Here is a 144,179-nt window from a genome sequence, read left to right on the forward strand (position 1 = left end):
CGCATTTACCGCACGCACGTCGGAAAGACACGAGTGACACACTAATAACTTGCCTAAATGTCATTATATTCCCGTAACGGAGTCGCACGATGTTGCATATACGCTGCAGCATCGCCCTCAAATGGAAACTTTTTCATTGCCTCTTATACTTTTTATCACTTAATTGCTCATTGGTCGCGTTAAGTGATTGATTAACTATATAACACACACACACACACACACACACACACACACACACACACACACACGCACACACTAATTACGCTAAGTATAATGGTCGTTATGATACTTCCGTTTATAATGACACACTACTAAGAGATTCTTCTTCAGTATTTTTTGCCTTGTTTAGTTTAAGAGAAACTTGAATGCAAACAAGTCATTGATTCAGGCAATATTCAGTATGCGAAAAGTATTTTCAATCGATCTGCGAAATTCCGTAGGCAACAGTACAATGTAAATGGACTACAAAGGCACGTTGCACACGGTGTAACTTCATTAACACCAATGTATAGGTAGATTGTTCATTAGCTGTGACAAAACCTCCACTTGAAGCCTAGAGCAAAGCAATTTGATGGAGCAATTAGTGGCGTGTACAAGAGGTAATACTGTTCTAAAGCAGGTGCTGCAATTACATGATGTGTGTAGCTTAGGGCATCCGATTCGTGGAAACGAGCGTGTCAGGGCCCTGTTACTTTGCTAATTCGTCCTCTCCACTGAAATGGTAAGTGGAGTACTAATATTAACTCGTTTTCAGTAGCTCAGTTATGTAGAGTAAACTGGCCAGATAAATCAGGAGGAATTAAAAAAACGAAACAATGTAATAAAATCTTTGAGGTTTGCCAATGAGAGTAATTTTTTCAGAGGTGGCAAAAGGCTTAGACGATCAGTTGAACGGAATTAATAATGCTTTGTAATGTTATAAACGGATGTTACAAGATGAAAGTCACACAAAGTTAAACAAGGGTAAAGGTTTGTGGTCTAATTAAACCAGAGGACGCTATGTCGGAAAATGAGACACTAAAAGTAGTAAACGAATTTGTCTACGTAGGTAAAAAAAATTGATGCTGGCCGTAATAGAGAGGATATAAAATGTAGAATGGCAATAGCAAGAAAAGAATTTCTCAAAAAATTTGTTAACATCAAATTCAAGTATAAATGTTAGTCATTGCTGAAGTTATTTATATGGATTGTAGCCTTGTACAGAAGTGAAAAGAACGATAACAAGTTCAAAAGATTGTTTGAAATGTGGTGTAGTACAAGAATGCTAAAGATCATGTGGTTAGTGTGGATAATTAATGAAGAGGTAATGAATAGAACAGACGTACAAATAAATTTGAGGCACAACTTATCTAAAAGATGGGGTTGGCTGATAGGATAGAGGCTGAAGCTAGAGTGCAACAGGGAATGTAAGACGAGTGTAAGCTACAGTAGCTATGCTGGTATGAAGGGGACTGCACTGAATAGACTAGAGTGGAGAGCTGTATCAAATCAGTCTTCGACTGAAGATAGCAATAGCAACAACAGGAATAAAAAGACATTCTAATCAAAATGAGTAAAAATATGAACTACATCATTTTAGTCATTTTTTCTCTTGTCTTTTCATGGGCGAAAACCTTAAGGTTTAGTGCTCTAGAAAATAAATCTCTGTCCTATTTTACTAGTTACGCCATTTTTGGGGGATAACACGGAGTTTTCTGGGTGGTCGTGAGACGTACAGACGGCCGTATAGTAGTTGAAGGGTTTTACTACGTCACCAAGAGTGAGACAACGTCGTTAAACAGGAAAATACTGCGTTACCGGTTATGACTAGTATTTCAAGAGAAGGACGAGAGAAACGTTGGAACATAGATGGCTCACGAACGGGTTTACTGCTCGTATTCACCGCAACGCGAATAATAGTGGCAGCAGAGAAAAACGAGAAGAGAAATGCACTTCGCGTAATGTAAGTTACTACCACACACTAAGAATAATATCAGAAAGAAAACAGAAGCGGAAATCACACGAACTGGTACCGTAGGGCAGTGTATGTGTTAAAATAGACTACATTACGCATTAGAGTAGACATAGGACAGCAGAGAGCCACGAAAAGCGAATCAAGAATTAACACTGTCATTTATCGGATAGAACGAAGAAGAAAAAAGTAGTCAGACATGGGTATCGCAAATAGTCTACATCTACATGCACATGATTAGTCTGCAATTCACACGTAATTTATTGACAGAGGTTCACACAACCATTTATCTACTGTTCCATAGTTGAATATCAACTGGGAAAAAAGAATGCCTGAATGTATTTGGTGGAAATGGTTCTGCCTGAAGCAAAATAACATGAAAATGGAAAATCCATACTTATATATATATATATATATATATATATATATATATATATATATATATATATATATAAGGTGAGTCACCTAACATTACATACCGCTGGATATATTTCGTAAACCACATCAAATACTGACAAATCGATTCCACAGGCCGAACGTGAGGAGAGGGGCTAGTGTAATTGGTTAATACAAACGATAAAAAAAATGCACGGAAGTATGTTTTTTTAACACAAACGTACGTTTTTTTAAATGGAACCCCGTTAGTTGTGCTAGCACATCTCAACATATAAACAAATACGTAATCAGTGCCGTTTGTTGCATTGTAAAATGTTAATTACATCCGGAGATATTGTAACCTAAAGTTGACGCTTGAGTACCACTCCTCCGCTGTTCGATCGTGTGTATCTGAGAGCACCGAATTACGTAGGGATCCAAAGGGAACGGTGATGGACCTTAGGTACAGAAGAGACTGGAACAGCACATTACGTCCACATGCTAATACCTTTTTATTGGTCTTTTTCACTGACGCACATGTACATTACCATGAGAGGTGGGGTACACGTACACACGTGGTTTCCGTTTTCAATTACGGAGTGGAATAGAGTGTGTCCCGACGTGTCAGGCCAATAGATGTTCAATGTGGTGGGCATCATTTGCTGCACACAATTGCAATCTCTGGCGTAGTGAATGTCGTACACGTCGCAGTACATCTCGTGTAATGTCGCCGCAGGCTGCCACAATACGTTGTTTCATATCCTCTGGGGTTGTAGGCACATCACGGTACACATTCTCCTTTAACGTACCCCACAGAAAGAAGTCCAGAGGTGTAAGATCAGGAGAACGGGCTGGCCAATTTATGCGTCCTCCACGTCCTATGAAACGCCCGTCGAACATCCTGTCAAGGGTCAGCCTAGTGTTAATTGCGGAATGTGCAGGTGCACCATCATGCTGATACCACATACGTCGACGCGTTTCCAGTGGGACATTTTCGAGCAAAGTTGGCAGATCATTCTGTAGAAACGCGATGTATGTTGCAGATGTTTGGGTCCCCGCAATGAAGTGAGGACCAATGAGGTGGTCGCCAATGATTCCGCACCATACATTTACAGTCCACGGTCGCTGTCGCTCTACCTGTCTGAGCCTGCGAGGATTGTCCACGGACCAGTAATGCATGTTCCGTATATTCACTGCCCCGTGGTTTGTGAAACCCGCTTCATCGGTAAACAGGCAGAACTGCAACGCATTCTCTGTTAATGCCCATTGACAGAATTGCACTCGATGATTAAATTCATCACCATGTAATTGCTGATGTAGCGACACATGAAACGGGTGAAAGCGGTGATGATGCAGTATGCGCATGACTCTACTTTGACTCAGTCCACCGGCTCTCGCAGTGTCCCGTGTACTCATGTGTGGGTTCACGGCAACAGCGGCTAACATACCAACTGCACCCGCTTCTCCTATGACGGGCCTGTTACGGAACCGTTTGCGTGCTACGACCATACCTGTTGCATACAGTTGGCGGTAGATGTTTTGCACTATGCGGCGCGTTGGATGCTCTCTGTCCGGGTACCGTTCTGCATACACCCTGCAGGCTTCAGCTGCATTTCGTCGACACTCGCCATAGATGAGTATCATATCCGCCTTTTCAGAGTTCGAGTACACCATGGTCACAGTTGCTACAACACTACACTATCACAGACGTCTGGTAACACGGTGTACTACAGTTAGTCTGCGTGCGAAGACGAATGCAGAATAACAATAGCAGCAAGCGCTAAATGCGGACACTGCGACGGCTAGACCAAACCACAACAGTGCACCACAGCCACACTCGTAAGCACGGTCGTCATCGTAAACATGTCCCTGCAGATGCTGCTCGCCGACCGTGGCCCGTGTTTGTTACAACACGCAACTGAACGTCGGAGGTTTCAAGCGTCAACTTTAGGTTACAATATCTCCGGATGTAATTAACATTTTACAATGCAACAAACGGCACTGATTACGTATTTGTTTATATGTTCAGATGTGCTAACAAAACTAACGTGGTTCCATTTAAAAAAACGTAGGTTTGTATTAAAAAACATACTTCCCTGTATTTTTTTATGGTTTGTATTAAACAATTACACTAGCCCCTCTCCTCACGTTCGGTCTGTGGAATCGGTTCGTCAGTATTTGATGTGGTTTACGAAATATATCCAGCGGTAACGTTAGGTGACTCACCCTGTATATATACACGTGTGTGTGTATCTGCATATCCCACATCTGCTCCTAAACAACTGGACCGATTTCAATTAAACTTGGTACACATGTTCCTTATAGTCAGGCACCATTTTGTGTGGGTATAGGAATCACCTACCTATCATAGCTCAAGAGTTACGACGTCATAAACAATGACACGCATGAAAAACTATCGCATTGTGCATGGTGTTTAAATTTATTACTTCTTCGGTGTTAACACTATTCGCAACGCATTCTGCAGACTGTAATCACATATGAATGTACCTACAAAATTATGCCACATTATCACACACAGACGACATAAACTCTGAGATGCGCGAAAAACTCCGCAACATGCATGACGTTTAAATTTATTATTTATTTCCAAATAACTCTAGGAAGTAATAAGGTAGAAGCGCCGGCTGTTTGGAAAATTAAGGTGCTGGGAAAATGAAATGCACTAGGGAGCTGCTGTTGAGTGGAAAGGCACTGAGCCATAGCGAATATATTAACTTTTCTAAAAACACTAATGAATTTATTTTTAAAAGCAAAAATATAAGAATAACATTGACTGAAAAGACTAAATTTCAATAACACAAATGATAACAAACACCTCAAAACGGCAACAGTATAAAATCGCATACTTTTTTAGTAAAGAACATTAAATGAAGTAAAGAACATTAAATGAAGTAAAGAAAAATACATTTACATTACAAACAGCAAAACATATGATCAAATGATTGTGTCACAGATATAAACCATCGGCTATTGCCAGTAATTAACAAAATGCCATTGCCTTCAAATGGCTGACAAATGTGGTTCAAATTTATGATGATAGAGGCGGTGGCAGAGGCAACGCCAGTAGCAATAATTCCTCCTTCTCTACTAACATAAGTATCGGTTGCCGCTACCACAGTACTAGAAACCTTCATTAAAAATTTCAGTCGTGGTACACAGGCATCTTTAACCAAATCGCAGTTAACAAGAGATACAATCCCCTCTCCTGTAACACAGAGACAACCCATTTATTACGAGTATGTAGTAAAAATTAAACACACCACAAATGCACACATTCGTCTTCAGATTTTTTTGTAGAAGCAAACAAATTAGTAAACAGCTCGAGCTCGTGATAACCAACAGGTAACTACAGACATGCTTCAGAAACAAGGTAGCTAGATTCAACTATTTTCACTGACTACAAAGTACAATTGGAAAATAAGAATAATTACATCTGCATTCTGTACCCTCGGATTCTAAAATGAGTTTGGAATAGCGACAGCCAGAAGCCCACACACATTGACGTAACTGAACTCAACTGGTACCAGATAAAACCTTCATAAATAATGCATCTATATACATAACAACATGCAACCAGGATACGGAGTCAAAATGACCACCACACGACACCAAGTGACGTGCACACTAATAGGATGGTCACCGCGACTTCTTGTAAAATCCAGCGCCCATGGACAAACGCTTGCTTAGAGAGCGCAGAGAGAAGAATGTAACAAAAATTACTCGTAGCCGAAAACCCACGGGTATCATCCAGCAGACGCCACTGCGTACAGTACTTGCAAAGGACAGACTGGACTGCAACCCGGCGCCACAGTGGACACAAACTGCTTGCAACTTCAATAGCAGAGGACACGCCGAATACTGAGCGTCCTACCGAGGCAGCCTTTAACGAGCAATGTTTAGGGACTGTGACCAACACTCGGCCCCGCCAAACCCACAGTGAGCAAAGAGACCACTCTTGCCAACGGGCCACGGCAGACGCTTGGCCACAACAACACGCCACCTCACTTGCGCTCTTCGTCGCCGTGTCACACTTACCCTCTTCTCCTGGTCGCCACAGCCCTTAACTGCCTTCTACTCCGACCTGTCCTCTACCGGCGACAGTAATGCTCCATGTGCCCTTGCGGTCAGAGGGATTCCAAATCCGTGGGAGTTACACATTTTAGCAATGACCTTCTGAGCACCTTTACTTTGTGCCCAGAAATTCTCCAAAAAATACAGAACTACCCACCGTTAACAAGACCGGAAACCTTCCTTGATTGTAGCGAACAGCCTTCCTTCTATCCGCCAGCTGAATATTTTTCTTATCAGCCTCCCAATGAATCCTTATGGTTTCGGGATCATTATCCTCCGGGAGCAAATCGTTGATCCACCAGAAGTTAGAAACTGGAGGATTGACTGAATAAGGAAACATCAACTTGGCATGAGTCATCTTGTGGGCATCATGCACAGAGATATTCAAAGCAAACTTTAGCCACACAATAGATTGTTCTCACTTGGTGCGAATGCGAGTGAAAGACGGTAAGCGCCGTCTTCAAATTTCGTTGACTCTCTCGGCGAAGGATGGCTGAGAGTAATACCGAATGGTGGTTGCGTGAGATATCCCAGTACCAAAATAGAAATTCTAAATTCTTTTGAGACAAATGCCGGCGCATTATCGTTCGCTAATACTGACTAAACCAGAGGTTGTACAGAGATTCAGGGAGAGCATAAGGGAACAATTGACAGGAATGGGGGAAAGAAATAAAGTAGAAGAAGAATGGGTAGCTTTGAGGGATGAAGTAGTGAAGGCAGCAGAGGATCAAGTAGGTAAAAGGACGAGGGCTAGTAAAAATCCTTGCGTAACAGAAGAAATATTGAATTTAACTGATGAAAGGAGAAAATATAAAAATACAGTAAATGAAGCAGGCAAAAAGGAATACAAACGTCTCAAAAATGATATCGACAGGAAGTTCAAAATGGCTAAGCAGGGATGGCTAGAGGACAAATGTAAGGATGTAGAGGCTTATCTCACTAGGGGTAAGATAGATACTGCCTACAGGAAAATTAAAGAGACCTTTGGAGATAAGAGAACCACTTGTATGAATATCAAGAGCTCAGATGGAAACCCAGTTCTAAGCAAAGAAGGGAAAGCAGAAAGGTGGAAGGAGTATATAGAGGGTCTATACAAGGGCGATGTACTTGAGGACAATATTATGGAAATGGAGGAGGATGTAGATGAAGATGAAATGGGAGATATGATACTGCGTGAAGAGTTTGATAGAGCACTGAAAGACCTAAGTCTAAACAAGGCTCCGGGAGTAGACAGCATTAGAACTACTGACAGCCTTGGGAGAGGCAGTCCTGACAAAACTCTACCATCTGGTGAGCAAAATGTACGAACCAGGCGAAATACCCTCGGACTTCAAGAAGAATATAATAGTTCCAATCCCAAAGAAAGCAGGTGTTGACAGATGTGAAAACTACCGAACTATCAGTTTAATAATCCACAGCTGCAAAATACTAACGCGACTTCTTTACAGACGAATGGAAAAACTGGTAGAACCAGACCTCGGGTAAGATCAGTTTGGATTCCGTAGAAACAATGGAACACGTGAGGGAATACTGACCTTACGACTTATCTTAGAAGAAAGATTAAGGAAAGGTAAACCTACGTTTCTAGCATTTGTAGACTTAAAGCTTTTGACAATGTTGACTGGAATACTCTCTTTCAAATTCTAAAGCTGGCAGGGGTAAAATACAGGGAGCGAAAGGCTATTTACAATTTGTACAGAAACCAGATGGCAGTTATAAGGGTCGAGGGACATGAAAGGGAAGCAGTGGTTGGGAAGGGAGTAAGACAGGGTTGTACCCTCTCCCCGATGTTATTCAATCTGTATATCGAGCAAGCAGTAAAGGAAACAAAAGAAAAATTCGGAGTAGGTATTAAAATCCATGGAGAAGAAATAAAAACTTTGAGGTTCGCTGATGACATTGTAATTCTGTCAGAGACAGCAAAGGACTTGGAAGAGCAGTTGAACGGAATGGACAGTGTCTTGAAAGGAGGATATAAGATGAACATCAACAAAAGCAAAACGAGGATAATGGAATGAAGTCGAATTAAGTCGGGTGATGCTGAGGGAATTAGATGAGGAAATGATACACTTAAAGTAGTAAAGGAGTTTTGCTATTTGGGGAGCAAAATAACTGATGTTGGTCGAAGTAGAGAGGATATAAAATGTAGACTGGCAATGGCAAGGAAAGCTTTTCTGCAAAAGAGAAATTTGTTAACATCGAGTATAGATTTAAGTGTCAGAAAGTCGTTTCTGAAAGTATTTGTATGGAGTGTAGCCATATGTGGAAGTGAAACATTGACGATAAATAGTTTGGACAAGAAGAGAATAGAAGCTTTCGAAATGTGGTGCTGCAGAAGAATGCTGAAGATTAGATGGGTAGATCACATAAATAATGAGGAGGTATTGAATAGAATTGGGGTGAAGAGGAGTTTGTGGCACAACTTGGCAAGAAGAAGGGGCCGGTTGGTAAGACATGTTCTGAGGTATCAAGTGATCACAATTTTAGCATTGGAGAGCAGCGTGGAGGGTAAAAATCGTAGAGGGAGACCAAGAGATGAATACACTAAGCAGATTCAGAAGGATGTAGGCTGCAGTAAGTACTGGGAGATTAAGAAGCTTGCACAGGATATAGTAGCATGGAGAGCTGAATGAAACCAGTCTCAGGACTGAAGACCACCACAACAACAACAACAACAATACTTTGAGAGGACCAAGCAAGCAAACACCCGACCCAGAAGTTCAATAGTGGTTTCCGACGTTCCTGACTTACTCGGCGTTAACCATTCACATATAGAGAAGGCGTCAACCATGACGGAGAGATACCTGTTTCTGTCCTGGGTGCATGGCAAGGGCCCAAGTAATCAACAAAGAATTTGTCCATAGGGTTTTCCTCCCTGGTCGAAGTTAGTTCCCCTTTACGCGTATTCTGAACGGGTTTCGCTTTACAGAATTTTTGGCATCGACCCACTAACTATCGGACGTCCCCATTGAAGGTGGGCAGGTAAGGTTTTGCTTTATCTTCATGATAGTCCTATAAACACTCAAATGACTCCCATTCGCGGACTTATGGAAATACTGAAACGCAACCAGCACCAAACCTCTGGGTAGAGACAACTTCTGTTTGCAATTATAACGAGTACTAAAACACAGGATTCCTCTTTTAATGTAATATCCCGGAACCTCCACCCTTTGCAGCAGCTTCTGCTTTATGGGAGCTAATTGAGGAGTTTCATTCTACTGCTGACTCAGATCACCAAACAAGACCGAAATAGCGGCTAAAACGGAATGCGGAAATTCTCTCCGCCCACCTGGCTATGCGTCCTCTTTTCCGTTGCCGGGCCAAAACACATGACAACGCTTGGTTGTCGGTTTCTAACAGGAAAGGTTAATGTTCTAGATGAAACCTGAAACGCTCCAAGCCGAATAACATCGCCAACGTTTCTAACTCATATACCGAATATTTCTTTTCCGTGGTGGATAAAGATCTAGAGGGATACCCAATTGGCCGTCTATCACCTACGTTTTATGAAAGAGGACCGCGGCAAACCCAGAATTAGAAGCATCGGTTTGGAGAAAAAAATCCTTCTCGAAATTAGGTACGGCCAAATCCGGCGCATTAGATAAAGTGACTTTCAGAGCGTCGAAGGATGCTTGCTGAGATTCGCCCCAAACAAATTTTTCCCCCTTCCGCCTCAATTGATTAAGAGGGGCCGCCAACTATGCAAAATTCGGCACAAATTTTCGAAAATAATTGGTCGTTCCGATGAATCCCGCAATATGCTTATTCTGAGGCACCGGAAACTGATGGATGGCTTTCGTACGTTCTTCACCAATTCTTACCCCATAGCCCGAAACTATGTGATCCAAAAAGGAAATTTCCTTCCTCTCGAGGCTAACTTTTGACGGCTTAACCGTTAACCCCGCATCCGGCAGCCGGCCTAACACCTGACCTAAATGACTTAAATGTTGTTCAAAGCTCTCGCTATAAATCACGACATCGTCAAGATAATTGTGACACTTGAACTTCATGTCTCCCAACACAGAATCTAAAAGACGGGACAGCCGGCCATTGTGGCCGAAGGTTCGAATCCTACCTCGGGCATGGATGAGTGTGATGTCCTTAGGTTAGTTAGGTTTAAGTAGTTCTAAGTTATAGGGGACTGATGACCTCAAATGTTAAGTCCCATAGTGCTCAGAGCCATTTGAACCATTTTTTTTTCATAATGCACGCATAAAAAAAGTTTTGCATCACCTCGGTTGCAAGAGTTCCGGAACCTGTACAGAAGACCTTCAGAGGTGGTGGTTCAGCCTGCTGTACACACTGGTACCACTACTACCCAGTAGCACGTCCTCTTGCGTTGATGCTTGCCTGCATTAATCGTGGCATACTATCTACAGGTTCATCAAGGCACTGTTGGTCCAGATTGTCCCTTTCCTCCCTCAGGGTGGCTGGTGGGTCACGTTGTCTATAAACAGCTCTTTTCAATCCCTCCCAAGTATGTCCGACAGGATTCATGTCTGGAGAACATACTGGCCACTCTAGTCGAGCGATGTTGTTATCCTGAAGGAAGTCATTCACAAGATGTGCACGTTGGGGGAGCGAATTGTCGTCCATGAAGACGAATGCCTCGCCAATATGCTGTCGATATGGTTGCACTATCAGTCGGAGGATGGCATTCACATATCGTACAGCCGTTACTGCGCCTTCCATGACCTCCAGTGGCGTACGTCGGCCCCACAAAATGCCGTCTCAAAACAGCAGGGAACCTACACCTTACTGCACTCGCTGGACAGTGTATCTAAGGCGTTCAACCTGACCGGGTTTTCTCCAAACTCGTCTCCGACGATTGTCTGGTGGAAGGCCTATGAGACACTCATCGGTGAAGAGAACGTGGTGCCAGCCCTGAGCAGTCCATTCGGCATGTTGTTGGGCCCATCTGTACCCCGCTGCGTGGGGTCGTGGTTGCAAAGGAGGACCTCGCCATGGACGTCGGGAGTGAAGTTGCGCATCATGCAGCCTCTTGCGCACAGTTTGAGTCCTAATACGACGTCGTGTTGTTTCACAAAAAACATTATTCAACATTGTGGCGTTGCTGTCAGTGTTCCTCCGAGTCATAATCCATAGGTAGCGGCCATTCACTGCAATAGTAGCCCTTGAGCTACAATTCCGGTCTCCCTGTATCTCCTCCATGTCCGAACAATATCACTTTGGTTCACTCAGAAACACCTGGAAATTTCCCTTGTGAGTGCCCTTTCTGGCAGAAAGTAACAATGTGGACGCAGTCGAACCAAACAGACAACACGAACCATGTACCTCCTCCCTGGTGGAATGACTGAAACTGACTGACTGTCGGACCCCCTCCATCTAACAGGCACTGCTCATGCTTGGTTGTTTACATCTTTGGGCAAGTTTAGTGACACCTCTGAACAGTCAAAGGGAGTGTGTCTGTGATACAATGTCCACAGTCAACGTCTACCATCAGCAGTTCTCAGAAATGGGGTGATGCAAAACATTTTTGATGTGGGTAGATCATTGTAATACTTGGCACTGAAACATACTATGAGGATTGCGAAGATTTTAGGAGCTGTCAAACCCACTATCGATGCATACTGAGGGACATCATGAGACAATATCCTATGGTCGGTGACATCGATCACGAGGTAGCCTGAAGGAGAACACCTGTAGTGAGTGGCCCAGAGACCTGCCAAGTGGATGGCTGGTTGTCAGTACTGAATGAATGGTGGGGCAGTTGGGGTTCTGGCTGGCGCCTTAGCAGCGCAGTGAAAGTGAAAGTGGAGGGGAGCTGCACCATGTGCCACAGCTGCCATAAACCTGCCTGCCCTGGGTGGCCGTGAAAGGAGGCGACCTGCTGGACAAGGATGGCCCACCATTGATACCACATAACTTCCTTGACAGCCTGGCAGACATGTGTAATTGACGGGAGTAAACGACAGCCGCCAGCAGCCACTCACTGAGCGGTTGTGAATTGGACCACTGGACTGGAGTCTTGTCCCAGACATCATGCCATGCCTTCAGAGGACCCGTAGGTGAGCCAGGGCCACAAAAAGTCTCAGAGGGTTTCCCCGGGCGGAGACACCCCCTCTAGAGATGGTGTGCAGAACCAGGTGGCCGAGATCCGGAAATGTGCTCCTGCAGTCATGTACTATGACACAGATGGGCACTGGCGATGGGGGAGACGTTATCCACTGGCTCACTGGGAGAGATGAGTTGCACACCAAATGCAATGCTGTCTCACCAACTAATCCAAGGGTACACTGCTCTCTTTCAGCTACCAGATCGAGAGACGACACACAGGCAGAGATGTCACTACCCGAGATGGAGATGTTGCGCACTGCACAACCATACCCATGTCTCTTGCCTTCCCACCAGATGTCATATCCATCACGCCCAACAGCATGCCAGACTGCCAACTCATGCCAGGTCAAGATGATGCCAACAGGCCAGCTGCCTTCCTGGTGGTGCCATGGACCAGATGGGTGTCCAGAGCCATCCAGTGCTGCACCTACACCAAACCTTAGATGAAGGTGCAATCTCACTGCATCTCGATGCTTCTGCCAGTGCAAAGACTATCTGAGTGTGTCTTTGGGTGTTTAGTGTCATCTTCTATTTGTGTGACATTTTTCTTTTTGTCCATCAGTTTTCTGAATGGTTTAATGTGGCCTGCCACAAATTCCTCTCCCGTGCTCACGTCTTCATGTAAGAGTAGCAATTGCAACCTATGTCCTCAATTATTTACTGGATGTATTCCAATCTCAGTCTTCTTCTACAGTTTTTGGCCTCTACAGCTCCCCCTAGAACCATGAAAGTCATTCCCTCATGTCTTAACAGATGTCACATCATCCTGTTCCTTCAGCTGATCAGTGTTTTCCACATGTTCTTTTCCTCTCCGATTCTGGGCAGAACCTCCTCATTCCTTACCTGATCACTCCACCTAATTTTCGACACTCGTCTGTAGCACCACATCTCTAATGCTTCGATTCTCTTCTGTTCCGGTTTTCCCACAATCCATGTTTCACTACCATACATACAATCCTGTACTCCAGAAGTACATTCTCAGAAATTTATTCCTCAATTGAGGCCGATAATTGACATTAGTAGACTTCTTTTCGCCAGGAACGCCCTTTTTGCCATTGATAGTCTGCTTTTAACGTCCTCCTTGCTCCACCCGTCATTTGTTATTTTAGTGCCTAGGTACCAGAATTCCTGAGCTTCATCTACTTCATGACTATCAATCCTTACGTTAAGTTTCTGGCTGTTCTCATTTCTACTGCTTCTCATTACCTTCGTCTTTGTTCGATTTGCCTCAATCCATACTCTGTACTCATTAGACTGTTCATTCCGTTCAGCAGATCATGTAATTCTTCTTCACTTTTACTCAAAATAGCAATGTCATCAGCGAATCGTATCACGATATCCTTCCATATTGAATTTTAATTCCACTCCTGAACTTTTATTTTATTTCCATCAATGCTTCCTCGATGTACAGATTGAACAGTAGGGGCGAAAGGTTGTCTTACATCCTGTTTAATACGAGCACTTCGTTCTTGGTCGTCCACTTTCATTATTCCCTCTTGGTTATTGCACATATTGTATATGACCAGTCTTTCCTTATAGCTTACCCCTACTTTTCTGGGAATTTCGAACATATTGCACCACATTACATTGCCGAATGCTTTTTTTAGGTCGACAAATCCTACGAACGTGTCCCGATTTTTCTTTAGTCTTGGTTCCATTATTAACCGCAACGCCAGAATTGTCTCTCTCGTGTCTTAACCATTCCTAAAGCCAAACTGATCATCTAGCGCATCCTCAATTTTCTTTTCCATTTTTCTGTATATTATTCTTGTAAAGAACTTGGATGCATGAGCTGTTAAGCTGATTGTACGGTAACTTTCGCACTTGTCATCTCTTGCCTTCTTTGGAATTGTGTGGATGATGCTTTTCCGAAAGTCAGATGGTATGTCGCCAGGCTCAAACATTCTACACACCAACGTGAATAGTCGTTTTGTTGCCACTTCCCCAGTGATTTTAGAAATTCTGATGGAATGTTATCTACCCTTCTTTCTTATTTGATCTTAAGTCCTCCATGAGCCGTAGTAAAGTTAGCTTTGAAAAGAGCTCCGCAGCGCGCAGCGTGAAGCAGTCGCCCTCCGTTTTCTGGCGGTGGCGCCTTTGTCGCAATTGAAGGCTTCGGTGTCTCCCTCTAGCGGGAAAGGGGAAAAGTGGACTGTTCGCGTGGGTTTAAGAAGTGGCTGTATGGGCTCTCGTGGAGAGTTGGCAGTCGGTGCATCAAGAAGCGCCTTCTCTGCCGGTGCTAGAGGGACAGCACGCAGACCGCGGCATCAGCGTAAGCGACGCGAGCAGCGGCTCCGTGGTATGGGGCGTTAACTGCTCGTCGCCAAAGGAATCTTCCTGAGCGTGGATCCGCAAGGGGCCTAATCTGCAGTTCGGCCATATGCTATCGACCGGCGAGGAGGTTCTGAAAATCGGCGCACCTTCCTACGTCCGAGGAAGTGGCTGGCAGCGGGCGGCCCGGCAGAGCATTTGGAGGTGCTGCTTTGGTTCAGTCCTGGGAGTCGTAACGCACCAGAAGTTGAGTATTGATCGTTAACAGATTTTATGAAGTTTAATGCAATTCAATTTACTTATTCTTGTTAATTATACCAGCCGTATGTTTTGGGGGTTTCTCGCCATTCTCGTCTGCCCACCCGCGGGAAGGTGGTGATATAAGAAAGGGTGCTCCGTGTGTCCCCTTTTGATGACAAAACGGGGGGAGTCAGAGTAAATCTGTGGTTCGGATCGCTTCTTTCCCCTCCCAGCTTACCTACAGGTTTATTCGACTGTTAGCCTCTGCCATGTCTGTGAAAGCCTAAGGCACCAGTGACTGTACTGTTTAAAATGCAAGGCACTAAGACCTGATCCATTCTCTCGCCTGCCGTAACTAGTATTACTAGATTCACATGTAAAAGGTACTCTAAGGGAGAAGAAAAATTCCTTTTGCCTCGTGGTAAGAACTACTCAATTGCATAACGACTTCCTGTTCATCTGGAAGCTGTAACTTACATATATTTGTGTTTATGGGCCTTTATATTTGACTATGATTAATCAAGCTTCTTAACGTACGCCGTAGTGGATTTTTTATATTGTTTCTAGTCAGCAAAAACGGTTGTGGTTTTCCAATTCAATACCTTTTAAGGCTTTTACTCAACGCGCTTATGTGTTTTATACAAGTAGTTGGTTTACTTGCCATGCAAACGTTCGCTATTTCATTACGGGTAGAAATTGTTGTCTTGAAAGGAGAATGTTGTAAAAGTTCGCAAGTCCTACCTGGAGAGTGTGTGTGTTTGCCTAAGTTAACTGGCAGAAATTTGTAAAATTTGTTTTTTATATATTTTGGAAATGTTAATGTTATTAACTGTGAGTGTCCCCACGTGTGCATGACTCATGCGTTTTGGTTTTTCTGTTTTGAGAACTTATGTAAACAGGATTGTCTTTATACGTTGCAGTTAGATTCTGCACCATTTAATGAATGGAGTGAAATTCACGTGTAATTTAGCTGAGCTTCAAATATTATACAGCGTCGCGTTGTATACGTGAAAATTACTTGCCTGTTGCCTGTACTTGCCTTTTACTGGCGTGAAATTTTTTATAATAGTTTAAAGGTCCTTTAATATCGTAATGATTGCTGGTATTTTAAAAAATGCCGTAAAGTCTTGCGCCAAATTTGAATAAAAAATGTTACTAAAAATCGTGTGTAATTTCAACAGTTATTCCTTGGCACCTACCTCTACTTTTACATTCTGTGTACTGATTGAGATTAATAACCTCTGGTGAACCAGTAGTAATTTTACAGTTCACTCCAAAGGTCTTTTAAATTCTGATTCTAATACTGGATCCCTATCTCTTCTAAATCTACTCTTGTTTCTTCTTCGCATCAGACAAATCTTCCCCCTCATAGAGGCTTTCAATGCATTTTTTCCACATATCCGCTCTCTCCTCTGCATTTACCAGTGGAATTCCCGTTGTACTCTTAATGTTATCACCCTTGCTTTTAATGTCACCGAATATTTTTTTGACTTTCCTATATGCTGAGTCTCTCCTTCCAACAATAATTTCTTTTTCGATGTGTTCACATTTTTCCTGCAGCCATTTCGTCTTATCTTCCCAGCACTTACTATTTATTTCATTCCTCAGCGACTTGTATTTCCGTATTCCTGAATTTCGCTGAACATTTTTGTACTTCCTTATTTCGTCGATCAGTTGAAGTATTTCTTCTGTTACCGATGGTTTCCTCGCAGTTACCTTCTTTGTACCAATGTTTTCCTTCCCAACTTCTGTGCTGGTTGTTTTTAGAGATGTCCATTCCTCTTAAACTGTACTGCCTACTGAGCTAGTCCTTATTTCTGTATCTATAGCCTTAGAGAATTTCAACCGCTTCTCGTCATTCCATAGTACATCCGTATCCCACTTTTTTGCGTATTGGTTCTTCCTGACTAATGTCTTGAACTTCAGCCTATTCTTCATCACTACTATATTGTGATCTGAGTCTGTATCTGCTCCTGGGTACACCTTACAATGTAGCATGAGATCTTGGAATCTCTGTCTGACCATGATGTAATCTAACTGAAATCTTCTCTTATCACCCGGCCTTTTCCAACTATACGTCCTCCTCTTGTGATTCTTGAACAGAGGCTGTTGCTAGCTGAAACTTAGTGACTTAGTAAATGTAAATAGTCTCCCCAACGATTCTTGAAAATATACAGAATTACATGAAAACCTGAGTCGTAAATCATCCTGTCGCTCCCTCCACAAGAATCGTGTGTGTGTGTGTGTGTGGTTTGAGGTTTTCGGGTTTAGCGCCCGAAAACCTCAAACCACACACACACACACACACACACACACACACACACACACACACACGATTCTTGTGGAGGGAGCGACAGGATGATTTACGACTCAGGTTTTCATGTAATTCTGTATATTTTCTTATGAAATTAATTTAATTTTTTATACAGCTGATCTACTGTAGATAATTAGTCACGGATATATGTTAATTTCACTTGAAGAGAGTGATTTTCAAATGTCATGTAGGTAGCATTAATAATATTATACTGCCATAGGAAACAAGCACAACAGATGACACATGTTACCAACTTGTTTAGATTTTAATAGCGAGTACATTTCTGAAGTTATAATTACTGTCCGTTTGTGTATTCCGGAGGAATGTAACGTTGTTTATAACTGTGCAGGGGTAAATCACTTAGGCAGAGAACTGCGCAAAATCCATAGAATTGCAACATGATTATGGACGTTAGTTGCCTCCGACCTCAGAAATTATATGAGTGAGTAAAAATACTGCTTGAAAGCCTTTTAAATCACTTAGTAATTGTCCATTTGAAGGCTGTGGTTTGCCATGACCCTGGGTCCACATGAATCATACTACAGTTAGCAACGTTCATGTGTATGTCTTGCAGATGTGCCGGTTTGTGTGAGTGAGTGGCCCCTGACATGAATGAGGTCAAGTTAGGATGTTTTCTTGGTTGGCGAAGTTACTCCCAAGACTCACGTCAAACTCAATACTATTTGATAATTTCCTCTGTTCCATATCAGTCTATGACATTCTTGAAATGAGACACTACACATGCAGAAATCAACCTTGGTGGTGGGGAGGGGGGGGGGGGCAGTGAGAGAGGACGAGTCACTCTCTCACTGTTCTCTATATTTAAGGCTACTTTCGTTGTTGATTTTACATCAAATACATCATTTTTGTGTGGAGACGAGAAGTTTTCAACATGAGCTGATACTGATGGGAACATGTACATTGTTAATTCATGTGGGATATTTGTGATGGCTCTTCTTCGAGCAGTGATTTCTGGAACTGACAATAAGCACATAGTTTTTGGTCATTTCATTGTAAACCTACATCTACATCTACATGACTACTCTGCAATTCACATTTAAGTGCTTGGCAGAGGGTTCATCGAACCACAATCATACTATCTACATCTACATCTATACTCTGCGAGCCACCTTACGGTGTGTGGCGGAGGGTACTTATTGTACCACTATCTGATCCCCCCTTCCCTGTTCCATTCACGAATTGTGCGTGGGAAGAACGACTGCTTATAAGTCTCCGTATTTGCTCTAATTTCTCGGATCTTTTCGTTGTGATCATTACGCGAGATATATGTGGGCGGTAGTAATATGTTGCCCATCTCTTCCCGGAATGTGCTCTCTCGTAATTTCGATAATAAACCTCTCCGTATTGCGTAACGCCTTTCTTGAAGTGTCCGCCACTGGAGCTTGTTCAGCATCTCCGTAACGCTCTCGCGCTGACTAAATGTCCCCATGACGAATCGCGCTGCTTTTCGCTGGATCATGTCTATCTCTTCTACTAATCCAACCTGGTAAGGGTCCCATACTGATGACCAATACTCAAGAATCGGACGAACAAGCGTTTTGTAAGCTACTTCTTTCGTCGATGAGTCACATGAGTCTACCATTCCACTCCCGAACAGCTCGCGCGAAAAACGTACACCTAAACCTTTCTGTTCGAGCTCTGATTTCTCTTATTTTATTTTGATGATCATTCCTACCTATGTAGGTTGGGCTCAACAAAACATGTTCGCATTCGGAAGAGAGTTGGTGACTGAAATTTCGTAAATAGATCTCGCCGCGACGAAAAACGTCTTTGATTTAATGACTTCCATTCCAACTCGCGTATCATATCTGCCACACTCTCTCCCCTTTTACGTGATAATACAAAACGAGCTGTCCTTTTTTGCATCCTTTCGATGTCCTCCGTCAATCCCACCTGGTAAGGATCCCACACCGCGCAGCAATATTCTAACAGAGGACGAACGAGTGTAGTGTAAGCTGTCTCTCTAGTGGACTTGTTGCATCTTCTAAGCGTCCTGCCAATGAAACGCAACCTTTGGCTTGCCTTCCCGACAATATTATCTATGTGGTCTTTCCAACTGAAGTTGTTCGTAATTTTTACACCCAGGTACTTAGTTGAATTGACAGCCTTGAGAATTGTACTATTTATCGAGTAATCGAATTCCAACGGGTTTCTTTTGGAGGTCATATGGATCACCTCACACTTTTCGTTATTTAGCGTCAACTGCCACCTGCCACACCATATAGCAATCTTTTCTAAATCGCTTTGCAACTGATACTGGTCTTCGGATGACCTTACTAGACGGTAAATTACAGCATCATCTGTGAACAACCTAAGAGAACTGCTCAGATTGTCACCCAGGTCATTTATATAGATCAGGAACAGCAGAGGTCCCAGGACGCTTCCCTGGGGAACACCCGATATCACTTCAGTTTTACTCGATGATTTGCCGTCTATTACTACGAACTGCGACCTTCCTGACAGGAAATCACGAATCCAGTCGCACAAATGAGACGATACCCCATAGGCCCGCAGCTTGATTAGAAGTCGCTTGTGAGGAACGGTGTCAAACGCTTTCCGGAAATCCAGAAATACGGAATCAACCTGAGATCCTCTGTCGATAGCGGCCATTACTTCGTGCGAAAAAAGAGCTAGCTGTGTTGCACAAGAACGATGTTTTCTGAAACCATGCTGATAACGTATCAATAGATCGTTCCCTTCGAGGTGATTCATAATGTTTGAATACAGTATATGCTCCAAAACGCTACTCCAAACCGACGTCAATGATATAGGTCTGTAGTTAGATGGATTACTCCTACCACCCTTCTTAAACACTGGTGCGACCTGCGCAATTTTCCAGTCTGTAGGTACAGATCTATCGGTGAGCGAGCGGTTGTATATGGTTGCTAAGTAGGGAGCTATTGTGTCAGCGTAATCTGAAAGGAACCTAATCGGTATACAATCTGGACCTGAAGACTTGCCCGTATCAAGCGATTTGAGTTGCTTCGCAACCTCTAAGGTATCTACTACTAAGAAACTCATGCTAGCAGCTGCTCGTGTTTCAAATTCTGGAATATTCCATTCGTCTTCCCTGGTGAAGGAATTTCGGAAAACTGCGTTCAATAACTCCGCTTTAGCGGCACAGTCGTCGGTAACAGTACCATCGGCACTGCGCAGCGAAGGTATTGACTGCGTCTTGCCGCTTGTGTACTTTACATACGACCAGAATTTCTTCGGATTTTCTACCAAATTTCGAGACAATGTTTCGTTGTGGAACCTATTAAAGGCATCTCGCATTGATGTCCGTGCCAAATTTCGCGCGTCTGTAAATTTTAGCCAATTTTCGGGATTTCGCGTTCTTCTGAACTTCGCATGCTTTTTCCGTTGCCTCTGCAACAGCGTTCGGACCTGTTTTGTGTACCATGGGGGATTAGTTCCATCTCTTACCAATTTATGAGGTATGAATCTCTCAATTGCTGTTGCTACTATATCTTTGAATTTGAGCCACATCTCGTCTACATTTGCATAGTTAGTTCGGAAGGAATGGAGATTGTCTCTTAGGAAGGTTTCTAGTGGCACTTTATCCGCTTTCTTAAATAAAATTATTTTGCGTTTGTTTCTGGTGGATTTGGAAGAAACGGTATTGAGCCTAGCTACAACGACCTTGTGATCACTAATCCCTGTATCAGTCATGATGCTGTCTATTAGCTCTGGATTGTTTGTGGCTAAGAGTTCAAGTGTGTTTTCGCAACCATTTACAATTCGCGTGGGTTCGTGGACTAACTGCTCGAAATAATTTTCGTAGAAAGCATTTAGGACCATCTCGGAAGATGGTTTCTGCCTACCACCGGTTTTGAACAAGTATTTTTGCCAACATATCGAGGGAAGGTTGAAGTCCCCACCAATTATAACCGTATGAGTGGGGTATTTATTTGTTATCAGACCCAAATTTTCTTTGAACTGTTCAGCAACTATATCATCGGAGTCTGGGGGTCGGTAGAAGGAGCCAATTATTAACTTAGTTCGGCTGTTAAGTATAACCTCCACCCATACCAATTCGCACGGAGTATCTACTTCGACTTCACCACAATATAAACCACTACTGACAGACACAAACACTCCTCCACCAATTCTGCCTAATCTGTTAATCTGTCTTTCCTGAACACCGTCTGAGACTTCGTAAAAATTTCTGCAGAACTTATTTCAGGCTTTAGCCAGCTTTCTGTACCTATAACGATTTCAGCTTCTGTGCTTTCTATTAGTGCTTGTAGCTCAGGGACTTTCCCAGCACAACTACAACAATTTACAACTACAATTCCGACTGTTCCTTGATCCAAGCACGTCCTGTATTTGCCATGCACCCTTTGAGATTGCAGCCCACCCTGTACTTTCCCGAGGCCTTCTAACCTAAAAAACCGCCCAGTCCACGCCACACAGCCTCCGCTACCCGTGTAGCCTCCAGCTGAGTGTAGTGAACTCCTGACCTATTCAGCGGAACCCGAAACCCCACCACCCTACGGCGCAAGTCAAGGAATCTGCAGCCAACACGGTCGCAAAACCGTCTGAGCCTCTGATTCAGACCCTCCACCCGGCTCTGCACCAAAGGTCCGCAGTCGGTTCTGTCAACGATGCTGCAGATGGTGAGCTCTGCCTTCATCTCGTAAGCAAGACCGGCAACCTTCACCAAATCAGATAGCCGCTGGAATCCAGAGACAATTTCCTCATATCCAAAGCGACACACGTCATTAGTGCCGACATGTGCCACCACCTGCAGCTGGCTGCACCCTGGGCTCTTCATGGCATCCGGAAGGACCCTTTCCACATCAGTGTGCTCCCTGCCGCCGTTGGATAAGCAGCTGCCAGCAGCAAGTCGTATACTCTTAGCTTACTTACTTGTTACATAGTTTAATTCTTAATTTATTTGCGTGTTTTTGGGTACTTGCATTGTTTAATTCATACATTTCAGGTGTATTATAGTATTTGAGAGTTGTAGCATCACACTTTAGTGTTTTCTTCTTAGATTCTAACTTAAATTGCGTGTGAGTTTCGTATAGGAGGTGTATTTCGAGTTTTAGTTACTGTAATCGTAAATTCAGGCAGATTGTAGCGCAGTCGTTAGGCATTTGTACAGGTTAGTTCATACATTCTTTGCGTGTTTCCCTTGCGTTATCTAGGCACCGACTCGTGTTTCAGTAACTGTTGTTCAACATCGATTAGAATGGACAGGGACTGTGATTGCTGTGTTCGGATGAGGGCTGAGTTGGCATCCCTTCGCTCACAGCTGCTGGCGGCACTGACTTAGGTCACGCAGCTTGAGGCTGTTGCCAATGGGCACCACTGTGGGGAGCCGGACTTGGGTGTCACAGGGATGGCAACCTCGTCCCGTCTGTCTCCAGATCGGTCTGCCGCTGTGGTTGCCCCGGTTGCTGCCCGCAGTGGGGCTGGTTGATTGGGAGGTCGTTCCAAGGCGTGGCAGGCAGCGAAAGACGTCCCCGGAGGCTGATCAGAAAGCCTCCCCGGTGCGTCTGACAAACAGGTTTCAGGCACTGTCTCTGGCTGAGCCAGATGCAGCTGCCTGCCCTGTTTCAGAGGATCATTCTCAGCCTTCAAGGTCCGGGCAATCGCAGAGGGTGGGCTTATTGGTAGTTGGGAGCTACAATGTTAGGCGCGTGATGGGGCCCCTTAGGGATATGGCGGCTAAGGAGGGGAAGAAATCCAGTGTTCACTCCGTGTGCATTTCAACCTTGCGGTTGATGTCTGGGGCTTGGAAGCCATGTGCAGCTATTAGGGAAAGGAACATCTTGAAGCACTTACCGGGGACGGAATGCTGATCCCAAGAATTTCTAGCACCGATGTGAAGACAATACGTTCCGCCAAAGAGGGGGAAAACTGTCTACTTGGACCTGCCTGTTATTCACTTCTAGCCACAGCAAGGGCAGGGACGCGAGAGAAATGCATGTCGCCCAGCCAACACGTTTCGACAGTGTCGTAAATGTCCTTTGTGAACAGTAATGGCAGCCATAAAAATAATCAATAAACTTGTATCATAACATTTATAAAAGATCAATCGTGAGCTGACATATTAATCACCCATCAATAATTGACTACGATAATGAGAGGGCAATCATTTCATTAGTGTTATTGCAGCATGCAAGTTAATTTAGATTCTGATAAATGTGGTAATCCATACTGAAGGCTATCAACAACAGAGTAAAAGGGAAAAATCAATTCAGCAGACACATGGGCCAAGCAGTCAAATGGCTTTCTTGTTAAAGTGATTGCTGTTAGGGCATAAACTCATAGTCGCCTGTCGCCTTTCACATCATACCACAACTCCAGTGTAGTCTTGTAACCGGCTTGCCTTACGACAAAGTATTGATTTCAGCAAGTCCAACACGCAATACAAAATATTCGTTTTGAACGCCCACACGAAGTATAATCACAAGAAGCCGTAACTGGATGCTCACCTTCTGGAAGAAGTAAGTTACAATCGACTACGCTTTATCTACCGTTGCATATGACACATAGACTCAAGTGGAACACAAGAGCACCAGGACAACAAAATATCTTTGGTCGTTGTGCATGCAGTGTGCTGAAGCCGTTCCTGGCCTTCATGCAGTGCCTGTGCGCGACCTGAGAAAATAGCAGCCACTTCAAAAGGGTCCACACGCCAGCGCCGCCATTGCTGACTATGCCCGTCTGCTGCCGACGCGCAGGGCTATTTGGCGAGGGTCTTGGACTCTGCTTCTCTAAGAACTTATTTCCTTGGCGCCTCTCCAGCAACATCTTGACCGTCTGTCTGTGAGCACGCCTAGCCTCCAGCACAGGCCGCCGCCACAGCTCCCCGAGCTTAGCGCTGACTGTCGACGCTGCGCCACCGCCAGCCGCAACCACGGACTCGGCACTTGCCTCCGCGAGATGTGTACGTTCTACTTCAGTCCAGCTGACTGGTCGCCGACCTCCGACTGCCGTTCGCGCCCATTGTCAGCATGGACACAGCGGTGCTCCCCAAGGTTACAAGTCTCACAGCGGGTGAACTCTGGTGGCACCATTACTACATAGCCGAGAAGAAGGTCACCGGGAGCATAGCAGCGCCTTTTGACACGGTACAGTCCTTCCCTGAAACATTTTCCACCTCCTTCGCTAGCAGAATGGAGGGAATTTCAACTGCTTTACAAAAATTCATAACTGATCAGCAGAAACCACAAAGCTGAATTGAGGAGAGAGAAGACTTCTTTTTACTCTTTAGGAGCAGATGGACTGAAATCAGCGTAGAAACTGGAGTAACAACCCTCGCACACATGGCAGATACCCGTGAGCCTGGTCTTTGTCCTATTCAGCTTACCACTGTTCCTAGAATACATCTCGTCTCCGTTTTTGCCTCTTCAGTGCATAACCAATGCGATCATTGCAAGGGAGTCGTACTGATTTAAACAAGGTAGTGAACGATGATATGACGCAAGATACTAAAGACCTGTTTTCGTCAGGGACAGCTATAGGATTGCAGACACAGCTTGCTACTACTCTTCACAATAGTGGCAGTGTTTAGTAATAAAGATATCTCAGTTGATTCCCCATCTCATATGGTGAAATGTCTTTGTTGTATTCTATGGTTGATTGAACAAAAGGATTGTTTAAACTGTGACACTTGAGAGGGGAGACGTCTCCCGCTACGGACTTACCCATCCTACTTGCCGAAGCACCGTTAGTATACTGATAGATTAACTGTACAATTTCTATGTGCCACAGTTTAAAAGCATCACATTGGTAGCCATTCTGGACGTGTGGATGTCGCATTGTCCTGCTGGAATTGTCCGAGTCCGTGGGAATGCACAATGGACATGAATGGATGCCTACCTGCGTATCACTTGTCAGAGTCGTATTTTGACGTATCAGGGGCTCCACATCACTCCAACTACACATGCCCCACACCATTACAGAGCCAGCCCCCCCTGCTGACATGCAGGGTCCATGGATTCAAGAGGTTGTCTCCAAACCCGCACACGTCCATCCGTTCGATACAATTTGAAACGAGACTCGTCCGATCAGTCAACATGTTTCCAGTCATCAACAAACCAATGTCGTTATTGATGGGCCCAGGCAAGGCATAAAGTTTTGTGTCGTGCAATCATCAAGTGTACAGGAGTGGGCCTTCGGTTCCGAAAGCCCATATCGATGATGTTTTGTTGAATGGTTCAAACGTTGACACTTGTTGATGGTCCAGCATTGAAATCTGCAGCAATATGCGGAAGGGTTGCACTTCTGTCACGCTGAACGATTCTGTTCAGTCGTCGCTGGTCCCGTTCTTGCAGGATCTTTATTCGACCGCAGCGATGTCGCAGATCTGATGTTTCACCGAATTCCTGATATTAGCGGTACACTCTTGAAATGGTCGTACGGGAAAATCGCTACTCCATCACTACCTCGGAGATGCTGTGTCCCATGGCATGTGCTTCGACTATAACACAACGTTCAGACTCACTTAAATCTTAATAACCTGACATTGCAGCAGCAGTAACCCAACAAACAACTGCACCAGACACTTGTCTTATGTAGGCGTTGCCGACAGCAGCGCAGTCTTCTGCCTGTTTACATACCTCTGCATTTGAATACGCATGCTTTTACCAGTTTCTTGGGTGCTTCAGTGTAGATCCCCGACCACAATTTCTAATCGGACCAACCTCTTCGCTACGGTCGCAGGTTCGAATCCTGCCTCGGGCATGGATGTTTGTGATGTCCTTAGGTTAGTTAGGTTTAACTAGTTCTAAGTTCTAGGGGACTAATGACCTCAGCAGTTGAGTCCCATAGTGCTCAGCGCCATTTGAACCATTTTGAACCAACCAACCTCTTCTCCAACACCTTTAATTTGAATACCCTCTCATCCTCAACAGCTCCTAACAGATCACTTTACCTATTCTTATAACGAGCAACGCTGGGTAGTAATCTATGCACGTGGCTTGCCGTAGGTAATTCACAGTGCAAGAACTGATCAACAGGGTCCAAATGCAAGAGGTTCAAACCAACAACACCAACAGTATTACTCACGTACTTGTAATACACTTCAGTCATTTAAACCGACTCACCCAACACCTACCACACGACCTGGGACAACTATGTCACTAGGAATGCCAGAACACACAAGCACAGCTACTTCGTAAGCAGGTTCTTTTTTTTCGGAGCCAACTTACATCTAATACATCATTCCCACCTGTCACTGAAGCATCACACATGAAAGTAAGAAAAAAAATCTATAGTTTATAACTTAAATAGTAAGAGTCTCACTGTGCTCACTGCAATCTGCTGAAGCCTTCTTGCGATGTCGAATGTGCGAAAGGAAAAAATAGCATCTGGTCCAACAGGTTATTGCCCACACGCCATCGCCACAATTGCTGGCCACGTCACTCTGATGTTGAGGCACACGCCTGCTTGGTGAGGGTCTTGGACCTGGCTTCCCACAGAACTGTTTTCTTTGGTATCTCCCCTGCGACTCCCCTTCACTGACCGCTCATCACTGAACACAGGCTTACACACTCGACACTTGCTTCCAGAAGACGTGTCCGTTCTACCTGTGGGCAGTTGACTGACCATCCGCCGTCCTCCGCGCCTAAATTGGGATGACCGGAGGCAGGTTTGAACTGTAGTCCTCCTGAGTGCGAGTCCTCTGTGCTAACCACTGAGCCATCTTGACGGTATAGTTACCAGGTTGGATCATTGAAAGAGACGGGGGAGGTCCAAATGAGTGTGGCACATTTCGTTAGGGGATTGTTTAGTGTAGATTTATGGAACAAGTACTAATATAATCTAATCTAATCTAATTGAGAAAGTTTTACAAACATCTTCAACAAATTCCAATGGTAGACACTACGACCGAAGCGTAATGCAACGCGAGACGTTTATTATTGAAATTCCAAGAGAGTACTTTTCGGGAAGACCCAGACAATATGTTACTCCCTCTACATACTTCTCACTGTGACCACAAGGAGAAAGTTTGAGAATTTAGATCTAATACGGAGATTTACGGACAAGGGGCAGATAGTAGACCCAACAATCAGGTAGCCTGCGGAGTGTAGTCGTAGATGCACATGTACGAGAACGTTTTTAATTATGAACAGTTTAGCTTAGACAGACAGTTCAGGACGAATTAAGGACCTCCAAAAATAAGAAAGTAAAATTTTTCTCTTGTTGCAATAATATGAGTGATGTATTTTGCAGTGTATTTCCCCCTACTCCCCCTACAGTCATATTTTTTATCACTGTCAATACTTTCCTGGCTCCTCTGCAGTTCTCTGGAAGCGAATCCAGTACTTACTGTATTCTGTAGCTTACCATTCTGGTAGCGCATTTATCTTGTTTCGAAAGCATGTGCCGCCTTCCATTTACATTTATGGGACTTCTGGATAAATTTCCAGCTTCTTCCACTAAATGTGCGGACGCCAAGGGGAGACCTTAGTTAAAAACTTAATGACGATTAATATGACGACAGTTCCTCGTCTGGGAAACATTTCTGTTCACCGTTTACTGAGTACATGCTTTTGTTGTATTTCAACATACCAGGAAAACCGCTTTCGTTTTTTGTAACTGTCAGACATTAGATCCAAATCAGTGTGGAGTAAACTGTTCATTCAGTACTAGCACCATCACCTGCTATAAAAGATGTAAGGTTTAATGTAAAGGATTGTTAGACCCTGTTTGGTGGAGGGAAAATAAATGAATTGCAGCTGTAGCTGCGGTATTAGAGGGTAATAGAAAATGTATTGTAAAAAATGTTTTTAAAGTTGCGTCATCTACAGGAAAACCTAATTATTACTGTTATTTCTGTCTGCCTTGATGTGTCAAAGACGGTTCATTACTAGCATGGACCTGTTGATGGATCTGTAACTAAATCAAACAGAATGTAGTTGTAGACAAGTGGATGGAGGATCTTCTGAGTGTATCCATTTACCATATACGTAAGGGGTCCGACGGCCAAGGTAATGAAATCGCCGCAAGCGCTGCTGAAGCAAACTATTTTGATACGGCCCGAAGACTCATTCCACAAGTTCCACAGGCACCAAGAATACATGGTGTACCAAAGCTCGACGAAGAATCCTTTCTTTTACGGTCGATAGTGAGTAGTATTAATTCATCGACCTACAAGCTAGCAAAAGAATTGGCTCCGAAGCTTAGGCATCTAGTGAGCCACACAGATTCATGCGTCAGGGACTCCACCCACTTTGTAGCACTTTTCAAAGAAAAGCGTGTCTCTGGTGTGGATCTGATCGCCAGCTTCAACATGAAGTCTTTATTCACGAATGTACCCGTGGCGGACACCATGAACATCTTAGAGGAACGCATGGCACCTGATATCTGCGAGCTAGTGCGCTACTGTTTGACGACCACCTGTTTCAGGTGGAAAGGGGATTCCTATGAGTAGGCGAACGGTATAGCTATAGGTTCCCCTCTACCGCCTGTCGAAGCAGACATTTTTATGCAAGCGTTCGAAGAAGCAGCACTTCAGTCCGCACGATTACGTCCAGAATGCTGGCTGCGATACGTTGACGACACCTTCGTCATCTGGCCACACGGAGAAGAAGAGCCTCATAACTTCCACCAACATTTCAATCAGCAGCATGGCAAAATTCACTTCGCCTTGGAGATAGAAAAGAACGGTGTATTGCCTTTTCTCGACGTGGAAGTTTACCGTAAGCGTGCTGGGAAGCTTGGACATAGAGTTTATAGAAAGCCCACCAACACGGACAGATACCTGCATGCATCCTCCCACCACCATCCTAAGCAAAAGAAATCGGCCCTGCAGACATTAACTAAGAGAGCCTACAGGATAGGTTATGAACACAATCTCAAAGCTAAACTACAGACTCTCAGGTCCGTTTCTGGAGCTAATGGCTACGACGTGAGGATGATACTTAAAACTATGCTGCCAAAGGAGGAGGGCAGTAGGGAAATGTAGAACGAAGCACAGAACACCGTCCTACTGCCATACATACAAATGGTCACTGAACGTCTGAGCGGAATTCTCCGCCGGGCAGGTATTAAGCCAAGCCGGCCGCTGGTGGCCGAGCGGTTCTAGGCGCTTCAGACTGGAACCGCGCCACCGCTACGGTCACAGGTTCGAATCCTGCCTCGGGCATGGATGTGTGTGATGTCCTTAGGTTAGTTAGGTTTAAGTAGTTCTAAGTTCTAGGGGACTGATGACCTGAGATGTTCAGTCCCATAGTGCTCAGAGCCATTTGAACCATTTTTATTAAGCCAATTTTTCGTAGCAACAACAAAATAAGACATTCTGGGCTAGACGAAAGATACAATTGACAAGTTTCATGCCGCCGGAGTTTCTGAAATCGGGTGCGAATGTGAACTGGCGTATGTAGGCTATACTGGGGGTCCAATAAGGACAAGGTTGTTTGAGCATGAGATAGCCAAGCGACCCGACAACATGAATAGAGAAGACGGGTACGGACTCCCAGCGTCTTGGTTGCCAGCAGTGACAGCTCTGCGGAAGGACGGCTCTCGCAAAGCAACAGGCGCACAGTAGGCTACAGCGGAGGACGGAACTCAGAGTTGTGACGCGCCCTAGCCCATACTAGGCCGTTAGTAAACAACGCTACGCTGCAGTCGCCGCTCAATCTCCTATTCGCCGATTTCCACCAATGGCAAGCAACAAAGGAAACTCCAGTGGAAAGCGCCTATTTCCGACAATGACAACAGCAATGAACTACTGTCATGTTGAAGAAAGTCTGCCATTATCACACATGACTTACACTGTCGGCTGGACAGCGATCAATTAATTCAGTGTAAAGAAAGTTTCTGATATAATTTTTTTCATTGTCTTGATCGCTTGTCTGTGCAAGTGGATTACCGATGACCGCCGGCCGCTGTGGCCGAGCGGTTCTATGCGCTTCAGTCAGGAACTGCGATGCTGCTACGCTCGCAGGTTCGAATTCTGCCTAGGGCATGGATGTGTGTGATGTCCTTATGTTGGTTATGTTTAAGTAGTTCTAAGTCTAGGGGATTGATGACCTCAGATGTTAAGTCCCATAGTGCTTGCAGCCATTTGAATTTGATTTGACTGAAGACCTAGTAGTCTGGCCCCTTTATTTGTCCAACCAACCAACCAACCAACCAAGTTGCCATCTTCAGATGCACATAGTGCAGGTTATGAAATCATGCTGCACTCTGTGGATCTGAAGATGGCAGCTTAGCCCTGTCGAAACCAATCAAGTTTACTAGTATTCTCCTGAATGGACGTGCGGAAATCACTGATAAATAAAGCAGGACATCCGATGAGTGAAACACCAAAAACCAGGCCTGGCTTAGAAATCAGAAGCAATTAAAAATAGGAGATAAATTTAAAAAAACATCCAATTGAAAACAATTAGCAGCTGAAGGCCAACACTACACGTCTGAAGTACAACTATAATTAAATCCCAATAATAAACAATTTTTCCAAGCAAGAAATTTCTTTTTAAACTTACAACAGAACGGCCAAAAGCCTAATTAAAGAAATATTAACTGTTTGCAAGTCTGAAGGCCACAAACAAATTTGAAACAATGGCTGAAGGCCTGAACAACAAGTCAGACAAACAATTTAAAATAAACCCCTTCCTACTTATTAAAATTTTTCTTTAAAGAATACACACAGCTAAAGGCCTTATTAAAAGGGGTTCACGTAACTCCTCTGTTGAAGGCCACACATAACACAACGAACAAGTAACAGCTTAGGGCCTGGATTACAAACTTTTTTTTTTTAGATAGAACCAATTTTAAGGGACATAAAATTTATTTTTTAAGAAAAAGAAAATCAAAACTTTAATTTAACATTGCTGAAGGGCTTTATGTAAAATTTAAAAAGAACAGAATTAATAAAGGCCAAACACCTCGCACAATACTTCAAACTAAAATGAAAATCACAGTCTAAAACTAACATAACAAGTGGTGCTCAGGAGTGTTCCAAGGGTCGGCCTGAGAAGGTAGCTCAAACGTAAGGTGAGGTGAGACAGGCAGCCAAGAGTTGAAGTTAACAAACAAACTAGGGGTGGCCCAAGGACCGACCAACAATTTAACCAACTCCCTTCCGTTCGACCAATGGCACAACGATGGAAAATACTGGCCGAGGACAAGGATACGAACAGCACTACGTCTTCAGAAATTGGCGTCTAAAAACAGCCAATGGAACAATGACCACTCTAAGCAAAATATGAACCAAACAACTTAAAAGGCTGTCGGACTACATACCATGCCAGGCAGCATCGACACGACGAGGAGAGGCACACTGCCAGAAAACTACGCTAACGACCAGGGAAGGTAACTGGGGCGTTAATGGCCACAGAGCATAAAATATCACTGGTGCACTTAACTGGCAAGTATCAATAAATTTAATAATTAATCACAATATGGGAAGACGGCTGCAAGATTTCTCTGAATCCAACACATCATATGTTGCTGCTAGCCCAAACTGCCCAGGGAGCAACAACCTGCAAATGAACGAAGAGATGTCACAATAGTTGAGGTTACATAACAGGTTAACTGATCACTCAACTTCAGCGTCCAGTTTCAGTGGGCAAAGAACTTTGTCGCTCACGATGCTAGCGCCTCACGATCCGACAGTGCGTGCACGCCGTCAGCAGTACCGGCCTGGCCTCACACTGCAGAGAATTCCTCACTGCTCTGTCCCAACTGACTGACTCAATCCAGCACGCAAACAGCATTAAAATAACTGCTCAGTCAAAACGACACAAGCTGCACATAGTTCCGCAAAAACACTTCCACAAACAACTCTAACAATACTAAAACCAGTCGCTGTGGAACAACTAGGAGGAATCACAAGTCGACATACACAGAGAACCCGGAAGTGGTCGGCGACATAATACACGTCGTCAGATGAGACGACCGACCGAACGACCAACCAAGGTCGTTTCCAGTGCATTCAGCCGGCACGGTATCTCTTTCGTGTTCGGCCAGAGAGCCGGTTGGCCTCTGTAATAAAAAAAACTGAGTGGAACGGCCAACCACCGAACTTGAACAGGATGTTTTGCAACGTCCGCAACGACCAAACACAACGATCAATAACGAACAAAATGCAAAAAAAAAGAAGAAGTGCATGAGTGCCGGCAACGGTTGGGCGAGTCATGGTTGTCCGGACCTCACTGCTGCTCCGTCCCCCACTCAACTCCTGAGACATGACGACTCAGAAATAGTAGCGGTCGCTCCAGAGATAGTACGACAGTGCTCTTGTCGATAAGCGCTGCTGCTGCCACTCATGCGCAGGCAAGCCAGCAGCTTAGTGACGCCCAGTAAATCGAATAAGGAACCTCAGAGAGAAGAGGTGAAGCAATAAACGGCACGAACACGAGACGCGCACGGCTCACTGTGACCCACTGTTGTTCCATCAGATTTTGCTTAACTATTACCAGCCAAGAAATGAAGTCGTAACCGATGTCTCCCCATACATGACACCAGGAGTAAAACTGCTGTGTTTCTCCAAAACTTTGGAAGATTGCCGCCACATTCGCCGACAGTACTCGTCCAGGGAAGTGCAGAACCACGATTCACTACTAAACAAAGTATAACGCTTTTCAGCAGCCTATGCTTACGAATCACAGCACTATCCCAGACAGTCTGACATAGGGTCACTGACCAATTTGAATGCCCTGGAAATGTGGATGTTGAACAATTCGACTAGTGGCCGCCAGGTTCTGAAAAAATCTCTTACACTTGTATGCTGCATCTCTGACAGTGACCAGTCAACGTTCTCCAGTCAGATTTCTCTGATCACCGCCTATGTTCAGCGTCAACGTGCAATAACGTTTCACATACGGCAGGTGGCAACAGTTGCAATGGTAGGTGTATAGGGAATTTCGGGGTATGCTGAAAACAACCAAATCATTGTCTTATATGCCGAAATGGAGCGATTTGTCCGACGTCCAAAAGAGGGCCATCATTGGCTTTCCGGCCAAGGGTAGAAGCATTTCTGAAACGGCTAAGTCTGTAAACTGTTTGGTGCTACTGTCGTTAAAGTATACCGTGAATGGCAAAATGGCACTATCCAAAGCAGCCGATGATGTACTGGATTCATGAAAGGGGTGAATGATGGCTGTGGAGATGTCTACGGGTGAATATACGCGCAACTGTTGAACTACTGACCGCTCAGATAAACCTAGGGGCTACAACTGCTCAGAGGACACTGCTGCGTATTGGCCTCTGCAGGAGGTGCCTGGCTCATGCATCCATACTGACTGTTGTTCATCGGCAGCGAAAGGTTGGAATTTACACGCCAGTACCGAATCTGGACGTCTACTGAGTGGTGACAGGTGGCCTTTTCAGAAGTCCCATCAGATAGATGGCGTTGTCTTATACAGAGTCAAACCTCTGAAAGCGAACAGTCTCTGCAACAATCGTCGGAAGTGTCCAACGAGAGGAGAGACCAATATGGTCTGGGGAATCTTTCCGTGGGATTCCTGAGGAGATGTCGTCATTCTGGAAGGCACTGATCCTTGGGGGTCATGTTTACCTCTACATTCAGGCTGTTTCTTTCCTTAGCACGATGGCATCCACCAGCAGGACAATGTAACTTGTCACACAGCTGGCAGTGTACATACCGACGGAGATGGCGCAATGTATAGCACGCTGGACTCGCATTCGGGAGGGCGACTGTTCTACGGCTGACCATCGTGATTTAGATTTTCCGTGACTTCCCCAAATCGCTTCAGGCAAAGGCCGCGTGGTTCCTCTGAAACGGCAAGACCGACTTTCTTCTCCATTCCTCCCTAATCCCGTGGGACCGATGGCCTCGCTGTTTGGTCCCCTCTCCCAAATCAGCCAACCAACCAACAATGTACGTGCATTGTTCGATAAACACCAGGAAGGGTTTAGCGTACTCCCTTGGCTACCAGACTCTCGGACTGAAACCCAAACCAGAATCTGTGGGGTCACCTCGATTGAGCTGTTCGCGCCATGAATCCTAGCGCAGCTGACCACGGCACTGGAGTCCCTATGGCTCCACATTCCTTCCAGAACCTCACTGGGTCTTACCCTGCACGTCTGCCCTGCAAAATGTGGTTACTCAGGCTTTTGAAGGTAGTCACATTAATGTGACTGTACAGTGTATGCCCCACCAGGCTTCGTAACATCCCTAAGAACAAACAACACAAATGCACGACGGTGGCTATTCTATTTGTCACAGAAAATTTCAGTTCATTCACAGAATCTACCGATGGAATGTAGGTGTACAAAGTTACGTTGACGTAAGACATTGCGCATCACCTATTTTTGTCAGGCAGTGTAGGTTTTCACCTTTACCGTTCAATCTCAGTATCCTAGAAGCAATAACAAACACGAAAGAAAGTTTGGGGTGAGGCATTAAAATTCAGGGTGAAACAATATCAATGACAGATGGGAGTGGGCTTACCCAATCCTTAGAACATCAAACAAAATGCGTCTATACCAAGTATAACGTCACATATGTACACCCTCAACATCGATGTTCAACTGAGAGTGTACGCATGTGAGATTGTACTTGTATAAACGCATTTTGTTTGATGTTCTGAGGGTCAGATAAATGCGAAACACATTAAATATTCAGATATTTAGCAACAAGGGATATGTCGTCTTTAAGCCACCCATTACAGTGGTGTATATTGTGTCCACGTTGCTTCGTCCGTCACAGGCAGTAGAATTCCTTCATTTTGTCTCCTTATGCTCCCAAATTTTGATGTTAAATCCAACCACAGGACCACTGTTGTCGTCAATTATCTGCCGAAGTTTGGCTTTTGAACCTTTCATTGTTTTAGGCGAAGATTTATGTTCCAACACAGTGCTCTGCCGATCTCTCTGTGGTTCGTAGTGATGAATTACGTCTCATCTACGATTAATTTGAGAATTTACAGTGCGTCTGTGCATTAAACAAATACACATTTCAGTCACATTTATGTGACCTCCTGTCAAAAGTCTGAAAAACCGCATTTTGCAACACGGAGTGCTGCAAGGCATGCAGGAAGAGCGTCAACGAGGACCCAGGAGGTGGCGACATGGATGTGGGGCCATGCCGACTTCTGTATCGTGACCAGCTGCGCTAGGATTCTCGGTTGAGGATCCATGGTGCGAAGAGCCCCTTCGGGGCCTTTTAATCTTCGTTTAAATACCGGGAGTGTGGTGGCCATGGGAATACGGTAAATTCGTCATGGTGCTCTTCAAACAGCAAACATGCACTGAGGGCTGTGTGACACGTTGCATTGTTCGGCATGTCTCGAAGAACAGCACCACGCGTTCATACAGTTGCTGCCTCGACGGGCCACAAAATTGTCACTATCAGTGCGGATGCGCAACTACGTTCGACCTCCTGTGGGTACATTAAAGCACCAACTATGGAGAGCACATCGATGCAGGCTGTTGGTAGGTGGTGTTCGGTGGAAGTGTGGGTCGGATGGGAGGCGTGCCGAGATAGTCCGCGCAATTGTGACAATCACTGTGTCTGGAGGGCGCAGTAGTTAACGCAACTATCCAGTAAGGAGGAGTCCCGGGTTCCAGACCCGGTCTGGCACGCATTTTCATTCATCTCCGCGGATTCTGCATAAAGTCCTGATGCAGCTAACGTCAATGATACCTTCACTTTCCTTTCCTATCTCTCCCCACCACCTTCAGTTTACATAATACATATAACAGCCATGAATTCCGCGTGGTGCCTGTTGTTTCATACGTATGCGAAAGAACATCATGAAAGCATTCATGAAAGAAGTACTTCAATTGATAGACGAAGGAAGGAAATACAAATACGTCCAGGGAATATTACGAATACAGAAATACAAGTCACTTAAGAATGAAATAAATAGGAAGTGCAGGTAAGCTAAATCGAAGTGGCTGCATCAAAAATATGAAGAAATCAATAGGAAATGGTTGTCGCGTAGGGGGAATAACTCAACAGACAGAAAAGTCAAAACAGCCTATTATGAAATTAGAAGCAAGTTTAGTAACATTAAGAGCCAATGGGAATTCGACTATTAAATTCCAAGGAGAGACTGGATCTATGGAAAGAGTACATTGGACGCCTCTATGAGGGAGACGATTTACACTATGTGATAAAAAGTATCCGGACACCCCCAAAACCATGCGTTTTTCAAATTAGGTGCATTCTGCTGCCGCCTACCGCCAGGTTCTCCATATCAGCGACCTTAGTAGTCATTAGACATCGTGAGAGAGCAGAATGGGGCGCTCCTCGGAACTCACGGACTTCGAATGTGGTCAGGTAATTGGGAGTCACTTAGGTCAAACGTCTGTACGCGAGATTTCCACACTCCTAAACATACCTAGATCCACTGTTTCCGAAGCGATGGTGAAGCAGAAACGTCAGGGCACACATACAGCACAAAACCATACAGGCCGACCTCGTCTGTTGACTGACAGAGACCGCTGACAGTTGAAGAAGATCAAAATGTGTAAAAGGTAGACATCTATCCAGAACATCACACAAGAATTCCAAACTGCATCAGTATCCACTGAAAGTACTATGACAGTTAGGCGGGAGATGAGAAAACTTGGTTTTCATGGTGCAGCGGCTGCTCATAAGCCACACATCACGCCGGTAAATGCCAAACGACACCTCGCTTGGTGCAAGGAGCATAAAGATTGGACGATTGAACAGTGGATAACGTTGTATGGAATGACGAATCACGGTGCACAATGTGGCAATCCGACGGCAGGGTGTGTTAATGACAAATGCCCAGTGAACGTCATCTGCCAGCGTGTGTTGTGCCAACAGTAAAATTCTGAGGCGGTGGTGTCACGCTGTGGTCGTGTTTTTCATGGAGGGTGCTTGCACTTCTTGTTGTTTTGGGTGGCACTATCACAGCACAGCTCTACATTGATGTTTGAGGCACCTTCTTGCCTCCCACTGTCGAAGAGCAGTTCGGGGATGGCGATTGCATCCTTCGACACCATCGAGCACCTGTTCATAATGCACGGCCTGTGGCAGAGTGGTTACACGACAATAACATCCCTGTAGTGGACAAGACTGCACAGAATCTTGACTTGAATCCTATAGAAAACCTTTAGGATGTTTTGAAAAGCCGCCTTCATACCAGGCCTGACGGACCGACATCGATACCTCTCCTCAGCGCAGCACTCCGTGGAGAATGGGCTGCCATTGCTCAAGAAACCTTCCAGCACCTGATTGAACGTATGCCTGCGAGAGTGAAAGCTGTCATCAAGGCTAAGAGTGGGCCAACACCATACTGAACTTCAACATTATTGATGGAGGGAACTACGAACTTGTAGGTCATTTTCAGCCAGGTGTCCGGATACTTTTGATCACATAGTGTATCTGATGGGATAGAAGAGGAAACTGGAGTTGAAAGGAAAGAAATAAGAGCTCCAGTATTGCGATGAGAAATTAAAAGAGCTCTGAATGAAATCAAACAGGGCATAAAGGCTAGATAACATTCCATCAGAAATCCTAAAACATTGTGGGAAATGGCAACCAAACTTCTATTCGTGTTGATGTTTAGAATGTAGGAAACTGGCAATATACTATGAGACTTTCGTTTAGCATCTTTCTTACAGCTCCGAAGATAGCAAGAAGAGCCGAAAAGTGCGAGAATTATCGCACAATTACCTTAACAGTCCATGGATTCAATCTGTTGACAAGTATAATATACAGAAAAAGGAAAAGAATGAGGATCTGTTCGATAACTATCATTTTGGCCTTAGGGAAGGTAAAGGCACCAGAGAGGCAGTTCTGACGGTGCAACTGCTAATGGAAGAAAAACTGGAGATAAATCAATATACGTTCGTAGGTTTCTCGACATGGAAAAATGATTCGAAAGAATAAAATAGTGCAAGGTGTTCGAAATACTGAGAAAATAGGGGTAATCTGTACGGAAAGACTGGTAATACAGAATATTACAAGAAGCAAGAGGGAGCAATAAGGATGGAAGACCAAGAACTAAGTGCTCTGATTAAAAAGAGTGTAAGACAGGGATTAAGTGTTTCCCCTCTACTGTTCAATCTAGGCATCGTAGAAGCGATGGCTGAAAAAATGAAATGCTCATCAGTGCGTTTAAAATTCAAGGTGGATGGATATGAGTGACATGATTCTCTGATGACATTGCTATCACAATGAAAATGAAGAGGTATTACAGGATCTGTTGAATGGAATGAACATTCTAGTGGGTACAGATTATGGATTCAGACGAAAATAATGAGAAATAGCAGAAACGAGAACAGCGAGAAATTTTACATCAGAATTGATGATCATGAAGTAGGTGAAGTTAACGAATTTTTCTACCTGGGGAGTAAACTATCCCTTGAAGGATGGAGCCAGGAGGACGTAAAAATGAGACCAGCTCTGGAAAAAAGGTATTCCTGGCCAAGAGAAGTCTACTAATATGGAACATAATCCTTAATATGAGGAAGACATGAGAATGTACGTTTGCCGCACAGCGTCGTATGGTAGTGAAACATGGACTGTGGGAAGAGATCAAAGATGTGAAGATATGTGATGCTACGGAAGAATATTGAAAATTAGCTGGTCTGATAAAGTATGAAATGATGAGGGTCTCCGCAGAATCGGTGAGGAAAGGGATATATTGAAAACATTGACAAGAAGAAGGGACACGTTGGTAGGACATCTATTAAGACATCAAGGAGTAACTTCCATGGTATCAGAGGGAGCCCTAGAGGGTAAAACTGTAGAGGAAGACGGAGACTCAGATACATTTTGCACATAACTGAGGACCTAGGCTGCAATTACTACTCTGAGGTGAAATTGTTGGCGCAGGAGAGGTGCTTCTTGGTAGGCCACAACAAACAAGTCACAAGACTGATGACTCAAAGAAGGTACATATATTATACGTGGACAACTTGTACGTAAACTTTTATCATACATAAATGTTTTTTTTTATGCAGCCTCGTTCATGAGGCCTCAAAGGCAACCGGTTGGAGAAGTAGATGGTAAATTCAGTCAAGAGTGTCATTTGAGTACCAGAGGCCTGCATCTGGCTTTTATCTTCGTTCAAATTGTTTGGTGTACATAGTTCTATGAAAATCCAGCAGATGTACAGGTAGTAGATCTGGACACAGGGAGCAACTGCATTCGACTTAACTTAAGCTCGTTCAAGCCTCCTACGCTCTTATTGCTCGGGAAAGGGGGCAAAGCCCTCTTCTCCGATTTTCTCTCTGTAAAAACCCTTGAAGGTTTTACGCATTGAATTTTTCATCAGAAACTGTAAGTCTATTTTCTCTGTGAAAAAAGAAAGCTGCTACTTCTAGTTTCAGGTTCCATAATGTTCTAAGTCGATTCTGGAGAAAGCACGCGGTTAAAAAATCTGACATTTTCACACTGTGAAATGACTCTACCTGTAAATGCACAATACTTCGTTTACATACCTTGTGTTGAAAAAGTGTGATAGTGTGCCGCCTTTCTTATCGCTACATTATGTATCATTGCGAGTTAAATATAGCTAAAAGTACAAGCAAGTTTTTAAAATGGTAGTGACATCGATATGTCTTCATTCACAAGTAAACGCAAGTTATTACATGGCATGAAAGCCGCGACTGCAAACCGATGGAGTTCGCAAGGTTTAGCGCTGTGTCAAGCGTCGCAGGAGAGAAAAACTAATTACAAGGTTTCAGTCTTGCCTAGTGTCAACCCTCGTGTGATTTTGATCGTCCACATTCAGAAAACAAATATATACAAATTTTTCCCTCGGAGGTGAGCAGTTAAACTGAGAATCCTCTGTTAAGGTTTACAGTTGGCCTCAAATTATATAATTAAAAACAATTAATTCTCGTCCATTTCTTATGATGTTGCAATATTTACCCAACATCTTCCGTCCTTCTCTTCCTAACGAAGGTCGCAGAAAATTCCTTGACGCTAACTGGCAAGCTATTCGACTCTTGTAACGACATATGAAGCCACAAAATTTCTCATCTGATTAAGATTTTAGGAGCCTTCAGTGTCCATATACGAGGGTTACCCAGAAAGTAATGCACCGCATGTTTTTCTTCAACAATTCTTTATTGAACGTAATGGGAATGACACACACCAAAGAATGGTGTCTTATCTACACAACCTATTTTTCCACTTCATCCCGTTGTATGGCCTTCCTCCATCATGAAACAAGGGCATGTTTGTCCTATGGGTACCGGTCCTTTTCCTGGTGACGGAGCCATTGTTTCACTGTGTAAATCATCTCCTCATCGTCCTCAAAATGTCTTCCACGAATGGCTTCCTTTAATGGCCCAAACAAATGGAAGTCCGAGGGGGCTAGGTCAGGGCTGCAGGATGGATGGGCTAACAGTGTCCAACCATGTTTTGCGATGTGTTCAGCAGTCTCAGACTCGTGTGGGGCGGTGCATTATCGTGTTGCAGCAAAACATCACCTGGGTTGCTGTGGCGGCGAAGTTGCTGGAAGCGCGTCTTGAGTTTCGTTGATGTATTGACATATGCTTCTGAATTAATGGCACAGACTCTTGACATCACATCAACTAGCATAACATTTTTGCAGTCCCATAACACGGTGATCGTGACCTTTCCAGCGGAAGCAACTGCTGTGAATTTTTGCTTCTGTGGAGACTGGGAATGGCGCCATTCCATCGACTGCCGTTTTGTTTTGGGCTCAAAATGGTGAACCCCGATTTCATCTCCTGTAACAATCCGGGACAAGAAGGCCTCCCTCTCAGCTTCAGAACGTTGCAACAAATTAAGACAAATGTTTTTTCTGTGCGATTTGTGATCTACCGTTAGACATCGCGGGATCCATCTTGCACACACTTTTGAATATCCAAGAGTGTGGATGATTGCACCCACACTTCCTTTGCTGATTGGTAGCTGCAGCGCCAACTGCCGAGTCGTAACGCATGTGTTCTCGCGAGTGTTAGTATCCGCTCGCTGCAACATCTATGTTTGCGACACCCGTGGATAGTCTCCCCGACCGGTGCAAATAGTGGAGCTCCACCGAATCGCCTTCGGATGACCTCACCCTCCGTGCCCACCGACTAACTGTACTTCTGTCGACAGCAGCTGCTCCATAGACCTTGCCCAAGCGTTTGTGAATAGTCCCCATAGTTTCTTTCTCTGCAGTGAGAAATTCAATGACGGCACGTTGCCTGTAACGTACATCACCTACAGACGCAATTTTGAAACTGTCTTGCAGCTACGCTATCTGTCGGAAGTGACAGAAACTTGGTGATCAGACTCAGGAGACTTCAAATAATACATACGCAGCGTTTCGCATCCGTAGCATAGTTTCCGGTTGAGAAAAAAAAAAAAAAAAAGAAGCCGTGCATTACTGTCTGGGCAACCCCCGCAGCTTTATTTCTGACTGCAAGAATCGCCGTGCTCATATTTGTTTAGTCCCATTTCTTGCTTTTCCCCTGCGGAATATACATTTTGGCATTGTTCTTGCCCTGGAAGAATGACAAAGGCACAGGTTAGTCATATTGACAAAACGTTCCAAAACCTGGCTATAACACAAATTTAGACATTGTGTAATAGCCCGACTTTAAAGCGTTACTACTACGTAATTTTTAAGTTAGAAAACGAAGAAAAATAGTAGCTACTAAAATTAAAGATATTCCAAAAGTTAATATTACCGTTAACACTCCATACTGGAGAGAAAACTATCCGTAAACATGCAAACTCTATGAAAAAATAACGAATGCATACTCGAAAATATTTTAACACGTTTGAAATTGAGTTTATATTGGCTACAACCGCAGGTGGCAATGATCTAACACGGCAGTTTTACAGCGCAACTGAGGTAGTTGCGAGATGTTTAACTGTTTCCAAATTTTCTTTTTTGTGTAAAGCATTAGATACTACCGTGCAGGAATATGAGCATGAGAATCTGAACAGCGATGGAAATTTTTAACACCGAATAAACAGTGAAAGAAGCATACTGTTGGAGGCGATGTGATTCGATAGAAAATCCAGTGAATTGAATAAACAGACCATAAGCAACATCACATCCAAGGTCAAGTACAGAAAAAACTTTCAGAATCCATCAGGATGCAAACCGGAGGCAGGAAGGGAGACAGACTCTCAACTTTTCCTTTTAAGTTTCTCGTTGATAAGATGATCAGAGAATGGCTACGAGAAATGAAAGGAGCAGGTGGACTACGACTGGGGTGCAAGAATAACCGAAAACAGGTAGACTGTGTGGTATTCGCAGGCGATATTGTCGGAATCATTAGAACTGGCGTATAATCACACGACGCAGGCATCTAAAGCAGATCCGCAGAAATCTAATGAGGAGAGAGCTCCTAGGTGGGTAACAATAGAAGAAGGGAAAATTCAGATACCTATAAGAATGAACAGAAACTGGTCTGGCAGTAAAAGGAGCAATGGGAGTACTAATAAACAAGACGAATTTAGCATACAAAGTAAAAAATAAACATATACAATAATAAGAACATTTCGGTCAATGAAAAATTGAGACATTACGAAAGAGTGATACAACCTGCAGCTGTACACGCAGCGTAACGTCTCCGACTCATAACAACAGGATTAATTGACAGGGTAGAATTTATGGAATGAATGTTTCTCAGAAGGTTACTAGGATCTCTAACAGGATTAAGTCAATATCTGATCAAACATATCCAGCCACCTATCGGTTGACTTTGATATGGGGTGTGTGCAACCTACGCCCTGAGGACTTAAATTGTGTTAAAGAAACTTTTAAATAGGTCCCTGAACGTGTGGCAGCCCTGTCTTCCTCACGAGGCGACGCCAGAGAAAGTAGAGATGTTAGACGCTGCGGTCTGGAGAGAATACGACGTTCTGAGTCATCCCAAAGGTGTTTAATTAGGTTCAGATCGGGATTCAAGACAAGCCAATCCATTTTAGAAATTTCATTGTCCGCTTAGCACATATTCACAGAAACTACTTTATGACATGGTACATTGTCATGCTGATACATAGTTTCCACTACTTTGGGCAGTACACAATGCTGTAAAACATGTTCACATCCCTCCTTTCCTGAAGTTCAATAAGAGGACCACACCATAATCACCAGAATACCCCATCCCTAACACATTGTCCTTCATACTTTACTATTGGTACTACACGTGATGGCAGAGGCTTCTGCCAAACCATCGGATTGCCGCAGGGTACAGAGTGATCTCCAAATCACTCACATCCAGTCGTTCAGAAGCAAGGTGTCCAGTGGCCTCCCCCTTTACACCACCTCACGCGTCGCTTAGCTTTGACAACAGAAATGTGTGGCTTTTGAAGAGCTGCTCGACCACTGTACCCCACTTGTTTTAACTCCCTTGCACTGATTTCGTGCAATTTTTACAACCATCCATCACGATGATCGAAGGTTGCTGTCTGTCAGTAATTGAGATCTGTCTGGTCTTGGGTTAACTGCGGTTGTTCCTTCGCGTTTCGACTTCAAAATAACATCATCAATTGAGGTTGAAATGTCCCTGATAGATTTGTTACTCACGTGACATCCAGTGAGTATTCCACCTCCGAAGTCACAGCGCTCTTATGACCCACTCAGGCTGCTTTGACTGCTTCTCTAGTTTCAACACAATACTTCACTTCTTCTTTACACTGGCGGGTTCAGCTCTCGTGATATTAGTGGTCAACTCCGCGCTTCAAGGAGTGGCCGGCCGCTGTGGCCGAGCGATTCTAGGAACTTCAGTCCCGAAACGTGCTGCTGCTACGGTCACAGTTTCGAATTCTGCCTCGGTCATAGATGTGTGTGATGTCCTTAGGTTAGTTAGGTTTAAGTAGTTCTAAGTCTAGGGAACTGATGACCACAGATGTTAACTCCCATAGTGCTTGGAGCCATTTGAATTTTTTTTCAAGGAGAGTCCGAATACTTTCGATCAGATGATGTATATCCAGATAAAGAGAATCTCGATCACCATTAGAAAAAGAAGGAGCATATTGTAAAACATAATCTTCTTATTAGAGAAGTTTTATTTCCTCAGATCTCAGTAATTAGTTCAATTAGGTGTATAAACGACTAGTTTCTGCAAATTTTAATTGTCATCTTCAGATCATCTACATACATTAGACATTGTGCCACTCTGTGTAGTGCAACGTCATCTAGACATGAACAATGCACTACGTACAGTGACACAACCCTTGATGTGTGGTGATGATCTGACGATGGCTATTAAAATTTGCCGAAACTAGTCGTTTATAGACGTAATTACTGCGAGCTGACAAAGATCTTGTTTAACAAGAAGATTATATTTTTCATAATACGAGATCGTTCTCCTCCTGACAATTTCAGGTAACCATAAGGAGCTTCTTTCTCTGACACATCTTTAGAATAGATAAGGTAACATTAACACCCGAGGCAATAGATTGTTCAGGTAACAGATTCTTCTGAACAAGGGAACTAAACGGTACAAAAGGTATCTGGAAGAAATGGGAAACTGGGAAGAGAGATTCACAACAGAGTGCCTTTCATGAAAAGAAGAAGAGAGAAAAAAAAATCAGGCTGTCCTAGATTTTCACCACGCGAGGTGGCGCAGTGGTTAGACACTGGACTCGCATTCGGGAGGACGACGGTTCAATCCCGCGTCCGGCCATCCTGATTTAGGTTTTCCGTGATTTTCCTAAATCGCTCCAGTCAAATGCTGGAATGGTTCCTTTCAAAGGGCACGGCCGACTTCCTTCCCGGTCCTTCCCTCGTCCGATGAGACCGATGACCTCGCTGTCTGGTCTCTTTCCCCAAACAACCCAACCCCTAGATTTTCAGCATAGACGTAGATCCAGGTTTAAATCCTCATGGACTGATGAAGGAAGAAAGTTGCAGAGCATGAGAACGAAAGAATATAGGATAAAAACCAGAAGAAGAGTAACTGACCCGAATTGTGCTCCTCAGATGGCGAAAAGGAAAAGAGGTAGAACAATCTAGACGGAAAGCAAGTGACGGAAAAGTGGCGTCCTGCTTTTAATTTTTCTTTCCTTGACATTCTTAACTTGCCTATATCTGAACATGGCTCCAGAGACGGCTGAATTTTGAGCTGGGCTCTCAGGCCGGTGTGGGCTTTGTCCAGGGCACGTGTGCGACCTGCCCTCCAGCGGCGCTCCAGGAAGGCCTCTGAAAGCCCGGGCGAGGCGCGAGCCAACCCGTCACGCGGCGCCACACTTTACTACCAAGCAGTATCCGCGCCGGCAGGCCGGCCTCCGCCTCTGCTGCCGAACGAATTGTTCCGGAGCGCCGGCGGCGACGGCCGGACGTGTAACGGCGGCAATCTGCGGCGGGGGCGGCGTCAGCATCGGCGGTGGCGGCGGGGGCGGCAGAGGGGCGGCGCGAGTCGTGGCGCGCGAGGCGTAGCCAGCTCTGCACACGAATGTCCGCATTATGCAGACGAGCGGCGAGCTGCGGTGCGAAAGGGTAGAGGGGAAGCTGCGGCGTTCTAAGGGTGACCGCTGCCAGCTCGTCCCGACTTATTCGATGGTTCTCTTCCTTATGCGGGTGTCCGCTCTCGCCACTGATGCTGGGCCGTCTTACTGCGGAGAGGCGACGGGCAGAATTCTGCCAACGCTGCAGAGTCCAGTTGGGACAAGCCCTTTAATCCCCTCTGTTCGGCTCAATCGTGGTCCGAATTGACTTTACGGAGTGACAGAGTGATGGCGAATCGTGGACTCAAGTTAACTGGTTAGGAAGTGGTAATGGGATCAGAGAGTCGAACTATATTTTATCTAGGTAACTCGCTGGCCAATGAAGGCCGTGCTGGCATACTGACGTTACCGAGCTGCCTGGAGACTCTTACAAAACTGATATTCCAGTGTCTGTGTTGTAAAGAAGAACTGTACAACGTTCCTTCGGACACGCATGCATCGTTCTCTTGACACCGTAGGCATTTTGCCAGCATCACTTTAACTGCGAGTTACTAACCACCTTCCACACGGAGCACGTCCGTATCTCACCACTGACTTCTAGTATCAGCCGCACGCAGTTGACGTCAACAAGTGTATGGGCCTGAAGATGACGTTGAAAATAGTTGCCAAAATAAAATCGACACCTTAAATACAGCTGGAGGAACTTCTTCATTTTTAATATAAATTTATACTAGCTGACGTCCCACTGTCCTCCATTTCAACTACGGATGTACGAAGATTAACTGCAAGTGGCAGAGTAGAATCAAGCACACGGCCGACGGCTATGCGAAGTTGCCGCGCCACAGTTTGGTGCCGTTTCCTGATCATTACCACTGTAGTCCTCCCCTTGTCTGTAAGGCGACCTGTTCCACCTACAATACGAGGGGTGTTTGAAAAGACCGTGCAAAAATAAAAACTACTTACGTGTTTTGGGTAAACCTTATTTATTTTTCGACATAGTCTCCTTTTAGACTTATACAATTCGTCCAACGCTGTTCTAATTTGTTGATCCTTTCCGAATAATAGGAATTGTTCAAGTCTGCAAAATAGTTATAAGTTGCTGCAATCATCTCCTCGTTTGAATAAAATCTTTGTCCCGCCAGCCATTTCTTAGAATTGAGGAACAAACAGTAGTCCGAGCGAGCCAAGTCTGGAAAATAGGGGGGATGTGAAACAAGTTGGAATCCTATTCCCAATAATTTTGCTACCATAGCTGCTGAGGTCATGATGGAAAAGGACTTTTTTGCAGTCCAATCACCGGCGATTTTCTTGCAGCTCGGTTTTCAAACGGTCCAATAACGATGAATGATATGCACCTGTAATAGTATTACCCTTTTCCAGATAGTCGATGAGGATTATCCCTTGAGAATCCCAAAAGACAGTCGTCGTAACCTTTCGGACCAAAGGAATGGTTTTCGCCTTTTTTGGTGCAGATTCTTCCTTGGTAACCCATTGTTTAGGTTGTTTTTTGGTCTCAGGAGTACAGCAATGTATCCATGTTTCTTCCACAGTGGCGAAACGACGCTTAAAGTCCTGCGGATTCTTCCTGAACAGCTGCAAACCATCCTTGCAGCAATTCACATGATTCCATTTTTGGTCAAGCGTGAGCAATCGCGGAACCGATCTTGCGGATAGCTTTCTCATGACCAAATGTTTATGCAAAATATTATGTACCCGTTCATTCGAGATGCCCACAGCATTAGCAATCTCACGCACCTTAACTCTTCTGTCATCCATCACCATATCATGAATTTCATCAATGATTTCTGGAGGGCGTCCAGAAGGTTCAGTGTCAATTGTGCCCATATGGCCACTCCGAAAATTTTGAAACTACTTATAAACTGTTCTAATGGAAGGTGCAGAGTAACGGTAATGTTTATCAAGCTTCTCTTTGGTCTCCTGAGGTGTTTTGCTTTTCATGTTCAAATGTGTGTGAAATCTTATGGGACTTAACTGCTGAGGTCATCAGTCCCCCTAAGCTTACACACTACTTAACCTAAATTATCCTAAGGACAAACACACACATACCTGAGGGAGGACTCGAACCTCCACCGGGACCAGCCGCACAGTCCATGACTGCAGCGCCTTAGACCGCTCGGCTAATCCGGCGCGGCCTTGCTTTTCATAAGGAAACGTTTAATCACCACACGAAATTCTTTTTCGTCCATTTTTTGACAATCACTCGACTTCCTTGATTCACACGAATGCCAAACACAAAGAAACAGACAAATATGGCTGAAACGTGGTGTGCGTTCTTTCCAAAGATGCTACTAACTGAACGTGACCTCGGTGGTGTCATCTCTCGGACTTTGCACGGCCTTTTCAAACGCCCGTCGTACGTTCCGAGGAGTGAGACGAAATAAGAAGCGTCAAGGATAACGGGTTCCCACAGTGGAGGAAAACTACTATGCCTGTTTGTTCAAGGAAGCCATGTAGACTGACAAGCACGGAAATAGTTTCAACAAGAAATTGGAAAGTCTCAAGATAATTGGAGCATAGATTCCCCTACTGTAGTAAGTGCAGCTGCAGATAACAAGGGGAAAACCATAAGGGTGTTGTCCAGGGAAATGCCCTCAGACGATGGCGCTGTGTTTGCTTTGTGGTATCGATGACATGAAGTTCTTCACCTTCAGCCATGTACTTCGTTATTTTATTCGTTTTTATGAAGAACTAATTTTTATTTTAGGGATTTCCTATTTACTAATAGCTTTGGAGTTTTCGTTGATGGGAACTTTTTAAATTGCTCTATGCATGGCGTTCCGTAACTATTCGTCCAGATTAATACAGGAGCTACAGAACATCAAAACAAATGTGCTTCGATACGGACGTATGTTCTCTGAAGTCAGTTTGTAATGTTAGGAAACATTTTGTTAATGGTGCTGACGTTTAATGTTGTAACGGCATCGCTGACTGGAAATGTGCACTGATGTTGAAAACTGCCCTATCAACGGATAGTTGACTATATTGGTTGGATGGACCTCTGAACGTCAGTCAAAGGATGTACTTCCAGCACGAAGGGGTGGCAGTCCACTTCAGCATTGCTGTCAAGAATCAACAGGAATCGATAGACAGGGCGAGTTGGCCCTATGGCCTGGTCACCCAGGTTACCTGATATCACGTATTTCAATTTATTATGAAGCAGATACAGGGAGAAACGATTCTGAAAACACAAGAACACCACATCGCCAGAATTGTCGTCGCTGCTTCTACCATTGCGGACATGCCAGGGATCTTCGAACGGATACGACAGTCAATGTTCCGACGATCTACTGCTCTCATACGGACCAATGGTCACGCATTCCAGCAGTTCCTGTAAGTGCCACCGCTGTAATTATCTTGCTAAACTACCTTTTGTGTAAATCTGCCATAGCATCAGAATCTGCCGTCAGGGACCATATCTACCGTAGCCAAATATATTTGTTTTCGTGTTCTCTACCTTCTGCATTAATTGGAACGAAGAGTTTCGGAAAACTTTTAGTGGTCATAACTTTGATTATGGATTGAATATACACTCCTGGAAATTGAAATAAGAACACAGTGAATTCGTTGTCCCAGGAAGGGGAAACTTTATTGACACATTCCTGGGGTCAGATACATCACATGATCACACTGACAGAACCACAGGCACATAGACACAGGCAACAGAGCATGCACAATGTCGGCACTAGTACAGTGTATATCCACCTTTCGCAGCAATGCAGGCTGCTATTCTCCCATGGAGACGATCGTAGAGATGCTGGATGTAGTCCTGTGGAACGGCTTGCCATGCCATTTCCACCTGGCGCCTCAGTTGGACCAGCGTTCGTGCTGGACGTGCAGACCGCGTGAGACGACGCTTCATCCAGTCCCAAACATCCTCAATGGGGGACAAATCCGGAGATCTTGCTGGCCAGGGTAGTTGACTTACACCTTCTATAGCACGTTGGGTGGCACGGGATACATGCGGACGTGCATTGTCCTGTTGGAACAGCAAGTTCCCTTGCCGGTCTAGGAATGGTAGAACGATGGGTTCGATGACGGTTTGGATGTACTGTGCACTATTCAGTGTCCCCTCGACGATCACCAGTGGTGTACGGCCAGTGTAGGAGATCGCTCCCCACACCATGATGCCGGGTGTTGGCCCTGTGTGCCTCGGTCGTATGCAGTCCTGATTGTGGCGCTCACCTGCACGGCGCCAAACACGCATACGACCATCATTGGCACCAAGGCAGAAGCGACTCTCATCGCTGAAGATGACACGTCTCCATTCGTCCCTCCATTCACGCCTGTCGCGACACCACTGGAGCCAGGCTGCACGATGTTGGGGCGTGAGCGGAAGACGGGCTAACGGTGTGCGGGACCGTAGCCCAGCTTCATGGAGACGGTTGCGAATGGTCCTCGCCGATACCCCAGGAGCAACAGTGTCCCTAATTTGCTGGGAAGTGGCGGTGCGGTCCCCTACGGCACTGCGTAGGATCCTACGGTCTTGGCGTGCATCCGTGCGTCGCTGCGGTCCGGTCCCAGGTCGACGGGCACGTGCACCTTCCGCCGACCACTGGCGACAACATCGATGTACTGTGGAGACCTCACGCCCCACGTGTTGAGCAATTCGGCGGTACGTCCACCCGGCCTCCCGCATGCCCACTATACGCCCTCGCTCAAAGTCCGTCAACTGCACATACGGTTCACGTCCACGCTGTCGCGGCATGCTACCAGTGTTAAAGACTGCGATGGAGCTCCGTATGCCACGGCAAACTGGCTGACACTGACGGCGGCGGTGCAAAAATGCTGCGCAGCTAGCGCCATTCGCGGCCAACACCGCGGTTCCTGGTGTGTCCGCTGTGCTGTGCGTGTGATCATTGCTTGTACAGCCCTCTCGCAGTGTCCGGAGCAAGTATGGTGGGTCTGACACACCGGTGTCAATGTGTTCTTTTTTCCATTTCCAGGAGTGTATTTCATTTACATACCTTTTGTTATACAGACTGTTTCCGGAAGAACTTTGATTTTCAGGGATATGACAGGAACGACCATTCGAAGCAAATAAGTCAAGTAAACAAAGCACTACATTGCATACGTAAGACCTAAGGGCGCTTCGTCACCTTCGATACTCTGAAAAAAATCCCTTCTACTAAAACACTCAGTATTACAGATTTTTAGAGGTGGTAGTATGAACCAAAACAAGAGAAAGTTTTTCACTCAGCATGGGCTCTAAAGTGCGTACCTTAAAGTCTCTGAGCGCTTATTCATCTTCGCCATTCCGTAACGCATGTGTCCTACTGAAGAAATGGTCGTAGCAGTGAAGGTATACAGTCTAGAGCCATTTTTACTGAATTTTTTTTCTTGTTTTCGTACATACTACAGTCTGCCTAAATACGGAAAGCAAAGAGCGTTCAGTAGAAGAGATTTTTTCCGTAGCATCGTAGACGAAATGCTCTCAACTCTTAAAGTCTGCATCTTAGTGCCCAAATAAACTGGACTATTTTGCTTCGAATTGTCGTTCCTGTTATATCCATGAATAATGACCATTCCTCCCCGGACACCTTGTATATATCTGCTCTTTAGTTATTTATTACTGGAAACATTTTATGTCTTCTGAAAAGAGTATAAATCGTTTTATTGTTATTGTTTTTTATTTATTCTGTCAATAGGTTTTAGATTATTAGTCCAGATTTAATTAGAATGTTATTGAGTTGAGATGGTACGGGAATAGCTACTTACAAGTCAGTTAAAAAATTTATAGTCTTGTAGTGCGTATATGTTAACTTCCTTATCCAATCGGATTGATGATGTTACTGTTTTAATTGCTATTGCTTGAATGTTAAATTTTGGAGGTTAAAATGATCAAACGTTGAATGACGCTGTTCGAATTCTTGCCGGCCGTTGTGACCGAGCGTTTCTAGGCGCTTCAGTCTGGAACCGCGCAACCTCTACGGTTGCAGGTCCGAATCCTGCCTCGGGCATGGATGTGCGTGATGTCCTTAGGTTAGTTAGGTTTAAGTAGTTCTAAGCTCTAGGGGATTTATGACCTCAGATGTTAAGTCCCATAGTGCTCAGAGCCATTTGAACCATTTGATTTGTTCGAATCGTTGCTGTTAAGTTTTTATGAAAATTGCAGGAAATCATCTAGTGTAAACTTTCTTGTGAAATTTCTAGTTTTTCCCAACACTATTTCCTTAGACGCTCACTGCAAACGAACTATTTAGCCAGTTCCTGAGCTTGTGAAAGTTACCCTCTACATCTGCATCTGTCACTGTTACTTCGCGTATTATTTGCTGCTGGTTTTCTTCCAAGATATGTTTCTGTACACAGTTTTCGACTGCTAACAAAATAATTTGTCTTTAGAACCAGGTCTGGCATGTTCAATAAGGACTCCTTTTGAGTCCAGTTTAGTGAGCCAGTCAGATCCCGCCCGGCCTCTCGGCGAACCCTGGATAGCGGGTTTGAAAAGACGCTATAGCATACGTTTTTGATACTCCGTGGATTGTGCTGCCACCTACTGTCGAGCAGACCATATCAACGACCTCAGTAGTCAATAGACATTGTGAGAGACACAGAATGGGGCTCACCGCGGAACTCACGAACTTCGAACGTGGTCAGGTCATTGGGTGTCACTTGAGTCAAACGCCTTACGCGAGATTTTCACACTCCTGAACATCCGTAGGTCAACTGTATCCGACGTAATAGTGAAGTGGAAACGTGAAGGGACACGTGCAGAAGAAAAGTGTATAGGGCGACCTCATCTGTTGACTGACAGAGGCCGCTGACAGCTGAAAATGTGTAATAGATAGGCATCTGTGCAGACCATCACAAGGGAATTCCAAACTGCATCAGGATACACTGCAAGTACTATGACAGTTAGGCGGGAGGTGAGTGGCTACTCATAAGCCACCCATCACGCCGGTGTAATGAGCTTAAACATTGTACGATTGAACAGTGGAAAGACGTTGCTTGGAGGGACGAATCACGATACACAATGTGGCAATCCGGTGGTAGGGTGTGGGTATGGCGAATGCCCGGTGAACAGCATCTGCCAGCGTGTGTAGTACCAAAAGTAAAATTCAGAGGCGGTGATGTTACGGTGTGGTCGTGTCTCTCATGGAGGGGACTTGTTTTGCGTGAAACTATCACAGCACAGGCCTATACTAATGTTTTAAGCACCTTCTTGCTTCCCACCGTTGAAGAGCAATTCGGGGATGGCGACTGCATCTTTCAACACAATCGAGCACTTGTTCATAATACACGGCCTGTGGCGGAGTGGTTACACGACAGTAATATCCCTTTAATAGAATAGCCTGCGCGGAGTCCTGACCGGAATCCTATAGAACACCACTGGGATGCTTTGGAACGCCGACTTCGTGGCAGGCCTCACCGACCGACATCGATACCTCTCCTCAGTGCAGCACTCCGTGAAGAATGGGTTGCCATTCCCCAATAAACCTTCCAGCACCTGTTTGAACGTATGCCTGCGAAAGTGGTAGCTGTCATCAAGACTAACGGTGGGCCAAGAACATTTCCAATTCCAGCATTACCGATGGAGAGCGCCACGAACTTGTAAGTCATTTTCAGCCAGGTGTCCGGATACTTTTGATCACATAGTGTATGTTCCATCTATGCAACTAACTGAAAGCAGTTTGTTTATTGCCTTACGAGTTTCGCTTCTTTTATTTGTGACTCATCTTCAGTAACCTATAATACATGTTTCGTTTTATACGCATAATAAACATATTATGTTGTATATACAATATGTTACTCTTACATTTTTTCTTGTTTTTCTCTTGTTTTTTAGATTAGAATGATCTTTCGTAGCACAAATATCGTGATGCGAAATTATCGTTCGGGGTTACGATCTTCAGCGCTGTTACCTCATATGTGTTGTTCTAGAGATGTGTTCATCTGTTTCCATGCTCCAATTGGCGGTGTTACGGCCACATCTGATTCAACACATCTCATACATCACTTGCACTTTACATTTTGTGCTCATCATGTGTGTGTTTTGTGTTTTCGGTGTGTAGTGTTGCCAACTATCGCTGTATCTTTATCATTCGTCTTTGGTTTGTGTTGTGTGTGTGGATTGATAATTTCACTTGTTTTGTATATACTTGTTTCGGATTTTTGTTTCTTATTGTTTCGGTTGCTAACATGATCAGAGATTTGATTCTTCAATTTCTCCAGGCGTATTTTATGACGAAATAAAAATAACTACAGTACATCAGCGCACCTGATGATGGAAACGTGGTCGATTGCCGAAATATTGTGTCCTATGCACACTCATACCAGGCTGTTCACCCGAGATTTATTTCGTCATGATCAGAGATTTATTGTTTACATTGATTTGATTATTGGATACCTTCTTTTTCACTGGAGTGGCTCTTTGTGCATGGAAGTTTTCTTCCAATTTCAGGAGCTTTTTTGTTGTAATTATTCACTCTAATAACTGCCATGTCACCTTCCATGCTGGATAGTTTGTGTCCATGTTGTATCAGGTGTTTGGCAAAGGTATAATGGCTATTTTCATTTTTCCGATTCCTTATATATTCTTTATACCTAATTTTTCAAATTCTTATGTCATCCCCAGATACGCTGATTTAAATTCTCGATACTCTAACTGGTAGATCCATGTTCCTTGGTATTTATATGGTTTGTCTGTTGCATGAAAATGGACTGGAATGTGTTTCTTGTTCTGTGAGAAATGTTTAATCCTTGTTTCTTTAATATATTTGCTACCTCATGTGTTTGTATGTTAAAGTGTTCCATTCTTTTCTGTCACTCATGTCATGAGTGTTACTGTTTTGTGTTTCCGTGTGTGCTGTAGCGTCTGTGGGGTTCTTTGGTGTTTTTGTTTTCTGATTGTTTTGATTCTTCTTTAATTGGGTTTTTATTGGTTCTTTGAGTTTTTGTAATGTATGACTGTCATAACCATTGTTTGTGGCTGTGAGTTGCATTTCTTGTAATTATTTTCATAGTTTCTGTTGTTGAATGGAATGTTATTTAATCTGTCTAACATGTGTCGTAGGGCCGCTAATTTTTGATTTTGTGTGTGGTTGGATGAATCAGGTGTAATTGTGGCTGTGGCTGTTGGCTCTGTAAAGCCGACAAATGTATGTTTGCTGTTGTCCCTCTAAGTTGAAATACGCAAGAAATGTTCATGATATGGGGGATCTCCCAACCCAATTTCCAAAAACCTCTTATTCCGTTGAGGCCTGTTATTAATTTCATGAACGTGCGATCATACCATATGGCAAAATAGTAGTGCAACATTATGAGAAGAAGAACAGGAGAACAGTGGAAAACAGGAATGAACTAATAGCTCAAATTAAGACTTACACATCCTACAAACAGCATCAACTATCTATTTTGGCACAAAAAACATGTACACCTCAGTACCCACTGCAGGCACAATAAAAGTAATTGAAGAAAACTTACTGACATACGAGGAAATACCTCAGAAAATATTAATGAAATAACTAAAAACCATAAAGCAACCATATCCTAAAATTACTTCCAATGTGAAAAGGAATTTTACTTACAAGAAGATGGGCTGCCAATGGGATTCCCATTCCATCAGGATCATTGGAAAATATATTCATCAGACACATAGAAAACACAATCTTTGGTACAGTCATAAGAAGGAAAGGATACAAAGCTGTTTACTGGTACAGATATGTAGATGACATAATCTGTATGGTAGATGAACCAACAGAGCCAACAGAGAAAATTCGTGAACTTCATAGACACATAAACAACACACATAAAAATATTCAGTTCACCATGAAAAAGAAACAAGAAAGTAAATACATTTCTTGAACATAACAATGTAGAGAGTGAACAATAAACACAAATTTGAACATCTTCAAATAGCCAAAAGCCACAGACACAATTATACATGATTCACCAACCGCCCAAAAAGTTAAAAAGTAACGGTCGTGCAACACATGCTACACAGACTAAACAACATTCTTTTCAGCGGAGAAAACTATGAAAAAGAATTACTAATCATACAACTCCTAGCCACAAACAATGGTTACAACGCTCATATCGCACAAAAACTGAACCAAAGAAGTAAACATTACTAAAGAAAAATGAAAATAATCAGAGAACACAAACACTAAAGAACCCCACAGACGCTACAGCACATGCGGAAACACAAAACATTAACAATCATGACATGACTAACAGAAAAAAATGGAACACTTCAACGTACAAACACATGAGGTAGCAAATATATTAAAGAAACATGGATTAAATATTACTCACAGAACAAGAAACACATTCCAGTCACATTTTCAAGCAACAGACAAACTAGATAAATACCAAGGAGCATGGATCTACCAGTTAGAGTACCGAGAATTTAAATTAGCGTATCTAATTTCAAAACTAGATGTAAAGAACATATAAGGAGTCGGAAAAATGAGAATAGCCGTTCTGCCTTTGCTAAACACCTGATACAACGTGGACACAAGCTATCCAGCATGGAAGGTGACATGACAGTTATTAGAGTGAATAATTACAACAAAAAGCTCCTGACATTGGAAGAAAGCGTCCACATACAAAGAGCCACTCCAACGTAAAAGAAGCTATTCAGTGACCAAATCCATGTTAGCAACTAAAACAATCACAAACAGAAATCCGAAACATAAGCAGAATAAATAATTAACGAATCTTCCTCCCCCTTCTTTCTCTCTCTCTCTCTCTCTCTCTCTCTCTCTCTCGCTCTCTCTATCTATCTATCTCTCTCTCTCTCTCTCTCTCTCTCTCTCTCTCTCACACACACACACACACAATACATAGAAAGAAGGATCCTTTATTGTATGATTATATGACAGCGGAACAAACACTGGTAACAGTTACTTCTGTAAAATATCTGGGAGTATGCGTGCGGAACGATTTGAAGTGGAATGATCATATAAAATTAATTGTTGGTAAGGCGGGTACCAGGTTGAGATTCATTGGGAGAGTGCTTAGAAAATGTAGTCCATCAACAAAGGAGGTGGCTTACAAAACACTCGTTCGACCTATACTTGAGTATTGCTCATCAGTGTGGGATCCGTACCAGATCGGTTTGACGGAGGAGATAGAGAAGATCCAAAGAAGAGCGGCGCGTTTCGTCACAGGGTTATTTGGTAACCGTGATAGCGTTACGGAGATGTTTAATAAACTCAAGTGGCAGACTCTGCAAGAGAGGCGCTCTGCATCGTGGTGTAGCTTGCTCGCCAGGCTTCGAGAGGGTGCGTTTCTGGATGAGGTATCGAATTATTGCTTCCCCCTACTTATACCTCCCGAGGAGATCACGAATGTAAAATTAGAGAGATTAGAGCGCGCATGGAGGTTTTCAGACAGTCGTTCTTCCCGCGAACCATACGCGACTGGAACAGGAAAGGGAGGTAATGACAGTGGCACGTAAAGTGCCCTCCGCCACACACCGTTGGGTGGCTTGCGGAGTATAAATGTAGATGCAGATGTAGACACAATAAGTGAAAAGATCAAACAACAAACAAACAAATAAGTAAAACACGAATGATAAACACACAGGGACAGTTGGTAACACTACACACCGAAAATACACACATGATGAACCCAAAATGTATCCTTACAAGTGATGTATGCGATGTGTTGTATCAATTGTGGGTGAAAGAACGTAGAAAATCGGTCAACTGGAGGATGGAGACTAATGAACACATCGCCAGGATCACACAAATGAGCTGACAGCGCTGGAAATTGAAACACCGAATGATTACTGCACAGCCCAAAACTTATGCTACAGAAGTTGATTCTAGCCTAAAAAACGAGAGAAAAACCGGACAAAATGTAACATAGTAACATATTGTAACTATCACATAATTCGTTTATTACATATATAAAAGGAAACATGTATTACAAGCCACTGAGAATACTTCACAGCCCGCATCCCGTGGTCGTGCGGTAGCGTTCTCGCTTCCCACGCCAGGGTTCCCGGGTTCGATTCCCGGCGGGGTCAGGGATTTTCTCTGCCTCGTGATGGCTGGGTGTTGTGTGCTGTCCTTAGGTTAGTTAGGTTTAAGTAGTTCTAAGTTCTAGGGGACTGATGACCGTCGCAGTTAAGTCCCATAGTGCTCAGAGCCATTTTGAGCCAATACTTCACAAATAAAAGGACGAAACGCGTATGGCAATAAACAAACTGTTTTCAATTAGTTTCATGTACAGATCATACCACTACTTGATGTTTCAATATCTTGTTGTTGACGACCCCATTACCGTAAAGTTTGAATTCTGGGACACTCAAAGCCATGCAGACTTGAATCGTGTCGTAGTTAGAGTAATACCTTATGCTAGCTGAAAGGCTTTTTCTGTTTTATTGACAATGAATACTGCTGACGGGATACATCAGCAAACAATAAAATTCCAAAGCCGTCAAAAAGTTTATGGTACTATCATGTTATGCTCTTTGAAACACTCTCTTTTGCTTCGTTTTTAATCATATTTTTATAAAAAAATGAAATTTTGTGGAACGGAACCTGGGCAGAAAGCAACGCTGAAAGTGAAAGCGCGCAGGACGCGTGTCGCACCAACTGAATGGCTCCCAACATCATTAGAACTGCAAACGCCCCCGTTTTCTTCTGCGCATTCTGTTTCTGAGTCTTCTGCAGGCATACAGTTACAAAGTAACTAAGAACGTGTATCAGACAATTATTCATAGCTTTATTACGTGAAAACATAGACCTATCTGTTGGCCTGGTTGAATGAGAACATACAATATGTGATCAAAAGTATCAGGACTCGTCGGTGAAAATGACTTACAAGTTCATGGCGCCCTCCATCGGTAATGTAGGAATTCAATACGGTATTTGTCCAACCATAGCCTAGATGACAGCTTCCATCTCGCAGGCATAAGTACAAAGAGGTGCTGGAAGGTTTGTTGGGGAATGGCAGCTCATTCTTGACTGAGTGTTGCACTGAGGAGAGATATCGATGTCAGTCGGTGAGGCCTGGCACGAAGTCGGCGTTTCAAAACATCCCTAAGGTGCTCTATAGGACTCTGTGCAGGCCAATCCTTACAGGGATGTTATTGCCGTGTAACCACTCCGCCACAGGCCGTAATTTATGAACAGGTGCTCGATCGTGTTGAAAGATGCAACCGCCATCCCCTAATTGCTCCTCCAATGTCGGAAGCAAGAAGATGCTTAAAACATTAGTGTAGGCATGTGCTGTGATAGTGACACGCAGAAGAAGCCCCCTCCATTAGAAACACGACCACACCATAACACCACCGCGTCTGAATTTTACTGTTGGCACTACACACGTTGGTAGACGACGTTCACCGGGCATTCGCCATAATCATACCCTGCCATCAGATAGCCACATAGTATACCGTGCTTCGTCACTTAACACAATGTTTTTCGACCAATCGTCCAATGTTTAAGTTTCTTTCTCCAAGCGAGACGTCGTTTGGCATTTACCGGCGTGGTATGTGGCTTATGAGCAACCGCTAGACGATGAAATCCCAGTTTTCTCACCTCCCGCCTAACTGTCATAGTAATTGCAGTGGATCCTGACGCAGTCTGGAGTTCCTGTGTTATGGTCAGGATAGATGTCTGCCTATTATACATTACGACCGTCTTCAATTGGCGGCGGTCTTTGCCAGTCAACAGATGAGGTCGGCCTGTACTCTTTTGTGCTGTATGTGTCCCTTCACGTTTTCACCTCACTATCACGTCGGAAACAGTGGACTTAGGGATGTTTAGTAGCGTGGAAATCTCGCATGTAGACATATGAGACAAGTGACACCCAATCACGTGACCACCTTCGAAGTCCGTGAGTTCCGCGAAGCTCCCCATTCTGCTCTCTCACTATGTCTAATGACAACTGAGGTCATTGATGTGAAGTACCTGGCAGTAGGCGCCAGCACACTGCAATTAATATGAAAAACGTATGTTTTTGGGGGTGTCTGAATACTTTTGATGACATAGTGTAGGTTACTGAAGTCGGTATTTGGTCCCCATTAGAGCAGTGGCACTCCAGGCACTCATATGAATTATTAACTTCTTGTCATCCGTTGTTTAAAGGTGCCTGAATTGCGATATTTTTAAATTCGAATTTTTCCATGTACGTGAGATATATGCAACTTTTGCAACGTGTGTGTTGAATTATCTCTGGCAGGGTTGCGAAATTGAGGCATCAGTATTCCTGGCTAAATTTTTGTCTGTATTTTTAAAACTGTAGATTGCTAATCTTGCATCATTAATGGAACTGAGATTTCTGAAGCTGTGCGGGTGACACAAAGAAGGTGTACAGAGTTTCAGAAACTTTACATTCCATAGGTAACTGGCTTAGATTTTTTAATGCCATTTGATATACTTCAGAATATCTCAAAATAGCGAAGGGCATTCTTCCTCTTTCTATAGAATTCGGGGCCAAAGTGAAAACCAACGAAAGAGCTATGAAACAGTTTTTCCGCCTTTTCGTGTAGTGTAGTAAGGTAAATGGGCGCTTCCCACGACCATTTCCATCCAATAGTAAATTTACGTTTCATACTGGCTACATTACTACAATGGTTTTAAAAATATCAGTATCGGGACAACGAATCAAAATAGAAGGGTCATGATGGATATTACAGGCGTGATACGCAGTACTTGTATACACTTGTTCGTGTGTACTGTACCCAAAAATAGTGTTTTTACAATCCGCTCTTCAGACACGTGATAGTTGTATCGTTCACCATTACTGATTTTCACTCGTTTCTTACCACGGCATCGTATTATTTCGTTGTAAATCCACTGATTGATTTAAAAATAACAAACGCCTCCATAAATTTGATGTTCATCAATTCAGAGCTGAAATCTGGAGGATATGGCAGTTTGGTAATTCATCTGTGTTGGGAAGACAGTACTCGATATCTTTTATGGAAGGCGTTACGTAGCAACAAAAATGATGATGATATCGTTCGACGAGTATGACGTTATGAATTATAGAATTTTTTTCGAAATCAAATATCATTCAAAAATGGTTTAAATGGCTCTGAGCACTGTGGGACTTAACATATGAGGTCATCAGTCCCCTAGAACTTAGAACTACTTAAACCTAGCTAACCTAAGGACATCACACACATCCATGCCCGAGGCGGGATTCGAACCTGCGACCGTAACTGTCGCGCGGTTTCGGACTGAAGCGCCTAGAGCCGCTCGGCCACCACGGCCGGCTCAAATACCATTCATTCTCAAATACCATTCATTGTGCTGAATGTTATTAATAATAGCAACAGCAGATTGTAAATAGTAAAGTCAAAATTACATTGATAATATACGTTTGTATATTTGCATAGATATTTTAAACAAACTTAAAGTACTGCTTAAACAAAAAACTTGGTAAAAAAAAACAGTATAACTAGATTCGACGTGTATTTTCACTTTCCGCTTTGTTAACTGTCCATATTCCAAAAAATGTATGATACAAAATTTTTGTGTAATAATATGATGAGAAACGAAGCAAGATTCAAAGGTTCCAAAGAGCGTCAAATGTTTGGACCATATAATTGTTTTCACACCTTTGGAACATTGCTGGCGGAATTAGAAGCTGAGAGATAGCTTCCATCCCTGCAGCAGCCCATCAATGCACACCATTTAGTTTGTGATTTGACACAGCTTCTAATAAGAAGCGACCTGTTTTAATTCTGTATTCTGTGTCTTTTAAACTCTTAAATGGCTCCACGTCCACGGCTTGAAGGTTGCTCTGCCGGTGCCTATCGAGCGTACTGGATGCAACCGACTGCAAATAGTGACACATTTAGTCACAACTGACGCCTTACCCTAGGGTTCTGAGGCTATCCTCCGTACCTTCCGACAGATAGCTGATATGGTAAAGGCAACCAACACACGTTGAGTTGAGTCTAAACTCTTTAATTTTAGCATCACGCCTAGGGTCGATCGTTGCAGAATAGAATGTCTAAACCAGGGGCTGAGACGATTCTGTGACGCTGTCGGATGCAAATTTCTCCGCTATCGAGTGTAGGATTGTAGGCTTCCCCTTAATAGGTCAGGCATGCACTACACGCAGTGAGCGGTACTAAGGTAGCGGAGCATATGTGATGCATTCATAGGGGTTTTTTAGGTTAGAAGAACCCCAACTCCCTCAGAATCACAGAAGAATTGCGTACCGCAATCGAAAACAAATCAGCCATAATATTTTTTGAGTTTGCTCATCCTCGAAGGTTGGATGTAGGAAAAGTTAATATGATATCAGCAAATTGCAGATAGTTCCAAGGAGATGTCTTAAAATTGGTATCGCTTATTAAAGCTCATAACGTTCAAATAAGATATGGAGCAGAAGTTTTGTTGAACAGACAGCGAATAGTTAACGAATCCTATGTTCAGACTGCAATATTTATCTTAAGGATGCGTCAGTTGTCAGTGATGGAGTATTTATCTCATAAAAAATTCATTAATATCTAGTGAAGTTATCACGGATTTCGAATGTGAATTAATCTGGGTGAAGTTAAACCTCAAAGTTCTATCTAAAATCGTAATGTAATGCTTTTATAGGTTGCCTGGATCAGGAACTGTAGTGGAAGAGCGCTCCAGAGAGAACTTACAGAATATCTTAGTAACTTTACTGATCATTCCTTTGCAATTGGAGGCGATTTCAACTAGCCAGATACATACTGGTAGAGCCATACGTTGAAAACTGGTGCAAGAGACAGGGATTCGAGTAGCATTATTCTGAATGCCTTGTCTGAAAATTACATCGAGCAGATAATTAGAGAAAGAGCTCGTGAAGCTGAAGTCCTGGACCTCCTAGCTAGAAACAGAACTGAACTTACCGAGTCAGTTCATGGAGACTTATCTATGATCATAAGACACTGATAATAATTGTGACCACGGGTGTTACAAAGAATGACAGGAAAATTTTTAATTTAGCAGGAGTGTCACGATACAAATTGCGAAGCATCTGAGTAGTCAACATCAAATATTCAGTGCTGAGGAAGAAGATGTGGAGCACAAATGGATATTTTCAAAAGCATCGTTCGATTGCCTTGATAGGTATGTTTGGAATAAGGTCTTAAGGGACTGGGAAGATTCATCGTGATTTCATAGCCGTGTTATAAAACTGCTACGTAAACGGATAGAACTTTATCAGAGATTCAAGAGATGTCAGAACAAAGCTGACAAACAAAAGCTGAACGAAGCGAAAATGAAAGTAAGAAGAGCAATTAGAGAAGCGTTCAATGACTTTGAAAGTATGGTTTCGTCAACCGATCTCACTAAATACCCTAAGACGTCTCGTTCTTACGTAAAATCAGTGAACAGTTCGAAATTGTCTTTTCAGTCAGCCAGAGACCATACTGGCACCAAAACGGAATACAGAACTGAGAAGGCCGAAATACTGGATTCGGTCTTCCAAAACTGTTTCATCGTGGAAGATCACAACACGGTCTCTCCTTTGATCATCGGACGGACGTCGAAATGGCAGATATTAGAATAACTGATCTGGGAACAGGAAAGCAGCTACAGTCGCTCAGTGATGGAAAAGCGTCAGGACCAGTTGAAATACCTGTAAAATTCTACAAACATTATGCGAAAGAATTTGCTGGAGCAACAAAGGGTACCTAGCGACTGGAAAACAACGCGGGTCATTCTCGTTTTAAAGCAGAGTCTTGCGACAGATACATATATTTATAGGCCTGTATCATTGACGTCGTCCGCCCTACTTAGCTGGGGGGTAACGGGCACGCCTCCCATGCAAGCACGCCCGGGTTCGATTCCCGGCCAGGTTGGCGATTTTCTCCGCTCGGGGACTGGGTGTTGTGTTGTCTTCATCATCATTTCATCGTCATCACCGGCGCGCAAGTCGCCCAGTGTGGCGTCGAATGAAATAACACTTGGGGGCCGAACTTCCCTGGATAGGGGCCTCCCGCCCAACGATGCCATACGCTCATTTCATTTCATTTCATTGACTTCAGTGTGTTGTAGAATTACGGAACATGTTAGTTTTATGCTCAAGAATCATGATGTTTCTGGAGAACGAAAACCCGCTCCATACAGATCAACATTCATTCCGCAAAGAGAGATCTTGTGAAATTCAGCTCGCTCTGTTCGTACAAGAAATCATTTACGCTTAGGCAACGGCGCTCAGACTGGTGCCTTGTTCCTTGACTTCAGCAAAGCGTTCGACACCGTCCCGCACTGCCGTTTGGTGAAAAAATTCGAGCTTATGTATCAGACCAGATGTGCAACTGGATACAGAACTTCCTTGTAGATAGAACAAACGCGACGGATATAAAGGTAATTTCAGAAGTTCTCCAAGGAGGTATGATGGGACCACCTCTCCATACAATGAATATGAATGACTTGGTAAAAAACATCGGGAGCCCCTTACGACTGTTCGCAGAAGAGGCGGCTGCCTATACGAAAGGAGCAGCGCCAGACGACTGTACCAATTTACAGAAGCATTCCAGAATGAGATTTTCACTCTGCAGCGGAGTGTGCGCTGATATGAAACTTCCTGGCAGATTAAAACTGTGTGCCCGACCGAGACTCGAACTCGGGACCTTTGCCTTTCGCGGGCAAGTGCTCTACCATCTGAGCTACAGAAGCACGACTCACGCCCGGTACTCGCAGCTTTACTTCTGCCAGTATCTCGTCTCCTACCTTCCAAACTTTACAGAAGCTCTCCTGCGAACCTTGCAGAACTAGCACTCCTGAAAGAAAGCATTACAGAAGCATTGAATGTGCTGGTTCTAGCAGTTGACCGCGAACGTAAATAAATATAGCACACAGCGCATGCATAGGAAAATAAATCCACTAATGCACAACTGCACTATTGACAACAAATTACCGCTACATTGTTGATGACAAAGAGCTGGAAACATTATGTACCGTAAAATATTTAGGAGTAACTATCAGAGTGACCTTAAGTGGCATGGCCACATAAATCAAATAGTAGACCACACTGAGATTCTTAGGGCTTAGGGAAATGTAACTAATCTACAAATTAAGTGGCTTGCAAAGCGATTGTTCGACCGATTTTTCTTGAGTATTGTTCGTCAGTCTGGCACCGTTACCAAGTAAAACTGATAGAAGAAATAGAGAAGATCCAACGAAGAGCGGGGTGTTTCATCACGGGATCGTTTCGTCGGCGGAAGAGCGTTACAGAGATGCTCAACAAACTCCAGTGGCAGACGTTACAAGAGAGGCGTTGCGCATCACGGAGAGGTTAAGTGTCGAAGTTTCGCAAAAGTACTTTCAGGAAAGAGTCAGAAAACACATTACTTTCCCCCAAATACATCTCGCGAAGTGACCACGAGAAAATTCTAGTAATTAGAGCTAATACAGAGGCTCACCAACAATCATTTTTCCCACGCGCCACTCAGGAGTGGAACAGGGAAGGGGGGATCTGTTAGTGGTGCAAGAAGTACCTTACATCACACTTCGTCAAGTGGGTTGCAGAGTATTGGCGTAGATGTAAATAGATGTGGAACTAGGTGCTTGCTGAGGTCTTCTATCAACAATTTATACTGTTATAAATGCATAAAAAGTTTTAGCTACTGTAAGGTAGCCTCCGGAAATAACATTTTACGACACGTTTGATCGTGCCTCATGTGTTCCAGAATGCAAACTTAATGATAACAAGCTTTTTATTTGTTAAATCTTCAATAGCAACATATTAAAACACCAAGTAGTAGTCTAAAATTAGATGCATTTTTCTGCTACGGACTCTCGGACTAATGTAAGCGAAGTTTTTCTCGTTTTCATGTAAAGGGAGATGCATGTTGCTACTATTAAAGTGTACATAAATTCAATTTCCTTTTGATATCCCCATTTTAAATCTTTGTAAAAAGTGAACATTCAATGTCTATGTCATACTGTATACATTTTGCTGTCAGATCACGTTCCTAGTTTAATACATGCATTGAAACTTTGTTCATGAGGGACTTATCAGTTCAGGACCTATTCCAGAATTACTTTTGTAGGTAATCTGTTTTTCTGAACTTAGCAGGAAGCTTATACTTGTCAAATCTTGGTTTCTAATGCGGGTTGTAATTAAACTATTTAGTAACAGTGTTTTCAGGGAATATTAATGAAGTAGTTCATTATTTTTATTTATTTATTTGTTTGTTTATATTTTCATTCTAATGGCATTTGAATCCCGAAGGCAGTGTGGCTAACACACTTTGGAGCGTTGTTATTCCTTGGCTATGAAATCTCAGGACTGATACGTGTCTTTTTGAGAATAAAGATCTGGATTACTGTCAGTGAAGTGATGTCACCCGGAGAGTAATTAATTTGCGCAAACACGGGAAGAGAGTGCATTCCTTCGTACATGGTGAGAATTGTACACGAGGACACCATCGCGAAAAACTACGAAGAAATGTCAGTTCCGTCTACGAGAAGCGCGCTCTGTTCCCCAAGTAGAAAAGCAGGGCGAAAAACATTTATATCTGCTGAGAAGATTAAATTCTCTGCAGCGCTTTTAGTAATAGGATACAGTAGCCAACTTCGTTACGGTGAAACATTAGCCGCAGCGGACAGTAGTTGCAGGAAGGCGAGGTGTGGCGTTGTGAATGACAGGATTAGGCGCATCAGGTGTGGTCTCGACGTTAAGGCACGAAATTTATTCAAAATATATGAAACATCTTTGTCATTCTTCTCGCATAAGGATTGCGTAAAGGTGGCAGTGCTTTTCAGCAGAACGCCTGCTAGGTAAAATGACGGTGAAGCAAGTCAACATGCGAATACAGAACGGCTACGGAAACTAGGTCTTTTATGTGTCATCAGACACATGCGGTTCACCATGAATTTTTATCCTGTACCAACTTTTGCATCTCATAGCAGCACTTGCAGCAAACGTCTCCAGTTCTTTTCTGGATATACTGCAGTTAATATCTTTCCCTACAGGTTCACCCTCTACAGTTCTCTGAAGCAGTATGGAGGCTATTCCTTGATGTCTTGACACATGCTGTCTGAGAGTTCTCGCGTCCGTCGGCCGTCGTAATTTAATATATTATTATTGTTATTATTATTTTTTGATTGTTGCCGACTTACGTGGTGGGCCTTAATAAAAATGATATTTCATTTAATTTTGACTTTACGATTAAATGCTTTCCTGAAGTTCTCCTTTTTAACAATATTAATTTCAAATTGTTTGTTACGTTAATGAATGTTAGACTCGCTGAATCTTAAAACATGAGCATATAAGCTGAACAATGTAATAAATTTTTTCGTATTAATTTCCTCGGCTAGTCAGCTCACTTTAAAGCAAAAGATCTTTAGTTATTAATTACAATTGCGGCCCACACACATGCGCGAGAGTATTTTTCTTACCTCCGTTAATCATTGCCACGTAGTCGGGGTCCTGGCTCTGGCTGTCGGCTATGGTACTGAAAATTAGAATCTTAAAGCTACGTATTTCTGCAACTTCGTGCGGCTGTGGAGAAAAATTAATATTATGTTAATAGCGGGCGAGTTTTCCGCTTCCGCTAATTTTTCATAAGTTAATATCGCCACGTAATGGCGTCGTTGGCTGCATCGGCCGCTGCGATTGTTGAACTGTAAATCACTTGAATGCAGGTTAATTCAAGGAAGACGGACATGAAATCGGGATCACCTCTTACAAATTAAAAGTGCACAATAATATTCAATTAATACATTATCTGCCTAACTCATACAAATATGCTTACATTTGCCAGCACTCGCAAGATGTCCGTCTTTACACACTCAAGACAAAAGAGTAAGTGACGACGACTAAAAAATTAACAAAAGAGCGTATCTTGTCGTCTCTTTAGATCATTTTGTCATAAATTATTTCTTTGCAATCTAAACATGCACAGAGAAATTATTATTTTACGGCTACATGATAAAAATATATTATTCAATTTTTTAATGTCTCTTCTTTATAAATACTGTTTTTTAAGTCTTTTCGTAATATAGCACTGGGGACGCTATAGAGTGCCCTTTTTTTATTTCTTGTCAGTGTATCTAATTTTCAATATCCTTCTATGGTGAGACATCTCAAATTCTTTGAATTATTTTTAGATTTTCCCAAGAGTATGATTGACTTCATACAATGCTGTGCTCCAGAAACTTCTTCTTCAAATTGAGCTGATGTTTCATACTAGTAGACTGCTATCGGTTATGAAAGCTCTCTTTGCCTGTGCTAATTTGCTTGGAATCTTGGACCCGTGGTTTGGGCAAAGCGCAAGCGTGTCGGCCTCAGATGATCTTTGTTTGTTACATAGAGGCGTTTATACTGTGTGCCTTGAAGAACTGACTTCCTTCAGCTATTCATGGTAATGGATCTCCGCTTCTTTTGAGAGAAGAAGAGATCGCGCAGATACAAGAAGACACTGGATTTAGTACCCAACACACTGAGAGATTGTACAGCAGGTTTACAAGTTTAGACCACGGTGGTTGCGGAACATTAGGTGGGAAGACTTTCTTCGCGTACTGGAGCTGTCAAACCACTCCATTTGATGACAGGGCTGTGCACGCATTTCTTGAAGAAGGTTGCAGCAATCGTGTCAGTTTCTACAGTTCATGCAAGTTTTAGCACACTTCCGACAGATTAAGAAAAGTCGAGACAATAAGCTCAATTCAAGAGAGCAGAAACTGAAGTTTTCCTTTAAAGAGTGTAATTTGGATAATGGAGAGAAAATACCCAGAGATGAATTGCTAGCCATTCTTCATATCGTATAGGAGCAAACGTAAGTGAAAATAAACTGACAAGCGTCGCTGAACGTACAATATTAAAAGAATTCTGTAAGGGCTTTGACCGGGCAGATGTGGAACACAAGATGTGGATTTGATTTCTTAATCAGATCATGAAGTGCAGCGCATTTAAAGTCTATGAAATTTTAACTAGTTTAATAATTTTTGGGATAGGTTTTATTTTCTTGGTGTGGTAATATATGTATTACGTAGACTCAATACGGTCTTGTGATTTCTTGTCAATAGAATTGTTAAAATGTTCAAATGTGTGTGAATTCCTAAGGGACCAAACTGCTGAACTCATCGGTCCCTAGACTTACACACTACTTAAACTAACTTGTGCTAAGAACAACACAAAGAGCCATGTCCGAGGGAGGACTCGAACCTCCGGCGGGAGGAGCTGCGCTGTCCGCGAGGTGGCGCCTCAAACCGCGCGGCCACCCCGTGCGACTAGAATTGTTATTTATAACTTACCTTGTAGGAAAGGTTGTGTTGTACCATTAGATTCAGCACAGATATATTTTTTAAATATTGTACTATAGTGTACATCGATAGCTGATAAGAGGATCATAGTGATCAGCTGAGGCAACAATGTATTTACTCATATGTAATTGTCAAATTTCGGTTTTATGCGTAAAGTTCTATGAAAAAAACTGGTCTGGGGGTAGAGACTTCGACTAATAATCAAAACGTCACACGTCCCGGGTTCGCACTTAACCACTGCTTAAATTTTGAGTAAAAACATTAACAATGGCGACCGAAGACTTTCGACATAAGGAATCTCCCTCGGTCTGCCAACGACCATGTCGAAGAGGGTGGAGGAGTGGACAGAAGCTCGGGGCACTCTCTTGACCACGCGACGGGAAACTGCTTCAAAAGGCGGATGAATCATCGGTGATAATGGCACGAGGCTTCAGAATGCAGTGGAAACCACAGCACTAAAGACACAGAAGGTGTGACCACAGGAAATGTGGCCTATTTTGAAGAAGTGTCCTGATGAACTCCGCATGTGTCACCCAGTCGGATCTCTGGGAAGGGACTGCCGAGGGGGAGTTCACCATGAAGAAAAGATGGAATAACCAAGTCGGGGCGAGGAATGTCACAAGCTTGAACGTTATACGGGGAACTAAAGAATCTGAAACGAGCTCAATTTTGATATAGGGAGATCAGTGAAGTAAAACGGAAAGAAGACAAGGATTTCTGGACAGGCAATTATAGGATGGTATCAACATCAGCAGAAAGTGGTTAAAGGGAGTAAGACTTGTTCTGAATAGGATGGTAGGGCAGTGAGTGAGATACTGTAAACAATTCAATGATAGGGCTGCTCTCATCAGAATCGACAGCAAACCAACACCAACAACAACCGTTCAGCGGAAGGTGGAGTTATACAGGATGTGTGTGAAGACACAGAAAGTATATTTCGGTATGTAAGGGGGTGTAGGAAATCTATTAATCACAGACCATTGAAATGCTGTTACAAAGGAAGACGTAGAAGAAAGGGTTAAGGGAGAATAAAGGCTTGTAAATAGGAATCAGAGATGAGAAACTGTAATTGCGTTCTACAATAAATTTCAACTAGTAATACGGATTGTTATGGTCAGGAATTACTACAAGAGGAGGTTTACATGGAAAAGGCCCGGACACAAGGAAAGATCAAATGGTGGTCAGACAGACATGCCGAAATCAGATATTGGATTGTAAGACATACCCAAGAGCGAATATGGACTCAGAGAACAATTCAGTAATGATGAACAGTGGAATTAAGATTAACGGAATCGTACGGGAGAGTCAGTGTGGAAGGTAGTGGCATAGTGAAGTACTGTGGATGGATGAGACGCATTTGAAGACCGCTAAGGATGTGGATACTGCAATGATGAATGTAACAGAAGGCTGCTCAGTTCAATTGGACCGTACATCTCTAAATAGGGCAATAACAGATCCTGGATAATCAGACATTGGTATATGGAAGGTATCTCCGAAGAAACTTTAATTAACAGAAAAAATACTTTAGTTCATCGACGAAAGAAAAAAGTACGAAATTGGAAAAACAGGAAAACGGCAATGAAAATCACTTAGGAGTGAAATAAATACGAAATGCAGAGCAAACAAGGCGAAATGGTTGCAGGAAAAATATGAAGAAATCGAACAAGAAACGATCGAAGGGGGGACTGATTCAGCATTAAGAAAATCAAAACAACCATCGGTGAAATTAAAAGCAGTGATGGTAGTATTAAAAGTGAAACCTTCCCGTCTCATCTATATTTCTTTTGTTACGCAATAACCGTCTCCTCTATATCTCTTTTGTTACGCAACCTTCCCTTTTACTATAACCTATGAAACCTTCGCTTAGAATTTCTACCTCTTGCTTAGTAATAACAATTGGTATCTTCCCTTTGAAATTTATTCTCTCTCTCAATCTTCGCATACAAATATAATTGCTGCTTATTAAAAGTGATTGTCTGATTATTTCGACGGAACATAGAATGTGTCGTCGTCGTGGCCCTCAGTCGTTATCTGCAATAACCCAAAACTGTTTCTTACCTTTTTTGCTGTTACTGGATCGCCATCTGACTGCTACATCGAACTGCGACATGAATATACTTACTCGGTTTTACTATACTCTATTAGCTGCTGATGGGATGTCATAATAAGTGGCTACATTTATTACCAAAGCTGACGTTATTCTTTAATAGCAAAGCTGACGTTATTCTTTAATAGAAAATCTGGCGTTATTCTTTAATTAATTTAACTGAAGTTACGTAATTCGTAGTTAAACTTTTTCTTGACGACAATAAAATTTTGCGAAGTTTTACGTTGATGGTTTTTGAGATGGATTATAATCAGTAATGTAATATTGCTGGCAAAAATTAATTATATTCTGAATGAAATGATTTTACAAACGTTCAAATGGGACTTACTTTTTACAATAATCCTACAACCAGCAATGCGTAAACATACCTTCAGTAGCCTTGAGTTTCTCAAAAAATTAATTCAATAATATTAGTTCCTCTTTTGATAATAGTTTGCTGATGTCTCTGTACATCCGTTTATAATCTCTTGTAAATCATAGCTAGTGGCTGGCAGGTACATCGATCCTCTCAACCCCTCGCTTCAGACCTGCTACCGACTCGCTTCACATCTCGCTTACTACTGACTTCCTACGAACGCTGAAGTGCGGTCTCTCCTGCCAACAAAACTTTCTGGTGCAGACAATCCCTTCTACCATTACAAAATGTATCAATGCGTGGTCTTTTTCGCTCTTTTCTTAAAATGTATTCATACGCTGTCCCTCCCGCCCTTTTTAAAATTATATCAATGTGCGGTCTCTCTTGCCAACAATACTTTGGTGGAGACATTCCCTGCTACCACAATTATTTCCAACACGACAAATATTAATTATACCTACTGAATACTATTAAAAATATAAATGTCTTTCGGTGGATAGGTGGAAATAGTACACTGAAGGCCTCTGTGTGGGGAGAACTTGTAGGATGACTTGATAGATGAAGAAACTGGAATTGATAAGGAAGACATAGGGAATCCAGTATTACAATTCAAAAGACCTCCCGGAGACATAAGATCTAGCAAGGCAGAAAAGCTACTTAACATTTCGTCGGCATTTCTAATATCATTGAGGGAACATGGCAACCAAACGACTATTCAGGGTGGCGTGATGATCTGTTTGGCCACGTGCACAAGGTACTTTGTGATTGTAAGCATTTTATTTCTGACAAACCTTTGTACAATGTGGTACAGTTTATCCACTAATGTGACAACTTGAAATGAGGCTCTAGCTCTCAATGAACACCTTTTTGAAGATTAGAAGATGACACCAAAGCCTGTCAAAACCGGTTGTGGAAAATCAATATTTATGAGACCTTGGGCACAGTAACTTTTTTACCAATTCCACGTGAAATCTCGGCCAGAACCTTTAGTGCTGCATGCTATTGGACCAATAGGCTGGGGCAGGGCCCAATAAATAGGTCCAGTATCTCTGCGTCTCATGATTCCGTACGGTTCTACAGCTCTGCGGTTGCCTTAGAAGCGATAAATACCTGCACCTTTTCTCAGCGACTTTAGATGGCATCTAACGAGTGTTTGACTAAAGAAATTCAGAAAATAATTAACGAGAGATATAGGTTGACTCTTACACAGAAGATTACAGCAACCAGTCACTTTTTACAATGCTATCTATTTATTTGTTTAAATAGCGCCATTACCGGTTTCGAACCGACAGGTTCATCTTCAGACGGCTAGTTCACGTTTTACATTGGATTTCGCTTTTTGTATCCCGACCTGACGAAATTTCTTTGGGGTGGTAGTGTCCTACAACCAAAACAAGATGTGAGACAATGTCTTTTTAACTGTAATTGTGTCTCACAACTATTTTAAGTGATACAAACGAATTATGCGGATTCTTCATCGTAAGTAACCGAAGAATCTTCCCTTTAATAATAATAATTTGTTTACATCACTTCAAGTCCTTGTGAGGCACAACACAGTTAAAAAGACGTTGTATCACATCTTGTTTTGTTTGTAGGGCACCACCACCCCAAAGAAATTTCGTCAGGTGGGGAAACAAAATGCGACATCTAATGTAAAACCTGAACTGGCCGTCTGAAGATGAACGTGTCAGTTCGACACCGGTAACGGTGTTGTTTAGATAAATAGCATTGTAAAAAGTGGCTGTTTGTGTAATCTGCTGTGTAAGAGTCAACCTATATTTTGTACACAGCCACGGGCTCAAAATGTCAGTTTTTGACAAAATAGAATTAACTAGAGAAGTTTGCAGGGTTATCCCGGTAAATGGCAGATTGTTCTAAATGTGCAAAGCTGTAAGTTAATGCAGACGAGTGGGTAAAACAGCCCTATACTATTCGGATACAGTACTGATGCTCTGCTGCTCGACTCAGTCACTGCGATATCAAGGCGTACAGAAAGAAAGCGACACGAGAACGAAGGCGCACGCAAGGTCGCTGTAAGGGAAGGTAAATTGTTGACTTTCGTCCATGAGGAGAACTTTGGGAATGTGTACCTCAGCTACAAACGAGGCCGCATACAGAATACTTCTGCGGCCCATAGTTAAGTACTGCTGGAATGTTTAGAATCTCCACCAGGTCGGTTTAAAGGGAGACATCAAAGCAACTCAGAGACGTGCCGCTAGATTTATTACCGACAGGTTTGATCAATCCATGAGTGTTACAGAGAGGCTCCGTAAAGCAAATGGGAATCTATGGAAAGAATAAGTCGTTCTTTTCGCGAAACCTTATCGAGGAAGCGTAGATAAACAGCACTTGCGACAGAAAGGAAGCGATTCTACTGTCACCAACATAGATGCCGGGTAAGATCCGCATATGCAGAGTAAGAGAAATTGGGGCTCGTACGGAGGCATATACACTGAGTGAAAAAAGTCTCAACACCAGAAAATAATTAATGTGGAGCGATGAAGTTGCGGTAACACAATTGTCTAGGTAAAATATTTAACTGATTAACATTCAAGATAACAGGTAATTGTAAGCGAAAGATAAGCCATTGCAAATATGAAATTCTCGTACATTAACAAAATCGGTGTAACCGCCAGAATGTTGAATGCAAGCATGCAAACGTGCTTGAATTGTGTTGTACAGGTTCCCGTTGTAAGTTTGTGGGATGGTGTTCCACTTGGTCGGTCCATGCAGGGACGGTTAACGCTGTTTGCGGATGACACTGGAGTTGTCGTCCGATGATGTTCCACGTACCCGTGGTCTAGGGGTAGCGTCTTTGATTCATAATCAAAACGTCTTCGGTCCCGGGTTCGATCCCCGCCACTGCCAAAAATTTGATAAAGAATCACCATTGGCGGCCGAAGACTTCCGGCATAAGAAGTCAGCCTCATTCTGCCAACGGCCTTGTCAAAGAGGGCGGAGGAGCGGATAGAGGTTCAGGGCACTCTCTTGTCCTAGGGGTGGGAAATTGCCCCTAAAGGCGGAAGAATCAGCTATGATCAACGACAGGAGGATGCAGAAGGCAATGTAAACCACTGCATTAAAGACACGTAACGTGTATCCACAGGACATGTGGCCTATAATTGAAGAAGTGTCATGATGATCTCTCCATTGGCAAAAGATTCCGGAATAGTCCCCCATTCGGATCTCCGGGAGGGGACTGCCAAGGGGGAGGTTACCATGAGAAAAAGATTGAATAATCAACGAAAGGATAACGTTCTACGAGTCGGGGCGTGGAATGTCAGAAGCTTGAACGTGGTAGGGAAAGTAGAAAATCTGAAAAGGGAAATGCAAAGGCTCAATCTAGATATAGTAGGGGTCAGTGAAGTGAAGTGGAAGGAAGACAAGGATTTCTGGTCAGATGAGTATCGGGTAATATCAACAGCAGCAGAAAATGGTATAACAGGTGTAGGATTCGTTATGAATAGGAAGGTAGGGCAGAGGGTGTGTTACTGTGAACAGTTCAGTCATCGGGTTGTTCTAATCAGAATCGACAGCAGACCAACACCGACAACGATAGTTCAGGTATACATGCCGACGTCGCAAGCTGAAGATGAACAGATAGAGAAAGTGTATGAGGATATTGAAAGGGTAATGCAGTATGTAAAGGGGAACGAATATCTAATAGTCATGGGCGACGGGAATGCAGTTGTAGGGGAAGGAGTAGAAGAAAAGGTTACAGGAGAATATGGGCTTGGGACAAGGAATGAAAGAGGAGAAAGACTAATTGAGTTCTTTAACAAGTTTCAGCTAGTAATAGCGAATACCCTGTTCAAGAATCACAAGAGGAGGAAGGTATGCCGGCCGGAGTGGCCGAGCGGTTAAAGGCGCTACAGTCTGGAGCCGCACCACCGCTACGGTCGCAGGTTCGAATCCTGCCTCGGGCATGGATGTGTGTGATGTCCTTAGGTTAGTTAGGTTTAAGTAGTTCTAAGTTCTAGGGGACTTATGACCACAGCAGTTGAGTCCCATAGTGCTCAGAGCCATTTGAACCATTTTTTGAGGAAGGTATACTTGGAAAAGGCCAGGAGAAACGGGAAGATTTCAATTAGATTACATCATGGTCAGACAGAGATTCCGAAATCAGATACTGGACTGTAAGGCGTACCCAGGAGCAGATATAGACTCAGATGACAATATAGTAGTGATGAAGAGTAGGCTGAAGTTCAAGACATTAGTCAGGAAGAATCAATACGCAAAGAAGTGGGATACGGAAGTACTAAGGAATGACGAGATACGTTTGAAGATCTCTAACGCTGTAGATACAGCAATAAGAAATAGCGCAGTAGGCAGTACAGTTGAAGAGGAATGGACATCTCTAAAAAGGGCCATCACAGAAGTTGGGAAGGAAAACATAGGTACAAAGAAGGTAGCTGCGGAGAAACAATGGGTAACAGAAGAAATACTTCAGTTGATTGATGAAAGGAGGAAGCACAAACATGTTCCGGGAAAATCAGGAATACAGAAATACAAGTCGCTGAGGAATGAAACAAATAGGAAGTCAGGGAAGCTGAGACGAAATGGCTGCAGGAAAAATGTGAAGACATCGAAAAAGATATGATTGTCGGAAGGACAGACTCAGCATACAGGAAAGTCAAAACAACCTTTGGTGACATTAAAAGCAATGGTGGTAACATTAAGAGTGCAACGGGAATTCCACTGTTAAATGCAGAGGAGAGAGCAGATAGGTGGAAAGAATACATTGAAAGCCTCTATGAGGGTGAAGATTTGTCTGATGTGATAGAAGAAGAAACAGGAGTCGATTTAGAAGAGATAGGGGATCCAGTATTAGAATCGGAATTTAAAAGAGCTTTGGAGGACTTTCGGTCAAATAAGGCAGAAGGGATAGATAACATTCCATCAGAGTTTCTAAAATCATTGGGGGAAGTGGCAACAAAACGACTATTCACGTTGATGTGTAGAATATATGAGTCTGGCAACATACCATCTGACTTTCGGAAAAGCATCATCCACACAATTCCGAAGACGGTAAGAGCTGACAAGTGCGAGAATTATCGCACAATCAGCTTAACAGCTCATGCATCGAAGCTGCTTACAAGAATAATATACAGAAGATTGGAAAAGAAAATTGAGAATGCGCTAGGTGACGATCAGTTTGGCTTTAGGAAAAGTAAAGAGACTAGAGAGGCAATTCTGACGTTACGGCTTATAATGGAAGCAAGGCTAAAGAAAAATCAAGACACTTTCATAGGATTTGTCGACCTGGAAAAAGCGTTCGACAATATAAAATGGTGCAAGCTGTTCGAGATTCTGAAAAAAGTTGGGGTAAGCTATAGGGAGAGACGGGTCATATACGATATGTACAACAACCAAGAGGGAATAATAAGAGTGGACGATCAAGAACGAAGTGCTCGTATTAGGAAGAGTGTAAGACAAGGCTGTAGCCTTTCGCCCCTACTCTTCAATCTGTACATCGAGGAAGCAATGATGGAAATAAAAGAAAGGTTCAGGAGTGGAATTAAAATTCAAGGTGAAAGGATATCAATGATGCGATTCACTGATGACATTGCTATCCTGAGTGAAAGTGAAGAAGAATTAAATGATCTGCTGAACGGAATGAACAGTCTAATGAGTACACAGTATGGTTTGAGAGTAAATCGGAGAAAGACGAAGGTAATGAGAAATAGTAGAAATGAGAACAGCGAGACACTTAACATCAGGATTTATGGTCACGAAGTCAATGAAGTTAAGGAATTCTGCTACCTAGGCAGTAAAATAACCAATGACGGACGGAGCAAGGAGGACATCAAAAGCAGACTTGCCATGGCAAAAAAGGAATTTCTGGCCAAGAGAAGTCTACTAATATTAAATATCGGCCTTAATTTGAGGAAGAAATTTCTGAGGATGTACGTCTGGAGTACAGCATTGTATGGTAGTGAAACATGGAGTGTGGGAAAACCGGAACAGAAGAGAATCGAAGCATTTGAGATGTGGTGCTATAGACGAATGTTGAAAATTAGGTGGACTGATAAGGTAAGGAATGAGGAGGTTCTATGCAGAAACAGAGAGGAAAGGAATATGTGGAAAACACTGATATGGAGAAGGGACAGGATGATAGGACATCTGCTAAGACATGAGGGAATGACTTCCATGGTACTAGAGGGAGCTGTAGAGGGCAAAAACTGTAGAGGAAGACAGAGATTGGAATACGTCAAGCAAATAATTTAGGACGTAGGTTGCAAGTGCTACTCTGAGATGAAGAGGTTAGCACAGGAAAGGAATTCGTGGCGGGCCACATCAAACCAGTCAGAAGACTGATGACAAAAAAAAAAAGAAAGATGTCCCACACGTGCTTGACTGGACACAGATCTGGTGGTCTAACAGGCCAAGGGGCATGTCGATACTCTGTAGAACATGTTGGGTTCAGCAGTGGTACGGGTGAGCGATAACGGGTTGGAAAACACCCCATGGAATGCTGTTCATGAAAGGCAGCACAATAGATCACATCACCAGACTGATGTGTGTGGAATAATCACGAAAGTGCTCCTGGTGTCATACAAAATCGCACCCCAGACCATCCCTCCAGGTGTAGCTGCAGTGTGTCTAGAACGGCCGGCCGGAGTGGCCGAACGGTTCTAGGCGCCGCTACGGTCACAGGTTCGAATCGTGCCTCGGGCTTGGATGGGTGTGATGTCCTTAGGTTGGTTAGGTTTAAGTAGTTTTAAGTTCTAGGGGACTGATGACCTCAGATGTTAAGTCCCATAGTGCTCAGAGCCATTTGAACCATTTTTTTTTTTTTTTTTTTTTTGCCTAGAACGGAGACTCCCTCAATACGACCTGATAGGGATCCCAAAAGCTCGAGCAGTACTCAAGAATAGGTCGTATTAGCGTTTTATAAGCGGTCTCCTTTACAGATGAACCACATCTTCTCAAAATTCTACCAATGAACCGAAGACGACTATCCGCCTTCCCCACAACTGTCATTACATGCTTCTCCCACTTCATATCGCTCTGCAATGTTATGCCCAAATATTTAATCGACGTGACTGCGTCAATCGCTACACTACTAATAGAGTATTCAAACATTACAGGATTCTTTTTCCTATTCATCTACATTAAGTTACATTTATCTATATTTAGAGTTAGCTGCCATTCTTTACACTAATCACAAATCCTGTCCAAGTCATCTTGTATCCTCCTACAGTCACTCAACGACGACACCTTGCCGTACACCACAGCATCATCAGCAAACAGCCGCACATTGCTATCCACCCTATCCAAAAGATCATTTATGTAGATAGAAAACAATAGCGGACCTACCACACTTCCCTGGGGCACTCCAGATGATACCCTTACCTCCGATGAACACTCACCATCGAGGACAACGTACTGGGTTCTATTACTTAAGAAGTCTTCGAGCCACTCACATACTTGGGAACCAATCCCATATGTTCGTACCTTAGTTAGGAGTCTGCAGTGGGGTACCGAGTCAAACGCTTTCCGGAAGTCAAGGAATATGGCATCCGTCTGATACCCTTCATCCAAGGTCCGCAAGATATCATGTGAAAAAAAGGCGAGTTGCGTTTCGCAGGAGCGATGCTTTCTAAAGTCAGGCTGATGTATGGACAGCAACTTCTCTGTCTCAAGGAAATTCATTATATTCGAACTGAGAATATGTTCGAGAATCCTGCAACAAACCGATGTTAAGGATATTGGTCTGTAATTTTGAGGATCCTTCCTTCTACCCTTCTTATATGCAGGCGTCACCTGCGCTTTTGTCCAGTCGCTCGGGACTTTACGTTGAGCACGAGATTCGCGATAAATGCAAGCTAAGTAAGGAGACAATGCAGTAGAGTACTCTCTGTAAAACCGAATTGGAATCCCATCAGGACCTGGCGATTTATTTATTTTCAACCCATTCAGCTGCTTCACAACCCCAGGGATGTCTATCACTATGTCCTCCATACGGGAATCTGTACGAGACTCAAACGGCGGTATGTTTGTACGATCCTCCTGCGTGAAAGATTTCTCAAATGCTAAATTTAAAATTTCAGCTTTCGTTTTGCTGTCTTCCGTTGCCAGGCCAGACTGATTAGTGAGTGACTGGATGGAAGCTTTCGACCCGCTTACCGATTTTACGTAAGACCAGAATTTCCTTGGGTTTTCAGCAAGATCTTTTGCTAAGGTATGACGGTGGTAGTGGTTGAATGCTTCGCACGTCGCTCTTTTTACAGCAGCACGAATCTCTACTAACTTTTGCCCGTCCTCATTCTCCCGATCTTTCTTGTAGCGCGAGTGCAACTGCCTTTGCTTCCTGAGCATTCTCCGAATTACGCTGTTAAACCACGGTGGGTATTTTCCGTCCGTAACCCACTTTGTCGGCACATAATTGTCCAATGCGTGCTTTACAATGTGTTTAAAATTTGCCCATAATTCTTCCATGTACATCGTACCGGAAGTAAATGAAGTCGATTCATTTACTAAGTGGGACGCTAACAACTGCTTATCTGCTCTTTCTAGTAAGAATACTCTCCTAGCCTTCTTGACCGACTTTTTAACTTTCGTAACCATAGTCGTAATGACATCATGATCACTAATCCCTGTCTCAATACTGACACCGTCGATGAGGTCTGGTCTGTTCGTGGCTACCAGATCTAAAATATTTCCATTACACGTTGGCTGTCGATTTAGCTGCTCAAGACAGTTTTCGGATATGTGTTCAAAAGTAATTCACATGACGGCTTGTCTGTACCACCTGTAATGAATCCATAGACATCCCAGTCTATACTAGGTAGGTTGAAGTCGCCTCCGAATAATATAGCATGATCCGGGTACTTCTGCGAAACAGGATGTAGACTCCCTTTGAATGATTCTAGAACAGTCACGCTGGAACCTGGTGGCCGGTAATAACATCCCACAATTAACTTTATTTCCCCTAGCCCTGTTAAACGTGTCCAGATAACTTCACAATCACACATATCATGTTTCAGTTTTAGGCACACGCCTACCAAGTTTTGTTTAATTCGCACAACTCCTTCTTGGTGTTGCGATTTCATTTTCGTCAGTGAATCCAACCATACGACGTGATGAGGCTTCGATTGTGATGAGCCATATGGTGCGTGCATGGCCATGCAGAAGAACGTTCCCTCTACTGAGCATTCCAGGCCTTTTGTTCTGGACTGTACTTCGCAGTTTCTTTAAGATCTCAAAATCCTTCTCTGCATTGGTGGTACTACTCTTTGGTAAAAAAAATCGAGAAACAAACCCCATGACTGCCCCAAAACATAGTGCACATTTTTTTTAGTGCTGAAATTGTTTGCTCGGACTTAAGTTTCTGGGGGATATTTAATGTCTCCAGTCCAGGGACTGCTGCTTTGATTTCGTTGTAATGTCAGCAGCTCATGTGTCGTCACCTGTGATAGTTTAGCGCGAAAACTTATTTCTTTGTCACAGTACCTCTGGAGATGTCACTGAACTAACTAAACGATTTATTTTGTGCGTTTCAGTCAGTATTTTTGAAACCAAACGTTCGCACATCTTTCGATACTGTAGGCGTTCTGTCACAATCTCATACAGAACACTTTTGGAAAGCGAGGAACGGCTTGAAATGATGATGAAATCTTTTAGTCTGTCTTCTCTAATTTTTTATCGACTTTCTGCTCCAGGTCATCAATTACGACAGACGGTCGTCCACATCGTTTCTGATAGTCCACGTTTATGTGGCCATATTTTAATGCCGCGCCATTTTTTAATCTTTCAGCACTCATAGCGTTAACTCTAGACACTTCACTAATCTGCCAATGTACTGCATTGCAGCAGCTTTCACGTCTCTTGCGTTTAGGAAACGAATAACAGCGCATAAACGACTTAGGTGGCATGTTAAATCGTGTGAGTAATTTTACCCACGCATAAATGGACGCCAGTACAGGGGAAAACTACTATAACGGCGTTCGTGGATAGCTAACAGTCGAAAACACATTACAAGCATGGAACGTTCGGCAACCTCAAAGTTCCAACGGCCACATTTCAAAACGGTACTCGCATTAAAAACATGCCTCGTATGACATTTGAGTCTTAGTGGATGAATATGGCAATCTAAACCTACCCGCTTAATACTACCTGATACGAACGACGGTATGAAGTAACAGGAAAGAAGATAGAACGGTACTCGCATTAAAAACACGCCTCGTACGACATTTGAGTGTTAGTGGATGAATATGGCAATCTAAACCTACCCGCTTAATACTGCCTAATACGAACGACGATATGAAGTAACAGGAAAGAAGATAGAACGGTTCTCGCATTAAAATCACGCCTCGTACGACATTTGAGTCTTAGTGGATGAATATGGCAATCTAAGCCTACCCGCTTAATACTACCTGATACGAACGACCGTATGAAGTAACAGGAATGAAGATAGGGCATGGAAGAAGACAAATAGTAACATGATTGCTGTCAGTCTGTCACTAATGAACAAACAATTAATAAAACAACGATGACAGCGTTTTTCGTGTCATTTGTAGTACTCAGCTCTCGCTATGCACTAAATATCGTGGGATCAGTAGCATTGATTTACATAAAATATTTCTAAAAATACTTAATGAGTAACAAAGCTAAACGGAGACTTGATGGATATCTTTTTCCCGAAAAGGTTATACGTTCAGTAGCAAATATGAGTGCTGAATTGTGAATTTATGTGTATTCGTTGTGCTTTAAGAGCAATGTCAGGTAAGGCGCCTTTCTTTTCGGTTATACATTTGCCGTGCAAACGCCGTAGGCGATAAACGGGGAAAATCTGGTGGGGTAAATAAGAACATATCGAGCGTAGCTTGTGAAACTTCCTTCATAAACCCATTAAAGGTTAACTTGCTCTTTCGCAAGTATGTTTTAGCGCATTATGAAATATTCCAGTGGTATTATGAAACTTACGTCGAGTATGGCGATGATGAGAATTTAAGCTAAGACAGCACTTTGACGTTACCGTCTTGAAAAACTTCTAGATTGCCGGCGGAAACGAACAACACAGGTGTAGCGACCAAACACTTAAGAATTCTTTGAAATTCTAAACTGAACCAATTTAAGCAGTTATGGAATAAAGAAGGATAGTATGGGCACGTACTTTCCTATTCTTCACTGCGCTGCGCAAAATCAAAACATACTAAACGTTACATTCTGCTTTTATTAATGTCATTAGACTTTTTTAATAAATGAAGCTCACAGCCACTTTATTCAGTAACTGATAAGTATGTATTCAGTTGTCTATGAATAAGCTAAGTGAGCTCAACCGATTTTAATGTCAAAAAGTAAGATCAGTTTTCAAAGTGGCTTTCGTTTACTACAATCTGAGTTAGCAGTCAGTTTTCTTGCAGTCAAAGCATTTTAAGAATTTCTTTCTGCTTTAATGCTACAGTCATGTCAATCCGACGGAAACAGGTGAGATTCCACAAATTAACATCCATTTAAACGAAAAGTACTTAAGGAAAACACTAAGGTTTTGTTGCCTGTATTTTAGCAAACTGTATGTGAAAGGGATAAAGACTTTACACAGTACATAAGTATATTTAGTCATCGTCGCTCTACGCTAGGGAAATTTTAAAATACCCGAGACTTATTGTCGCTTGTAATAAATTTAGTAATCCTAGAATGATGTGTATAAAGTACAAATGCATAACGTAAAGTATTCACATTTCTGTGCCTACGTTTCAACGTAAAACTCGCTTATGTAATTCATTACTTTTCTCTCCTTTCACTGTTTCACAGGATGCAACTTCTATCCAAAGTAGCTTTAAAAACGTCTACTAACATGTTTCGTTCGAAAATAATGTCCTGCGTTCCGTAGTAATCAAATTCCAGAAGAAAGAATTTGCAGAAACCAAGCAAATAATTAAAACTTGAAAAAAAAAGGTGTTATAGCAAGGCTCACTACTGCAGTGAACAGACTTTTAAAAGAGCAACAACGATTACATAAATTCAGTTAGTGAACACTTCAAAATTTAACCTTTAATACACAAATACCAAATAACTTACGTCTTAGTCATTTCAAACAGCATCTACCTATGGGAACTGATGCATCTTATCAGAAACAGTGGTAGTTGCAAGAAACAATTTATAACAATGACTAGGCTTACAACACGACAAATTAAAACTGAGCTTACTTAAGTAAGATCCTGGCTCCAAATAACAACACATAGGTACGAAAAAATGGCTCTGAGCACTATGGGACTTAACTACTGAGGTCATCAGTCCCCTAGAACTTAGAACTACTTAAACCTAACTAACCTAAGGACATCACACACATCCAAGCCCGAGGCAGGATTCGAACCTGCGACCGTAGCGGTCGCGCGGTTCCAGACTGTAGCGCCTAGAACCGCTCGGCCACTCCGACCGGCCCATAGGTACAGGATCCACGGTCAAATGGCTACCTCCAGGGTCTTTAACAAAACATCATTCGTCAAGGTGGCCTTTACAATACGTTAACAAAGAACATTTGGACAGAAATACTAGAAGCAAGCATTCGTTGTCAAAAGCAACCAACATAACTAAAACGTTAAGGATGGTACTTATACACCTGTTACGTGCAGTAGCTATTGATCTGAATGTTACCAAACCACGACCAAGTTAATGTCACAGCAATGTTCAGACGTTGACATGAGAATCAACATAACTCAGCTTTCTGTCGTAATCAGGGTGCGGAAACAGTAGAAGTAGTATAAAAATTCTCAACTATCGGCACATAGCTTAGCTCTCAAGACCATCCACAATTAACAGGGTGGCGACAGGATGCCAGAACACGAATAACTGACAAGACTCCCACAGTACTCTCCAACAGTGTCACCAGTTCATTGCAGACTCCACGGGAGTCAGCTCCACAGAATTTCAGAATAGCAGTCTCCTGATCTGCTCTTCAGGATGCGAATAGAGCCTTTCGAGACAATGTATAGCCTGGCCACGCTACTACACAAGTCACACCCGCCACCCTAGACACACTGCAACCGACTTCCCGGCGCCTGTAGTCACGGTCCGCGACAATAGCGGCAGCTCGCGGGCAGCCACCACACAACCCATGACGCCGCTTTCAAAGCGAAAACCACGGGAACGTCAGCACGAGCCCAAACAGCCTACCGCTCGCCGCAGAAGAAACCCTCAGACAGGAAAATTTCGACAGAACAATCGGATTATTGAAGAAGTTAGAATTTATTCTGTTTCAATATCGGTTAAGGCTCCACATGAACCATGGACCTTGCCGTTGGTGGGGAGGCTTGCTTGCCACAGAGATACAGATAGCCCTACCGAAGGTGAGGTGAAACAACAACGGAGGGGTATCTGTTGAGAGGCCAGACAAACGTTTGGTTCCTGGAGAGGGGCAGCAGCCTTTTCAGTAGTTGCAGGGACTACAGTCTGGATGATAGACTCATTTGGCCTCGTAACATTAACCAAAACTGCCTCGCTGTGCTGGTGCTGGGAGCGGCTGAAAGCGAGTGGAAACTACAGCCGTAATTTTTCCCGAGGACATGCAGCTTTACTGTATGGTTAAATGATGATGGCGTCCTCTTGGGTAAAATATCCGGAGGTAAAATAATCTCCCTTTCGGATCTCCGGGTGGGGACTACTCAGGAGGACCTCGTTATCAGGAGAAACAAAACTGGCATACTACAGATCGGAGCATGGAATGTCAGATCCCTTAATCGGGCAGGTAGGCAAGAAAATTTAAAAATGGAAATGAATATGTTAAAGTTATATACAGTGGGAACTAGTGAAGTTCGGTGGCTGGAGGAACAAGACTTCTGGACAGGTGAATACAGGGTTATAAATACAAAATCAAATACGGGTAATGCAGGCGTCTGTTTGATAATCAATGAAAAATGAGAGTGGGGGTAAAGCTACTACGAACAGCACAGTGAACGCATTATTGTAGCCAAGATAGACACCAAGCCCACACCTGTCACAGTAGTACAAGTTTATATGCCAAATAGTTCCGCAGATGACGAAAAGATTGAAGAAATGTACGATGAGATAAAAGACATTATTCAGAGAGTGAAGGGAGACGATAATTTAATAGTCATGGGGGACTGTAGTAGGAAAAGGAAGAGAAGGAAAAGTCGTAGGTGAATATGGAATGGGAGTAAGGAATGAAGGAGGAAGCCGGCTGGTAGAATTTTGCTCATAGCGTAACTTGGTCATAGCTAACACTTGGTTTAAGAATCATGGAAGAATGTTATATATGTGGAAGAGGCTGGAGACACTGGAAGGTTTCAGATAGATTATATAATGATACGACAGAGATTTAGAAAACAGGTTTTAAATTGGTAGACATTTCAAGGTGTGCAGGTGTGGAATTCTACTGGTTATGAACTGTAGATTAAAGGTGAAGAAACTGCAAAAAGATGGAAATTTAAATGATGAGACCTGCATAAACTGAAAGAACTAGAGGTTGTAGAGTTTCAGAGAGAGCATTAGGGAACAGTTGACAAGAACAGGGGAAACAAATACAGCAAAAGAAGAACGGGTAGCTTTGAGAGATGAAATAGTGAAGATAGAAGAGGATCAAGTAGGTAAAAAGACGAGGGCTAATGGAAACCCTTGGGTAACAGAAGAGATATCGAATTTAATTGACGAGAGGAGAAATCATAAAAATGCAGTAAATGCAGGCAAAATGGAATACAAATGTCTCAAAAATGAGGTCTTCAGGAAATTCAAAATGGCTAAGCAGGGATGGCTAGAGGACAAATGTAAGAATGCAGCGGCATATATCACTAGGGGTAAGTAGGATAATGCCTAGACGAAAATTAAACAGACCTTTAAAGAAAAGAGAACCACTTGTATGAATATCAAGAGCTCAGATGGAAAACCAGTTTGAAGTAAAGAAGGGAAAGCAGAAAGGTGGAAGGAGTATATAGAGGGACTATACAAGACCGATGTACTTAAGGGCAATATTACGGGAATGGAAGTGGACGTAGATGAAGATGAAATGGAAGATGCAATACTGCGTGAAGAATTTGACAGAGTACTGAAAGACCTAAGTCGGAACAAGGTTGTAGACTACATTCCATTATTAGTGATAGCCTTGGGAGAGCCATCCCTGGCAAAACTCTATCACCTGGTAAACAAGATTTATGAGACCTGCGAAATATCCTGAGATTTCAAGAAGAATATAATAATTCCAATTCTCTACAGACGAATGGAAAAAGTGGTAGAAGCCGACCTAGGGAAGATCAGTTTGGATTCCGTAGAAATGTTCGAACACGTGAGGCAGTACTTACGCTACGACTTATTTTAGAAGATTAAGGAAAGGCAAACCTACGTTTCTAGCATTTGTAGACTTAGAGAAAGCTTTTGACAATGTTGACTGGAATACTCTCTTTCAAATTCTAAAGGTTAGAGGGATAAAATACAGGGAGCGAAAGGCTATCTACAATTTGTACAGAAAGCAGATGGCAGTTATAAGATTCGAGCGGCATGAAAGGAAAGCAGTGGTTGGGAAGGGAGTGAGACAGGGTTGCAGCCTGTCCCCGATGTTATTCAGTCTGTATATTGAGCAGGCGGTAAAGGAAACGAAAGAAACCTTTGGAGCTGGTATTGAAATCCATGGAGAAGAAACAAAACCTTTGAGGTTCGCCGATGACATTGTATTTCTATCAGAGACAGCGGAGGGCCTGGAAAAGCAGTTGAACGGGATGAACAGTGTCTTGAAAGGAGGATATAAGATGAACATCAACAAAAGCAAAACGATGATAATTGAATGTAGTCGAATTAAATTAGGTGATGCTGAGTGAATTAGCTTAGGAAATGGGACACTTAAAGTATTAGATGAGTTTTCCTATTTGCCAAGCAAAATAACTGATGATGGTCGAAGCAGAGAGGATATAAAATGTAGACCAGCAATGGCAAGAAAAGCGTTTCTGAAGAAGTGAAATTTGTTAACATCGAGTTTAGGTATTTGTATGGAGTGCAGCCGTGTATGGAAGTGAAAAATGGACGCTAAATAGTTTGGACAAGAAGACAATAGATGCTTTCGAAATGTGGTACTACAGAAGAATGCTGAAAAATAGATAAGTAGATCATTTAACTAATGCAGAGGTAATGAATCGAATTGGGGAGAAGATGAATTTGTGGCACAACTTGAGTAGTAGAAGGGATTGGTTGGTGGGCATGTTCTGGGGCATCAGGGGATCACCAATGTAGTACTGGAGGGCAGCTGGAAGGATAAAAATCGTAGAGGAAGACCAAGAGATGAATACACTAAGCAGATTCAGAAGGATGTACGTTGCAATAGTTAGTTGGCGATGAAGAAGCTTGCACATGATAGAGTAGCATGTAGAGCTGTATCGAGCCAGTTACTGGACTGAAGACCACAACAACAACAATCGGTTAAGGCATTACATGTTAGGATATTACACGGCCGACTTCCCTGCTTCGCTGACGGAAGCTACAAACCACTAGCGGTAGAGGACTCCCAACTGCAGCGAGTAACATGGCGGTATGTGACGTACACTACTGGCCATTAAAATTATTACACCACGAAGATGACGTGCTATAGACGCGAAATTTACCCGACAGGAAGAAAATGCTGTGATATGTAAATGATTAGCTTTTCAGAGCTTTCACACAAGGCTGGCGCCAGTAGCGACGCTTAAAACGTGCTGACATGAGGAAAGTTTCCAACCGATTTCTCATACACAAACAGCAGTTGACCGGCGAGCCTGGTGAAACGTTATTGTGATGCCACGAGTAAGGAGGAGAAATGCGTACCATCATGTTTCCGACTTTGATAAAGGTCGGATTGTAGCCTATCGCGATTGCGGTTTACGTATCGCGACATTGCTGCTTGCGTTGGTCGAGATCCAATGACTGTTAGCAGAATATGGAATCGGTGGGTTCAGGAGGGTAATACGAAACGACGTGCTGGATCCCAACGGCCTCGTATCCCTGAGTCAACAGATGGGGACGTTTGAAAGACAACAACCATCTGCACGAACAGTTCAACGACGTTTGCAGCAGCATGGACAATCAGCTCGGAGACCATAGCTGCGGTTACCCTTGACGCTGCATCACAGACAGGATCGCCCGCGATGGTGTACTCAACGACGAACCTGGATGCACGAATGGCAAAGCGTTATTTTTTCGGATGATCCAGGTTCTGTTCACAGCATCATGATGGTCGCATCCGTGTTTGGCGACATCGCGGTGAACGCACATTGGAAACGTGTATTCGTCATCACCATAGTGGTGTATCTCCCGGAGTGATGGTATGGGGTGCCATTGGTTACACGTCTCGGTCACCTCTTGTTTGTATTGACGGCACTTTGAACAGTGGACGTTATATTTAAGATGTGTTACGACCCGTGGCTCTACCCTTCATTCGATCCCTGCGAAACCCTACATTTCAGAAGTAAATGCACGACCGCATGTTGCAAGTCCTGTACGGTCCTTTCAGGATACAGAAAATGTTCGACTGCTTCCCTGTCCAGTACATTCTTCAGATCTCTCACCAATTGAAATCGTTTGGTCAATGGTGGCCGAGCAGCTGGCTCGTCACAATACGCCAGTCACTACTCTCGATGAACTGTGGTATCGTGTTGAAGCTGCATGGGCAGCTGTACCTGTACACGCCATCCAAGCTCTGTTTGACTCAATGCCGAGGCGTATCAAGGTCGTTATTACGGGCAGAGGTGGTTGTTCTGGGTATCTTTTTCTCAGAATCTGTGCACCCAAATTACGTGAAAATGTAATGACATGTCAGTTCTAGTAAAATATATTTGTCCAATGAATAACCATTTATCGTCTGCATTTTTCCTGATGTAGCAATTTTAATATCCAATAGTGTAACTACGTCGGTGAATGAAAAGCAGCATACTGTAATCGTGTTTCTAACCGCAAAAAATGAACCTCCGGTTTAAAATCCATGACATATGAAAGCTGTGCACGGTGATAACTCTATGAACGTCAGTAATGTGCGACGTTGCGCTGGACGTGCTCTTAAGGAAGGAAACGATGGTGCTAACCTCACCGTATGTGACAGAGCTCAGCGTAGATCACGCGTATGGCGACCGACCAGACTCATCGGAATAGGGTTGATGAATTTTTCAGAGAAAATCGAGTCAGCCTCTGCGAGTCATCTGAGAGCAGTGTCAGTATTATCCGACGATTTTCTCTTATGAGTTCATCAACCCGCTTCCAATGTGTCTCGTTTCTTGCCGTACGCGGACGTTCACTCTCAGCTCTGTCACACACGTTGTGGTTACGACAACCGTTTTCTTCATTATGACAGGAAGAACACAACATTGCACATTACTGATGCTAATACAATCATCGTCGGCCGGCCGAAGTGGCCGTGCGGTTAAAGGCGCTGCAGTCTGGAACCGCAAGACCGCTACGGTCGCAGGTTCGAATCCTGCCTCGGGCATGGATGTTTGTGATGTCCTTAGGTTAGTTAGGTTTAACTAGTTCTAAGTTCTAGGGGACTAATGACCTCAGCAGTTGAGTCCCATAGTGCTCAGAGCCATTTGAACCATTTTGAACAATCATCGTCGTACTCAGATTTCATTCTTCTACGGATTTCAAGTGGGTGCACATTTTCTGTGATTAGAAACTCTATTACAGCACGCCGTTTCTCACGCTCAGACTTATTTGTGGCAAACGCCGTCATGTTACACGCAGCAATTCTGAGTCCTCTAACGGCAGAGGTTTGCAACTTGCGTCAGCGAAGCGAAAAAGTCGTTCGGATAATGAGCATCACATGTAATAACTCAAACGATGTTGAGAACAGAGTAAAAAATCCAGAGAGATTACTTTTCAACACGCCTTCATACTACAAAGAATGCTTCATTGTGGAAATGGTTTTGTTCGTAAAGACTGCTGTCGGTGTTTACTTTTAAATAGTTAATATTTGAAGCTCTTCATGTGTACCCAAATGGGGTCCAAGATCTCGATCTATGCGTCCTTATCTACGGCCGCACTTTTAGGAATGAGAACAAACGCTGTTCTATTAATACCTAGTTTACAGAGCTCAATAAAAAATCGTTAATATATCAACCCATTCGGCTTATGTAAAATTTGCAGCAGGTGCCATATTTTATCTTATACACACCTGAATTTGTGTATCTTCCTTTTCTCCCTTTCTAAGCGGACGATTTGATTAAATAATAACTCAAAACCCGTGTTGACTCCGACTGTTAACCAAATTCACTACCTGCAGATGGGACAAAATGAACAACAATGAAGCAGCGGGGTGAAATGAAATGATAGCAGGAATCTTCAAATTAGCATGCTCAAACACTATAAAGGAAACTTCAAATTATTTGGCAGACGGAACAAATACGGATCAGAATATTGAAAAAACGCTGTAGTACACATGTAGGGAGACAGAGCAGATAAATATCGACATGGGAATCTCACTAATATCAGTTGCATACAACATTCTATCCCAGTGTCTTCTCCACGGTGCACAGGGACAACTTGAACCAGAAATTGGAGAATATCAGGTAGGATTCAGACCAGGCCGTTCGTGTGCTGAGCATTTGAACTTTGATCCATGCCTAAGATATCAAAGAAATTGCAGCAAAAATTAGGCTGCATATTTACGACTTCAAAAAAGCCTGTGACTCAGCTGAACGCAAATCACTTACCTTGTTCTTAAGAAAAATATTTACATCTTAAAACATTTGCAATCATAAAACAAACACTTGCAAACATAAAGTCCACCGTTAAATGTGCGGGGGAAATCTCAAGGCCTTTCGAAATGAAAGTGGGGAGATGAGCTTCAAACTGGCTCTGAGCACTATGGGAACTTAACTTTTGAGGTCATCAGTCCCCTAAGACTAGGAACTATTTAAACGTAACTAACCTGTGGACATCACACACATCCATGTCCGAGGCATGATTCGAACCTGGGACCGTAGCAGTCGCGCGTTTCCCGACTGAAGCGCCTAGAACCGCTCGGCTACCGCGGCCGGCTGGAGATGAGCTGTTTCCATTACTTTTCAACTGTATCCTTGAGAATGTGGTATAAGAACGGTGCAACAGAAATGACTGTTCAAAACTGACCAACGAATCACTTTAGACAGAGGCCATCTATCTATATATTGCTTAGAATTTGTAGTAAATGTAGCAGTCTTCTCTAGCGACTTTTCATTAGCTCAAAATCAGACTGAACTCTTGAAAGAAAGATCAGAAAATGTCGGTCCCTAGATAGGCCTACCTTCCGAAAAGAGAAAATGCGAGACCCACAACAAACAAGAACCAAAATTCATGAGGAACAAATATGACATAATTAAATTACAGCAGTTCCATAGTTAATTGTCTCCTGGAAACTGTTTGGGCAAATGGAATCGAAAGAGAACGAAATGAAATTAGACGGCAAACAATGGAACTGGAATACAGACTTTTCCCAATGATCTAGGAGAAGAAATGTATGTTTTTGCACACATTAAGTGCAACAAGAAAATCAGAGTGTATATCTAGATTAGAAACAGTAATTTTGAGCAGGAAAACAGACATTGAAAACACTGAGAGAAGCGAGCGCAATATCATACGAAAATTACTAGGCCCAAAACTTGAACAGTACTGACAGAGGCAAACAGGAAGTCAAACAATACACAAATATCCATAGTGATGTTAGAAAGGAACAGGTTAATATTCTATGATTGACTTAAGAATTAAAAAAAAAAATACAAGTCGTGGAATTCGTTGACAATAGGAGTAGAGCCGAAAGGAACACGATGAAATGGACTGGCGGGTTGAAACCTGACCTGTAATTGGCAGCAGTTGCACCAAAAGATGCCAAAAAAATCTCAGCTCTAAAATTCACAACTGGCAAGTTGACCAAGAAGAAAAACCAAAGAAGAAGACGGGAACAACGCGGTCCGAGGAGAGACAGGAAATCCACAGGAAGAGAATGAAAGAAATATGGGCACAGAGAAACTCAAATTCCCACTTGTAAGTATTTTGCGTTGTCCTAATAGGCTTATTCACAAATAATAATAATAATAATAATAATAATAATAATAATAATAATAATAATCAAAACAATACAAGTCGGTCACCGAGTTTCCCAAAGGCAGAAGGCCTAACCCATGGTCTTTAATTATACTTAAAGTAATGGGAAGCTTCAGACCATAAGACCCAAAACTCTATACTTACGAGTTTTACGTGGTACTTAGGGAAAGGCAGGATTCAGTGTGGTCGGGGGCCTTACTCCTTTACCGTTGGTTACTTACTCTTCTTTTTTTTTTTTTTTAAATCACGTACACTTTATTTGGAACCGATTGCAAATGAGATTGGTAATAAGGAACAATTATCAAATTTGACTGTTAAGACACAATGTCTAATAAAAAATTCTTAAGCAAGTTGCACTCATGGCTGAAGGCCTTATCGACCGGAAATTCAAATTATTTGTCGGCTGAAGGCCCCAATAGTAATAATTCAAAAATAATTTGGCGACTGAAAGCTGGATAGCAAATTCTTAAAAACAATTAAGCTTCTGCAAGAGATACTAAAATATTTTTAAAAAATCATCAAAATGTCACTATTAAGAGACAATATCTAATTACAAATTCTTAAGACAAGTTGCATTCATCGCTGAAGGCCTTATTGACCAGAAATTCAATTATTTGTCGGCTGAAGGCCCAAACAGTAATAACTCAAAACTAAAATATATTTTTTAAAAAAACAGTCATCCGATTCTGATCAAACCAAGAGGGAAATGGGTCTTAGACCATGCTCCAAGGATTGGCCTTGGAACGTCGCTCAACTTCGTACCCGATGAAACAGGCAGCCAAGAGTTGTATTCACTTAACCGGATGGCAGCTCAAACTAGTAACAGTTTAAACGCAGACCAACACTCCCGTAAAATCTACCTAACATCTGGTAACCAGCACGATGATGGAATAACCCAGGCAAGGTGAAACTGGTGGACAGCACTGTGTCTTCAGAATCCGGTGTTTAGAACATCCAGAGCAGAAGGAACCACTACAACCAAGGTAGTCCAAAAGGACAAAATATCTGAACCACCATCAGGGAGGCTGTCGATCTACACGCCTTAACTGACAGCAGCGACAAGGTGAGGAGAGGCACACTGCCGCGAAAATACGCTATCCTCCAAGGCAGGTAACTGGGGCGTTAGTGGCCACTAGGCGGAAAAATACCGCTGGTTGAACTTCTTCAATAAACACGGGGAATTCAATGATTAATATTAAGAAGTGGAGGATGGCTAACTAATTTCGCCAACTCTAAACACTCGACTCGTTGCTCTTCATCTCAGCGACCCTGCGAGCAGCAACGCGCGAACAAACAGCGTGATCTCAAAATAGTGGAGGTTTCACTACTAGGTTAATGTTCAATCATCTCAAACGCCCTAGGTCCGGTGGAGAACGAGGTTGTCGCCCTCACAACTACAGCTCTTCAATCTGGCAGTGGCTGCATGCTGCCAGCGGTCCCGGCATGTCTGCACACTGCCGATCTCACTTCTGCTCCGTCCCACCTGAACTCCGACACACTCGACCCAGAAAACACTTGACGTTCTTCAAAGATAGTACCACGGTACTAGATATCGATAAACGCTGCTGCTGCCACTCGTGGACAGACAATGCTACGAAACGTAGTGGCGCCAGTAAAGACAAGAAGAAAAAGAGACCAACATCAGCCGCAACTCGGCTCAAGTTTTTAATTAAGTAACATTTTATCTTCATACCTGCCTATAGGAAACTGAATTTACTACTATTCTGTGGTTGTTGCATGGGTAGGTCCTACAGCATTATTGAAATAGATCTGCAATTCCTTCTTGTGTGAACATTTTAGATTAGTCTTGCTACGAAAATGTAAATTTACTTGAGCAAACTGATATAGTCATCACATATAAACCGATACGTTTCAAGAGAAGGATGTTCTCATCTTGAAGATTGGGTGGCAAAATCTTTCAGACTATTAAAAAATGCTTGCAACTTTCAATTGAAACGACTGAGCAGGCTCTGTCTTAATTTAAAACACCCACTTATCTTACTCAATTACTTCTGTCGATTCTAAACACTCATCTTATTTTGCATGGCGTTCAACTCCATGACTCGTCCTGCTACACACGCAGTTGTCGTTGGTCCTGCGAGATATGTGTCGGTGCGCCTGTCTCACTAAGAAGTGTAGAATACTCTGGTAGGCTACTAAGCCAAACGATATTTTGTGCCAGCGATACGATGTCACAGTCATCGATATTCGGATGCATCGAGAGCTGGATTCCGAAGTATCGATTTCGTATGCACTGACAGAGATAGCGCTATAACGCTGCAATGACAGTCCTAACCTGCCCTTCTGCATATCCTGTTCGCGAACAGCAATTATTGAGGCTCTCATATAACAAATCTTTTAAAGCAGGAACATGAGACAGTGGTAACCTACACATTCAAACCACTCTTGCGTTTTACTTTTTTTTGAAGTTCTAATTCCTAAAGCATGTCCAACTTCATTTCATTATTTGTTGTGGGCAATATATCCAGATCTTCGTCCGGAGTCGGTATTACGAATGTATCCAACACACACATCGCCGTGCTCTTTGCATCATATTGTTCTATGTCCTTCTAATGTGACTTTTGCACATTACATTGCGTCATAAGCACTGTATCATACTTGTTAAAACAGTAAAACAAATTTTCAGTTCTAGAAAACATCTTTAATGGAACAAGGCTTAATTTTTTGGGCTACATAATGCGGAAGACTGTAGTAATCATTCTTAACAACTGCTTTCACGTCTATGTTTTGGTTTGTTTTCATTTGGAAATTCTCTGTATATCTCTTGATAAAAAAAAGTAAATCACCCAGAAGACATTGTCGTATATCAGTGTCACTTCACACACTTACTCACGATCGGTGAGTATGTAACCGACCAGAGTTGTAACTCTCTGTGACAGATATTAGGGCAACCAGAGTGCATTACTTTTGTTCATTTTAGTGTTGTTTTTAGGTCTGGGACGATATGTGAGGGGTGTGAACAACGTCATATCTGCGCGGAAAGAGAAATATGATCCGCCCTTCCTCGTTCGCCTTAGATCTCACGCTTCACCTATCAAAGGAAGGTCAGCGTGCAAGCAGCGTTTCAACTTACATGCACAATAAAGTGTTCTTTAAGCGCCTTTGACGTACGAAAAACCTTTGTTACTCGAATCTTACTTTGCAATTCTGTCTTTTACGCTTTAGAGCGCACATTAAGAGATCGTTTGAATATGCACCGGTGTTAAACGGAATCGATACACACTGCACGTCTGTCCTGCTTCGTACCTCTCTGTTGAAACTGCAACACTGATGAGTTCTATTCAGAACATTCTCTAGGTAAAATAGTGTAACACAGTCTGCACGATTAATCATTTTGAAGATACTTTCACTAAAACATTTCAGTGACAGCACAATACAGAAGTTTCTGTAACTTTCTTGTAAATTTATGAATTACTCAAACTGTTTCCACTGCCACTGAAAACCGTATAAATACCGCAGTTGTACACTACTGGCCATTAAAATTGCTACACAAAGAAGAAATACAGATAATATACGGACGGGTATTCATTGGACAAATATACTATACTAGAACTGACATCTGATTACATTTTCTCGCAATATGGGTGCACAGCTCCTGAGAAATAAGTACCCAGAACAACCACCTCTGGCCATAATAACGGCCTTGATACGCCTGGGCATTGAGTCAAACAGAGCTTGGATGGCGTGTACATATACAGCTGCCCATGCTGCTTCAACAAGATACCACAGTTCATCAAGTGTAGTGACTGGCGTATTGTGACGAGCCAGTTGCTTGGCCACCATTGATCAGACGTGTTCAATTGGTGAGAGATCTGGAGAATGTGCTGGCCAGGGCAGCAGTCGAACATTTTCTGTATCCAGAAAGGCCCGTACAGGACCTGCAACATGCGTTCGTGCATTATCCTGCTGAAATGTAGGGTTTCGCAGGGATCGAATGAAGGGTAGAGCCACCGGTTGTAACACATCTGCAATGTAACATCCACTGTTCAAAGTGCAGTCAATGTGAACAAGAGATGACCGAGACGTGTAACCAATGGCAGCCCATATCATCACGCCGGGTGATACGCCAGTATGGCGATGACGAATACACGCTTCCAATGTGCGTTCACCGCGATGTCGCCAAACACGGATGCGACCATCATCATGCTGTAAACAGAACATAGATTCATCCGAAAAAATGACGTTTTGCCATTCGTGCACTCAGATTTGTCGTTGAGTACACCATCGCAGGCGCTCCTGTCTGTGATGCAGCGTCAAGGGTAACTTAAGACATGGTCTCCGAGCTAATAGTCCATGCTGCTGCAAACGTCGTCGAACTGTTCGTGCAGATTGTTGTTGTCTTGCAAACGTCCCCATCTGTTGACTCAGGGATCGAGACGCGGGTGCACGATCCGTTACAGCGATGTGGATAAGATGCCTGTCATCTCGACTGCTAGTGATAAAGGCCGTTGGGATCCGGCACGGCGTTCCGCATTACCCTCCTGAACCCACTGATTCCATATTCTGCTAACAGTCATTGGATCTCGACCAACGCGAACAGCAGTGTCGCGATACGATAAACAGCAATCGCGATAGGCTACAATCCGACCTTTATCAAAGTCGGAAACGTGATGGTACGCATTCCTCCTCCTTACACGAGGGATCACAACAATGTTTCACCAGGCAACGCCAGTCACCTGCTGTTTGTGTATGAGAAATCGGTTGGAAACTTTTCTCATGTCAGTACATTGTAGGTGTCACCACCGGCGCCGACCTTGTGTGAATGCCCTGAAAAGCTAATCATTTGCATATCACAGCATCTTCTTCCTGTCGGTTAAATTTCGAGTCTGTAGCATATCATCTTCCTGGTGTAGCAATTTTAATGGCCAGTAGTGTATAGCTATACATCCGATAAATTAATGTGCCACGCCGGGTTTTTCTATCTGTAATTGAAGGCTAACATCAGAAACTACTATACGGTTTTAGATAGAGTTTCACTAGTAGATAGACTGACATACAAGACCGGTTTGTACATCTAATTTCTAATTACAGTAATTGTATTATTATTTGTTCCATATTTAACATACCCTTAGAGTGACATTGCAGGGACGCAGCCAACTCACGCCGTAATAAATTCTCATCAGTCTTTCCATTGTGTGCCAGCCTAGTCCGATGTAACTAGCTCTGACGTCATGAATGTTGCGCAATACTTTTAAAATCAAGTAAATAACCTGAAACGGTTCTAGCATGTCATGAGTAATACTAAATCAATGTGTGTTGAATGTCAGTTCAATAACTTCAATCACTTTCGAAATTCGGATGTTTTTTCTGTAAAAATCATTGGCGCAACAGAAAACAGCTAGAGACTTAAAATTTTATATTTAGATTCCTTTTTCATAATAATTTAATAGAAACAGTATTCTGGATCCCATAAATCAAAATTTTTGTTGAAATTCATAATTTTCTGGTTTTTGTCTTAAAAATTAAGGAAGCAAGATAGATTAAGTAGGCTAATAAATTAGGCTAGGATGTTTAAATTTAAGTAGAAGGGAGATTCGCTATAATCATAAAGATGTGAGAAATTTCAACTGAATGACTATAAAACTATAGCGATATCGTATGTCCAAAGGGCAAGTTCAGAGCTCGTCTACTGCGTGTATTGTAATTAAATTAATTATCTCGCCCAAAATATTTTACTTAGCCACGTCAGATTGTTATTATGATTACTTACCTGTGTGCTGATTGCGCATTTAAATTGAGAGCTTCATTTGCCATCAGCAAAAGAAGCTATGATTTATTCAATAACTTACAGGCTTCACGTTTTGCTAATCACTTTCTGGTTGCCAAAATTGTAGTTAGAGAGCCAGTGTTGTGAACGGCAAAACAACAGCATAAATAATAGGAACATTTTAAACAACAATTATTCCTCCCGCCGCCCCACGACATCTCGTAAAACTGCTGAGAGCGTGGACCTGGTAAGCTACATAGGAGGCGGTGTCTGTCAGCAGAAGCGGTAAACAAACGGCTCAACTTCAGCGAGCAGCGAAGCTTGACTAGAACCTATACAATGAGCAGTCGGAGCATTACGATCACCGATGTACTATCGATGTAAATCCTTTTAGGCAATAGCAGCATCACCTGAGGAGGAGTTACTGCTAGTCCGACACAAGCACGGTGTATGAAGTATCAGTGAGCGTACTGTCCGTGTGTTGAATGCGGAAGGCGCACGATATATCTGAGTGTGACCAAGAGCAGATTGTAATTGTCCCCAATGCTCAGCACGAGCATTTCGAAAACTGGGCTACTTGTCGAGTGTTCGAGGAGCGCTATGGGAGTGTTGTCGTGAGTGTCTTCAAAATGTGGCGAAACCAAGGTGAAACTAAGTCTAGATATCGTGGGATTAGGCGGCCACTACTCATTACAGATGTCGGACGTCGTAAGCTGGGCAGCCTGGTAAAACAGGACAGGCGGCAAACTGTGGTGAAACTAACATCAGACATTAATGTTGGGCACAGAATAAGCGTGTCTGAACACCCAATGCACCAAAACTCCTAACGATGGGCCTCCGCAGCCGACGGCTCATGCGTGTGCCAGTGTTAACACCAAGACATCAGTGACTACGACTGAAATCGGCACTTCGCCATCAGCTCTGGACGTGGGCGCGGTGGCAGTGTGTTGGATGGTTTGATGAATCCCGATACGTTCTTCATCATGCCGATGGGAGGACGCGAATCCGGCGTCTTCCAAGGTAACAGTTCATTGATACCTGTACGGTGGGACGGAGACAAGCTGACGGCGGATCCATTATGCTCTGGAGAATATTTGCATGGGTATTCATGGGTGCAATGGAGCTCGTGCGTGGCACCATGGTGGTCAAGGAGGATTGCAGTCCACGTGCACCTCCACATGACGAGCACTTTTCCCCACGGCAATGGCATTTTTCAGCAAGCTACCATGTCACAAGGCCAAGAGTGTGATTCGAGGAACACATTGGCGATTTCCAATGGAAGTGCTGGCCCCCTAGTTCGCCAAATCTGAACCCGAACGAACACATCTGTGCTTGCATTGAACATGGCGTCAGAGTGCCTCGCCCCCTCCCCGGAATTTACGGAAACTAGGTGCCGGTAAATTAGGTTCCAACTCCCTGCAGCGACCCAGTAAGGCCTCATTGCTTCCATGCCAAGACGTATCGCCGCTGCTATTTGTGCCAAATGTAGAAATACCGGCTATTAGGTAGCGGTGATAATGTTCTGGCTGATCAATGTTCATGTATATACATCTATACATATTACAAGGTGAAGTGGCCCACGGCGTTATTTTGCCTGTGGGGGAAGTCTAATATCAGGAACTTCTATAGGGATTTTGATACAGATTTCACTAATGCAAAGACTGACTGACGACGAAGGTTCGGGTATATGATGTATTACCGTAACGCGAGACAAGCTGTTCAGCCGTAGATACTTCCTGTGCGAAGACAGGGCAGGTTACTAGTACAGCATAGATAATGTACATAAGTACATTACATTACATTACATAGCTAATGATCGTCATGTAATATTCTGCAGAAAAATTGTCGCAATAGAGTTCTGCTTTGTCACAGATACAATACAGTCAATTGCAAATTCCTTATCATGTTTAATAATGTTTACAACAAGAATGTGTATAGACTTAAAAATGTAACAGTGATATTGCTAACCTGACATGCCGGGAATAAGAAAGCCGTTACCGAATATGTTGTTATATGTATACAGGATTATTCAATTAAGCAATTCCTGAACCTGTTAAGAAAATATAATTATTTTTTCACCCAACTGAATTGTGGAAAAATGTACACTATATGACGTGTAATCTCTCTTCAGAACAATATTAACTGTAGATAAATCAGTTTAAATCTTTCTGTGACAGACGAAAGGACAACAATGTCAACTAATAGCATCGTAGCTCTATGGCGAATTCAACTGCGTTTCGGTCATCAAAGTCCGATTAGTAGTTTCGGAGAACTCACAGTGTTCTGAACTCCGGATATGTCTGTTTTCAACATCAAACAGATTTGTTCCTCCAGTTATTTTCGGGTTTGCAGCCGGATTCCATCAACATTCTGCCACGATATTTCGGCCCAGAGACATCCGGGCATCATCTGGTGAGTTGAATGAAGTACTTTATTTCATCGGGCGCATGTAATATCGGATGCTGATAGCCTTCACGAAGAATGAATAATCTGGAGAAGGTTTTCAAAGAGAATGGCTATACTTCGCGTCAAATGCGGGAGGCCATGCACAATTATAATAACAGGAAGCAACGCTTTGAGGAGACTGATGACCATTATATATCAACTGCGTTCCTTCCATATGCCGGGAACGTGTCTTCTAAAATAGGCAGATTGCTTAGGAAGAATAGTATTAATGTCATCTTCCGTTCACCAGCAAAAAGCAGTGTCTTAGTCGGATCCGTTAAAGACGATTTACAATTGAGAAAGGCGGGTGTTTATAAAATTCCCTTGTGAGTGTGGCTCTGAATATGTAGGTCAGATGACACGAGCGGTGCAGGAACGCTGTGTAGAACATGAAAGACACACCCGTCTGCGGCGATCTATAAAATCAGCAGTAACAGAACATTGCATTTCCATGGGACACTCAATGGAATACGATAACGCCAAAATTTTAGCAGCGGTTTCCAGCTTCTGGTACTCTGTAATTGAAGAATCCGTGGAAATATGTCTTGCTGATAATTTAATGAATCGTGATAACGGCTTTCAAATGGATAAAAATTGGAATCCAATAATTAAAATTATGCGGTCACAAAGCAATCGACATGCTCAGTTGATACTCAGCGATTAGATTGTTCTTACCTCAGCACTGTGAGCAGCACACACAACTTGGCTGCCTCGCGCATGTCACCTCCTAACGTGAACCGCCTGTACGGTTCGGATGCGCGGAATTCGCCATAAATACCATGACTGCATCAGGTCCCTTCAGTACTTCGTCTACCCAACTGAGGACGGCCGGACGCCTCTGGGCCGAAATATCGTGGTGGAATGTTGATGGGATCCGGTTGTAAACCAGAAAATTACTGGAAGAAGAAATAGGCCGGGAAAATTTCAGAAGTCACATCAAACCGATTACTGTCTGTTGTTAAAGATGGTGCTGGTGTACGGATCAGCCGCATCAAGCGGATGCAGTTAAGAGAATTTACTTAAAACACCAGATCAGGGGAGGAAAGTTGAGTTTAAAACTGGTACACTTTGGTACATTTGTCTGGACCGACATACCAACTGCAAACAAAGGACGAGGCACGTAAAGACGATTCACCAGTTAACAGAGGTAACAGTTCGCCTCTTGTGTTTAACAAAGACTTGAAAGAAATCTGAAGGAATTTTAAATCAGGGAATCGATTATAAAGATTGGTGTTGTTGTTGTTGTGATCTTCAGTCCAGAGACTGATTTGATGCAGCTCTCCATGCTACTCTATCCTGTGCAAACTTCTTCATCTCCCAGTACCTACTGCAACCTATAAGCTTCTGAATCTGCTTAGTGTATTCATCTCTTGGTTTCCCTCTACGATTTTTACCCTCCACGCTGCCCTCCAATACTAAACTGGTGATCCCTTGATGTCTCAGAATATGCCCTACCAACCGATCCCTTCTTCTAGTCAAGTCACGCCACAAATTTCTCTTCTCCCAAATTCTATTCAATACCTCCTCATTACTTATGTGATCTACCCATCTAATCTTCAGCATTCTTCTGTAGCACCACATTTAGAAAGCCTCTATTCTCTTCTTGTCTAAACTATTTATCGTCCACGTTTGACTTCCATACATGGTTACACTCCATACATATACTTTGAGAAACGACTTCCTGACACTTAAATCTATACTCAATGTTAACAAATTTTCTTCTTAAAAAACGCTTTCCTTGCCATTACCAGTCTACATTTTATATCCTCTCTACTTCGACCATAATAAGTTAGTTTGCTCCCAAAACAGCAAAACTCATTTACTACTGTAAGCGTCTCATTTCCTAATCTAATTCCGTCAGCATCGCCCGATTTAATTAGACGACACTCCATTATCCTCGTTTTGCTTTTGTTGTTGTTCATCTTATATCCTCCTTTCAAGGCACTGTCCATTCTGTTCACTGCTCTTCCAGGTGCTTTGCTGTCTCTGACAGAATTGTAATGACATCTGCGAACCTCAAAGTTTTTATTTCTTCTCCATGGATTTTAATTCCTACTCCGAAATTTTTCTTTTGTTTCCTTCACTGCTTGCTCAATTTACAGATTGGATATCATCGGGGATAGGCTACAACCCTGTCTCACTCCCTTCCCAACCTCTGTTTCCCTTTCATGTCCCTCGACTCTTCTAACTGCCATCTGGTTTCTGTACAAATTGTAAATATCCTTTCGTTCCCTGTATTTTACCCCTGCCACCTTCAGAATTTGAAAGAGAGTATTCCAGCTTTCTCTAAGTCTACAAATGTTAGAAACGTAGGTTTGCCTTACCTTACTCTATTTTGTAAGAGAAGTCGTATGGTCAGTATTGCGTAACGTGTTCCAACATTTCTACGGAATCCAAACTGACCTTCCCCGAGGTCGGCTTCTATTAGTTTTTCCATTCGTCTGTAAAGAATTCGTATTAGTATTTTTCAACCGTGGCTGATTATACTGATGGTTCGGTAATTTTCACATCTGTCAACACCTACTTTTTTTGGGATTGGAGTTATTATACTCTTCTTGAAGTCTGAGGGTATTTCGCCTGTCTCATACATCTTGCTCACCAGATGGTAGAGTTTTGTCAGGGCTGGCTCTCCCAAGGCTATCAGTAGTTCTAATGGGGTGTTGTCTACACCCAGGGAATTGTTTCGGCTTAGGTCTTTCAGTGTTCTGTCAAACTCTTCACATATTATCATATCTCACACTTCATCTTTACCGACGTCCTCTTTCAGTTTCATAATATTGTCCTCAAGAACATCGCCCTTGTTTAGACCATCTATATACTCCTTCGACCTTTCTGCTTTCTCTTCTAACTATGCAATGAAAGTAATTTCTTATTTTGGGCAGAAGTGGAAATATATGGTTATTGCGCGAAAGTCTTCATTTATCGCAGTTACATCTGAGAAATGGAAGTTAATAGTGATGCCTCAGTAATTGACAAACTCGTGGCCAGGGAAAGAGACCATACGTCGTTTAGTTAGGATTTTGTCTTATTTGATCTGCATGAAAATAGAATTACGATGTGTTTAGCAGTTCCGGAAAATCACCTTCTATGTCACTATGGCGTAGTTCTTTCAATTGGACTGAAGAACCCCTGTTGTATTTTTTATTCATTAATTACTCTGTAATAACCATGAGGAATTTTTGTAGCGTGCAAGCGTATTTGAAGAAAGATGAAGACATTGGAGACGGCGCACAACCTAGGACTGGGGTAAATTGGGAATGCAAGTCGGTCGTTCCCTTTTAAAGTAAGCATCCTGTCAGATTAGCGGAAATTCCAGGGAACTTAATTTTGGATGTCCAGGTGGGGATTTGACTTTCTATGCTCCTGGATACTAGTTCATTGTCGTACACATTGGCTGCTCCCACATTGACGTGCATTTGATCGAAGTATGAGATTTACGGCGTAGCTTTAAAATATCCATTACGATCTGTTTATACTATTGGCGATAAATCATTGGGAACAATAATAACTGAAAATACACTGAGGTGATAAAAGTGATGGGAAAAGCGATATGCACATTTAGAGATGGCATCAGTCTCGCGTACACAAGGTATAGAAGGGCAGTTCATCGATCGAGCTGTCATTTATACTCTTGTGATTCATGTGAAAATGTTCCCCACTTGATTACGATTATAGTTCATTGTCTTACACACCGGCTGCTGCCACAGTGACGTGCATTTGATCTAAGTATGAGATTTACGGCGCTGGTTTAAAATGGAGACAGACGCCGGGCGTTAACAGACTTTGAAAGCGGAAAGATAGTTGGAGCTATACGCAAGGGACACTCTATTTCGGAAATCATTAGGAGAGTCGATATTCCGGGTTCCGCAGAGTCAAGAGTGTGCCGAGAACACAAAATTTCAGGCATTACCTCTCACCACGGACAAAGCAGTGACCAATGGCCTTCAGTCGTGTGAAGTTAGCACCCTTTTTTTCAGAAATGTATATTTTTTTCAGAGTTCTTGATAAATATGCCATAGTTCTAGAGTTCTTTGTACAAAATTTCAATAGTTCTGCAGAATTTAACGAAGAAAACAACAGCACTCGTAAAAATTGTGGAATCGAAACGATTTTTTGTCGATTTTCGCAAAAAGTAAATTCGTACAACAGTTCTGAGTTCTCAACAGAGCCCCAATAGTTCTATCGAAAATCCAAATAACATTTTTTTGTGCAGCTAATAGTTTGCGAGATAATTGCAATTTAAGGAGAAAATCTTTTCACTTACTGTGAAGTTGGCACCCTTTTTTCAGAAATGTATATTTTTTCAGAGTTCTTGATAAATATGCCATAGTTCTAGAGTTCTTTGTACAAAATTTCAATAGTTCTGCAGAATTTAACGAAGAAAACAACAGCACTCGTAAAAATTGTGGAATCGAAACGATTTTTTGTCGATTTTCGCAAAAAGTAAATTCGTACAACAGTTCTGAGTTCTCAACAGAGCCCCAATAGTTCTATCGAAAATCCAAATAACATTTTTTTGTGCAGCTAATAGTTTGCGAGATAATTGCAATTTAAGGAGAAAATCTTTTCACTTACTGTGAAGTTGGCACCATTTTTTCAGAAATGTATATTTTTTCAGAGTTCTTGATAAATATGCCATAGTTCTAGAGTTCTTTGTACAAAATTTCAATAGTTCTGCTGAATTTAGCGAAGAAAACAACAATGAATAACATAGCTGATTCAGGAACCCTTTCCTTCTGGAACAATTCTTACTGTTGCCACAATAAAACACTTGTGCATAGATTCCAACCGTATTGATCATTACAAAAATATAACCAGTGACCAACGGTGCACATTTCTTGCAGCGTTGTACAAAGCATTCAGCTTATGCTCTGTGAAAATACCACACTTAACGCTATTGTAAAATTTACGTTGGATGGCTTCCTTTTATCTACATTGTCAGCATCTATCGAATCATCTTCATGTAAACGTGATGCCAGGATCACACACTTCCCCTTTTTAGGTACAGAGGAAACTAGAGTACAGTCTTGTGGAAGCCAAAAAAGGAACTGTGGGCAGCCCTTCTTTTACTGATAGCAAACTCTAGAGAAATCTCATGCTTGTTATTCGTCATCGTGCCAACAAAAGAAAAATTCTCCCTTCATAGGTCTATTATCATTCCAATACTAGTATACCAGTTGTCCGCTTTCACATTTCGACCTGACTGATATATAGGTTGCACAGTCACAGAACAACATCAAAATGTTTATAGCTCAGTTGGTAAATCCTTCTGGTTGCAACACAGTGTATATTTCCAAATTGTACAGGTAAAATACTTAAGAATACACAAAAATCATATATTTTAAATTCATATTTGTTTGTTTTGATAGGTACATATTGGCGAAAACTGCACCTTCTACAGAATCATTCCAGCTTCTTGTCTGCTGTAACATTTTCTCCGAGGGTATAAGATTTCTGGATGTTGCGTACAAACACAGTAAATATTTCCCGAAATGCTGTTAGCTTGTCTACTTGTCTCCTTTCATCACGAATAGCGCGACTGTAAAATCTAAGGCACTCCACAATAAATTTGAAATATTTTAAGTTCATTTGCGAGGTGAAATTTTTCAATTCCATCCCCATCTATTCCACAGAGATCTTCCAGGCTTTATCTGTTACTTTTGTTAACAACAATTAAAAACAAGAGACTGATGAAGGCTTTCAATTCAATAACATCTATTGATTTTACCGCTTTCTCACTTTGAAATGAAGCTTTGACGCTCTCAAAATGCTGAATGGTATACAAAACTACAATAGACAAATATCGTCATCTATGAGGCAATTACAGCATCACAAAGGCTGCTTTGGCTGCGCCTATTGTCCAGGTAAATTTCTAATAATATTATCCTCTTCGAACAATATGCTTTGGATTTCTTCAACATGATCTGGTACATCCCACTTAAAATAATAAAATTCCTATAACATAACGCAACCAGGCGCAGTGTATTAATTTGATATTTGACGTTCAGACAGCGTACACTGACGATTAAACAGTTCAAACAGAATTTAAGTGCATTTTACATTATGGATTAGCTTTGTACTACTTACTACGTTGATAAACAAATAAATTATTGCTGAAATGAAATACGAAAGGGCACAGCGGATAAAAACGAGCAATCGGCTCATATCTCATCAAGAGAGCAATAGCGTCGATACCGAATCATACAACAATGAAAGGCATACACAGAAAAGAAGCTATAACGTGAAGGTGCCAGTGCTGCCAATTGTTGACAAGTAATTTACAGAATCACACAACAATGAAAGGCATACAGAAAAGGGAAGCTATTAACGAGAAGGCGCCAATACTGCAAATTGTTGAAAAGTAATTTACAGAAAATTTCGACATGTACCAATCTGAATAGCTGCGCCCGATGGAAGGATAATAAAAACTATGATACGTCCCTGAGACCTCTCAAGACCAAAAAATCATAAACAAAGCACAGACAGCAACAATGCAAAAATCGTGGCACTACATCTGGAAACAATGAACACGTGAACTGCGTCTTTTAAACAAACGACAAATGACGTCAGCGTAGCAGTTACAATAGAGGTAGCATGGTAGAATCAAAGCTAATGACAACAACAGCTGCACTTTTTGGGTGGAGCGCGCCGCGTCGTGTGAAGGCGCCCGCCAGCGCTGCATTTCGCTCCTTGATCTGCCCCTAATGACTATACGCAACAATACTACTCACTCTCATGCGAATAATCATTATGCTCGTTCAGTCAGAGCTCTTGTGCAGTCGGTGCTGTTGCGTAAGTAATATTTATGAACCGTAATACCCATAAAAATGTACAATCTACCAGAATTGAAACGTCTTCTCAGCATGGAGGAATTTAAAATAATCGATGATAGAGGCATTCAGTTCATTCCGTCTCATCCGGTCTTCCAAAAACTGTCCGAAAATGTCTTTAAAACATATTTACACAAGAATTAAAGAAGATCGTCATGACCTGCTTACTTTTGTTATAAACACCTTCAGGCTGGAATGTTTCGTTGAAGAAAAAAACGACGACAGCAATGATGAGTCGTGGAATGTTTTTGGTTCTTCGTGCAACAAGGACATGGCAAAGCAATTTGACTTACTACTGTCAGCAGAAAAATGGTCTTCCATAAAACCAACAAAGAGGAAACTTGGAAAGCCTTCAAGACTGGAAATAGGGAAATGGACCGATTTGATGGCTGATAAAATTTATGAACATCACAAAATTCCATGTGCCTTTTCATTCAAATATGCGAAAGTGTGTGAAAGTTCAAAGTACTTCTTGAAGATCAAAGGAAGATGTACAAAATGCGGAGCCACTTTCGAAGGGATTACTCTGAAGAAGCGAAAAAAGGACAACGATATTATTCTGAACTGCAGACTTTCCAACTTTCCAGATGATAGTAATCACCTGAAAAGAAGACAACTTCGTGGCACGAGAAGACAACAGGTAGCTGCTAAATTGGTTGTTTACAGAATGCCTGCAGCTCCTTGGCGAAATGATGAAGCGAAAAATATGTCTTTCGGAGATATGATTCCTCCAAATTTACAAAATGCTGATGTCTTGAGAAAGGCTAAAGAACAGGAAAGGACAAACGATTTGGTATAACAACGAGTAAGCCTCTTGAAAACCTGGAAATCGCAAAGCATACAACCCATCGGGACGAAATTCGCGCAGTCGGATTGGACCAATTCTTCTGTATATATTGGCTGAAAGATCAAAGTCAGTTCGCCCAGCACCCCCACGGGACTACAAGTCCCACCGCCACACCTTCACCTGCCCATGTTAGGCAAAATTTTCCTGCCTGGCTCATGTAGTACTATCACCGTCAGAGGGTGGTGCGGGACCACAAGTCCCACCGCCACACCTCCAAAGTGAATTGCAGTGACGCAGTCACTGCCCTGTGGAAATTTACTGCCTCACCAACACAGCTAGACCCCAATAGACCGGTGATGCTGTATTGTAACATATCACCCCGGACTACAAGTCTCAAAGTCAGTTGCACAAATATTGGCATCAAATGAATAGCAGTGTATATGATTCAATAGATGCTACAGGTGGCGTTGCATTTCGAGTTATTTCACGATTTGGGGATCTGTCAAACAGGGCTGACTGTGTGGAAATTAAGTCAAAGTACATATGCCTGTACCAGCACATGTGCATCCGCGAAGTAAACGTCACTAGTAAAGATCCAAATATCGTCAATCGATCATCAATCAGTTGCCCAACTTATCAGATGATATCCTCTAGGCATGACGCATCATTCTTGTCATTTTTCTTCATGGAAATCGTCAGATCGGGAGCTCCCAGACCAAAAATCATAGTAACTGATTTTGGTAAGGCTTTGTTGGTTGCGATTTCTAGAACGATAGCCAATTGCTCGGACTTAACAGATTATTTGAATAGGTGTTGTAGTCATATTGTTTTGCATGAAAGAGTAATTCTACGCTTGTGTTGTTTGAGAATAATTTAAACCATTTTATGGTCATGATTTCGAGGTGGAATTGCTTCTCAAGAAGTAAATCACAAGTCAAACAACTTTATCTTCGAGTTTTGGCCCATATTTACATGATGACAGATTTTCGTGATATTGAAAGTGTTTTGCGCTCACTTTTGGTTGTTCTGTTGAGTGAACATCTTGGTATTGATGAGTGCAGTCAAGAATATTCATCAATGGAACATCAGCGCCACCTTGATAACATTACCAGAGGTGGTCCACGTCATTCATATATTGACGAAAAGAAAGATGATGACAAGAAAACTGATGATTTTGAAAACAATGATGACTGTCTTTTGGAATCAATTTTGAACTCTAAGGAATCTACTGCAAACTCGTGGATTGATAAGGCAAAACGTATCTACAATGAAGCTGAAGTCATCACGAATCAGACTAATGATGACAATCTCTTTGATGTGAATCCGTACAACATTCCTAATGCTGCAGAGATGCTGAAAGAGTTGATGTACTATATACCACTATGGACAGCTGTGATGTATCCTTCTTTCCGTATTCCTTTATCTATTCGTTCTTCAGCAGCGATGGAAGGACAATTTTCATAATTAAAGACAATGGGCTTTGACAAGCTGCCTTTACGAGTAGACAAACTCATTTTTCAACATTTGTAATGGCTGCATGAGGAAACAAAACCGTTAGCGCTACTTATGATGGAAAAAGAAGATTCAAAGCAAACTATGAAGCACAAACCAACTGAAGCATCATTGCCTTACCATGAAGAAGAAAACTGGAGAGGAAAAAATAAGAAGCTGAAGATAACAAACCCCAAAAGCAATCATATACCCGATAATTCTGAGAGCACACTGAACAATACCTTAGAGACACAACACGAAGATGGCAATGAGACAGAGTTAGACAAAATTTTAATAGTTTTGAATACAGATTTTCTCCTACTTCGAGCTCACTTGTTATGAATGCAGAGAACAACCGTCTCTCAGTCAAGAGTGATAGTGTGTGTTTTCAGCGCTTTTCAGATAATAATTTACTGCCCAATTTGGACTCTAAAGAGATATTTCATTCCACAAAAGACTACCAAGAATCATACTTCACCAGGGATGTCATCGAAATTTCATCCTGTGGTTCGAAAACAGAAGAAAACAGAGAGACCTGTAACAATAAAATAGAGGAGAGTGCAACGCTGAAGAAGCTTCAAAATAAAATCGTTGTCACATCGAGCATACAAACTAAGAGCAAGAAAAACTACTTAGATGACTGCCCAAACTGGAATTCGACTAAGAAATTCATAGATATTAATTTGCCACTTTTCCTAAATGGGTCCTCAAGCAAATTCAAATCTGCTACCTACAACTTGAAGGGAACGTGCGGTTTCGATTCTTTGATGACCTTATTCATGCAAGCAATATCACTCAGTGATGATTTCAAAAGAAAAATTCAAATGGTGGGCCATACATTTTTGGATCTGGCTTTGGATGTTTTGGACAAAAGAATTATAAACTCCCAGCATTTGAAGCAGAGATTTGATATTTTATGTGTGATACCGTTCCTAAAAGAAAGGAGTAATCTCTCGAAAAATATTGTCTCTGAATGCAGGAATTATACGAGAAAATATTAAAAGATATCCCGATTTGCAACAAAAAGATATCGTGTCTGATGTGCCTAAATTCATGCTATGTGAAACGACATTATATTTCCGTTGATACGTATGTTCTTTTCAGACTTGGTTATAATTTCATGCAAGAGGCTGTAGATGCAACAAATGGAGGTCTAAAGACTATCATAAAATGCAAGAAATGTAAAGGAGAAGCAGTCGAAGAAAAGAAATTCGGATGCTACTTGATGATGGATACTAGTATAACAATTTGTCAACTAACTGAAGATCAGTTTCCTCCGAATCAAAGGAAGAAATGTTTTTGGAAACGATCACGAAAGAAATCGTAGTCAACAATCAAGAGTACAATCTCGTTGGAGCCATTCATTATAATAGCTCCATCAAACACTACACGGCGTATGTCTTCGATGGAACCTACTGGAAGCAATACGACGACTTGTATAAAGATGTACAGAAAGTTTCAAAAGAAACGATAATTTCTCCACACCTGTTCATGTATGTCACGACAGGAAAATCTTCAAAAGGCAGCTACAAGACTGACGAGACGAAACAAGTAGTTCCTACATAGGAACTTTGCTTTATAAGGTAAGCAATTGCTAAAAGTTGGTATCTAAATATTACAAATACAGCTCTTATGTTTATTCTTAGTATCTTTGTTTCTGGTACCACAGCCTCCTGTTTTGGTTACTAGAATAAGAGCATTTTATGCCCTAAATTTCACATATATATTTTTTGTACTTATTTTTCTTAGTTGTTTCACACCTCATAAATTCTAAGCTTATTTATTACTGAATTCCCTACATATGTATTTTCTTCTAGGTTTTAGTGTATCCTGAAGAAGAGCTGTTAAGGGGACCTGCACATCACAGCCTGTAGTTTTTAGTGGTACTTTGAAATTTAATAATGCAAGACTGGCAATAGATCCAGGAATGAAACTTTTATCAAAGAATTGGTATATTGTGAGCACCAGGTGAACGCAAATTGTAAATCTGTGGAATACACTGTGCAGTGAATATTGATGTTTTCTTACATACTGAATTACACGTAAATGTTATTTTAGGTTCAATGTACTTAACGCTATTCCAAATAAAAGATAAAAAACAAATTTTATTCTTTGAATTATTACATTGTTGAAACAGCAAACCAGTAATAGTTACCACTTTCATGTTTTGATTATTTTAAAAAATGTATTTTAAGAGTAAATTTTTTCTCCTAATGATTTAAGAACATAATATGACATAGTGCAGCTTAAAATACTTAATCCATTGTTGAATAATGTGGTTCAGTGTGTAGGCAAGCACTATACTATTATTTATCGATAGCTTTGTTTATAGATACTGGTAACAGTATCTCTGTATGCAGACACGTTGATTACAGAAAACTGAAACTAAAGATTTGTATGTTATTCTCTTCTCAATGACGACATTGCAAACCATTCCTGCTCCATAATCTTGTTGATACCTTTCGTGTCCTTTTCATTTTCTTTATTTTTACTTCTTTTCTTTGTTATTCTGGCCTCCTTTTCATGCTTTCAGCAGCTTTTTCAGTTTATGTGACATGTTGCCTGTCCGCCCATACCAGCACAATGTTCATGTTGTTCCTAGTTTTGATGCCTGTTCTGCTCATTGTTTTTAATCTTTACTCCATCAGGCCAGCCAGAGTGGCCGAGCCTTTCTAGGCGCTACAGTCTGGAACCGCACGACCACTTCGGTCGCAGGTTCGAATCGTGCCTCCGGCATGGATGAGTGTGATGTCCTTAGGTTAGTTAGGTTTACGTAGTTCTTAGGGGACTGATTACCTCAGAAGGTAAGTCCCATAGTGTTCATAGCCATTTGAACCATTTTTACTCCACCATTAAAGCAAATTGCTACTGTTGAAACGGATTCTGATTTTTTTTTATGCCATGTAAACATTTTTTCTGCACATACGACAGTCGACAGGTTCTTCAAAGATATTACATAAACGAGGTTCTACGTAAACTGCGGCGCCCAAATTAAACAAAATGACATTTAAGCATTAGCATGATGAGGTACTGTACGTGAAGTGTATATTTGTAGGATCAGGAAGAACCAGAAGAATTTTATTACGTAAAACAGTAATTGTTTTGAGCTCTCATGACATCCAGGACCCACTAACAGCTAAAAATATGCCCAGGACCCTCATGGATGAAAGTTAGGTGGCAACATCACCAGACGCTAGGATACATAAAAACATGTGCTGTGTGTAACGAATAAATTTGAAATTGCTATCGTTAATATTGCTGCAAACATTTGTTCTAGTTAGAAAGGAAGTGTGGAAGTTTGATTAGTTACACTACAGTGAGGGTCAAAAGTCTTTTCAATGTATAGAAATGTAAGTATATTTAAATGAATATATTGTACAAACGAACTAAGTAGTATGATTAAATCCTAATTCAGTACATGACTGATAGAGGCGTTATTATGTTGATGGAATAAAGTACTAACGTTACTAAGGAGTTCGAAATTTGTAAACAAGATCCTCGTTTATTTGGCCCTCACTAATCCGGATTTCCGGATTATCCAGATTCATATTTCGTGTCCCTTGGTATTTTTCTCTTTTTTTCTTATAAAACGAAGATATGTAGTCGGTGAGGTACATAGGCTGCTTATCACTAGGCCGGTTATTTAGTCTAGTACTGAGTGATAAAGGAGCTCAGAGTTTTTGAGTGACATTGTTTCTCAAGTATTGTACATTAATATAACGGTGTATTGGTGTCCATCAAGTAAGTTGCATAGTAACCACGCCAACCGCACTCCACCAGAGCTCATGGTACCTCCGGTGCGCTTCTCGACAGGTGTGACACCATCTGCTTAGTGGCGTGTGTGAATGTGTCTGCCCTCTCAGCCATCTGTTTGTTTTGCACTGACGAGCCTTCTCTCATTGAATCATCTAAGCGCGCACATCCCACGCTTCCACCTACATTTACTACAATCAGTCTTAAGAAGGTGTACCAGCATTTGTACATTGCTGAGCATTTAGACTTTTTGTATTTAGTAGAATATATATCCAGATTTTCGGTTATCCGGATTACTTCCGGTCCCACCTAGTCCGGATAAAAGAGCTTCTTGTGTACCGCACTGCACAATGTTTATGTCTCACATAATTCCAAAATAAAAGTGAGAATTTACGATCCGTCCTCATAGCGTACTTCTAGCAGTACCTCATCTCCTGCGTTCCCAATTTCGCAGAAGTTGTCATACGAAAATTGCAGAAGTAGCACTCCTGGAAGAAAGGATATTGTGACGATGTTCCTTCGTCACAGCCTGGGGTTAGAGACCCGGCCCGGCACACAGTTTTTATCTGCCAGTAAGTTTCACATCCGCGCACACCCACTGCAGAGTGAACACACAATCTATTTCATAATCTATTGGCACCATAAAAATGTTATGAGGGTTTTTAAAAGAACTCTTTCGGTGCTATCCAGAACTGTCAGCAAAAGGGTTGTGCCAATTTATTATAATGTAGACCAAGTGGGTCTCTCGTAAATGATATTATCTCATTAATTGTTATCCCCACGAAAATGTTATTACAGTTTTCGGTAGAACTCTTAGGGTCCTATTAAGAAATGCCATGAGATCTTTTTTTACGAATTTATTACTTTTACATGACAAAAGTGAGTCCTACATTCATTATCTCATATAATGTCGTCACGAAAAATTTTATTAAAGTTTTTGGTAGAACTCTGTAGGTGCTATTCAGAACTGTCATCAGAACTATTCTACGAATTTTGTTTTCGTAGAGAAAGTGAGTATCAGATTAAAACAATTAGCGTATAAACTATTATCGCCACAAAAATGTTCTTATCAGTTTCAATACAACTCTTCGGGTGCTATCGAGAACTGCCAATAGAACTGTTATACAAATTTATTTTTTCCAAACTGACAATTTTTTACTATACCAAAATTTTGCCTAGTTATTGTTTTCTTCCCGAAATTCTGCAGAAATATTCGTGTTTTGAGCAGGGAAAGCTAGAACTATCGCATACATATCAAGAACTATGAAAAAAATGTATATTTCTCGTAAAAGGGGTGCAAACTTCATGGGAAATGCTCATAAGCATTCCTTACAGTTACTACGTAAACAATTACCTGCACAGAATATGTTACCAGTATTTTCGATAGAACTCTTACATTGCTGTCCAGAGGTGTCATCAGAACATACGAAAAGACATATTTTTTTTTTAGAGGAAGTGAGCCCCACAATTAATCAATTATCTTACAAACTATTATAACCACAAAAAATGTTATTATGATTATCGATAGAAGTCTTGGGGTGTTATCCCGAACTGTTCATCAAATCTGTTGTACGAATTAATTTTTTTCTGTGGAGACAGTAGGTCTAACATCGAAGCAGTTACTGTATAAACTATCATCGCCACAAAGTGATGTTATTACGATTTTCGATAGAGCTCTTGGTGTTCTGTTCAGAACTGTCATACTTATTTACATTTTGCGGAAATTGAAAAAGAATGTTTTCGATACGAAAATTTTTTCGAGTATTGTTGTTTTCTTCGCTAAATTCTGCAGAACTATTGAAATTTTGTACAAAGAACTCTAGAACTATTTCATATCTATCAAGCACTCTGTAAAAAATATACATTTCTGAAAAAAAGGGTGCTAACTTCACACGACTATGGCCTTCACTTAACGACAGAGAGCAGTGCCGCTTGCGTAGAATTGTCAGTGATAACAGAGAAGCAACACTATGTGAAGTAACCGCAGAAATCAATGTGGGACGTACCATGAATGTATCGTTCAGACAGTGCAGCGAACTGTGGCGTTAATGGCAGCATACGACCGACACGAATGCCTTTGCTAACAGCACAACATCGCCTGCAGCGCCTCTCCTGGGCTCGTCACCATATCGGTTGGACCCTACACGATTGAAATAGCGTGACCTGGTCAAACGAGCCCCGATTTCAGTTGGTAATAGTTGATCGTAGCGTTAGAACGTGGCGCAGGCCCCACGAAGCCATAAACTTAAGTTGTTAACAAGGCACTGTGCAAGCTGGTGGTGGCTTCATAGTAGTATGAGTTGTGTTTAAGTGGAAATGTAAATAATTATGTTCAACTATTTGAAAACCATTTTCAGTTATTCACGGATTCCATGTTCCCAAACAACGATGTTATGTTTGTGGATGGCAGCGCACGATGTCACTGGCCGCAATATCTTGTGACTGGATTGAAGAACATTCTGGACATCTCGAGCGAATAATGTAGCCACCCAGATCGCGGTATCGAGAGGTCAGTTCGTGCACAAAATCGTACACATGCAACACTTTCACAATTGTGGACAGCTATTCTGCAGCGTGGCTCAATATTAATGCAGAGGACTTTGTAAAACCTGTGAAGTCAACGCCACGTTGAGCTGCTGGACATTTCCGGGTAAAAGGAGCTCCAGCACGATGTAAGGAGCTATTCCAAGACTTCTGTTATCTCAGTGTATCTCCTCATTCCCCTTTGCTTCCCTTGGAGCGACCCAAAGTGGAGTGACCACATAAAACTAGTTGCAGAGAAAACAGACACGAGGCTTAGATTCATTGCGGAAAATCTAATGACATTGCCATGAAGAACTTTGCTTTAAAGCAACTGTTGCACCTATTCGTCGATATCTGCTTTTGATTCTGGAATCCTGACCAAGATGCCAGGCAAAGTGACTTGTTTCGCCATGAATTCATTTAATAAACGCCAGATAGATGCAGGGATTTAAGAAATAATTTCTACTGCTTCAGTCTCTTTTTACTAATATGTAATTATCACGACGCGTTTCGACTGGGTGCTGCCACCAGCATGTGTATTACATTTACATGTACATCATAATAATTTGAATTTTTTAGAAATTACTTTCCTTGGCGTCTGCTGTATTAGGTACATATTTGCTACCCATTAGCGACATATGAAAATTTGTATCAGACTGGGAGCAGAATCCAAATTTCCAGCTTATCGCGAATAATCATCTTAACCACTTGGTTATCCGTGGACGTTCTCCGGATTGACCCAAACCACTACATGTCGCGCTGCCTATAACCTTATATCGTGTTCCAGTAAATTCATCATCAAATGTTCACAACATTTCTAAGATTCACCTTTACAGGGACAATGAGTTAACGAGGAATCGAGACCAATGTTCTGTTACAACTCTGGGCAAGCAAACTATATTAACGATTTTGTTCATTATTCCTCCATGTTTCATTCTCCTTATTTCGGGACAGTAAGTAATGTTGCTAGCATCGTGTGACGAATTTAGTACACTACGATGTAAGGGTGAAGACAATGCGACCATGGAGGTTTGGGCTGGCAGGGTAGCATGAACGATTTGCCGAACCGATTAAGTTGACCGCTCGCAATAAGTGGGAAATTCGGGTTCGAGTCCTTGCTTGCATGTGTTACTATTGGGTGGTAATCTACGCCGAGTGCAGCTGATGTCAAGCAATTGGCAGTCACCGAATTAATTTCGAAGTATATCTTACGGCTGCAGATCGTCAACGTGTCAGTTCTTTCAAACATGCATGTATGTAATTTTAATTGTGATGAGGTCTATTTGTTGGATGTGCCAGTGATATTGTGTATTGAAATATAACACTGTACAGAAAGATACATTTAATTTAGTGTTTACTATACGTGGGTTGTGTGCCTTAAAAGATTTCAATACTGTATTTATTTACATTTTTGCTGGAAATTTATTTGTTTGCCACATGAGCTCAGTAACACTCACTAAAACTAAATACTTTCACAATCAGATGTTTACATTACTCCGGAAACTCTTGGCTGCTAAGATAAGCTACAGTGTGGTTATAATTAAACTTCAGAGACTTTAGCCAGTGTAATGGATATATCGGGCAGCAAAAGAGTAATCCCCAGTGAATCTGGATGGTCGTCACATTGAGCAACGTTTGTAACCTGCAACGTAATCAAACGTTACTCTTTCACGTGGAAATTAAAATGCGTTTATTTGTTATTTCTCTTCCGCATATCCTCACAAATGTTTTCACAAAATTTCATTATTCTATGATCACTAGTTTTTCATCAAGGCCCTCTCAAGCAGCGAAGTTTAGTTATGATCACCATGTACTTCCAGTTGGTAAGACAGCGCATACGATGGCTATTTTTTTTAACCTCCGATCGGTCGTGAAATTAAAATCACAGTTAAAATATGGTGAAGCTTTGCGCACACGTGTTACGCAATGTCTCTGGTATCCCCATCTACCGATTCGCGTCGGACTTTTCAGTTCTTTGCTCACACAGAGAAAGTACAGATCCCTAGATCATTAGTGTCTCCTGCGTCTGTGAAGTGCCTGCTGAGGGGTTTCGCCTGACTTCATTTAGCTCACATAACGTAACTGTCATGCGTTTCCTTCTTCATGGCAATTCTCGGCCGCACACTGTAGGTGCGCTGAAGACGCTCCTGCAGTGTTTTCAACGCGAAGGATTTGATCACCCACCAGACAGTCCGGACTTGGCTTCATTTGATATTCATGTCTTCGCTCACATGAACCACTGGCTATGAAGACAGCAGTTTTGGCACAGACAACGAGCTGCAGACCAGCGTAGAGAATTGGCGGAAATCACAGTCATCTACCTTCTATGACGAGGGTACTGGAATGTAGGTACCAAGCTGCGATCATGTGTAAATCGGAGCTGAGAATACGTAGAGAAGTGGCTGGAAGGTGTAGCTAAATGTTGCAAATAAAATATTTTTGATTTTCACTGTGGTTTACATTTCGTGACCAATCATTGGTTGATAAATAAAGATAAAACCTTTTCTCCACAGACGTATTTATGTATCGGCACACATTAAATGATGTAATGATTAGGTTACTTTCTAGCTTATAACATAGCCGCCAGCTAGGATGTACTGCGCTACGAATGGAAATTTCTTGTTTTTCATACAACGCCAGTTGGTGTCCCTCCTCCATTTTATTAAAATATGAAGACTAATTGTCATATCATGGAATGGGTGGCCAGTGTCCTTTGTGTGGGTCGCTATTGCTGTTTTGTATAATTGTTTGTATGATAGGCGTTTATGTGCTCATCATACCTTTTTGTAATTCCCTCCTAGTTTGACGTTCATAGATGTCTTGCATGTACTTCATACTGTTCTATAAATGTGTGATTGTGTTTGTTCATCTATATGTGAGTTTATCTTGTATCTCAAAGTGTGTGGCAGTTTATTGTGTGCTGTTAAAGTAGTGTTAATTTTGTGCGGTCTGAAAATGTTTACTGTTCTGTACGGGAGTTTGCCTATGAATTGTATGCAAGCTGTGAGTTTCTTTCTTATTTACTCTGTAGAAAATGGTTTATTACAGTTTGTCTATTCTGTGAGAGGTTTACAATAAGTGCATTGTGCCCATTTCCTACACCTATTTACATGATCGTGCTGAATGCATCGTGATTCACATATTTATTGATTGGTGTGTTACTGGCTCTGTTAACTAATTGTCTCTATCCAGCACGTCTGTGTGTCATGGGGAGGGAAGATGAACTGCGTATAGTGTTGTCTACTGTTGCTACTTTTCTGTGAATTTTTAACGTGTGTCATTTATTTTATTTGCTGATGTTAAAATCTAGGTAGTTCATGCTACCATTGTTTTAACGGTGAATTTTAATTTGTCTCCTGTTCATTGAGTTTATCGAATATGTCGTTAAGACCATTTGTGGCATCCACCGAGATCTATGTATCGATAGACGTTGATTTTTTTGGAAGGGGTTTTCTAGGAGATGGTTAATATACGCAATGGCAATTGTACATGCTATAATTGAACTCATTGCGAGACCTTTATGTTGTTTGTAAATTTTATTATTAAATGTGAGTAAATATTTTTTCTAAAAGTGAAACAGTTTTAATTTAGTATCAGACCAAAAAGATCCAGAGTCGCTACATCAAATTTTCACGGTTGATGTAAGATACAGAGAAGGTCATCAAACCCGAGTGGCGGACGCTCTACTTGAGGAGTTGTCCACCACGGAGACGTATGCTGTTAAAATTATGAGAGTGGAAAATAAAGACAACATGCACTACCAAGCGAATCACTATTATGAGAAATTCAGTGGCGTTACGTATTCGAATCTACTGTTTGTGGGATAACTACATCAGGGTGTCCGAGACTGTACCGCACAAAACAGGATTAAAATGGTCTGTTTATGACAATGAACCGTAAGCTTCTCCAAGAGACAACACAACTACAGACAAGACCGAGACATTACACAGTTCACTGCCTTTTTTTCTTTAAGTCACGTGTCTGAATGAGACAGGGTACCTCATTACTGAACTGCTAACAAGGTTCAGGTTGAGCAAAAATTTTTTGGTCTTCCTTTTGCCTTTTTTAGACGACTAGCAGAGTACTCAGCGTTGCGAATGTTCTTATTCCAATCTTCCATTGGTTCATCTCCTCCATTCCCCTCTTCCTCTCCATCTCCTCCAACCCCCTGCCCACTCCCTGTCCATCTCCTGCTGCCCGTCTTTTTGTCTATCTCCTCCTCCTCCTCTCTCAATCCACCACATCCTCTTTCCGTTCTCTGCCGATCTCCAGCTCTCCCAGTCGATCTCTTCCTGTTCCCTTCCGCTGCCCATTTCCTTCTACCCCTCTCTTCGTCCGTCTCCACTTTCCCCTCTCTGTTCATCTCCTCCTCTTTCTTGTCTCCACCCGTCTCCTCTTCCCTTTCTGTGCATTTCCCCTCACCTCTCTCTATCTTCTTGTTTTCCTGTTTGTCTCCTCCTTCCTTCTGTCTGTCTGTCTGTCCATTTCCTTGTCCCCCTTCTGTCTCCACGTTACCACCCCCATCCCAGAAGAAAGTTGCTGGATCTTACACCCACAGTATTTCTCTCCAGATAGTAAGATTCGTACCACCTGTGACTCAAGTCGATAATGGGAGCTATTTACCCATTGCCTTGCCAGCATACGCACATGTCATATATATATATATATATATATATATATATATATATATATATATATATATATACACTCCTGGAAATGGAAAAAAGAACACATTGACACCGGTGTGTCAGACCCACCATACTTGCTCCGGACATTGCGAGAGGGCTGTACAAGCAGTGATCACACGCACGGCACAGCGGACACACCAGGAACCGCGGTGTTGGCCGTCGAATGGCGCTAGCTGCGCAGCATTTGTGCACCGCCGCCGTCAGTGTCAGCCAGTTTGCCGTGGCATATGGAGCTCCATCGCAGTCTTTAACACTGGTAGCATGCCGCGACAGCGTGGACGTGAACCGTATGTGCAGTTGACGGACTTTGAGCGAGGGCGTATAGTGGGCATGCGGGAGGCCGGGTGGACGTACCGCCGAATTGCTCAACACGTGGGGCGTGAGGTCTCCACAGTACATCGATGTTGTCGCCAGTGGTCGGCGGAAGGTGCACGTGCCCGTCGACCTGGGACCGGACCGCATCGACGCACGGATGCACGCCAAGACCGTAGGATCCTACGCAGTGCCGTAGGGGACCGCACCGCCACTTCCCAGCAAATTAGGGACACTGTTGCTCCTGGGGTATCGGCGAGGACCATTCGCAACCGTCTCCATGAAGCTGGGCTACGGTCCCGCACACCGTTAGGCCGTCTTCCGCTCACGCCCCAACATCGCGCAGCCCGCCTCCAGTGGTGTCGCGACAGGCGTGAATGGAGGGACGAATGGAGACGTGTCGTCTTCAGCGATGAGAGTCGCTTCTGCCTTGGTGCCAATGATGGTCGTATGCGTGTTTGGCGCCGTGCAAGTGAGCGCCACAATCAGGACTGCATACGACCGAGGCACACAGGGCCAACACCCGGCATCATGGTGTGGGGAGCGATCTCCTACACTGGCCGTACACCACTGGTGATCGTCGAGGGGACACTGAATAGTGCACAGTACATCCAAACCGTCATCGAACCCATCGTTCTACCATTCCCAGACCGGCAAGGGAACTTGCTGTTCCAACAGGACAATGCACGTCCGCATGTATCCCGTGCCACCCAACGTGCTCTAGAAGGTGTAAGTCAACTACCCTGGCCAGCAAGATCTCCGGATCTGTCCCCCATTGAGCATGTTTGGGACTGGATGAAGCGTCGTCTCACGCGGTCTGCACGTCCAGCACGAACGCTGGTCCAACTGAGGCGCCAGGTGGAAATGGCATGGCAAGTCGTTCCACAGGACTACATCCAGCATCTCTACGATCGTCTCCATGGGAGAATAGCAGCCTGCATTGCTGCGAAAGGTGGATATACACTGTACTAGTGCCGACATTGTGCATGCTCTGTTGCCTGTGTCTATGTGCCTGTGGTTCTGTCAGTGTGATCATGTGATGTATTTGACCCCAGGAATGTGTCAATAAAGTTTCCCCTTCCTGGGACAATGAATTCACGGTGTTCTTATTTCAATTTCCAGGAGTATATATATGTAACACATTTCACACATGTTTGTATTCATGTTTGATATGAATGTAGAGAATTTCACCCTGTAGTTTAGTTCCCATGTAGCTCAATGTTAATGACGTCATATTTCCTGAACAACCATTCGTACTTTTAGGTACACCTAGTGGTAGTGGAAGGTTGGGTAAAGGGCAAATCTAACGGAAATTGAATTTTCACCAAGCTATGATTATCGATAAAAACTGAGCGCCTACCCTTTTTGAATAAACGTATTACAACGTGTCACACCGAATATTTCTAAGTGAAAACGATAATAATATATAGGAGCTATATATATATTTTTCTGAAGGCTTACGAAGTGGCCACCTTTCATTACCTTGGGCGGGGGGGAAGTGGTCAGTTCAATCGCAATTGGATCCCATGTTTGTTGTTATGATACCAAGGGCCTTGGCCAGATCGTTTTCAATCGTATTTTTGTATTAGGCCATGTATAATAGAACGGGGAATATTTAAAATAACATAAATTACTTCAGTCGATAGAACGGCAGGCGATAGCTTTTTGTCTAAAAGGGTTGGAAATATTATGATTGCTATATTGGAAGTGATCGGGCACCATCTGGCATTAGTGGTTCACACATGAAACTATCAAACAGGAACAAACAACAATGAACTACATTCGTAGTTCAAAAGATTTTATGGAAACATTGATATGGCAAAAAAATGTTACCCTAAGTGTGGTAACAAGACTAGTATAGCTTACTTACATTACATTAGACGACTGATAAACAGAATAGTTTCTACTAAAATATAACGAAACAAACTTTCTGTGTACAACTCATTGACAACAGTGACGGTGCATATTAGAACTCATTTCACCACTTCTCGATAGGCAGCAGCACTTTTCAGGGCAATAAATAAGGAGCGGCCACTTTTACCGTCCTGACCACTTTACCCTACCTTCCGCTACATGTGGATATCGTCTGCGAAATGTGTCGCAGATGGAGCAAGTAGTGAAAGAAAGTAATAAATTAAAACGGCATGAGTGATGCGCTCGTTTTTCAGCCATCTCAGTATTTATAACGTCTTATCTCCTACTAAAGTGTCGTACAGTGATGTATTTTTGGAGGTACGTTGAGTGGTATATGTGAAGTTCTAGACATATGAGTGGATTTTAGGTGCTAGAACCCGGTACGTCGTCCGCGATGGCGAGTGGTCATCAGAGAGTAGGGTGTCGTCAGGAATACCCCATCAAAGTGTGATGGGTCTGCTAGTAGTCTCTGTATGATCTGGCGTACAGGCTGGGCAGAAATCTACGGTTGTTTGCTGTTGATGCTGTGGTGGACGGTAAGATGTCGAAGTTGAGCGACTGTAGGAGGATACAAGATGACTTAGACGAAATTTCTAGTTGGTGGGATAGTGGTAGCTTGATGTAACATATGTATGTTAATGCAGATGAGTAGGAAAAACAATGCCGTAATGTTTGAATACAGTTTTAGCAGTGGGCTGCTTCACACAGGCAATTCGATTAAGTATCTACGTGTAGCACTGCAGAGCGATATGAAATTGAACGAGAAAGAGCATGGTAAATTGTAATGGAGAAGGCGAATGGTCGAGTTCTGTTTATTGAAAGAATTTTAGGAAAATGTGGTTCATTCTTGAGTATTGTTCGAGAGTTTAGGATCCCTACAAGGTCCGATTAAAGGAAGATATTGAAGCAAATTAAGATGTCGACTGCTGGATTTGTTAGCGGTAGGTTCAATCAACACTAAGAACCGTGCAGATGCTCCGGGAAGTAAAGTGAGAATCTCTGGAGGGAAGGCGACGCTCTTTACGACAAACAGTACTGAGAAAATTTAGAATAGCCTACTGGCATCTGAAACTGAATACAGAAAGATTGCCGCCACTGCAAATAAGAGAAAATAGGGCTAGTACGGAGGCATACTGACAGTCTTCCCCTTGCTCTACTTGCCATTGGAACAGGAAAGAAAATGACTAATAGTGGGACCGGCTGCTCAGCACCACGTGGCTTGTGGACTATATATGTAGATATAGATTCAGAATATAGTCCACCTATTTGCGGAACATAAGAAAGCTTTTTTACCTCCACCCATTTAAGAGATAGGTCCTTCTTACCCATACTGTGGTTTTTTTTTCAGACAGTAAGTGATACGTGTACCAAGTTCCATACGTACATCCATTCACGCATAATCATCTTTTGTAATAGGAGGGCTATCCACAAAGTACATTACGTTTTGGAATTAAAAATAAATAAAGTATTGGAATTTTTTTTATTATATACAGATGAAAGCCACACTTAAATACTACTTTTCTGCATAGTTGCCATTTAAATTAAGGCACTTATCGCAGCGATGGACGAGCTTGAAAATTCCTTCGTCGTAAAATTCGGCCGCCTGCGCCTTCAACCACGTGGTTACCTCTTCTTTTGGGACAGAAAAGGTGTGATTTTTGTGGATTTCCTGGAAAGAGGCACTACAATAAACTCTCAAAGGTATTGCCAAACTCTGCACAACCTCATAAGAGCAATACAAAACAAGCGCAGGGGAAAGTTGGGCTCAAAGATCTTACTGATTCATGACAACGCCCGGGCCCACACGGCAAATGCCACTCGTGAAGTTCTCGAATCTTTTAAGTTAGAGTGGTTTCCTCATCCGCCGTACAGTCCCGACCTGGCACCGAGCGACTTCCACTTATTCCCAGCAATGAAGAAGTGGTTGGTTATGCAGCGTTTTGATGACGACGCACAGCTTCAGGAAGAGGTAACCACGTGGTTGAAGGAGCAGGCGGCCGAATTTTACGACGAAGGAGTTTCCAAGCTCGTCCATCGCTACGATAAGTGCCTCAATTTAAATGGCAGCTATGTAGAAAAGTAGTATTTAAGTGTGGCTTTCATCTGTATATAATAAAAAAATTTTCCAATACTTTATTTATTTTTAATTCCAAAACGTAATGTACTTTGTGGGTAGCCCTCGTATTTATGAATACTTGAGATACTATTATACGTTGAAAAGGGAGTTTTTACACAATAAAATAAAAGAATATCCGTAGTTAAAATCTACAATTTCTTTGATGTAAATGTGACGTAACAAATCAAAATGAGATATCTTTAGAAACACTACAGTACCAGCAATATTAATATTTCTTAGAACTATCATGTTAGTGTGTCTAATGCCGCTCATTGCAGAGCAAACTGTACGTCGTAAATAATATGCTCTAGAGATAAAAGCCTCAACACATGAATTACCCACTGAGGTATATCTCTGATCGTGACACGTATATTTGTAGGTCTTAAAAGGGACGGGAAAAGACGTCATGGCAAGAGTGGATTATTCTATGTTGTTTTAGTGTAATAGGTCTGAGAAGTCTTATGAATCATAGTGTCACCGAAAATAATGAAATGCTCTTTGAGAGATCCTGCGAAGTTATTTAGTCGATGTATCCTGATGGTACCTATTTCATTACATTCTCCCGTTTCTCAGAAACAGTGAATATTTACCTACGTATAAATTAAAAATGTATTCTTTTGATGTTGCTAAAACGCAGTGAAAAGGAGCGCACTCCCAAACAGAAAATTCCAATAGGACGCTCTAAATCTATACTTTTAGTTACGTCTGTGAAATTATTTGGGCAACAAGAGCATTTCCGGTGAACTATTTGTGTACTGTGTGTCCCAGTTTCAAATTCGGACATTTAAAATATGCAACAGTTCTCGTAACAGAACTGTGCCGCGTCACTAATTCAGTAAAGTTGGCCGGAGTCTGTAAACTCCCGTGTGGTGCAATGCACACTGACCTGTAAAAAAACACATCAAATGTATATGAGGCAGATGGTGTTTCTGCACGCCTGTGCAAGCTTCATCTACCCTATACTAATTTATGCATCATCAGTCACGACGAATTGCCTCAAACATGTTGTCTTTCGTAGCGGCGATTTCAATTAAATGAGACCATTGACACAGAGAAATGCTTACAGAGATGTATAATAAAACTTTTCTTACGATCGAATGAATCAAATTTAATTCGTAAAATGAGTTTCGAGGGCTGTGTGCTACAAAGATTTCTAGAATTTATTGTATACTGCATGCTAGAAAATATTTAGAAAATACATGTTCTTCTTGTAACTCGTATAGGTAAAAAAAGAATTTGAATGCAGTTACCGAATATGAAGTTGGCATGGAAGACCATGCATAGTAAAATTATTAGCTTTTTCCTGGCACCGAAAGCCAAGCATACACTCCACTACTCTTGAATATTAAGTCAGCAGTCTAAAACTGCCTTTTTATGGTTTATACCCAAGTAACTGACATTTAACTATTTGTTAGGAAGCGACTTTAGTTTTGTTACAATCTGAGTGTGTAATATTAGCAAAAGTGTGTGCGATGTACAGTGTCTGTTGTTGAATAAGGAATCCCATTGTTCTCATGGTGGAAATCTGTCCGATATGTGCTCCTAACCCGAAGTGATTATATATGGAGCAAATTAATAGTGTCCTTTGTTTTACTTGTATCTTGGCGGTGAACACTGGTTGACTGCTTAGTGTTGATGCCCCTATAAATTTCTGACTTGATATTCATGGGAAAATATTGTATTAAGTAACAAATAAACATTAGTATTAATTTTGGATTACGAATTTGATTACTTCTTTAGGTCTTCTGCACCAATTGTTAATGAACAGAATACTATGCCTGTAATTCATTCGTGATTCTTCCACCCTCTGCTCGATATTTACAAATGTTAGTATTCGTCAGTTCTGCGCACACACATTCTCCCGTGACTACGCGTCATTCAATGTTGCCACTCCATCCTATATGTTTCATCCGTTCCTGTGTTACAGTCGGCACCTTTGAACTGCCAGATTGGTGCACTTTTAACTACGGTTCAAACTAGGAAAATATGCACTTGACACGAGATGGCCGAACGAGCACAACACTTCTGTGAAAAATTTCTCTTTCCACGGTATATTTTCTAGCAAAGAATTTTGTCAGAGTGAAACTGAGTCAAGACACAAATTCACGTATTAATTTAAGGATTAAAAATTAATGAAGTATGTGTTACTAAAAATAAGGGGTTGCTGAATATAAGATCAGCTTAAAACATGCATTTAAAGGCATTCTGTCTAAAATTGACACAATGAGACCATGATTGTGCGACAAAAAGAAATAACCTCATGGTAAATAAAAATAACGAAAGCGTTAGGCACACTTCTGACTTTGCCAATCACTACCTATGTGCAAAAGTGTCCATGTGGTGGCAGAACTAGGGTAGTTGTGTATGGTGCTACATACTTTCTCAAAACTGAAATAAATATCTGGTCGCCACACAATGAAACAGGATTCTCGAGGCTACAGCACAAAATAAATTCACTTCTTCACTTTCAAACCCATTAAGCTAATTACAACAGTTAACAAGAAAGATTTAATAAACACTCTCGTTGTAGGACAGACACTTTAACAAACTTTCAGCACATTTGCGAACAAATGACAGCCTATGGTCATGATTACCATACATCGCATAACCAGTATGGTCACATGCCTGAAGAGGAATCAGTTTGTCCGAAACGGCTAGCAACTCTATCTCTTACACACACTAATCAACAGTAGTCTTTCCCTTTGTTTACTGTTAGTATGAATCCACCTCTACCATTGTGGATATTGCGAGGTTATAAGTAACTTGTAGCATTAGAAGTTTGAAATGTTTTATTGTGCTTGTGTGTGCGAATTCCTAAACTGCAGAATACAGCGGTTCGAGATACACTTTGTACTGTTCAAGTACAAGTGACCCCTGCTCCCTATACAATCAACTCTGTCCCTTGTCGCAGAGTGGAGACACTCAAAACCTTGCATACAGCACATACAATAACATCACAAGGAACTGATAAAAATACCAATATCGCCACCGGGTTCCCAAACAGCAATGAACAAAGCTAAATTAGGACAAGACTGTTTCTTGTTACAGCGGATAATAGGCTCAATTCGGCAAGTAAGAGACAGTAGAAGTCTCTTTAGGTATGCCATAGAGAGCTGAAGCCACTCGTTGACAATTAGAGCCCGTATTATTAATTACTATGTTTCATCCACTGTTCCAAAGAGGTCTAGCTTTTCTATGAGATTAAGATCGGGTTATTTAACGGGCCAGTCGAGGTGAGGTTGATGCCTGAATGATAGTAATACCTTGAACGCATGCATACAGCCCTGCGATCACGGCTGCTGTCATCTTGGGAGGAGATACTGTGCACAGAACACTCGTCATGATGAAAAGGCAACACTTGGTAAGTGAAAATGTTGAAGTACACATCCTGGTTTGTTCAATGTAAGCTGAATGTGTAGCTCCATGTTATGCTACGAAAACGTTTCCCTAAGCATCACAGTAACTGCTCAGGCTTGAACTACACCCTCCACACACTGCAGGTTGGATGCCTCATTGCACCCATGGTACACTCGGCCTCTTGCAGTGTTAGAAAAGTGGAAAACTCGTCGGAGGCCACTACTTGTTTCCAAACGGCTGTTGTCCTGATTCTGTATTGTTTGGTGCACTGAAGACGTCCAGCTTCATGTGCTGCTGCGAGCAATGGACTTTCGAGCGGTTACATGACCACTGTATACAAGTATTAAACTGTATGACTAATATTACGTGCTACTGTATTTGCAGCTCTTGTATCTTTTTCCGTGTTTGCAATTAAAATCATTGGATGTAGGTTCCACCTTTTATGCAAAACACTGTTTTTTTTCTTGTTACCCAGACCAGTTTCGGCACCTCTATGCCATCATCAGTGAGTTTTGCTCATTGAAAAACTGTAAAAAGTGAGTATATTTTAGGTTTTAACTCATCTAATAAAATGAGGCAAAAAGTTTTTGTTCGTTTTCGTTCTTACCTTAATTTTACGTTACATGGTATTGCGGGACCATCTGCATAGTGCCCTGTACTAAATGCTTGTCATCTGCAAACCAAACGATGTGAATGTGAATTTTATCAGCGGGTTAACAAGTCCTTTGATTTTTAAAAACGTGATTTTTGTGTGTCAAAATTTTTTGCTTATATTTTTTGTTATTACTCGCTTTTGTTGTGACTTATCCTTCTTCTTTCGCATTCTGAGGGCACTGCAGACACACATTAAATGTGTTTTGTGTAATTTAGGTTTTACAGACGCCTTTTCACTTCGGAAAAAACGGTATGCACGACGTTATTTTGTGTCCTAACCTCGTCGCCGTTCATTCGTTCCCGAGTGAGTTGGTCGCCGAATTCGAATTTTGTTTGCTTTCATCTCTCTTTTTCTTTGTGTGTGTGTGTGTGTGTGTGTGTGTGTGTGTGTGCGTGCGTGTGTACGCTTCTTTGAAACAAGATACCTTGAACACATCAGAGCTGTAAAAAGTAATAGCACCTGTAGCACATTTGCTAACGACCTGATAGCCCATAACCAACTACAATAGAAAAGATTTAAAAATACTTAAATCCAGCCACAGACTATACCACAAAATTATAATAGAAGAGACCTTTCAATAGCAGAAGGAAAACAAGTTTTAAATGAATACACTACTCTCTGTAATTGCACATTATTTGATACATTAAAAGAACTTTGCAGAAAAGGCAAAACAAACAGCTAAAGGAGCTTTCTCTCTCTCTCTCTCTCTCTCTCTCTCTCTCTCTCTCTCACACACACACACACACACACACACACACACACACACACACCGAAAAAGAGAAATAAAAGTAGACAAAATTCGAATTCGGCGCCAAACTCACTCGGGAACAAATGACGACGGGGTTAGGACACAAAGCAACATTATGCACAGGGCATTTTGCTAATTGAAAAGGCGTTTGCGAAACCGAAATTACACAAAGTGCATTTAATGTGCGTCTGCAGTGCTCTAAGAACGCGAATGAAGAAAAGTCAATCACAACAAAACGTGAGTAATAACAAAAAATGTACGCAAAACACTTTGCCACACCAAAATCACGTTTTTAAAAATCAAGGGATGTGTTAACCCGCTGATAAAATTTACATTTACATCTTTTGGTTTGCAGATGACAAGCTGTGAGAGCAGGACATCATACAGATTGTCCTGCAAAACCATATAATGTAAATTCAAGGTAAGATAAAAAGGAACAAAAATTGTCTTTAGGTCTCACTTTGTTAGATCAGTTACAACCTGAAACATGTTTACTTTACGCAGTTTTTCGATAAGAAAAACCCACTGATGATGACCAGGGGTGCTGGAACATCTTTGGTTAACAAGAAAAGCAGTGATCTGCATAAAAGGCGCCTATATCCAACAATATTTAGGACATAAATGATAATTTGGTTGATGTCCATGCTGACAGCTTCATGCTTTTACACTTTTTGTCGTATATGATAGACAGCTAAGACGAGCCATCACAAATCTATCCAACGACACCCATTATAGCACCTACTAATCACACTAGTTCACAAATTTAAAGCTTTTTCGGCATCTGGTTTGTAAATGGATGGATTCACATAATTTTGGGGTGTTGAATACACTGGTAAAATCAGCTTTTCTCTATAACGTCACGTTCCCTAGATAGCAGAATAAAAAATGGTAACAGCGAAAATTGACACAGTTAAGTCATACAAAAATTTACATTAAGAACGTTTGAAATCAATACTATTTTGTATGTATATGTGGGCATATTCCAATAAAAGGTCCAAATTAGTTCAGAAGATATTTTCACCTTTAGTCGTCTTTAGTTTTGGAAAAATGCGATGACGGAGCTCTTCTTTTGTTTGTCGTTTCATCCCTCTCCCTAACAAGACCCCAGCAGTAGTTATCCATCATCGAAGGATTCCAGTGGCCTTGGTAACGGTTTTCCATAAGAAGAATGTCTTGGCGAAAGCGTTCACCATTCTCATCGCTTACGACTCCCAAATTTCCGGGAAGAAATGAAGGTGAGAATGTAAAAAGTGAATTTTAAACGACGTTCTACACCCCACGTTCTTATGGTTATCCAACAGATTATTCTCAATGATAACATCGTTTTTATCTTTTCTGTTACCCAAGAAGCCCTTCGCTACTGCTTTAAAAGAGGGCCAAGCAGTTTATTGGATATCTGTGAGTTTGGTATCAAAGGTTGGATCTTTCAGCAATTTTGTTATTTGTGGTCCAACAAATATACCTTCTTTGAGCTTTGCCTCACTTAATTTGGGAAACTTTTCTTTTATGTGACTGAAGGCCTCACCTTCTTGATCCAGAGCCTTTACAAAGTTCTTGATAAGGCCCAACTTGATATGGGGGAAACGAAATGATTTTATCGTGCTCAACCACATTTACGTTTCCAGGAACATATGACTATCTTATAGGCCATTCCTTGACTGTATAGTGTTTCTTGGTGTCACGGCTGTCTCAAAGGCTCAAAAAGCAGCAACATTTATTGAATCCAGCCTGTAAACCTGTAAGGAGTGCAACAACTTCTAAATCACAGCGAAGCTGCCATTCATAATCCATATATTTGATTGCCTCTAGTAGCAAAGCCATAGCTTCATAAATTTCTTCCATGTCTACTGCGTAAGCCAAACGTACCGATGGAAATGCATTGCCATTCATAATCCATATATTTGATTGCCTCTAGTAGCAAAGCCATAGCTTCATAAATTTCTTCCATGTCTACTGCGTAAGCCAAACGTACCGATGGAAATGCATTGCCATTATGCAGTGGTATTGATTTCAAGCTGGTTTTACTGGGGTCAATAAACAGTCGTCCCTCCTGTGGATTATGGTGTACACCTAGCTGCATCATCAGACCATTGACATCTCTACGTACACACATTGAATTCTGCATATCGAAATATTGAGCGGAGGAAGCACCTCTTGATCTGAAACAGGAAATTTTTGTCCCTGGAGCTAGAAAGTTCCGTTATTGCAGTCTAGACCCCAAGAATTCATCTTGCTGTTTCGAAAGTTTTAGATCGCGAACCAAATCGTTCAATTTCTTTTCATTAAAGAGCTGAGGCGGAGTGTCATGATACTGAGGGCAGTACTCTTCTGCATGTTCAATATTTTCTGATTCACATGACATGGTGTCTGGTTCCGTGACTTTCAAGTTGCAGACAGGAACAGGCAACCCCTTATTATGGGGCACAGGCAAATGCACTGAAGGTACATTTCGATACTTTACTTTATGTCTAGTTTTGCTTGAATGTCCCGAAATATTTGTAATACAGAAGTAACAGTCTGAATAATGGTCTCTACGCTCACACCACACCATCGGAACAGCGAATGCCATGGCTCGGCGCTTTCCTTTCAGCCACTCGGTTAAGGTTGTAGTACAGGCTATGCAGGCAATATGAGGTGCAAAATTTTTATCTTTATCACCAATAGGACAATTAAAATACAATTTATATGCCTTCTTAACCAAATCAGTGATTGGTTTTCTTTGGTCTTTTGGAGTGAATTTTCCACACACATAACAAAAGTTGTCGGGGTGGTTTAGACAACAACGAGATTTAGTAGTTGCCATTTTTCTTGGTGTAAGTTTTAAACACAACAAGTTTGCACTATCTTGCACAGGAAACACTCACTGAGGATCTATTTCACACAACTGGATTACCACTCCAACGATTTATTGACGATTTGCATATCTTCTAGCTCTCCTTTGCAAATCAAAAATAAATAATTAAACATCAAAGCAGATGAACAGCAAAAAGCGAAATACTGAATACGAAAAATAAAAGACCTTTAAAAACTAAAAAATGGTACGTACTAGAACATTTTGAAAGGTATATTATGATTCCACACACCAAAATACATACTAGTTGATGTATCACATCCCAGATGCAACATAGCTGTTGACTAATGCCATTAATCCAGGTATCCTGCTATGCCACTACATCTATATTCCATCTGCTATCCACGTACATGCCGTATGCAACTTGTCCCGCATGTATTTCACACAATTAACACTCCTCAACGCTGAAAGTAGTCTAGAGCTATAGCCCTTTTTCCAGTCCTAGTTACAACACTATCTTTCACTTTTCTGTCTCCACCTTCCTGACGATTACAATTTTCATGTATCACCAGCATAACCATTACACGATGGTATCATTCACATTATCATCAATGACAATATTGTAACGGTAATACGAAATCGTCAGTCAAGTTTTGAAAGCCATCAGTATTTTACACCAATACGTTTAAAGAATAACTTCATTTATTGTCATCCGTTTTATGTAAAAGTCGTAAATATTGTCTACCATTGTGTTTTCAGAAGAATAACTTTTTAGTATTATATACTTAACGTGTTTTAATGGTCTTCTAAATATATTTATCCTTTGGTTGAAGAGCTGTTCTTATCTGCTATCAGGCTGCAATAATGGGGAAAAGATATTCACAGCAGACTTAACCCCTGACGACGATGACGGAGGCAGTCGTCGAAATCATGGGAATTTATCCGAATTTGCCGCAGCAAGGAAACCGAAAACTTTTAATACCTTAAATGCGTCGCTAAAGACTTCCTAGTTTTATATCCAAAGCTAGTAAATAATTATATGGTGGAGAGGTTTTCGCTACACCAGTAAGGCTCAACTCTCTTCCCTCATTGTTGGATGTAAGGTCTGCCAGTTATGCAAAACACCGTTTTTTCCAAGTTTCCAAACATGTTTCAGCACCTCTACACCATCATCAGTGGGTTTCTGTTTTGTTTCATCTGTAATGTGAACATTTCTACTAAATGACTACAGCATTATATGGATATTTAGTCCAAATAGCAAATCGTTTCCTTTTGTTAGTACCTTCACACTCGGTTTGCATGGTTTTTCAGGAATACACCATATAAAAGACAGCACAAACAGTTAAGAAGCGTACAGATCACACACAAAAAATAAAATGTAAACAAAATTCACATATGGCGCCAAACTCAGTGGTGAGCAAATGAACACTGAATTGGGACACATAACAACTACTACTAGAGTGTGTTTTGGTGAAGTGCAAAGCGATTTTACGACCTTATTTTGTGAAAATACGTATTCTATTTACGTGTGCTTCACAACACCTCACGATGATGTAGAGGATAAAAGGACTTATCACACAAAAACGTAAGTAAAAACGAATATAGGCGCGAAATATCACGACAAACTAAATCACGTTCAGAGCATAAAATGATAGGTTAACTCCCCACCAAATTTATCATCAACACCGTTTGGTTGCAAATGGCAAGCTACCTGTAATAAATAATACGCAAGTAGTGCTGAAAAACTGTGCGAACCGAGTGTGAAGGTAGTAACAAAAGAAAAAAAATTGTTATTTGAACTAAATATCCACATAATTTTGTAATAATTTAGTAAAAATGTTCACATTATAGATTAAATAAAACAGAAACCCACTGATTATGGCACAGAAAAGCTGAAACATGTTTAGGAACTTCGAAAAAACGGTGTTTTGCGTAACTGGCGGACCTTACATCCAACAATTTTAACCACAAACACGGTAAACACAAGGAGCTGCAAATCAAAATGATGAATATCTCTTTCATCAATATACCACAGCAGTCAGAGCCTGAATTTTCGTTCCATCAGATAACTCTGTTATATCATACCGGCTGGTTACGAGTCTAGTAAAAGAACTGAAGTACTTTTTACAAGACTTTTTGAAGCTATGGCATCTTACTTGTTATGCAATCTAAAACTACTCACTAAATTTAAAATTAGGTTGCCTAGAGACACCTGTATACTGAAATGTGAGCTGAAACTGCCCTTATGGTTTTATTACCTTTAGTTAAACCTGAATTAACCTTCACCTCTCGAAAGCCTTCGATCGCGTCTGTTAACTTTCGTGTCCCAGCTACAACGTTGAACTGATACAGACGTGTAAGCAATGCACAAGAACAGTCTAGCAATGGGACACTTCAAATCTACTGATGATCATCTTGAACAAAACTGTTACTATCGCAAGAAGCATTCTGACTTTAATTTTTGTAAATGACTAACGGTGGTCTAAAATTCGATGAATCTACCTCAGAGTGCATCGTGTTTCGCGAAGCGTATTGCGGATAATTATATGATGTAAGTTATCCACTAAACAACAGTGCTGGTATTCGCAGATGGGACTGAAATAGTACAAACTGGCCGTACCTAAATCCATCTGTGCAAACATTAAATAATAAAGAGGACAGTGGCCAGTTCTATGCCGAAAAACAAAAAATCTTAATGTCTTGAACTAAAAATTCAATGGCTGATCCTGGCATAAGACTGCACCTGTTTACTTTTGTGAGAACGAATACTATTCAAGCGAGTACAGCTCCAATCGTCTTACTGTTGAGTGAGATTCTGTGATCACAGTTCATGTTGATGTCTCCTGATGGGCATTAGTTAGGAATGGAAAGAACCTTTATTTATTAAATCTCCGTTACTGGATTAAAATCTCCAAAAAAGACTGACAAATATCGGTCTGGTGCGTCGTGTTGTAACACCTTCCATTTGCGTCATTGTGGACTCCCGCCTGTCTCCATCTCACTTTATTCACATGTATATGCCCTCCCGTGGCATGTATTCTACCTTCTCCGCCACACAGATGCACAGTTGTGGGCAACATGAAGTCACCGGCGCATTCATTCAACGTCTGTCTGCGGGCAGGGAGCTCTCGGAGCGCCTTCCTTGTTTACGATATCGGCTGAGTGGTAGGGCGAAGCACGCGATAAGGGCGCCAGGAAGCTATGAAAATGTTTTCGCGAAGCAACGCCTGCAGACCCGGCCCCCCAACGATGCTCCTCGAACCGGCAGCCGATGTGGAATTTCCGTATTAAGCCTGGTACGCTGCGTTGGTTGGCCGCAAGCGATATTGGGTTGGAGGGGAAACGGACTTCATCTTAAGATGCCGTCGGACGCCGCAGAGGAATGAAGAAACCCTTCTGCGTTCAATCCACAGACTGATATGATCTGCATCTTGTCGATATCCTTAGTAAGACATGAGCTACGCAGCGGGTTCCTGTTTTACCTACTAACACTTTCGTTTTCAACGGATTATGGATAGATGTCTCTGGGATAGGAAGAAGGAAAAGCTATATGTTTTATTTAAGTGCAATACGCAGCAGTGACATAAGACTAGGAAAAGCAGTTGTAGTACAGTATTAATACTAATCGTAAAATAATATAAAACATTAACTTTAAGAGTTTTTACAAAGATACATTTCAATGGACCAGACAGAGATCTTCATCTCAACACAAAGCTTTGTAACTCCAACGTATTACGAACGTGACATTTAATTTGCTATGTCAGGTTACTAAATCCAAATGTATTCAATCGTCTGACTTATTTCTGCGATAATATTGAAGTATTTGTCGAGGTTGTTTTCGACGTACAGTTTCATTCTTGCATTTCACTGTTTCTTTGCGAAAAGGGAAATCTTTGATCTTGGTAATGTCTAAGAACATTAATTTATATAGACTATGAAGGACTTATAAAAGTGCCACGTTTCTGAAACAGCCTGTGCACGATTTTTGAAGACTTTTCTTCTTCTTAAGTTTGCTAGCAGCAGCTCACCATATATTTCTGACTCGGCCATCCGCTTGAGAGCGGTATAGGTGGTGCAGTTGGTATGTACCATGATCTGCTTGAGGTATTCTAGTCTCGCTGTATCTCTTATGTTCTTCTTTTCTGCTGCCGCTTGAGTGATATTTTTAATGATACCATCAGGTTTCAGCAGACAGCCGACCCATGTCCCTTCTGTGTTGGATAAGCTTCAACAGACATAGCTTCTCTTCCTCCATTCTCTGAATGTTTGATATTTTGCCTACCCCAGAAATTTTGAGCATTCTGCGGTAGCAACACTTGTAACGCTGTTGTTTTATGTTTTTATGCATCTCCGAGTGATCATGTTTCACTTCCATACGGCATTCCACTCCAAACAAAAGCCTCTATGCACTCTTTCCTGAGAGGTTTGTGTATACAGCTGGATGTGTGAAGGATCCTTATCCTGTTAAAAGCAGTTTTTTCTGGTGGATTCTGCTTGCAGTATCACTCCTTGATCTTCCATGTTTTTTAATTTTACTTGCTAGGTAGACAAAAGATTCTAGCGTCTCCAGTCGCTCATTGTTAATTGACCGTTGGGGATCGCTGTTTTGTATACTCACCATTAAGATTTTTTTTTACCTTTGACAACTTTCATGTTATAAAAAGAGCTGAGGGTGGTTTCCATATTGGTTAGCATCGCTTCTGATTTTTCTGTATCTTCACTTAACTCTGTTCTATCTCCAGTAAACCTCAACATGTCTATTTTCTTGCCACGAATTTTAATTTCTCCTATAGCTACTACACTACTGGCCTTTAAAATTGGTACACCAAGAAGAAATGCAGATGATAAACAGGTATTCATTGGACAAATATATTATACTAGAACTGACATGTGATTTCAATTTCACGCAATTTGGGTGCATAGATCCTGCGAAATCAGTCCCAGAACCATTACCTCTGGCCGTAATAACGGCCTTGATACGCCTGGGCATTGAGTCAAACAGAGCTTGGATGGTGTGTACAGGTATAGCTGCCCATGCAGCTTCAACACGATACCACAGTTCATCAAGAGTAATGACTGGCGTATTGTGACGAGCCAGTTGCTCGGCCACCACTGATCTGACGTTTTCAATTGGCGAGAGATCTGGAGAATGTGCTGGCCACGGCAGCAGTCGAACATTTTCTGTATCCAGAAAATGTGGTCGTGCATTATCCTGCTGAAATGTAGGGTTTCACAGGGATCGAATGAAGGGTAGAGCCACGGGTCGTAACACATCTGAAATCTAACGTCCATTGTTCGAAGTGCCGTCAATGCGAACAAGAGGTGACCGAGACGCGTATCCAATGGCACCCCATACCATCACGCCGGGTATACGCCAGTATGGCGATGACGAACATGCGCTTCCAATGTGCGCTCACCGCGATGTCACCAAACACGGATGCGACCATCATGACACTGTAAACAGAACCTCGATTCATCCGAAAAAATGACATTTTGCCATTCGTGCACCCAGGTTCGACGTTGAGTATACCATCGCAGGCGATCCTGTCTGTAATGCAACGTAAAGGGTAACCGCAGCCATGGTCTCCGAGATGATAGTCCATGCTGCTGCAAACGTCTTCGAACTGTTCGTGCAGATGGTTGTTGTCTTGCAAACGTCCCCATCTATTGACTCAGGGATCGAGACGTGGCTGCACGATCCGTTACAGCGATGTGAATAAGATGCCTGTCATCTCGACTGCTAGCGATACGAGGCCGTTGGGATCCAGCACGTCGTTCCGTATTACCATCCTGAACCCACCGATTCCATATTCTGCTAACAGTCGTTGGATCTCGACCAAAGCGAGCAGCAATGTCGCGATACGATAAACGGCAATCGTGATAGGCCGCAATCCGACCTTTATCAAAGTCGGAAACGTGATGGTACGCATTTGTCCTTACACGAGGCATCACAACAACGTTTCACCAGGGAACGCCGGTCAACTGCTGTTTGTGTATGAGAAATCGGTTGGAAACTTTCCTCATGTCGGCACGTTGTAGTTGTCGCCACCGGCGGCAACCTTGTATGAATGCTCTGAAAAGCTAATGATTTGCATATCACAACACCTTCTTCCTGTCGGTTAAATTTCACGTCTGTAGCACGTCATCTTCGTGGCGTAGCAATTTTAATGACCAGTAGTGTAGTTTCTCCGTAATTTCATCTGTTGAGCTCTGAATATATCGACTGAACAGCAGGGGAGAGTGAGCAGCCCTGTCGTACGTCCCGATTAATAGCAGCTTCATCTTCATGCTCTCAAAATCTTATCACAGCCACCTCTTCATTATACTGTCTCTAGACTAATCTTCTGCCCTTATAGTTAATTCCTTTCTTTCTCTGCATCTTAAAGAGCTATCGCCAGTCTATCTGATCAAATGAATTTTCTAAGGCAGCCAGCCTGAGTGGCCGAGCGGTTGTAGGGGCTTCAGTCTGGAACCGCCCGACCGCTACGGTCGCAGTTTCGAATCCTACCTCGGGCATGGATGTGTGTGATGTCCTTAGGTTAGTTAGGTTTAAGTAGTTCTAAGTTCTAGGGGACTGATGACCTCAGCTGTTAAGTCCCATAGTGCTCAGAGCCATTTGAACCATTTTCTAAAGCAAAGTACGTGTCTTTAACCTTCCTTAATCTTTTCTCAAGAATTTATCGTCAGCTGTGTATTGCTTCTCATTTGCCTACACCTCGCCTGTTATCATTGCATCTAAGTTGCCTCCGATCCGCGTCAGAGAGATATGTTACCCCAGACGAGGGTCCTATGTTGGTCACATATGTTTGCAGACGCTTTCTTTGATATTGACATTTTTTAAAAAAACTATTGGGAGCTCCCTGCTTTCGTATATAACTTATGTGAGAGGAACAGCTCTCCAGCAGCCTTGATGATTTCTTCTGGCTATCATCAGCTCCAGTGGCTATCCCAGATTTTACTTGCCTCACTGCTAGGTCGATCTTGCTGTGCAAAATACGGTCTCTCTCTCTTCTTCTGGATCGACTTCCTCAGGGTTCTCCAGCTGCAGAACCTCATTATTTCCCGCATACAGCTTTTTAGTGCATTTTTTGTACGTTTTTACTAAGTCTTTCAGAAACTTGCGCGCCCTCATATTGGTACATTTGCTTCCGGAACGTCTTTGGATTTTGTTACATTGCTACGGCTTCTCTGGCGTTTCGGTACGTGATTGTCTTGGGCCACGGTGGGCGCGATTTAAGCGTACGCTTCATGTCTGTCGTGGTAGTTCACTGTCTGAGAAGCAGCCTCTCTGGATTGTGGCCTGAACTTGCTAGCCGTGGTGCCGCTACCGGACTTTGAAATGTGGATGTTTACTCTGAGGGAGAACCTACGTCTACTGCAGAGTCGCTTGTTTCGCTCTTCCTGCGCTGTAGTGGATCGCACTCTGGACTTCGAATAGGCCTGTATCCTACTGCCACGGCTGGTGGACGTGGCCACACACATCGACGTTAATTAGCCTTGATGAGACGTAGGAATAACTGTGAGCGCAGCTTCTTGTGTGTGGTAATGAGTCCACCGCGTTTCGTATGAGCCATAGTGCGTTTGCTACTGACATTTGTTTGATATTCTTGCCGTAAACTGTCATAAATTATGTGCTGTTGGCTGTTTTGGCCGAAACTCTTAACGTGGATCATCACATCGGTGGTAAGGGCATGCCAGAGTTAAACATTTAATCGACTGTAAGTGGGCTTCATTTTACCCTGTTCTGTCTGTTAACCTTGATCTAGAAAGATTTATCTTTACTTGCAATACTGATCCCGGTGTTATCTAGGCTGATGTACCTTTAAAAAATTCTTTTTGTTCTGTTTTAACATAGATCTACCAAGATCTACAAAGATCACAACTGGTGCGTATATTTTCTGGGTCTCGGTATCTTTCAAATTTCGACCCAATTAACTTTGACGTGGAAAGATTTGCCTTTACTTGCATTATTCGTGCGCGAACTCTTCATTTTAAGATATCTGTAACATTTTTCATGGTCAGGAAAAAGCTCTGTCTGCTGTTTGTCATTATTATGTTGTGTAAATCTGGTGTGTTTTCTGTGAGCTGGGATCAAACTAGTTACTGTGTGTTAGTTAATAAATGCTTTCCAGCCCATTTATTTGCTTTGGTTCAAATGGCTCTGAGCACTCTGAGGTCATCAGTCCCGTAGAACTTAGAACTTCTAAAGCCTAACTAACATAAGGACACCACACACGTCCATGCAAGAGGCAGGATTAGAACCTGCGACCGTAGCGTTCGAACGGTTCCAGACTGAAGCGCCTAGAACCGCTCAGTCACATCGGCCGGCTTACTTTCTTTGGTTCTGTCCTTGTTTGCTCTTGTGAAAGAAAGATAATGCTTGTTGATTTTGCTAATGCCCACTTCCTTATTTTAAACCCTGTACAGGAGTACGTGTGATCTTGCATTGTAAACAAAAATTTTCAAATTTGTGTGAAATCTTATGGGACTTAACTGCTAAGGTCATCAGTCCCTAAGCTTTTTTTTTTTTTAGTCATCAGTCTACTGAGACTGGTTTGATGCGGCCCGCCACGAATTCCTTTCCTGTGCTAACCTCTTCATCTCAGAGTAGCACTTGCAACCTACGTCCTCAGTCATTTGCTTGACGTATTCCAATCTCTGTCTTCCTCTACAGTTTTTGCCCTCTACAGCTCCCTCTAGTACCATGGAAGTCATTCCCTCATGTCTTAGCAGATGTCCTATCATCCTGTCCCTTCTCCTTATCAGTGTTTTCCACATATTCATTTCCTCTCCGATTCTGCGTAGAACCTCCTCATTCCTTACCTTATCAGTCTACCTAATTTTCAACATTCGTCTATGGCACCACATCTCAAATGCTTCGATTCTCTTCTGTTCCGGTTTTCCCACAGTTCATGTTTCACTACCATACAATGCTGTACTCCAGACGTACATCCTCAGAAATTTCTTCCTCAAATTAAGGCCGATATTTGATATTAGTAGACTTCTCTTGGCCAGAAATTCCTTTTTTGCCATAGCAAGTCTGCTTTTGATGTTCTCCGTGCTCCGTCCGTCATTGGTTATTTTACTGCCTAGGTAGCAGAATTCCTTAACTTCATTGACTTCGAGACCATCAATCCTGATGTTAAGTTTCTCGCTGTTCTCATTTCTACTACTTCTCATTACATTCGTCTTCCTCCGATTTACTCTCAAACCATACTGTGTACTCATTAGACTGTTCATTCCGTTCAGCAGATCATTTAATTCTTCTTCACTTTCACTCAGGATAGCAATTTCATCAGCGAATCGTATCATTGATATCCTTTTACCTTGTATTTTAATTCCACTCCTTAACCTTTCTTTTATTTCCATCATTGCTTCCTCGATGTACAGATTGAAGAGTAGGGGCGAAAGGCTACAGCCTTGTCTTACACTCTTCTTGATACGAGCACTTCGTTCTTGATCGTCCACTCTTATTATTCCCTCTTGGTTGTTGAACATATTGTATATGACCCGTCTCTCCCTATAGCTTACCCCTACTTTTTTCAGAATCTCGAACAGCTTGCACCATTTTATATTGTCGAACGCTTTTTCCAGGTCGACAAATCCTATGAAAGTGTCCCGATATTTCTTTAGCCTTGCTTCCACTATTAGCCGTAACGTCAGAATGGCCTCTCTCGTCCCTTTACTTTTCCTAAAGCCAAACTGATCGTCACCTAGCGCATTCTCAATTTTCTTTTCCGTTCTTCTGTATATTATTCTTGTAAGTAGCTTCGATGCATGAGCTGATTGTGCGATAATTCTCACACTTGTCAGCTCTTGCCGTCTTGGGAATTGTGTGGATGATGCTTTTCCGGAAGTCAGATGGTATGTCGCCAGACTCATATATTCTACACACCAACGTGAATAGTCGTTTTGTTGCCACTTCCCCCAATGATTTTAGAAATTCTGATGGAATGTTATCTATCCCTTCTGCCTTATTTGACAGTAAGTCCTCCAAAGCTCTTTTAAATTCCGATTCTAATACTGGATCCCCTATCTCTTCTAAATCGACTCCTTTTTCTTCACATCAGACAAATCTTCACCCTCATAGAGGGTTTCAACGTATTCTTTCCACCTATCTGCTCTCTCTCCTCTGCATTTAACAGTGGAATTCCCGTTGCACTCTTAATGTTACCACCGTTGCTTTTAATGTCACCAAAGGTTGTTTTAACTTTCCAGTATGCTGAGCCTGTCCTTCCGACAATCATATCTTTTTCGATGTCTTCACATTTTTCCTGCAGCCATTTCGTCTTAGCTTCCCTGCACTTCCTATTTATTTCATTCCTCAGCGACTTGTACTTCTGCATTCCTGATTTTCCCGGAACATGTTTGTACTTCCTCCTTTCATCAATCAACTGAAGTATTTCTTCTGTTACCCATGGTTTCTTCGCAGCTACCTTCTTTGTACCTATGTTTTCCTTCCCAACTCCTGTGATGGCCCTCTTTAGAGATGCCCATTCCTCTTCAACTGTACTGCCTACTGCGCTATTCCTTATTGCTGTATCTATAGCGTTAGAGAACTTCAAACGTATCTCGTCATGCCTTAGTACTTCCGTATCCCACTTCTTTGCGTATTGATTCTTCCTGACTAATGTCTTGAACTTCAGCCTACTCTTCATCACTACTATATTGTGATCTGAGTCTATATCTGCTCCTGGATACGCTTTACAATCCAGTATCTGATTTCGGAATCTCTGTCTGGCCATGATGTAATCTAATTGAAAACTTCCCGTATCTCCCGGCCTTTTCCAAGTAGCTGAAACTTGTTGCAGAACTCAAGTAGTCTTTCTCCTCTTTCATTCCTCGTCCCTAGCCCATATTCTCCTGTAACTTTTTCTTTTACTCCTTCCCCTACAACTGCATTCCAGTCGCCATATTCTCCTGTAACTTTTTCTTTTACTCCTTCCCCTACAACTGCATTCCAGTCGCCCATGACTATTAGATTTTCGTCCCCCTTTACATACTGCATTACCCTTTCAATATCCTCATACACTTTCTCTATCTGTTCATTTTCAGCTTGCGACGTCGGCATGTATACCTGAACTATCGTTGTCGGTCTTGGTCTGCTGTCGATTCTGATTAGAACAACCCAGTCACTGAACTGTTCACAGTAGCACACCCTCTGCCCTACCTTCCTATTCATAATGAATCCTACACCTGTTATACCATTTTCTGCTGCTGTTGATATTACCCGATACTCATCTGACCAGAAATCCTTGTCTTCCTTCCACTTCACTTCACTGACCCCTACTATATCTAGATTGAGCCTTTGCATTTCCCGTTTCAGGTTTACTACTTTCCCTACCACGTTCAAGCTTCTGACATTCCACGCCCCGACTCGTAGAACGTTATCCTTTCGTTGATTATTCAATCTTTTTCTCATGGTAACCTCCCCCTTGGCAGTCCCCTCCCGGAGATCCGAATGGAGGACTATTCCGGAATCTTTTGCCAATGGAGAGATCATCATGACACTTCTTCAATTACAGGCCACATGTCCTGTGGATACACGTTACGTGTCTTTAATGCAGTGGTTTCCATTGCCTTCAGCATCCTCATGTCGTTGATCATTGCTGATTCTTCCGCCTTTAGGGGCAATTTCCCACCCCTAGGACAAGAGAGTGCCCTGAACCTCTATCCGCTCCTCCGCCCTCTTTCACAAGGCTGTTGGCAGAATGAGGCTGACTTCTTATGCCGGAAGTCTTCGGCCGCCAATGCTGATTATTTATCAAAATTTAGGCAGTGGCAGGGATCGAACCC

The 144,179-nt window shown here is 42.3% G+C and overlaps 1 pseudogene; it reads left to right on the plus strand.

Annotated features, from left to right (window-relative positions):
* Nucleotides 1-12,768: 12,768 nt before the first annotated feature.
* LOC124606108 lies at nt 12,769-68,503 on the plus strand (annotated as a pseudogene).
* The last annotated feature ends 75,676 nt before the right edge of the window (nt 68,504-144,179 follow it).

Source organism: Schistocerca americana, chromosome 3 (genome assembly GCF_021461395.2).
Source record: "Schistocerca americana isolate TAMUIC-IGC-003095 chromosome 3, iqSchAmer2.1, whole genome shotgun sequence".
In the NCBI taxonomy this organism is placed as follows: domain Eukaryota; kingdom Metazoa; phylum Arthropoda; class Insecta; order Orthoptera; family Acrididae; genus Schistocerca; species Schistocerca americana.